Source organism: Nuphar pumila, chromosome 12 (assembly GCF_984573655.1).
Source record: "Nuphar pumila chromosome 12, dmNupPumi1.hap1.1, whole genome shotgun sequence".
Classification (NCBI taxonomy): domain Eukaryota; kingdom Viridiplantae; phylum Streptophyta; class Magnoliopsida; order Nymphaeales; family Nymphaeaceae; genus Nuphar; species Nuphar pumila.
Window position 1 is genome coordinate 7,946,908 of NC_143260.1, and position 127,750 is coordinate 8,074,657.

Genomic DNA, 127,750 nt, shown 5'->3' on the forward strand with positions numbered 1-127,750 from the left:
GATCAGCTGGAGGACAGATCACAAAAGTGGTTATTTAGTTAAGATACACATTTGGCTTCCAACAAATTTATTCTAAATAAGTATCATAAGAGGGTATTTTGTTAGACAGTTAAAATGCTTTTGGTGCAACACGGAATTTACCATGCTTTGCAAGTTTTACCTGTTTGGTGAGTTTTTCAAGGTTCGAATTCATGAGTGGGCATTGTTTTGTGAAACAAATCAGGGTAAGATAAATTTAGGTTCTATCTGAATTCTAAAACTCATTTCTCTCTAGATGTGCAACCAAATGCCCTCTCTACGGATGTCACTAGTTCTACCTAGGCCTCTCCCAGTCTCCACTATCATGAAAAGTGTCTAGTAGATGTCCAGACCTAAAATTCTTCCAACTGCTGCAGAAGTCCAATCAATGTATTGAGCCTATGGAATACTCTATTTTAATCCTCTTATATACAAGTCGTATTAGAAACTTCATAAAAATGGTTGTATCCCAGTATCCACAGCCGTATTCATGTGACATAGCATCAAGTATATCCTTTTTTATCAGCAGTCTTAAATTCCTCTTCTAGAATCAGCAACCATTTCTTCATTGCGCTCTATACCATTGAAACTGGAGACATTAAGGCTCTGTTTGGGAGCCGGAGATGGAGATTCAGCGAATTCCACCTACCCTTGCTGCTGTCTGGAAGCCCAGATTTGAGAGATGAGAGTGGAGATAACCTCCCATTCCTCTCCATAAAAGAGTAGTAGTTGACAACTACACTCTCGTTAGCCATTTTCTTCTCTACTCCCATCATCCCATCCATCTGCTTTCTAACACGGGCTCATGAACAGAGCCTAATATGTTCTGAATCATATGATTTCAAGGCTGATGGTTCAAATGGAATGCATTTCCGAACATGGAAGCAAAGTTCCGGGAGACCTTATGTGATATCATCAAGTAAATTCTCTGATCATTTACATTTTTTCCAATTTTCTCGCAATTGATACAGGATGGCAGGATCAACTATGACGAGTTTGTGGCCATGATGAGGAAGGGCACCGAGGACATTGTTCCGAACAGACGGCGTGGTGTAACCGTGGGCGCGCCAAAGCATAAGTAGCAGTCCATGCGAGAGAGTTGTGTTCTGCTGTTGGAAGGGATGCCTTTTCCTGCAGCTGGTGTTTGTACACTTGATGTTCCTATCATTTACAGCACTACGCCTGATTTGTCATTTGTAATATTGGTTGAGATCCCTTGTTTGAAGATTCTTGCAACTATGTGCATGTAATGAGCCGAATGACCAATAAAATAAATGGGAAGGACTTCTCGTCTGGTTCTTCCATGTCCGCTGTCGGATTCAGGTTGGACATTTGCAGATCTAAATCTGAAATGCAAACAATATATCTGAATCCGGATCCCAATCAGATCTGATTAGCTAAGGTTGAATCTGAACCCAAAATACATGTGGTAATACTGGTTCCAGAAAAAAGCTATTTACATGTAAGGAAATGAAATTGGGTCAGATTTTGATTCAGATCCAACTTAAAATGCTGATCCGAATCTGAAAGTAATCTGATTGAATAGATCTGAATTTACACTCGAATTTTACTTAAAGGATCCATATCCTGCAATAATATGTTGGACTTTGATCAAATATCTGACCATATCCGATCCGTTTGCAGCCCTACGTCTAGCACTTCTGGTTCATATTCTTAACACAGTTTGATCATGATCAGTGCTCTGATTGCTGGTGATACACGTCAGTTTGACCATGGATCAAGTGTAAAACTCCAGGTTCAGAAATTAATCATACAAGCAAATTCACATTAAAACTTGTGTCAAAACTACGTTGGGTATGGCTGCGCTTCATCACTTTCATTGTTGGGTTTATTCGGTTATAATGTGTCTGTCATGGCCTTAGAAGCGAAGGCCCCCTGACCTAGCATGGCGATACGGAACAGTGCCATTCTGGGATAATATCTCGGCTATACACTGGTTCTGAACTCCCTAGCTAAAACTCGAAGCAAAACATGTTTAACAAATCTGACCCCATGGATGTGTTCAGCATAGTCAAAAGAGAAGAAATCAGCCCTTGAATCATATTTTTTCTGTCTGCTCATCGGTCAGTTGCATCGGATCTGTTGTTCAGCTCAGACCTATGAAACAAGTCTGCAGTAGTTCAGAACTAGAATCAGCACAAACTTTTTTATGGAAAAAAAATTGGTACATTGTAAGCTATTGATCTTTCAGCCCTTGCAAAATCTGATCTACACATCAGAAAAACATCATCCAACAAGTGTGTAGATTACATCTGGAGGGTCAGATGTGTGAAAAGATAAAAAAATATAAAAAAGTGCAGCTGATATTATCCTTACCATTCTAATGAAATCCTGCTATCTTCATTCAAACTAGGATTGCAAACTGATCGGATCTCAGATCCCATAATACATTGGAAAGTCTGATCGGTTTGGGTTCAGGATAGGCAAATTTTGCAAATTTGGCTTCTTGAATCCGACCCATTTTTCAAAACGGATATTTAGCAAAAGTTCAGGTACTTTTAGACACTATAACGTGTGTTGTATGGCAATAGTTACCAATCAAAATGGATACAGGAAGTGATACATGAAGCAGTACGCAAGGAAGCAAGTGTTAAAAAAGTAGCATGAAACGTGAAGCAAGATTTGTTTTGGAAGCGTGTGAGAAGTAAAAAAAAAAGGAACGTGAAGGAAACGAAGGGGTAAACAAACAGAAAACAAATGGGAAGCGAAAAAAACCCAACGGGGCTCTGTTTGTTTGGTAGGAACTGTTAGTGCAAGTTCAAAACCCAACTGTATGTTGTGTAACTGGTGGAGGTCTGCCTAACCCAGCTTGCCTTTAAAAAAAAAGGAAGCAAAATGGAAAGAAGGGGTAAGAAAAATAAATAAATAGTAACATGAAAAACATAAAAAACAAGGGAGAAGCCAAGGGAAACGAGTGGAAAACAAAAAGGGTGCGAGAGATTTGGAAAGTGTGCTTCCCCCAAATGGAAAGTGAGTTTCTCCATAAGCATGGCACTTCCCACTTCGAAAGCACAATCCCAAGTGCACTTCCCCTTTTAGGAAGTGCTTCCCATAACTATGGCATGACATCTGACTTTTTTTCCTGTTTAATGCCACTTTCTCAGCTGGTGTTCATTTTGGTGATCACATGGCCACCCTTCGATCACTGTACATATCTGTGTATATTTTGCATAGACTGCTTTTGGGACTGTGTTGTGCGGCTTTTAACCTTTCATTGCCGGTAGATGAATAATTTTCACCATGGGATTGAACATGTGGCATCTTTCAACAATTTGGCAGCTGGATATGATGATTGATGGAGTGTATGTTTCAACGGTAGTTGTGCTCCTCAGACTAAGTTGTGTGCTAGATCTGACACGATCATGAGTCGAAGTTTTCTTTTGGCATTTTAAGTTCATTAGATTATCAGGGTGAAGTAATTATCAATATGTGCAAGTGACCTGTTATGTTAGGAATGTTAAATATGTCCGTTTGTCACAAACAGAACGCATTTGGGCTGGCTCTTGCCAGATCCAAGTCTGAAACGCAAACAGTTGAATCTGAAATACATGTGGTAATACTGGGAAAATAGAATTAAAACAAGCTATTTACATATAAGAATGCAACAGGATTGGATTTTGATCCAAATTTAAATCCAATCCGACTTAAGGTACTGATCTGAATTTGAAAGTAATCCAATTTAACAGATCGAATCACATCTAAATTTAAATCCGAATTCAAATGCAATGGGATTGGATTTAGTAACAATTATAACCAGTTTCCAGTTCGACTTCAAATACGGTTCAGTAGGGCCTATGTGGCTATGTCGTACCCTATCATGTTTTTTTTGGCTACCCCGCCCCGCCTACCCACAGGGAGTCCAGGGCTTGGTTTTATTCATCAGGCTATCGATCACGAGCAAGCAAAAAAGGCCCAGCTTAGACCTTGCGCCAAAGAACACCCTTCATGAATTTCGAACTTGTGACATCCTGTCAACTTGGTGACGTTCACAAGTCACCCCTACCATGTAGACCTAGAGCTGGACCTGCCCACGTTGATCCATTCATTCTTACTGGGTTGGGACATCAGCAGCTCCCTCCTGGTCCTAGCAGAGGCCTGGTTATTATTATTACCAAGATCTTTGTGTATATATTCATGGGAAAATAAAAGATGGGAAATCACCTAATTGATGGATTTGTAATACATATGAAAAGCCGAAAGAAATTGACAATGATAATGTAAGATTCAGGAAAACAACCAGCAAACAGTCACAAAATGGAAGTAACTCGAACAGAATGATCAGCCGAACCAGTCAAGAAAATTGGCAATGTGGGGTGCCAATCTACAGTGGTTATTGGAGCGCTATGTGGAAGAGTCTTTAGCCCACCCAAGTTACCCTGAACCTGAAAATGCATAAAGACAAACAATGATGCTCGTGAAAGGGAAAACAAGAAATGTGTATTCTCGAGGAACGGGCTTACATGATATATAGGTGATCTAGTTAAATCTGAGGTGACTAACAATCTCTTGCCATTTGAATCCAAAGCCATCTCATGTCGAGGTATTCCTGTGCTCTCAGAATGACAGAACCTATGAAAGGAAGAGAAGGTTTTAGACGTTCTTTTTCTATCAATATTGGCAAAACTTCTTTAGAAATTATCAAATCATTAGAGCGCACAGAACCAGCAGCAAGTTAAATGAGTTGGAGTAGAACAGCTCATGTAGAGGTATGCTAGTGTCTAGTGAAGGAAACAACTTTTTTTCATTTTGTTTTACCAAGATTGGTGATCAGTATCAGTATAATTATAAAACTCATGAAACCCAAGCACAACCAACAGCAAGTTATAAACAGTAGTTCAGGTGTAACGGCTTCAAAATTCTCGAGACCTAAGTGCATGTAGACAAGTCACATCCTCACCTGGACTCTTCAAAGGGTGTCTAAGATGAGTTTATACTGATTCATCTCCGGTTCACGCCAGGTCAATCCATCCCTATGGACTAGGTAACATCTGCTAAGACCAAAGTCCGGGCATATTACAATTATAACGTCACACCACAAGCATCACCATCATCATCATCTTCAACAAGAACACATCTCATCATTATCATTCATAACCACCTTTTCTAGCATCAAAACATGCCACCACCACTACAAACAACACTATCAAGTGAAGTTTTGTCACACAAAAATTCTGGCCTTTTTCTCTCCTAAAATTAATAAATTTCTTCCAGCCTTCCAGTGGCCACAAAGCTTTTTTTTTCTCTCAATTTGGAGTACATAAAAAGGGAAAGAGAAGGACATACCCATAGTGGCTCAATGACAATTGTTAGGAGTAAGTGCAAGCAAAGGCGTAGCTAGGGGGGGGCAGGACTGGGCTGTAGCCCAGTCCTGCCTCCCGAAACAGTTAAATTTTTTTTTTAAAGCCCAGTCTTAGCCCAGCCCTGATTCCATATGAAATAGATTTTTATCCATTTTTGTAGCCCAGCCCAGTCCTAGCACAGCCCTGACTGCAGCAAATAGTTTGATTTGTCCATATGAAATAGATTTTTATTAATAATTGTAGCCATTTTTTATTTTATCTCAAAAAAAAAATTTGGGGGGCGCTGCCCCCGAACCCCCGACTATCGCACAAATAATTTTTTTTTTGCTACACCCCTGTTTGCCCCCCCCCCCCCTCACATGAATCCTAGCTACACCCCTGAGTGCAAGGTAGTGGCATGGCCTTGGTAATGGAGGTCAAATACAAAATGAAAGCATGGATCAGGACTATGGTTACGCTAGTTACACCTTTTAAGAAGCATATCAGATCCAAATTGGAGGAGACACTATTCTTTGAGCTGGACTCATTGGTGCCTAGACCTTTCCATCACCTTCCTGGTCCTATTCAGGTTAGCTGCAAATCCAGAAGTCATGGTCTGCCAATGCTCCATCTGGAGGAGACGATGACTGCATGGCCTACATGAAGTTTGACAATCCGTTCCATCCTGCTGATGTAGAGGACAAGGTAATTTGGCCTTGTTCCAGTCTTTGAGAACAGGGCCCTACTTCATCCAGGTATGGCACTATTTCCTCAATACAATTTATTGGGGGCTCTTAACCGAGAGCAAGAACCTTTGTATGGCTATTGTCGGGAGACAATTAACACCCAGCTCACTCTAAACTCTAAAGTCCAACCAGGTCCAGATTGTTAGTAGTAGATCCATGCGTACGAGGCTGAGGAGTCATTTGCACACCTCTTCTGGTATTGTATAAGCTTCCAGTGGCTATTCAGACTCTCATTGCCAGAGCATCAAATGCAAGCAACAAAAGTCACTTGCTGGGGCCTATGTCATTGAGTTATTCAATGAAGTTAAAGACGGAGTGGAAGTGGAGGATCATGAGTGCCTGGTGGCTCACCTAGCTCAAAAGAAACAGTAGACTGTTCAACTACAAATCCTCTCATCTTCTTGTCTTATATAGGCAACTACAAACTGAGATCCTTTTTGTGCCTCTTTTATACGGCTGAATTCATTTTTTTTTTTTTGGATCAGCTCCTCTATAATTCACTCTGAAACCTAGTGCATGTTGATGGCTTGTCGGTTCACTTACTATATAGTAAACTAAACTTCCCTTGCAAACGAAAATTCTTCTAGCAATAGAAAAGTATTTCAGTGCATCTTTCACGATGCAACAATTCACTGTTTCCAAGTATGCTATTAGGCAAGGACAGCGATCACCAATATTGTAAAACCCAAGTTTTTCAGGAAAAAAACTTTCAGACCCGGGTCGGATCCGACCCGGACCCGTAACCCGTTAGGGTTATAAACCGTTATCGCGAGGGTTTTAAACCCTCGCTTTTTTTCTTTTCTCCCTCCCCACAGGCGCTCTGTTTCCCTCCTCTCCTTTCTCACTGGAAAAGGAAACCCTGAGCCCTTTAAGAGGCCATGCGGAGGGGAGAGAGGGCACATGCGCCTCTTTCTTCCTCTCCATCCCGACCACCCTTTTTTCTCCCTCGTCTCCCTCGATTCGTCGGAGCTAGCCCTAGTCACCCTACCGTCCGGCGTTCCCCGAACACCACCAGCTCCCTGCGGGCGGCTGCGACCCCAACGCCATCCCCTGCCTCTCCTCCTTATCACCGTTGTTGTCGCCGCTGTCGTGGCCTCACAGGTAAAAGCTCCCCTCGATTTTTTTTTCTTTCTTTCATATCCCTCTCTTCTGTTACCGGCCAAAGGGTCGGCAGGCGGCCGGTGGCCCTATCGTGCCTTCCCCCTCTCTCTGGTTGCCAGAGAGTCGGCAGGGGGGCAACGGCCCCTACCGGACCCGCCCTTCCTCTCTATGGTTGCCGGAGGACTGGCAGCCTCTGTTGTGCCCTCCCCCCCTCTCGTTTGTTGGTCAGAGAGCCGGCAGGAGGCCGACAACCCCCTGTCGCGCTCTCTCCCTCTCGATCGCCTCTCGATCCCGGCAGGCAAGGGCTCACCCCCTGCAGCCTCTGGGAGTTCGGCTGACAGGGGCATGGCCCCTGTCGCCTCTCGATCCCAACAAGCAGGGGCTCGCCCCTGCTGCCTTTGGGAATCCGGCAAACAGGGCCTGTCGCCTCTCGTATCAGGTAGACAGGGGTGAGGCCCTTGTCGCCTCCCGTTTCCAGCAGGCAGAGGGGCTCGCCCCTACTACCTCTGAGTTTTCGACGAACTAGAGCACGCCCCTATCACCTCCCTATTCAGACCGACAGGCAGAGGCAATGCCCCTGCCTGATTCCCCATGTCAGTGGGACCAAACGGGTCTCCTTGGGTCTTGTTTGGTAAGTGTTATTAGTTCACGTAACCTTGTGTTGGGACGTTGTATGTCCAAAGCCCTATGGTGTCGAATTATGGGTTGGGGGCGACCCTCAACTCGGTCAACGCTTGCGGTACGTTAATAATCACGTTTGTTTGTTTGCAGTTTGTACGACTGACCCCGCTCTGGCTCCGTGGCTCGAGCCTCACATCATCTACACTCGTAGACACCCGCAGCGACGCAACCTCCTGAGGTAGGGTAAAGTCGCGCAAAAAGGGCAATAGATGAACCGAATTAAGTTGAAATAATTAAAATGACCATACTAGATATGCTTAGATTTATTTTTAGTTTTTCTATACTTATTTTGCATTACGTATTTAATGTCTGCATGTTTATGGGTCGAGGTATGATTTCGTTCCTCGTGCATTATTTGCATATTTAATTACAAAGATATGAGGCCAAGGTGTGGTTTCGTACCTCGTGCATTATTTGTGTATTTACTTGCCTGCATGTTCATTTGGCCGAGGTACGATTTTGTACCTCATGCATTACTTTTGCCCTTATTTACTTGCATGTACATTTGGCTGAGGTATGGTTTCGTACCTCGTGCATTACCTACACATTTATTTAGTTGAGGTACAGTTTCACACCTCATGCATTACTTATGCACTTTACGCTCGATATGCAGCTTCGTAAATCGAGTGTTGCTTTGTACTTGCCGTCATGCTATAATGTGCATAAGCTCGCATTTGTGATAAATATGTACTTACATGAATGCAGCCTTGTTCATATCATGTTTTCACTCATTTTCAAAACAATAAAAGTTGTGTTAGTGCGCTATAGTTCTTTAAAAGAGGGATTCCTTACGCGAATCCAGTTTTCTTCAAAATGCACAATATGTTCATATTGAGGTAAAATGGGATGCGAGATCCATAGTGATCTCATATGTGTGAATGACACAATGTTGTACTATGGTTTTAAAAGATAAAACGTGTTGAAAGAGCACTTTGGTATTCCTTGAATCTTTGTGAGATTTTGTGTTGGGGTTCTTTTGAGAAACTTATACCCCTTCGTCGTAGCGTACTTGTAGACATGCACAGCATGGTAGTACTATGATGATCCGATGAGAGACCTGAGGGGATCTCGTACCATGCAATATTGTATCGTCACTACAAAATAGAGAATATGATATCTCAGTATTTTCTGATTTGTATTGAATCTTAGCGTAACTTTTGCGTTGGGATTTCTGTTGAGAAATTGTTTCCCTTTTTATCGTAGTCGTACCTTTTGACAAGTATGGTCGTACCTTTTGGACAGGTACGTCACGTTGATGTTACGATGATCGGAGGAGAGGTCTGTGGTAACCTCGAAACGTGCTTTGACACATTATTGCAATCATATAATGTTGTTATTCGCCTAACAGGCAAGAGGCTCGTAGGGTTCTAAAGAACCAGAGCATGACAAGTTTTAACTTGAATGGGTACACCATGTATTATTGGCAAAGCAATGTGGGGATTTTCCTTGAGAAATTCATACCCCTCTTATCGTAGTTGTATTTTACGTTGCGTACTACGATGAGTAGGATGAGAGATCTATGTCTACCTCGAACGTGCAATGGCACGTGTTTGAGACCACAAAATGGTAACGTTTTCACCCTCACAATAAATTGACCCCTCTCATCGTGGTTATACTTTTGAGCAGGTACGTTGCGTACTGCAATGAGTAGGATAAGAGGTGTGTAGTTGCCTTGAACGTGCACTGACACGTATGAATCACCTAATGGTGACGGTTTCGCCTTCACAAGCAAGATGCTCGAGTGGGTCTAGCAGACCAGAGCCTATAGAATGAGGCGGTGGTTAAGAAATACATGTCGTGCCCATTCAACTTGCTGACTCCCGCCAAAAGAGATGACGGGATGGTACAAAACTCTGATGGACAGACCATTAATGGCTATTTCATGCAAAAGACTTGACTTCCCCAGTCATCAGAGTTAGAGGAAATAGGCTACAAAATATAGCTTTCAGGCCACTTCTGTAGAATTTTGGATGCATCCACAGGCCACCTATGCCTTTGGGGATTTACTCTCTTGGTCACTAGTCATCCCCTTAGGAGCGGACTCAGACAGTCATCCAGGTTATCTAAAACACAATAAACCCCAGATTGGTCTCGGTTGTTTCTACGTTTCGTGCCTTACGCGTACCCGCCTGACCAGCTAATATCGAAACATAAGTTAATCTATTCATATTATTTGAGATGTGCATGTGGTGACATGACTTGCTTGTTTACTCAATAGTTCAGTATACTACTTGTTGAATTATGCACGCTTGTTGTAGCGTTACACTAGTTCTTTGCTAGTAATAACTAGTTGCTTGTACTAGTTGAATGCTTATGATAATAGCATTTTGCTAGTTGCAATATGATGCATGTGACTTGCTTTACTACTTGGTTAAACTATTTATGCTTGTTGTAATGTAACACTTGTTTGCTTGAGTTTCTTATGACTAATGTGACTGCTTACAGCTCGTAATCTACGAATTGTTCACATCCTATGGCTAATGCAATTGCTAGATTGTACACTTGCTTATAATTTATAATTTGCATACTGCCTATACCTTGTGATTGATAGAATTGATTGCAATGTAATGGCTTACAGCTCGTAATCTATGAATTGTTTACAAATAAGACTAATGTAGTTGTTTGTCTTATGAGTTGCTTACAGTTTTTGTGATTAATATAATTGTTGTCTTGTGATTGCCTACCGTGTATAGCTTATAAACGGCTTGTGGTGCAATTGCTTATAGTTTGTGGTTTACGAACTGCATGCGCTTTGTAATTAATAGAACTGCTTGTTATGTCATTGCTTGCACCTTATGATTAATGTATTTTGTTTGTCGTGAAATTGTGTATGTCTTATATGGAATGAACTTTTACCCTGTGATAGTTGATAGCTCACTTGATTTTATAGTAAATTGCTCACATTGAAAACCTTTATTTGTTTGCATACTCAATTGTTCATGATAAAAATACTTATTTATTTGCATAGTCTGTTGCATATGCTTGATATAACTCATCTCTTATTCTAAATTGCTTATTTCAGTTCTATATTGTTTTAGTTGTGCACATACCAGTTTTTCGTGAAACTTACTCATTTTATAGGCAGGTGATGTTTCTGACTGCGATGGCACGATGGCGTGATGAGATCAAGAATGTTTCGCTCTTGAGGACATTTTTGGTAAATTTAGTATAAAGTTTCTTTGAAAATCTCTCTTTTGATTAAACTCTAAATTATTAAAACTGTGTTACCAAAACTTTGTTTCTTCTTTTTATTTCAATAAATATATTGAGTTGCAAATCTATTTGTGAGAAAAAGTTTGCGTTGTAATGCGCCCAAGATCCAGGTACTTGCTAATTCAAACATAATTTTCCGTTAAACCTCTATTTCAAACTCTGATAAATGATCGATTCCAAAGCTTTCAACATTTTCATAAAAAGTTTCAAAGTCCTGAATTTTTTGGGCGTTACAAATATAACATTGTTATCCACATCCCTCGGAGGATTCTGGCCAAAGATGAGATATCAAAAAATACCTGATGACTAAGTCAAAAGCACACCTTGTGAAGAGAGGCTCAACTCTGCACCTCATCTACAAATTATACATCTAATACCCACTACATGATTATGTGACAGCCAATCTTAAATTATGATTAATCTCTGGCAACCAGCCAAAAAAACATTAAACTTGAGGTTAGGGTCATAGACATCATGCAATCGTAGAGAAAAAGGCTTAAACATGACAAGTACCCAAAAAAAGAAGGCACCATACTCAATTTGCTAATGGGAAACAAAACAGGAAGTTCACAGAACTCCTCAATCATCATGACTAAAGTTTCCTCTTTCCCTATAGTAGGGCCAGACAGACTATTATTCAATGTTTTTTATTTGTTCCTGGAAAAGCTCCGGAGTTACTCCATACTTCTTTTTTTTTTTGAAAAGTTTAACAGGCAAAAGACATCCATTTTGGCTGTCAAGACCAAATCCATGACGAAAGCTCCATGGATGAAATGCCAAACCTCCTCTTACAGATAAAAACAGATGATGCTGATTACAGAAGCACATTGACTCTCTCAGCAGTTCCACTAGAAAGGGGTGCAAACACAATTTGGAGTTGCATTAACATATAATTCTCCATCCTGACATAGTAAAAGAGCAACTAAGAATGAGCAACTTGAATAAAATTTTGCTCCAAGAATAGAGGTGATTGAACAAGGTCACTGGGGATCTAGGGTAGGCCAGTGCTTGCGAGGCAAACAATGATATAGCTCGAGTATCTACTCTAAAGAATTTGTCACACCAGCAATCACTACATCATCATAACCGTCGTACAGCAATTATGTGTTAAATTATATATATATATATATATATATATATATATATATATATATATATATATATAACTAGTTGTAAATCTGGATTATAACCAGGGATATTTTGGTCTTTTTATTCATGCCAATGTCCACTAGGGACAGTTTTGGGATTTTGTATTTACTTTTTCTGTTTTTGTATTTCTTGTTTTGTCTAAGGGCTTTATGGTCAATATGACCATAGAGCTGTTGGGACTCCCCAACAGCTCTATATTGGGAGCTCCCCAATGTGCCTCGTGTATATATAGGGCTGCTTGCCCCACTTTATTTGCAATGTTTTTCTAAGCACATTCAATACAATTTATATTTATTTTAAGTGATATTGTGTGTTCTTTGTGTGTGTGTTATTGCCCATAAGTGGCTTATTGTATTTGGTCCATAAGTCACCCTTGTGTTTGTGCACCTTTATAGCCCGTATTTGTGCACGTGTTGCTTCATTTCATGGTATCAGAGCCTTCGGTGCTCTTGGGTTGTACATGAAGATCAAGAGGAGGATCGTGGGATTGGTGGAGCATTGGTTTGTTGGCTCGTTGGCTCAAAAAGCATGCCATCAAACTTTTTCAACATTTTTTTTCCCTATCTTCGCTTGTTCTTTCCTCTCTTTCTTATCTCTTTTCTTTCCTCCACTATGGCCGATAAAGAAATTGTAACGGTTTTTCATCAAATTTGATAGGAAAAACTACATGTGTGACGCAGGGGTGAAAAGAATCCCCATGGATAAAGATATGTGGCATTTTGTTTATCGATCTGCATTGAAACCACACCAATTCTCACAAAATTGGTTATTGGAACCGATGGTGAATCTAAAGAAAAAAGTCTTAAAGGGGATTAAAAGATAAAAGACTATACTTGAATAAAAAAAGCTTATAAAGAGTGAGAAGTAGGTCATGCTAAAGTTCTTTCCCTCTTTATGGGTAGCATGCATGAGGAGCCTTGCTCCGACATCATTGAATTTGAAAGAGCCGATGAGGCTTAGAAATATGTTAGACAAACATATACCAAAAAAGATGTGGCACACAAGTGGGATCTTAAAGACAAAATACATAATTGCAAATAAGGTGATAAAACCGTGAGGGAATACTACAATACCCTCAAAAGGCTTGGGGATCAATTTGCTTCTTCTTTCCTCTCTTTCTTATCTCTTTTCTTTCCTCCACTATGGCCGATAAAGAAATTGTAACGGTTTTCCATCAAATTTGATGAAAAAAACTACATTTGTGTTGTAGGGGTAAAAAAAATCTCCATGGGTAAAGATATGTGGCATTTTGTAGATGGATCTGCATTGGAACCACAACCAATTCTCACAAAATTGGTTATTGGAACCGATGGTGAATCTAAAGAAAAAAGTCTTAAAGGGGATTAAAAGATAAAAGATTATGCTTGAATACAAAAAGGCCTATAAAGAGTGAGAAGTAGGTCATGCCAAGGTTCTTTTCCTCTTTATGGGTAGTATGCATGAGGAGCCTTGCTCCGACATCAATGAATTTGAAAGAGGCTTGGGAATATGTTAGACAAACAAATACCAAAAAAGATGTGGCACACAAGTGGGATCTCAAAGACAAAATACATAATTGCAAACAAGGTGATAAAACCGTGAGGGAATACTATAGTACCCTCGAAAGGCTTTGGGATCAATTGGCTAAACTTGAGCCTATATGAGAGACTCCTAATGATGCTCAAGAATAGAAGAAATACAAGCATGAGGAATAATTGTTCCAATTTTTTAGAGGTCTTAGATCTGAATTTGAAAGAGTTCAGGTCAATATAATTCATAGGGAAAAACCTCATCCCTTACATGAAGTCTTAGCTCAAGTACGTAGGGAAGAGACAAGATTGAAATCTATGTCTGATTCTAAGGAGATTAAGGATAATGTTTTGGCCATTTCAAGACTGGGTGTCAATACAAATGTTTACAAACCACCACATTTTTCAAAACCTTTTTATGGTAGACCTAGATATGATGACAACAAGAGAAGAACTATAATAACATGACATAATTGTGGAGAACCAGGGCATATCAAGCCCGATTATTTCAAGTTCAAAGGAAAGGAAGACAAAAATGTGGCATCTATGGGAACGTCTCACGAAGAAAAAAGTGGAACCAATGAAGATTCAAAATTCATTGGAACCATGTTCTCTCAAATCATGGAGGCCCTTTATCCACTAATCAAGAACTCTTCTTCCTCTTTTTTGGGAGTCACGGTCTCTACATCTTCACTTCTCGGTAAGGTTTCTTGGCTTTTAGATTCTTGAGCCTCATTTCATATGACTCCACATATCTCTTTGCTTTCCGAATGTTGCACTAATTCAACGCAAAATAATGTTTTTATCGCTGATGGGTCCTCTATTGATGCAAAAATCATTGAAAAATTCAAAAGTACTTCAAAAACTTTTATTTCAAAAGTTAGACTTGTCTCAAAATTAAATTTAAACCTTCTTTATTTCTCAAATTACCGCTCATGGGTATAGTGTCTCCTCATCTAAGCAGTGTTCGGTGCAAGTTCTCCAGTCCAAGAAGCAGATTGGGGAAGGACATAGAGAAGGGGATCATGGATCGTCTTCTTCTTCCAAAAAATAATTTTCGTTATAATGCTCAAAATGTAGACTTAGTTTTATGGCATCAAAGACTGGGACATCCTCGTTTATCAAAGTTATCTCATTTTGAACAAATGTTGTAATTTTATTGTGAAGATTGTGGTTTGGGCAAAATGAGAGCTCTTTCATTTCCCAAAAGGGCTTTTTTATTTTAAACCGTTTGAATTAGTGCACTCGGATGTATGGGGACCTTCTCCTATCTTATCTAAAGGTGGTCACTCTTATTATGTGATATTTGTTGATGATTATACTCGATTTTCTTGGATATACTTTCTTAGGCACAAGTATGAAGTTTTTGAAAACTTTAGAAAATATTATAACATTATCAAAAATCAATTTAAAGTTGAAATTTTTATCTTCGGCTCCGACGCTGAGAGAGAGTTTATGTTAAATAATTTCAAAACTTATTTTGAAAATAATGAAATTGTACACCAAAGATCATGTGCTTATACACCTCAACAAAATGAATTAAAAAACATAGGCACATAATTGAGACCACTAAAACTCTTTTAATCTCAAAAAATGGTCCACAACATTTTTGGGTTGAAGCTTTTTTGACTAATGTGTATCTTATTAACATACTTTCATCATCTAAGCTTCAAAATATTTTTTCTTATGAAAAACTTTTTAAAATCTCTTCTGATTATCTCAGATTAAGACCTTTTGGATGTAAGTATTTTGTTCTCACTACTAAAAATGATACTCTCCTAAAGTTATTTCATGTGCATTCTTTGGATATGGGGAAACTAAAAAAGGATTCAGATGTTTTGATTTAGAAAGGACAAACTATATATATCAAGGAATGTTTATTTTCTGAAAAATAAAAGTTTCTTTCAAAATGTGCCTCAAAAGAATTATGAGTATTCATCCTTACTTGAGTTGTTACCTCAAAGTAGCAATGCTTCTTTATTTGAGAATGTTAGTAATGAAGAGCCTCAATTGAATCTTTAGGATTTTGAGAATATTGAAACAGAAAGACCTAGTATAATTCAATATAGAAGACCTGCAAATGATAGACAACTAAGTGTACTCCACCTTAGAAACCCAAAAAAGTTGGAAGGAGTTAGAAGAATAGATTGAACCTCTAGACCCCTTGATAGATTTGTTTCATATGAATCTTTTTCTCCGTAGTATAAAGTTTGTTTAACTAAAATTTTGTCCTATTTTGAACCTATCACATATAAATAAGCAAAAGAATATCCCGAATGGATAAAATCTATGAACGAAGAATCAAGGGCACTCGAAAAATTTAAGAGTTGAAAATATCTAATTTGCCATAAAAAAATATAGGTTGCAGATGAGTTTATAAAGTTAAAACTAAGAGTGATAGGATCCTAGAAAGCTACAATGTCAGGCTAGTTGCTAAAGGTTATGCACAAGAATACGAGATAGACTATGATGAAACATTTGTGAATGACTTCAGTTAGGACTCTCATAGCTATTGTTGATGTTCAATTACCAAATAGATATAAAAACTACTTTTTAAAATAGGGATTTAAAGAAATAAGTATATAATGGATACACCTCCTGGATATGAAGCTCCTCCTGGTAAGGTGCTTCAATTGAGAAAAACTCTTTATGGTTTAAAATAGGCACCCAAAGCGTGGTATGATTGTTTTAGCTTTGTTATGCTCAAACTTGGTTTTTAATCTTTTTATATTGATACTGCTATGTTTATTAAGAAATCTGATGCAGGAATTGTAATTTTTCTTCTTTATATTGATGACATGATTATCACAGGTGAAGACAAACACGGAGTAAAGTATATTAAATGTATTCTTAAAAAATATTTTGAAATGACTAATCTTGGATTTCTTAGATTTTTTCTAGGAATTGAGGTTGCTTATTCTCCTAGGAGATATTTACTTTCTAAAACCAAGTTTGCTAATGATATTTTTGATAGGTCAGGAATTACTGACGAAAAAAGGATGGATATACCCCTGAAGTTATTAATGCAAAAATGAAAATTTGATGATGGGGCATCTCTTGATGATCCTACTTTGTATCGTCAAATGATTGCTACGTTAACTTATTTAACTATTATTAGGCCTGATATTGTGCATGCGGTTCATACTGCTAGCCAATTCCAACATTCTCCCACCACAGTTCACATGAGTGTTGTGATGAGAATTATTAGATATTTACAAACCTCTACCTCTAGAGGTCTTTTGTTATCCTCCTCTTGAGTTGATTACTTATTCTAACTCAGATTGAAGAGGAGATTCAAATGATCGACGCTCAACTACTGGTTTTTGTGTTTTTTAAGTGATTCTCTGGTGTCGTGGAAGTGCAAAAAATAACAAAAAGTATTGTTATTATTCATTGAAGTTGAATATCGTACAATGGCCACTACAACATCAGAGATTGTTTGGTTGCGAGGATTACTTGAAGATATGTGTATTCATCTCCAGGCACCCTCCAATCTGTGTTGTGACAATAAGAATGCAATACTAATAGCGGGAAACCATACATTTTATGAGAGGATTGTTACTATGTAAGTGAAGAATTCCTAAAGAAAATCATCACCTTACTATATGTCACTTCCAAGTATCAACTGGCAGATTTCTTCACCAAAGCGCTTCTGTCACTGCATTTTTATTTTCTTCTTGACAAACTTTCGTTGATTACACCGTAAGGTTGAGGGGGGTATTAAATTATATTGTATATATATAGTTGTAAATATGGATTATAACCAGGGGTATTTTGGTCTTTTTATTCATGTAATAGTCACCGACCACTAGGGTGTAAAAGTATCTCCACCAAGATACTAAGATCAAGACCTTAATATTCTTGATAATAAACCCACCACGAATGCACAATAAGAACACTTAAGAACACTTGTGCACAAAGGCACAACTCACAAATAACTCACAAATGCACAAAGGCATAAAAACAATGGAATCGATTTATTGAGAACTTGGGTTTTGACTCAAAGCCATGAAGAATACAAAGGGGTGAACCCCCTATTTATAAGAAGAACACATGAGGGGCCTTGGAGGGGCTCCACTCATAGACGTTGGAGCCCCTCCAACGGTCACAAATGTGACCGTTGGAGAGGGCCCAACGTCTATGTTAGTGGGCCCCCCAAGGTACTTTACATAAAGTAAAACAAAAAATAAAAGAAAAAGAAAAACAAAAATAAATTACAATCACATTCATAAATTGAATGTGCGTAAAATGAAGGAAAAGACTATTCTACCCCTACGGCTAAACAAAAACAGAAATATATATTTTATATATATAATAAGTAGATACATATACATATATATTAATATATGTATATGTATTACTTTATATATATAAAATATATATATATATTACATTGAATGATTTAGATATATAATTTAACACCCCCCCTCAAACCTAGGGCAGAATGACCGAGAGTTTGCTAAGAAGAAAGTTGAAACGCGGAGCACACAAGGCTTTAGTGAAGAAGTCCGCCAATTGATATTCGGACGTGACATATGGAAGGTCAATGATTCCTTTAAGGTATGCTTCCCGAACGTAGTGACAATCCATCTCTATGTGCTTGGTCCGCTCATGAAAAGTGTGATTCTTAGCAATATAAATCGCACTTTTGTTGTCACAGCAAAGCTTAGTAGGCCCTTCAATAGTGATCCCCATGTCTTCCAACAACTGATGAATCCAAACAATTTCCATGGTAGTAGTTGCCATGGCACGATATTCCGCTTCAGTTGATGATAGAGACACCTTTTGCTGCTTCTTACATCTCCATGAGATTAATGAGTCACCTAAGAATACACAAAAACCAGTGGTGGAGTGACGGTTATTTGGGTCACCTCCCCAATCAGAGTCAGTATAAGCAATTAATCTTAACTCAGAAGAAGAAGACAGAAAAACTCCCTTATTAATAGTGTGCTTTAGATATCTTACGACACGTAAGATAGCACCCATGTGAACAGAAGTTGGTGCATGCTGAAACTGACTTGCTGTATGCACCGCATGAGAGATATCTGGTCGGGTGATACTTAAATACATCAACGATCCTACAAGTTGCCTGTAGGGAGTAGGATCAGAGAGAGGAACACCATCATCAATCTTCATTTTAGCTCCTACTATAGCAGGAGTTTCACTAGTTTTATCATCTGTAATACCTGACCTGTCAATAATCTCAGATGCAAGCTTAGTTTGAGACAAAAAATATCCTCTATGAGAATAAGCTACCTCAATACCCAAAAAGTTAAGAAGCCTAAGTCAGACATTTCAAACTTATCCTTTAAAATGGATTTTATGCTTTTAATCCCTTTAGAATCGCTCCCAGTGATAAGCATGTCGTCCACATAAAGAAGTAGAATAACAATCCCTGCATTAGATTTTCTAACAAATAAAGCAGTATCAGTAAAGCAGGATGAGAAATTATTTTCTAACATAACGGAGTTAAACCTATCGTACCAAGCCTTGGGAGCTTGTTTCAAACCATAGAGTGTTTTCCGAAGACGAAACACTTTTCCTTTAGGATACTCCATTCCAGGAGGAGCATCCATATATACTTCTTCGTTTAGATCTCCGTTTAAAAAAGCATTCTTAACATCCATCTGATAGATGTTCCATTTATTGATTGAAGCAACGGTTATAAGGCATCGGACGGTGACCATCCGAGCAACGGGGGCAAAAGTCTCCTCATAATCAATCCCATATTTTTGACCATATCCTTTTGCAACTAAGCGGGCCTTATATCTCTCAAGAGACCCATCACTCTTAGTTTTGACTTTAAAGACCCATCTACACCCAATTGCTTTCTTGTATTTAGGAAGGTCTTGAAACTCCCAGGTTTTTGCTTTCTTTAGAGCTTCAAGTTCATTATTCATAGCGACTATCCATTCCGGGCATTTTTGTGCTTCCTCGAAATCCCTAGGTTCTATGTATGAGTGAATGGCGCTTAGACAGGCTCTATATTTTGGTGAAAAGGACTCATATGAGATGAACCTAGAAGGTCTTCTTGGTCTTTCGGTTCTACGAAGGTTTCCTTCACTTGAAGGGGTAGACTCACTATCATATCTTTCGAGAGCACTTCTAAAAGTATTCCTATCTCTATGAGAGTAGGTTATAGGATCTCTATGTTCTTCATTGATATGTTGATCAGAATGAGTTTCATTATTATTCAAGTCATTTTGATTTGTTTCATCATCACTAGTATCATCATCTTCAGTTAATAAATCAAACAGAAAGGAATAGTCTATATTCTCGTCATTGGTTTCAAGTTTTTCGAAACCACTAACATTTTCCAAAAAACTTACATTTCTGGAAACATAAAGTTTATCACTTTTAACATCATAACAGCGAAAACCTTTATGAGTTTCAGAATAACCAAGAAAGGCACAAGAAATGGCCTTAGGAGAGAGTTTGTCATTTTTATCAGTAAGGACAAAACATTTACATCCAAAAACCCTTAACCTGCTATAATCAAGTTCTTTTTCGTATAATTTTTCAAATGGGAAAATTTTGTTCAAGTTTTTAGATGGGAGTCTGTTTATAAGATAGACAGAAGTAAGGGCTGCCTCTGCCCAAAGTTTCTTTGGAATATTTTGCGAAATGAGCAAAGTTCGTGTTGTTTCAATAATATGTCTATGTTTTCGTTCCGCCAACCCAATTTGTTGGGGAGTTTTAAGACAAGACTTTTGATGGAGAATTCCATAGTTTTCAAGATAATTTTTGAATTCATTGGAAAGATATTCGCCACCCGAATCGGTTCTAAGAATTTTTAACTTTCCATTGAATTGATTTAAAACCATCATATGAAATGTTTTAAAAGTTGAGAAAACTTCATGTTTATGTTTAAGAAAATATATCCAACTAAACCTAGTGAAATCGTCCACATAGATAACATAGTATGAGAAACCTCCCTTAGAGATCACCGGAGCCGGACCCCATACATCGGAGTGAACAATTTCAAAAGGTCTTGTTGTAAACATAGATCTTTGAGGAAAAGGGAGACTTTTCATTTTTCCAAGAATACATTCATTACAAACAAAATTTTCATTACAAAGATGCTTAATAAAGGGCAAATAAGAGATTTTAACAATGTTGGGATGACCCAATCTCTTATGTCATACATGAATATCTTTGTTTTGAACAATATTACAAAATTGATCCTTGGGAATTTTAAGAAAATCGATATAGTAGAGGTCGCCTCTCCTAGAGCCTTCCCCAATCAACCTCCCGGACTGGCGATCCTGTATCCAACATTTGTTAGAAGAAAACCTTATATCGCAACCATGGTCCGAGAGTTGAGAGACGGAAAGTAAATTTAAGTTTAATTTGGGTATGAGACGAATTTTTTGGATAAAGAAGTCTTGTTTTTCAAAGTTGCCCATTCCTTTAATTTCAAGAGGTGTTCCATCCGCCGTTGAGACAAAAGATGGAAGAAAATTTTTAGAATAATCAGTGAGAAAACAAGGACTTGGAGTCATATGAAATGAGGCACCGGAATCAAGGAGCCAAGATGACTTACCGAGAGAGGATGAGGATGACATAGCGGCTCCAGAAATGCCTCCTTTGAGAATAGGTTGAAGAGCATCCACAATTTGTTGAAGCGAAAGAGACTCATTTGATGACGAAGGTCGTTCTTCTGATTGGGATGCTAAAGCCGCGGCAAGAAATTTCTTCCATTTAGGACAAAGGGGTTTGATATGCCCCGGTTCTTTACAAAAGTGACAAGTTAATTTGCTATAGTCTCTCTTCCCATATCGATCATTTCCTCCTTGCCCTTGATTCTTGAAATGTGGAGGTTTATAGGTTTTCAAGTTATTTTCGGGTCTTGACACGGCATTAACCCCTTCATAATCACTTTGAGAAGGGGTAGCAAGAATACTCAGATTATTTTTACTAATCCCCATACGTGTTTCCTCACCACTTAACTTGGTGATGACATCTTCAATAGATGGGGATGTGAAAGCGGATAAGAGAGAGGACCGAATTTGCTCAAATTCGGGTCTAAGACCATTTAAGAAATTAAAAAATCGATCTTCCTCTAGTTGCTTGTGTCTTAATTCAATAGCTTCTCCGCTCCATTTTGGTTCGAGCATAGCAAGCTCGTCCCAAATAGATGATAATTCGGCAAAATATTCCCGAATAGACAAATCATTTTGTTGAAGAGTCAAAGCTTTCTTTTGGAGATAATATTTGTGTGATAGGTCCCTTGAAGTATACATTTTTTCAAGGTACAACCACGCATCGGAAGCCCTTTTAAACTTAATGATGTTGGCATTGATCTTGGTTTTCACGGATGAAAAAATCCAAGATAAAATTTTGAAGTTCTTCATTTCCCACTCATCATGCTTTTTTGAATATTCTTCAAGGGCCTTTTGTCTATCTTCACCCTCAAGGATCTTAATATCCCCTTTCTCTATGATAGAAAGTTTGGGTTCGGGTTCCGATATGGAACCTTGAACGTATCCCCAAAGGCCTTTCCCTTTGATATGTGCTTCTATATTGCCGACCCAAACATGATAGTTCGAACCACTAAGTTTAAACCCAAGAGAGAAGTGAGAATCTTTTTCACCCATTAGAGAGGTAAGATGATAGAAAATAATGTGTACCTTAAGAGTTTTTCCAACTTTTCTTGACAAAAGTTGCTTCTAAAATATCGCCCGAAGAAGATGATATACTTCAAAACTTCACAAGCTTGAGGGCACGATTACCGAGGTACTTCACAAGTGGCGGGATGCTCTATCCTCCTTCTTCAACGAGGCTCTGATACCATGTAAAAGTATCTCCACCAAGATACTAGGATCAAGACCTTAATATTCTTGATAATAAACCCACCACGAATGCACAATAAGAACACTTAAGAACACTTGTGCACAAAGGCACAACTCACAAATAACTCACAAATGCACAAAGGCATAAAAACAATGGAATCGATTTATTGAGAACTTGGGTTTTGACTCAAAGCCATGAAGAATACAAAGGGGTGAACCCCCTATTTATAAGAAGAACACATGAGGGGCCTTGGAGGGGCTCCACTCATAGACGTTGGAGCCCCTCCAACGGTCACAAATGTGACCGTTGGAGAGGGCCCAACGTCTATGTTAGTGGGCCCCCCAAGGTACTTTACATAAAGTAAAACAAAAAACAAAAAATAAAAGAAAAAGAAAAACAAAAATAAATTACAATCACATTCATAAATTGAATGTGCGTAAAATGAAGGAAAAGACTATTCTACCCCTACGGCTAAACAAAAACAGAAATATATATTTTATATATATAATAAGTAGATACATATACATATATATTAATATATGTATATGTATTACTTTATATATATAAAATATATATATTACATTGAATGATTTAGATATATAATTTAACATAGGGACAGTTTTGGAATTTTGTATTTACTTTTTTTTGTCTAAGGGCTTTATGGTCAATATGACCATAGAGCTATTGGGACTGTTGGGGAGTCCCAACAGCTCTATATTGAGAGCTCCCCAATGTGCCTCATGTGTATATATAGGGCTGCTTGCCCCACTTTGTTTGCAATGTTTTTCTAAGCATATTCAATACAATTTATATTTTTTAAGTGATCTTGTGGTCTTTGTGTCTGAGGTATTCTTGCCCGTAAGTGGCTTATTGTATTTGGTCCATAAGTGACCCTTGTGTTTGTGCACCTTTGTAGCCCCTTTGTGGCATTGTATTTGTGCAAGTGTTGCTTCATTTCATTATGCACCATTATCAACATGGTCGTGCAGCACAAAAACCAATATCACTATGTGCATTTATAACCATTATCATAGTTATATTTGCATTACCATGTTTCACCATATCAACGTAACCACTTTCATAACAGTCACCATCATCATTATACAATCATCTATAATACTATCATAACTCCATACAAGCCATTGCATCATTACCATGAGCGGGCAGCAGCAGCTCTAAGGAGTGGCTGTATGATAATCTTTAGTGCTGATGGTTCTTGCATGTGGCTTCATGATTTTGGGAACTAAAGTAATATTGATTACAAAAAGTTTCTACATAGATCCATTTCTCAAAAGTTCTATAAAAATCAGCCTATGTTCCATTCTTTTCATTTCTAGATTTTTTTTTCATATAAAATGGTATTTATCATCACTTCCATCAAAACGAGTAAATATTGGTAGCCTACTAAATAGTAGTGGACAGCTTCCATACCTGCTACAGTCCCTGGACCAAAGAATTCGACCTTGATTTTGCAAGCTCCACTCAAATATCTGCAATAAGTGCAATTTATCAGCAAAGCTCTTCATAAAATATGTGATCTGATATTAGAATCATATCCACAATGGTGGGCCAAGAAAACATAGAATAGGTACAAGGAAACCCTACAAGAAAAAATAAGGTCAAACCAGGATTAAAAGATTTCAACATGAACTGACATTTAATTATCATGGCACTACATTATAAAAATGGTAGGCATTGCTAATACTCTTAGATGATTAAATGCAAGACAGACAAAAAGATACCAGTCAAATTCATCTCATCATCGATTAGAGTTAAAAATGTAATAATTCATTAAAAGCTGTGAAAAAATTACTTGCCTTGCCATCACAACCTAGACTGAAGATGCTTGTTTCATCAGGGCCAAATTGCACAGAACTAACAGCTGAATCATGGGCAGGCCAACCCGTAATTTGTAATCCAGCAGACATGTCTTGCTTTGATTAAGAAAAATGGTGTGTTGCCATATCGAGCAAAATGCAGATGTCAAAGTTAAAAATCTGGCTTTCTTAAAAAGTACGAAGTGAGATTGTTCTACTGTCCTTCAACGTGCAGTACCAAACAAACATATAAACTTTGGCAGGCAACATGCCAGTAGAAAGTCAAATAGCAGTTAGATTTACATTTTAGCATATGCTCAGAGTATTCTATTCGTTGGAGTGGCAGATACTTCAACCTGCCATAATTTATAATTCAAAATTTCAATTTGTTCATTATTTTTCTTCATAACTCAACAATCTTCTAGCCATGAAAGGTAAATGTATATCAGGTTCATTAGAATAAACACATTATAATATTATCCAAAGAAAAATATAAGCTTAAGATGTAATGTCAAGAACAAAGGATAAATAAATTAAGAAAGATCAACGACAAAATTTGTTAAACTTAATCAAAGGAAAGCAATTCTGTGATGGTAGATGGTAGATGGTAGATGGTAGATGGATGTGGGTATGACAAGAATGTGCATTATTTCCTACCTGGATTTCCGTTCTACCATATTGTAGACCAAGAGAGGCCCATGAGCTCATTGATCTCACAAGGACAAACAAGCTTAGTGACAGAATGCCACGAATCATGTGAGGAATGAAAGAACAAGTAGGTACAAATATGAGGCCTATACACATTAACATAAATTAGGATACCAAACATATGGATCATTCCATCAACTGCCGATGCTGCTAAAATCTTCCCATTGTGATTAAAGCAGACAGAAGTAATTGCTGGTGGATCTTCACCCAGAGGAAGGGCTGTCTTCAAAAGAACACAAGATTAACTTAAACAATAACATTCACTTGTTCAACTAAAGGATTAACTCAAAGATATAGGACTGCTAACATTTCTTGGGAGCAGACACATACCATAGCTTTCCACGTCTTCAAATTCCACACAGTTAAGGATGCATATCCCCATTTGTCAACATTATTTGAGTCATGCCTGTCAGCACAATGTCAAACACAGATACATGACCACCTCTTTTACATAGATGTACACAATACAACACATGTATCTCGTGACAGAGGGTACTGATCACTTCAAAGTTGAGTTAACAAGTGTTTGATCTTTTAAACTAGTTGAACAATTTTTAGCAGTCAAATCAACCTGGCAACAATTTGGATCCATTCTGGAAGTACCTAATGTGTACTTTTAGAATTTACACGAGTAATTATGCCAGTCCAGTGGATAAAACGTGTCGCAAAATGAGATCAGATAGAACAATTTAACAATCCAAAATGGGACAAAATCAGTCAATATATAATTCACACAAATAGATCACCCAAATATTCACAAGTTGAACTGGACACCATCAAACCAGTTTACATTATTAAGGTCAAGTTGGACAGCTCAATGCCAAGTGTGAAACCTGGCATACCAGCAAAAATGAAACAAGTTTATCATTGTAGAGCTGAAATAGTAGGAGAAAAGCACAAAAAATAACTTTTCTCTGTCTGTCTAAATGCAAAAAATATGCACAACTTCAAAAGACTATTTTGTTAAGAATATAAGTATATATATTATATATTTATATATACTTATTTATATGTGTATGTACATATAATATATACATATTAATATGTATATATATATGTTTGTAATAGGCAATACCCATTAGGGGTATTTTAGTCTTTCCCACTGTGTAATAGGATGTGGCCTTTAGGAGCACAACAGTCTTTTTGTATTTTTGTAATTTTATTTTTCTGTTTTTGTTTTTTATATTTTTTATTGAGGGAATTATTGTCAAATTCCCAGAGTCGTTGGGAGCTCCCCGAACGATAGCTTCAATTTTACAAGTCTTTTGGTATGTAATCAATGTTGGGAGGATGTTTGCATTTCTTGTGAAACTTAATGTAGTGCCTTATATTATTTTGTTTCATGACAGACTCTGATCAATTCGAAAGCAAGCTATGAAACACAGGAATTGTGTGTAAATTCTATTTAAGTCTTACCATAAAGTTAGTTGTCATGCCTATTTGCATGACCCAATGTCCACATTGTCGAATTTGTTAAGAGTTTAACAAAACATGAGGTGAATATGATTACACACTGGATGGTCTTATTAAGAAAGAGTTTTTGGATGAAGCAAGAGAGCAAGAGAGATGGCTGTAGAGAGTTAGGTGTGAATGAGAGGGGGAGGGATGAGCGTGTAGTGCTGTTTAGGTTGGTAACTTAGGAAAAAAAAATAGCATCCTTTCCCTAAGTTTTAGTAGGTTTAATGCGAGAGAGAGAGAGAGCTAATGGTTGAGCGTCAATTCCCCCTTGGGAATAGGTAAGAGAGGCAGTCTTAAGGGCTGGACAATGGGAATTGGAAAGAAAAAAAGAGGGAAAAGAAGAAGGAAAGAATAAAGAAAAGGGAAAAGGAAAGAAAGAAGAGAAGGGGGAAAGAAAAGAGAAATGGGGAGCTCCCAACGGCTCTAAGAGCCTCTCCTTGTGTATAAATAGAGGCTTTCCCTCTTGTATTGTTGCTTGTCTCAAGCACTTACATGAAATCCATTTTATATTTTTTATGCTCTCTGATCATGCATATATTTTGCATCTTATTCATTCATTTTTATACATGATCCATTGAAAAATTGCATTAAAAACCCATTCTTGTCAATATTTGCGAAAAAACTGCTTTGAAATTCAAAATAAAGGTAAAATCGCATATTGCAAGCTCTTTTCTGCATTTTTCAGTGTTTTGTTTAGTTTAGGACCTTTTAATTATTAGTCTAATGTTTAACCAGTGTTTTATTCTGTTTAGAAGTGTCTTTTATGGATACACACTTTTTCAGAAGGAGGCTTTTCAAAATTTTCAAAACTTAATTGGACTTCTTTAGAAAAACGTGTAACCTATTTTTTATAATATAAATAGTAGTTTTCCAGCCATAGGGGGTGTTTCTTCTCTTGGATTTCACGCAGCTCTATCTCCCTCTCTCTCTCCTCTTCTTCCCATGTTTCATTCTTAGCCGGTTCCTCCCTCGGTTCTTCTTTCCCTCCTTGTTTCATCTTGCTTCTAATCCTTATTTTTGCTAGCTTCTTCTTGTCCCCATCATCGGAGCTACGTGCAGCCCGAAGAAAGACCACGTTCTACTTCTCAACCCCTCCATCGGAGGTAAATCGTGAGGTTTGCTTCTTCTCCCCTGTCTCTCCATAGTTTATTATTATTTAGATTAGTTCTTTCAGTTATTTCGTAGAATACATGCATCATATTGCATTATGGCCTATAGCATAGTTTAATCTTCATTCATGTGTTGCATTTAGTTTCGATTACTTATTTTTATTCATTGCAAAATAATAAAAAAATAAAATAGCTTAATTTAGTTTAGCCAATTTTCTTGATTTTAGTGTCGATTAATATTATTTTATTCAAATTGGTAGATGCAGCATTGCGTATTTTTTATATTTTAGTGATTGTTAATTCAGTTGATGTTAGATTTAGGTTAAGTTAGTTCATATCATATTCTTTTGATTTCGGTATTTTTTTTTATTTAAATTTTTTTTAGCCGGCTAGTGTTTTATAATCTTTTTAAATCATTTTTAATTTTCGGTAGTTAATGTCATTATTTCTTGATTAATTTATTGTTAAAGGGTTAGTTTAGGTTTATATTAAATCAAGTTTTTGCTATTTTTATTAGATCAAGTTAGCATAGTTCTGAATTTTAATTAGTTGTATTTAGCCAAATTTTCCTTTCAGTGATAGTCGGTCTTTCTATTAGAATCATTCACATTAAATTATTATTTTTTATTCATTCACATTTTGTTGTAGCTTAGAGTAATTGTTGCTTAATTTAGTTAGTTTAGATCGAATTCAATTCATGTCATTTACTTTAGACTTGTTTTTCATGCATATTTAGTCAAAATAATAGTCGATTTTTGCTAAGTTAGATAGATTGCTTAGGTTAATTTTTATTTTAGTTTTATTAATTAATTCTGAAAATCCGTACAGTATAGGGTTCTTGTTAGATTAGTTTAGTTTGTATTAGTTTGTCTTTTAGTTTTAGTCAAGTCTTGATTTTGGCTAATATAGTTTTCTTGTGTTCTTAGTTAATTTGTTATTAGTTTGTTATAAGTTAGTTCCTTTATTGTTAGTTAGTTAATTAGTTTGTTATTTTGTCTTTTATTGAATTAGTTTGTTACATGTTAGTTTCAAGTTAGTCACATGTCAAGTAAATTGTTATAGGCTAGTTAGATTCTTGTTTTTTTGTGATTTTTTATTAAACTAACATTAAATTTTTTTCTAGTTTTTCTTTGTTTTGTTTTTTTTGGTGTTTTTGTTTTGCATAGACCCTCAAAAGTGCTCCCGAAGAGCCCTCTGAGGTCCCCAAAAGGTCCCCTCAAAAGAGCTCTCAGGAGAACCCTTCAGAAGGCCCTTAACTAATAAAGTCTAAGAACAATAAGCAAAAGAGAGAAGCAGTGAAGATCAAAGGGACTACAAGCTCAAGAAACTGAAGACCCTTTTTCTCTTTTCTTTTAGCTTAGGTTTATTTAATTCATTAATTCGGGTTTGTAAAAAGGTCATTTATTATTGTTTTTTAGCCCTCTGCAAGAGGATAACACATTGTAATAGTTAGTTATTTTTATTTATTTTTATTTTAAAAGCAATAAAGCTTGCAATTTGTGTGGAATACAAAGTTCTCTCGTTCCCTGAGTTCGACCCAGATCTCACCCTAGTGTGAGCCGGGTTTTATTATTTGGTGTCTGGCTTTCACAAAACCGTTTTTATCAAAAATATTTTTTTTAAATATCATTTCATAAAACTTACACCTCTCTCTCTCCAGCCCATTAGTGGTTTGTGTTTGTATTCTTGTATTGACCCATAAGTGGTCCTTGGTTTAGTGCACACTTGAGTGTTTTGTAAGCCCATAAGATGCATCTACTTGTGTTTTTGTATTTCATTACATGGTATCTGAGCCTTAGTGTTTTCTTACTGTAATTTGTATTTGAAGATTGTGTGCTGGACAACAAAGATCGGATAAGTGTCGGTTCGTTGCTTCGGAAAGTGTGCCATCAACCTTCTTCAACTCTTTTTCCCTCTCCCTCATTTCTCTCTTTTTCTTTATATTTCTAGAAAGTTGTAACTATTGTTCCCAATAAATTTGATGAGACCAACTATAACATATGAGTCACCGCGGTAAAAAGAATATTAGTGGGAAAAAAGTTATGGCACGAAAATAAGGAACGATTCTTGAATCTAATTCAGATCTGATTGTTGACAGTTATAAATTAGTCTTATTCAACAGAAAATTTGTAAATTTTAATTCAGATCTGATTGACTTCAGATATGATCAACAACGAATACTGATCTTGAATCTTGGTTTAGATCTGGTTGTTGTCAGATATGATCAACAACGAATACCGATCTTGAATCTTGGTTCAGATCTGGTCGCTGTCAGATCTGATCAACAACCAATGTCGAACTTTGAAGAAAGAGGAGGAAGAAGAAACTACGAAAAGAAGAAAGGAAGAAATAAGATCTGAGAAGGAATAAGAAGGAAGAGGAACCGACAGGAAGAAATAAAATAAGAAGAGAGAAATCATATTTGAGAGTGATCGATTTAGTCACCTTTGACAAAGCAATAGTGATCCCGATCAAGAACGCTCTGATACCATATTAGAAATCATATCTAGGTGGAGCCTCAAACACGTTAACCAAGAAAAGAAGAGAGAAAGAATTAGGGCTGCAGCTTTCCCACATTGAATCTCTTTTCATAAAGTGGGTTCCATTGGTTACAAATACTTATAATACAGTCAATTTTACATTAGGACAATAATACCCTTAAACAAATAAAACATACAAGAGCGTGGAAAAGGGTAATACGGTCCAGCACATATAGAAAGGAAAATACAAATATCAGACCAGATCTGGTCCAGAATCATCACGTTCCAACAGTTTGTCTCAAGCACTTACATGAAATCCATCTTATATTTTTTATGCGCTCTCTCTTGCGCATTATTGGCTTTGTGCTTGTATTCTTGTATTGACCCATAAGTGGTCCTTGGTTGTGTGCACGCTTGAGTGTTTTGTAAGCCCACAAAATGCATCTACTTGTGTTTTTGTATTTCATTACATATTTCACTAGAATGCTCTGAAAAAACTATGAAGTATGTTTAACAAATAAATATTTTTAGAGCAATGTGGTTAAATAACAAATAATACCTTCTATTCATGAACATAGATTATATTATATATTGGTTCCTGATATCAAAAATTGGCATGACAAGGTTGTGCAGCATAAGCATTCATATGAGGTTGCCTGTTACACCTTATGTCACATAGGTACAGGTGCGAGACTGCGGGTACAGGTTCAGGCATGGGTACGTTGGGTAAGACCCATAAATTTCTTAAAGTATGGGTATGGGGGTACAACTATTATATATAAGTATGTATTGTTTTTTAAGAAATAGATTGTTTATATGCATATACTAATGTACTTATGCATGTGTTTATGTGTATAACAACCATGATGAATGGATGAAATGATCCGATACAATAGGTAATGATTGAGGTGTAGATCGGATAAATTCTGAAACTGGCCTGAACCGTATTCATGAAGTACCCAGTACCAATATCAGTGTCGATACGGCTCAACACATGTATGAAACCCTTCTGGAAGTATCCACACACCATTCTTATCGCAACATGCATAGCCTCATATTGACCATAGGACAAAGATTTAGGTGATTATTAGGGAGCTACAAAGCATATCTTCAAATATCTGCACTATACCTTCATGGATCTCACATGAAGCACATAAACAACAAGATATGAATAATGACTTCATGGAAAGAAAACTGTCTTTCAGGTAGTGAATTCCATCTTTTTAACAAGTTACACAACTTCAGAACTGTTTTAAGGCACAAGTATTAATGACTTTTTCATAGACTGAACAGTTAGTTAATACTGAAGATATGCGCATAACATAACATCATATTCCCACAAAGACCATAATTTAACAAGGGACAAACTATAAAAAGGCAAAAACGTTTGAAGAAAAATTACCCCCTGGATGCGGCTGCAGATACAAAGACTGGTTCTACTGGGCTACACTTCAAGTCCAAGACACTGTGAACGCACAGTCTTAATAGACTTAAAACGCCATAAAATAGCAAAACCAAATGATAAGATTTGAGTATGAAAACAAACAAACAAATAAAACCTTGGAAATGCTGCAGTTGTGTTAAAATCACATACAACTCGCTTTGCATCCACATTCCATGCCTTAATACCACCATCAGCAGTGCCTATGAGTAGCTATTGTCAAGAAGAATGAAGCAAATTGCAGAAGTGAATTATGCATGCTAATTACATGCAAGGAGCACTCACAATTCATAAAAAATGAGAACATCAAGTGTAGAAGCATTCTCTTAAATAAAAACAAGCATAAACATACCAATCGATCAGACTTGCACTCCCAGTCTAGTGACATTATCTCGGGTCCACAATATATGGTTGCATTTCTAGATGTTGTGGTTGATGAATCATATGTCCAGATTCTTTCTCCACAGATACAATGAGAATGTTACACTAGTATTTAAAAAAAAGGAAAGGAAAAAGAAAAGGAGGAAACTGAAATGTCAGTCAACTAAATAAAAAATAGCACTAAATCTCTGAATATACTACCTTACAGTTCCATCCCGAGAAGCACTTGCAATGTTTGTTCCAGCAGCAGAAAAGCGACACCTGCTAATGGGACTGGTATGTCCTAAAAACGATTCCTGCAAGCTACAGGTGCTGGTAAGGCAAGTGCTTCAAACAAATAAACCATTGGCAGAAAGATAGAGAATGGGACAAAACACTCGGAAGAATTAAAAACCAAATGACTATTAGGATTTCCTAGCACACACCTGAAATTCGACTTTCACTTCCGGAAAATCTTCGTCCCTCTGAACATCATTCCCACTAGGTTCTGTGGCAACAAAATCTAGGAACAGTGAAATCAGGTACTTGGTAGTATGATTTTTCTAGTCCATATTCAACATTTTTTAGCAGACTATTATTTACATTAAGTGATTTTTTCTTTTCTGAAGAACTCAGAAAGGAAATATACCAATAAGATACCCGTGCAAACATGCATGCACTATGTATATAGTGTTTACATCGCCTTAGCATATCCCCATTTTTTTTTTGCTTTTTTTGTTACATCTAACATGATAGATGTGATCTACATGCTCTTTTCAGTAGGAATCGGCCTTTAGATAGCCGGAATCCAACCTGCGTACAGATTTTTTCTGGTGATGCAAAAACTGATGCTATGAATGCACCTACTTTTTTATTAAAAAAACATGGTTTTTTTTTTTAAAAAACATGATCCAAGATTCAAATCCCACTAAATCAACTATGCTGAACACATCTATGAGGCTAGATTGAGTCGAAATGACTTGCATAATGAGATTCCAACTAGATTGTAAGTATAATCAACTTAGAAACCCCCTCCCCAACACACACACACACACACACACACACACACACACACACACACACACACACACACACACTTTTTTCCTTTGTGTGTTACATCTAACATGATAGATGTGATCTACATGTTCTTTTCAGTAGAAACCAGCTTTTGGATAGCTGGAATCTGACCTGTGTACAGATTTTTCTGTCGATGCAAAAATGATGGTTATGAAATATGAATGCACCAAATTTTTCCAACTCACAAAAACATGTTTTTTTGTTGAAAAAACACGATCCAAGATTTGATTCCCACTAAACCAACTATGCTGAACACATCTGTGAGGTTAGATCGAGTCAAAATGACTGGCATCATGAGATCCCAACTAGATTATAAGTACAATGACTGTACCAAACACACACAAATACCACAAGAGATTCTCTTTATGGCAAGATTTGTGAGTTAAGAAAATCAAATTGCTAATGTATGTGGAAAAGGACTCACTTGTGCTCAATTTTATCTTAAATACAAGTTGTCCTTGATAAGGGACCACGTACGACCTGAAGGAGGTTGTTCAAAATTGCACTTATTTAACTATTGTTGACACTTACAAGTGGCAATGTTGTAATTATTAGATTTTTCACACCACCCACCAGTGGCAATATTGTGATATTCCAGCACAAGTTAATGTCATCTATAAGTAGCATTGCTGTAAAATATTTCAAAACATTGTATATTTTGGATCAACCTAGATAGGACTCTCCCGTAAATAACATTAGAGGGCCACTCTGGGCATTGTACTGGGGTTAGTCTCTGTCTCTGGTTTTTTTCTCTCCTCTCAACTTCTTAGATAAAGATGGACTTGTCAGTTGAAGTGATCTTCTGTTTATATTTCAGTGGGAGTGGATAAGCACACTCATCCTGGTATCTGATTATTTGTCATTGTGAAATTGTATAGGAGGTGATACTAATCATATCACTTTTCATGTTTAACAAGAAACTCCTAAATTTTCCATGAAGAACTTCTTGCAAGCAACTACAGTCAACTTGTAGCACCACTATGGACATATTATTGATTTTAAATAAATGTCTCAGCCTGGAGAAATATATACTACAGTCTGCTAATAAGTGTTTGCACAAATTTATCCTATTACACTTTGAATGTGGAAATGAATACATATTCCACAATGCATAAAGAAGACAAGACAGAAGAAATAAGTCTAGAAGTACTTCCAGACTCCTTTAGTATGTCACGAACCAACAAGATATAGCGCTAAATCACATCACCAAGACAGAGAAATATGTTCTTCAGAAAATAATAAAAAACAATCGATCAATTTACATGGCTGCAATTAACCAGCAGAAAGAGCAAAAGAAAAAAGAACAACCTGAATCAACCCCTTCATAATGCAGCACAGAGGAATCTGTCACTTGAACATTTCCCAGGATGAAGCTTGAACAACATTCTCGTTCAGGCAGAGAAGGCGTATTTAAAGGGTTTGAATACTTTGGATGATCCAGAGATTGCAATTTGACTTTTGGTCCACCTAAATGGGAGGTAGTAGCACTATCAGCCATCTCTTTTGGATCCTTCAGAGGAACAATTGTCCTATCAACTGAATCATTTGGTAAAGGTCCTGCTGATGGAACTTCCTCAAGGCAATTTGTTTGCAATGCACTTGGTGGGGAACTGATTGTCAAAGCAGCGGTGACTTACAGTCAGAAAAGCAAGTAAAAGAATTCAGCATTGAAAGTTTGCAAAAACTTACATCGCTAATACACTAGGCACAGGTATAAACATGCAGCATAATAACAGAATAAACACATTACAGCAAACCGAAAGAGATGCACAAAAATGAAAGATAAATTCACACACTAAAAGTAAGCAACAGATAAGCCACTTAGTAATAATTGCCTACCTCCTCAATTGGCAAAGCTGGGCCTCTTTCACTTCTAGTAATGCCTGGAGCTGTGTCAACTGAATATTTAACTGTTTTATATCTTTCTTGAGATGCTTGATACTACCCTTTTCAGTGCTAAGCTTCAGCAAAGCAGGGATGCGTGGTTTGGTCAAGGACATACAGCCACAGTACTCATTCAAATCCTTAAAATCAAAAACATTTTAATGGAAATAGAATACAATGATGAAATGTATAATGACCCTAGACATATTGCAAAAGATAAAAGATCAGAAATATATTTGTCAAAGAACAAGTAGTTTTTCCAGAGTAAATCTTGGCACTTAAGACCATAAAAAGAAATTTGAAAAAAATAAAATAATATGTTTTTAGTATTATTTTTCTTAAAAATGTTTAAAAATTAAAAAAAAAAATGTCCAAAAAACAATAAAAGTACTTTAAAGATGAAATATAGCTGAAATAAGATCTCATTAAGAACATATTGTGATGTTTCCAATAATAGTGAATGCTTCACTTTTGTTTTCTTTGAAAAACTAAAACACAATATTTTCAAAATATCATGGACATTGGTGACATCTAGTTAGAATTTAGGGTTTTATATTTTACATATATATATATATATATATATATATATATATATATATGAGTCTTATACCCATGCCTGAAACTAGGTGTATGTACATCCTAAGAACCATATCCAATCAATTTTTTCAAATGGGAATGAATATGAATATGAACTAGAAGTACATATAACCTGGCCTATTGCCAGGTATAGTGCAAGAACAAGTGCAATAAATCACTAGACTATGGTATAACAGGATATGAGTACCGCTAAGCATCTCATTCAAGAAGTTTCTGAAGGAAAGATGCAAGACATCAAACCACTCCTTTGAGAAGTAAACCCGAAACAGGGGATCCAAACTTGCATTTTTCAGATAAGGAACAACTGCATGGCATATTCAATGGAAATAATTAAAACTAAGCAAAGTTAGACATCCAAAAGTGTTAAAGATAGAAACATATACTGACCAAACCATGGGGACCAATCTTCAGCTTTTTGAAGCAAATCATTTCCATACTGTCCAAAAAATTCTACTACCTTATCTTTCCTTCCAGATTGTAATGTGTGGACAATATAAAAACGTAAAACCGAGGTTTCCAATTTGGCCAATGTTGTGAGAAATATTGTGTCTGAGGGTGAAGGAAAGCACCGCCGGAGGAAACTCATAAGGGCAACTAATTTTTCAGCCTCAAACTTGGGAATATAAACTGAGAAAATTAAATCCAAGATCTTCTCTACTTGAAATCCTTTGCCAACATCAGTGGACAGCTCTGACTCAAATGCTTGCAGGGTGTTAGTAAAACCTCTAAATACAAGAAACTCCCTTACAAGCTCCTCAGCGTATTGGATGTTGTCCATTTGGCTCCTGTAAAATGTGCGAAAGGATGTCAGACTTACAAAAAATACAGAATTAGCATATCCATCTGCTATGTGTCTTACATGTGGATATTCAACTATGGTAATTCTGCTTCACACCCTAAAGTTATGTGCATATCCATGACTTCCATTCCCATGACACTGCTTAAAATCATGTGAATCCATAAGTGGCACCACTCAATTATTATGGATACTGCTTTTATATGGACTGCACAATCCCTCAAAGTTTGAATAAGAAAAATAGAAAATAAAATAAAACAAAACAAAGAAAAAGAATTTATGAGCTTCAAATGTGTTGGCGAATCTGATCTAAGTATCCTGCATCAAAATGAGATACACAAATCTCATCTCTGATTAGCCCCAAACTTGCCAGATCAACTCAGGGAACTAAAAGAAAGAGGATGCATGATTAGCCAGATAGAATCATGAGTTCATCTTGGCAATGCTCACGCATAATGTGCTTCCCGACTCATCATCATCTATGTTGGTCTAAGTCTCAAGACAATCTTAGGTTATAACTCACGACATTTCTTATAGTAGACATAAGCAAGATTGCAGCATGATGCATCGAATCAGTGGCTGTACATAACACGATCATTCTGTTCAACCAACGGCTGAAGACTGTAAACCAGAGTCACTAGGTGCCTGGCATATACCAGAAGGAAGTGACACTCCGAATGCGGATCATCCTTCGTGGCAGAAGAGATAAAAGAGAATTAAATAGTACAAATTAACACCATGTCCCTTCAGAAAGCATATTTGCATATGTCACCATGCTTTTGGAACATCAGAACCTCATCATCATGTTCGTTCTACCACACAAACGTGAACATCTCAGGCCGCACGAATCTGCATGCTTATTACGGCATTTCTTAAGTGCTCCACACATAAAATTCGCCGAATTTTATGCTCCCCCGCTGCTTAAACAGACAGCTATCGAATCCAAAACAGTGCTGGCTACATAACCGAAAAATAGTGCATCAATCCCTTCTTCTAAAATCTCCAACAAGCATAAGTGATCGAAATTTCAAAGTTCTGGGCATAACAAACTCACGTCAATTCGTAATCCTAAAACGAACAGTCTTCACGTCACCTACGCAAAAAGCAATTTAGTCCCTAATCCCCAAAACAGATAATCGAAACAAGGAAGAAGATGAACGGAGCAGAAACAATAACCACTCCCTAAAACAAGCAAGATTAGAGAAGAAAAACAACGCGATACTTTTATGCGGCTACACCAAAACGATATCTGTGGTAAGAATTCCTATGGATTTCCACTAGTTTCTTTCAATTACGGGGAGAACTATGGCCGAAGAAATCTCTAAGTCTGATGAAATTGGCTCCGATTTGCAACGGTTAGCAGCAATGCTCTCAGATCTACGAAAACTTGGACGTATCGATAGAGAATGAAAGATTAGCCGGAATTACCTCAGAAAGAAGGCGCAGAGAGATCCGTCATTTCGAGATGAAATTTTAGCAGAAATTTGGGGGGGGGGGGGGGGGGGGGAGGAATAAACCCTAAATTTGTGAGAACGAACTCTGATCTGTGTGTGTGAGAGAGAGTAAAAAGAATAAAGAAAAGTAGGAGCTGGAAGAAGAATATGGCTCAAATTTATCTTAGATAAATTTTACATAAAAACACATGAGCTTTTACATTTTCACGTATGACCGTTCATTTGTCCGGGCCGCTACCAGTCTGGTCGCCTCGGCGAAGAACGCTGGACAAGGACACTGTTCAGTCTTGTCTTGACCTTTTTTAGGACAGTCACATGGTGTTTTGCATTGAATCAGTTCAGGGATTGGTACCAAATGGACTCAAACCCTGATCCAGTCTGGGTTTGGTTCAAACTAGACCCAAACTTGATTCAGTATGGATCTAAACCAAACTGAACCCAAACTCATAACTGGTCTGTTTGGATCGGTTAGTGATAGGAAACTGAGAGGGTCATTGTTTTTTATATATTATAAATGTATATATATTTTATTATATATATATATATATATATATATATATATATTTGGTCTTCTAACCACACCGAGTCTGGATCACACACAGACCGAGTTGGTTTAGGTGCAGACCCACCAAAGTGAGTGGTCGACTCGGTCTGGTTCAAACCCGAACTATGTCAGTTTGTGGCGTCTCTCTCCCTCTCTCTTGGCTGAGTGCCACTAGCAACCTCATGGTTGTCGGTGGCTGAGGCAGGGGTGCCTCCCAACCACCTTGCTCCTCTTCTTCATGACGGCAGTGCTGGGTGGAGACAGAGAAACACCCTCTGTCTCCCACCCCTACTCTTCCTCATGGTGGGTGGCTGTGAATGAGGGCCACCCTCTATCCCCCTAACCCCCCCCCCCCCCCCCTCTTTCTCATGGTGGGCGTCCGAGATAGAGGGCCACCCTTTGTCCCCCCGCCCCCTCTCTCGCAACAGTAACGAGGAGGAGAGGTGGCTTACCTTTCGGCCATCCTTCCACGGCCCGACAATGTTCATCCTCCTCAAGTTGTCTCTCACTCTTGCCTCTTCCTCACCGCTCCTTCTCTTACAGAAAAATAAAGGGAGAGAAAGGAGCTCATGGCTCTTTTATAGAGACTCCTGAGGGTCTCTTCCTCTTCCCACATTTAACATGAGGTCTCTCCGCTACTCCATGCATGGGGAGAGAAAGAGACTCCCTTAAAAACCTATTAATATGGGTCTCCCCATTCTCCCACTTCCTTCATTCACGGGAGAGAGAGAATCCTCACTTGACCTAGCTGAGCCAGGTGGGTTGAGCCCACTTAGCTTGGTTAGGTGTGGGTTTTATAATTCTACCTCCTAAAAAGAAGATTTGCCTTGAATCTTATCTTGAACAAATATGAGAATTGTGCACGAATGTCTGACTCGTGCTTCTAGGTGGCCTTATTCTTATTGTGATGTTTTCATCTTACTAACACCAGTGATGCGAACCCAAGTGAAACTCAAGACTCTAAGTTCGGTGAGACTAGCCAAGCAGCACCATAAGCGGGCCAGCCGAGTCGGGTAAGCGTAGTGGACCAAAAACGACAAGGTCAGGGCAGTTGAGCAGCAGCGACAAGGTCAACGACAATTGAGCAGGCACCGACAGGGTTAGTGGCAGTGAGCAAGCAACAGTAGCAGTAGGACTGAGTGGTCTCGACAACAGGGATAAGAGTGTCAGGAACGAGTTTTGAATCATGGGTTGCCCATGGCAATTGGCGCCAAGTGGGAGTCAACTATATAAATGGGGGAGGCTTTGTAATTCTGAGCATATCTTGTAATATGAAATTTATGGAATGAAAATATAATTCACTTTTGGCTCCAATTAAGGAGATCAACCTCTTAATTGAGGATTTGGCTTCACAAGAAATCTTCGGATGCTTGTGAGGATTTCATCTACATCTTCTTCCTCTTCATCCTCTCTTCGTGTAATCTTAAAATAATGTTGAAAGTATGGACGTTATGCAACCGATCGCAAGTCAATTGGCATATAACGCATTTAAAAGCTCTTGCTAAGCTCTTGATCATCGTTCTGAAGCTCAGTCTGCACTTCACGCAGCATTCTCAATGCATATGATCTCCTGAATACTCCTGCACGCGTAATATTTGGAGTAGTGCATGCATATGCAAGATCCACCTTTGCGCCTGTGTGTGCCTCAACGCTTTTGTGCGCCTTCATGCGCAAGATCTGCCTATGTGCCTGTGTGCACCTCTGCGCCTACGTGTGCCAAAATCATTTTCATGATCATACGCTTGTGTGTATTAGTGCATCTAAGCACTAAGATGTTTAATCTCCAGCAAAACAGCCTCAACGATGAGATCCTTCAGGAACCGACACAACAATTAGTATCAGAGCTGTGTCGTTGAAAGTGACACCGCTCAAAGAGAGTGCTTTGGAGCAACTCCAGCATCGAATGGAACAACGGTTGGAAGAGAATGTTGCACGGACAATATCCATAGAAGGAAAGCTCAAGCAGTTTGACAGCAAGCTCTCCACTCTACAACAAGAACTCCCAGCTACTATGCATGTGACAACCGCACAAATTGCTGATGGCAAAGGTCTGACCATGGATCCTTCGGCGACTCAAACATTGGATATGCAAGGAATAATACCGAAGGTGTATGGTGTGCCATGCCCTGGCACTTGCACCACACCACAGGAAACATACAGAGCCCATGCAGGGTGGCGCAAAGCACCTGCGCATGCGCTGGCAGGGGCGAGTGATCATCCACACTACGTTGTGACACACAATGCCTTGGGCGTTAATGCATACATGCATTATACTAAAATGTGCCAAGCATGAGGCGATGCTTATGCGAGTGCACATGTGTATGATGCGTGGTGTGCACTGCTACGGCTGTCGCACGGTATTCACCATGCATCTGAGTCGGTGTATGACATGCACGACGTTGAGGTTGTGAGAGACACATTGCATGATGTGTCTGGCAAATTGTATATGGTGGAGCCTGCGCACCATATGCACGACACTTATCTGGCAAGAGAGCCAACGCATCTTGCGCGCGGAAGGGCGCTGCCTATGCCCAAGGAGCGCAGGCCGAATGGCTATGTGTATTAGGGCACAAACGAAGCATCCTTTCCTTGTGACGAGCACTTTGGAGATGAATTTGAACAAGACGATGACATGCAAGGGTGAGAACACACATCCGAGAGTGAACATAGTGGCAGGCCTATGGTCATTTTGAAAAACACCATGAGGTGAATTTTCCAAGATAGGTCAAGCTACCATTTCCAACTTTTTTCGGGAAAAAACCTAAGGAATGGTTGTATAAGGTGCAACAATTCTTTATAAGCCTCAATGTGAGATTCAAACACATGGTTCAATGTGCCATTATGAGCTTTAAAGGTGAAGCACTTCGTTGGTTCTGATGGGTTGACCAAAGACATGGCTATCCTACTTGGGATGTACTTGAGCATGAGCTTCTCAAAAGATTTGACCCAACACCTTACACTAATCACGAAGTAGAGATGAAGCAACTTTGCTAAATTGGATTTGTACAAGAGTACCAAATCCAATTTGAGGATTTATGCTCTCTTTGTTGTGAATGGAATGAAGATGCTATATTGAGTTCATTTATTGATGGATTGAAAGAGGACATTTGTCATCAGCTATTAGCTCAAAATCCACAAACACTTGAGGATTGTTATCTTCAAGCATGCATCATTAAAGAAAAATGCAAAAGAATGCATGAGATTCGCAAAAGGTCCATGAATGTCAATCAAAGATCTAAATTCATATTATGGCCTACACCAAATAAAAGGGTCAAATTTTGAGATTCCAATAATCCTAAGGTGGAGCACATCTCTAGGGAAGATGTGGAAGACTTGCGAAGGAAAGGTGTGTGTTTTGATTGCAAGAGCGATTGGAAGCTGGGATGTAAATGCAAATCCTTAAAGTGCTTGATAATAACCAATAATGAAGATGAAAATGACTCTGAAGAAGAAGAGACTATGGAAGAAGTGGTCCATGAAGAACTTGAAGACATTCAAGAACCGATTGGCCAATGCTATGCTTTGCGAAGCAAATCAGCCCCAAACTCCATGCGAGTCTCCGACACTTTATCTGGCAAGAAAGTGAAATTTTGATAAACACCCACAGCTTTATGAGAGAGGAATAAGTGTCTAACTTCAAATTCTGGCCACATGAGCATCGAAAGTTTGATGTTATGATGGGAGATGAAAGTCATATCAAATGTGGCCAATTGTGCACTGTGGTAGATATTAATCTCCAAGGACCACACTTCATACTTGATTTGTTTATTTTGCCTATGCACGATGTCGATGTTGTGTTAGGGATGTGTTGGCTTCATTTTTTGGGGAGTGTCACATGAAACTTCACCAACATGAAGATGACATTTGCTAAAATAGGTTGACCAATGATTTTCAAGGCTAACTCTATACAAGATAGTGAAGTAGTTGATGAACATGAGGTAATTAAAATTTTATGGGCTACTCACATGGCTTTCTTATGTTGGATACAACCAATAACACCAAAAGAGGAGTCCAAGTTAGAAGACAAGGTTCCACCAGATATGAGTGAGTTGCTTAAATCATATGGGGAGGTTTTTGGAGAACCTAAAGGGCAATAAATGTGAACACTAAGTGGCAATAAAGTGAATACTTGTATTTAATCGCCGTTCCCAGGTAACGGCAAAAAAAAATTGATGTAATTTTTTTAATAAAGCATTTTACAAATATATTTTCAATAAAAACATTTGTGAAAACCGTGCATCAAATCATAAAAAATGGTTCACACTAGTGGTGAAGTTCGGGTCAAACTCAGGGAACGGAAAAAATACTTTGTATTCCACAAATAACTAAGCTACTTTTTATTGCCTTGAAAACTAAAAGAATTAATTAAATACATAAACTAAGAGTGTTTCCCCTACAAAGGGCTTAAAGAAATAAAAATAAAGTGCCTTATTACAAACCCGAATTGAATTAAATTAAATAAACTAAAATCCTAAGCTAAAAAGAAGAGAAAAGTCTTTAGTGCTTCGAGTCTTTAGTCCCCTTGATGTTTTTCTTATTTGCATATCACTTTGTGATCCTCCTGAGGGGCTCTTTGAAGGGCTTTTTTTGAGAACTCACCGCACGTCTAAACGCTTTCCTACAAAAATCACAAATACAAAAGGCAGCAGAAACAAAACAACTAAACAAAATCTAAAAACTAATTCACTAAAAATTCAACAAAACAACATAAACACGAACTAATCTAACATATTGACTAAAAGACAAAATAGTAAAACTAACTAACAACTTATGAACAACTTTAAAAACAAACTACTACTTGCATCAACTATAGAACTAACTATTTCCTAACAATCTATTAACATGAGAAAGTAAAGAGAATGTGAGCAACACTATATTAAGAAAATCTAATTAAGCATGAACTATGCTAACACAAATTATTAATTCCAATTCAAGAAACACGTGAACTAAGCTATCTAAATTATGGAAGACCTGCACTAAATAAATCTTGGAGCTTGTGTTGCTTCAACTGCCATGTCGGTAAGCAGACGTCTGAGTCAAACTACTTCTATGGTCGAGGTTGCCATGACTCGTTGTTTAGCTTCGATGTACAAAAGAGAGACATTTTGTTGCTTTTTGCACCTCCATAAAATGAAAGATTCACCTAAGAAAACAAAAAAACCAGTGGTTGAGTGTTTATTATTTGAATTACCTCCTCAGTCAGCACCGATATATGTAATTAAATCTAATAAAGATGAAGCGGATAAAAAAGGCCTCATGAAAGAGAGAACTTAATGTATTTAATAATAAACAAATCTGCTCTCATGTGAACAGAGGTGGGAGCATGCTGAAATTGGCTATCTGTGTGTGCAATGTCTGGTCTAGTAATAGAAAGATAGAAAAGTGCTTCGATAAACTATCTATAAAGAGTGAGATCATCAAAAGGTTCTCCATCATCAATTTTCATTTTAATGTTGACAACTTCTGGAGTGTTCACTTTCTTCACATATGTAATTTCAGACTTGAAAACAATATCAAAGGTAAATTTAGATTGAGATATCAAATACCCATGAGGGGAACAAACAACTTTAATTCCTAAAAGAATATCTTAATAAACCTAAGTCAGTCATTTCAAAATGAGTTTTAAGAAGAGTTTTGATGTTTGTAACTCCTTGTTTGTCGCCTTCAGTGATGATCAATTCATTCACATAGAGAAGAAGGACAATAATTCTTGCATCATAATTCTTAATAAACAAAGCAATGTCAATCAAACAAGATTGAAAGCCAATATCAAGCATAACATGACTAAATCTGTCATATTAGGCTTTCGGTGCCTATTTAAGGCCATAAAAAGCTTTTTCTAAACGAAGAGCTTTACCCTTAGGGATACTAATACTAGGTGAAGCTTTCATGTATACTTTTTTAATTAGATTTTTATTGAGAAAAGTATTTTTGACATCCATCTAAAATATGAGCCATTTTCTAATGGAGGCTAAAACTATTAAAGTTTTGATAATAGTTATACGAGCAATGAGGGCAAGAGTTTCTTCATAATCGATGTCGTATTCTTGGGCATAATCTTTAGCCACTAAACAAGATTTACACCTTTCAAGAGTTTCGTCACTATTGGTTTTGACTTTGTAAACTCATCGACAACCTAAAGGTTTTTTACCTGGAGGAATATCTTGAATAGTCCAAGTGTTAGCCTTTTCTAATGCGTCCAATTTTGTTTTCATGACTTCTACCCATTCTATATGGTTTTTGACTTGAGAATAGGATGACAATTCTATATATGATTGTATTAATGAAATAATTGTCCTGTATGTGGATGAAAATGATTTGTATGACACAAATTTTTTAGAAGGTCTAGAATTTTTGATGACCTTCTGATTGGTACTTCAGAATATTTTTCTAATGCACATGGAAGATTTGTCTCTCTACATCTTGAATATTGTAGACTAACGTTCCTATGGGTTTGCTCTTAATTATCGACATTACATTCAACATCAATAAGACTTTGATCATTGTCAAACTCACATTCAATATCACATTCATTGGATTTTGAAGTCAAATCTATTAAAAAGGAATATTTAGTGACTTTCTTAGATTTTTTAAATTCAAAAAAACTTTCATTCTCTTGGAAAGATATATTTCTTGATACATATAATTTTCCATTTTAGAAATCAAAACACCTATAGCCTTTTTTATTATCAGCATATCCTAAGAAGGCACACAGAATCGCATGGGGAGAAAGTTTGTCATTCTTGTTGGTGAAAACAAAATGTTTGCATCCAAAGACTCTTAATCTAGAATAATTAGGAGATAAGTTGACAACTTTTTTTAATTAGAGTTATATTTTTTAAAGAGCAAGATGGAATTCGATTAATTAGATAGGTAGCAGTTAGGGCACCTTCTGACCAAAAACCTTTTGGAACTTGATTTGCAATTAGTAAAGTCCTAGTGGTTTTCATAACGTGTCGATGTTTACATTCGGCCAGACAATTTTGTTATGGTGTGTGTGGACATAATCTTTGATGTGTGATGTCATGTAAATTGAGATAGTCTTTGAATTCATTGGACATAAATTCACCCCCTGAATCAGTGCAGAAAATGAAAATATCATTTTAAATTTTATTTTTAGCTATTTTATGAAATGTTTGAAAGTGTGAAAAGACCTCAGATTTATGCTTAAGAAAGTAAATCCAAGTATGCCTAGAAAAGTCATCAACAAAAATTACATAATATGCATATCCATCTTTTGAAATGACCGGTGCAGGACCTCAAACATCCAAATGTATTAACTCAAGTGGTTTGAAAACAAAAGTTCCATCATGAAACAATAATCTTTTCATTTTACTAAGGATGCAGTCTTTTCAAGTAAAACTTTCAGAATTACAAAATTTTCCTAAACTTGAAAATTGTTGGATTTTAGATATATGAGGCTGGCCAAGTCTTTTGTGCCACAAATCCAATTCTATTTTTTGAACATCATAACAAAAAGCATTCTTGGGCAATTCTAAAAAGTCCATATAATAAAGTACTTCTCTATGACCATCCTCAATCAGCTTCCCTAACTGGCGATCTTATACCTAACAACCATGAGAAGAGAAGAAGATATTATACTCATAATCACATATTTGAGAAACAAATAAAAGATTTAGATTTAGTTTATGAATATATCTAACTTCTGGGATAAAGAATTTTTTGGACTTATGAAGTTTTTTGAAATTTCCTACTCCTTTTATTTCAAGAGATGTACCATCAGCTGTAAAAACTTTTGACACATTTGAGTTATTTTTAAGACATTCGGATAAGTTATTGATATTCAGAGTCATATGAAAGGAAACACCAGAGTCAAGAAGCCAAGGAAAGTTATCTAAATTGGAAAATGATGCAATAGCTGCTCCAGTTGAGGAGGATGCCCCCTTGAGAAGAGGTTGAAGAATCTTCATTAATGGAGTCATAGATATATGTGCATCTTGATCTTTTGATTCTGATTCAACAAATGCAACTCTCTTTTCTTCTCTTCTTTTTAACTTTGGACATTGAGGCATATAGTGTCCCGACTCATGATAATGGTGGCAAATGACTTTTCTTTTGTCAAAGTCACCATTTTATCTATCAAAGTGGGGTGGCCTATAAGTACACATATAGTTTTCTGGTCTAGACACAGCTAGAACGAAATCATCTTCAGATTTTGGAGAATTTTGTTTAAGTCTATTTTCCTCCATAGTCAATTCCTCTATAGTATCAACGATAGAAGGAACCTTTCTACAATATAAAAGAGCTGATTTGGTTGACTCAAATTTCAACCTTAAACCATTTACAAATTGATAAAAATGTTTCATATTGAGTTGCTTTTGACAAATCTCGATATCTTCGGCACAATGTCATTTGGGCTCAATAAGAGTCAATTCTTCCCAAAGTTCGGATAACTCATTGTAGTATTCTCTAATAGTTTTATCTTTTCGAGCCATCATTCAAACTTTGTCTTGAAAATTGCACATATGTGCAATATTTTTAAGGGAATACATATTTCTAAGGTATTCCTAAGCTTTATCGGCATATTCAATTTTGGCAAGGCTAGAGCATTTCTTAATGCCCATGCTATTAATTAGCGATGGCATACTTTTTGCGTGCCCTATCCTCCACTCTTTCCATTTTTTCTCATAAGTGGCCAAGGCCTTACTCTTCTCTCCTTTCGTAAGAGGAACTTCTTTGTCATCATTAAATTTTGTGAGAACTAGTTTAGGTTCCGAATCAGAACCATCGACTATACCACACAACCCTTTTCTCCTAATATGGTGCTTTATGATGGAAGCCCACGTTACAAAATTAGTGTCATTTAATTTCATGGGCATGATGGTGATCTTATCATTGTCATCCATCTTGTAAGGGTGAGAAGAAAATAAAATATAGGTAGGAGAAGAAAAGGAAAGAAAAAGAGAGATAAGAGAGGAGAAGAATAAGTACAAACACAAATTTTCGTAGCCCATCTTCCTCTAAGCACTTTCCTTCTTCAGCGAGTATCACTTGAACCATGAACAAGAGCATGAATTACTCTTTACAAAGGAGGCACAAAAAATGAGGTGAAAAATCTCTAAGATCTAAAATCTTTAAGGCTTTGATACCATGTAATGAAATGGTTGCCTTCCACAAAAGCACAAAAAACTCACAAAGGGTGTCTATTGAAGATACTACAAGCATAACCCATAAAAGGGTATAAATGAAAGAACACACTAAAAATATTAATATTTTATTTCTCACAAGAAATGCTTAAGAAATATTAAATAACAAAAGAGAGGGGATCACCCCTATTTGTACATGATATCGTTGGATCTAGTCTAACGACTCTAATTATAGCCGTTGGACTAGGTCCAACGACTATAATCTAGTCAATTCCTACTTGGGACTTGACTAGTTTATAACATCTAGTTCAAACTGAACTAGATAATAAAACAGAAAATAAAAGAAAAAGAAATTTAATAAAAATAATATATATAATAATAATATTATATATATGTTACATTTTACATTTTAACATATAGGAGATGATGTTCGAGAATAAGTCTTTTGGAGATGGCTGCAGTTAGTGATTCACCAAACGAAATGAGAGAAATCAGGTGGCTACAGAAAGGCGGGATTGAAAGACAACATACCCCTTTGTGAGAAAACATTGATAGGGTATTCATGATGTCATATTCAACAAGACAAAATGTGAAATTGTGTGTTACAAGACATGATGTTCTATTGACAGAACGTGAAATTGTGTGTGACAAGACACAATGTTCTGTTAGTAATAATCAATAAAACAATAACAACATAACACATATGGGTTTTGAGCATACTTTAATTTGGTAGTGCGAATTGAGTGGGACTTTCGAGTTTAATAAGTACTTTTATAATAAGTTGCATGATAAAAGGGTATGCAGAAAAGTATAAATACCACAACTACAGAGTGGTGGGGGTAAGAAGACAAAACTAACCCTGAAATAGATATGCATGTCAATGTATACATGGTGTTGTGTTCAACACGATCAATTGAAAGTGTGAATCACAAGGTATGATATTCAATGACTAGTATTCTGGTGATAACTACAATACGAGGTTGACCATTTAAAATTAAAAAAACAGGAGAGCTACACAATGGCGGGGTAAAAACACAAACCCACCTTTACATGAGAAAACAACAATAAAACATTCATAATTCTATCTTCAACAGGATGGATATTGTTAGAGATTGATCGAATGAAATCACAAAAATTGGAAACCTACACGTTAGCAGTGTAAAAAAACAAACCTATCCCTGTATGACATGACAATAACATGGCAACAAGTATTTTTGTGATGCCATGTTCAACAAGATATAACATAAAATTATGAATGATAGGAGATGATGTTCGAGAACAAGTATTTTGGTGATGATTGCAGTTAGTGATTGACTGAGCAAAATAAGAGAAATAAGGTGGCTACACAAAGGCGAGGTAGAAAGACAAACATACCCCTATTTGAGAAAACAATGATAGGGTATTCATGATGTCATCTTCAACAAGATGGAATATCAAATTGTGTATGACAAGATGATGTTCTGTTGATGGAATATGAAATTGTGTCTGACAAGACACAATGTTCTGTTAGTTATACTCAATGAAGCTCTAACAACATAACCCATGTGGGTTTTGAACATATTTTAATTTGGTAGTGCAAATTGAGTGTGACTTTCAACTCTAACAGGTACTTTTATAATAAGTTGCATGAGAAAAGGGTTTGCAGAAAGATATAAATACCACGACTATATAGTGATGGGGTAGACAAACAAAACTACCCATAAAATAAATATGTATGTCGATGTATACATGGTGTTGTGTTCAACACAATTAATTGAAAGTGTAAATCACATGGTATGATGTTCAACGACTAGTATTCTGGTGATAACTATGAAATAAGACAAATAGGTGAGCTATACCAAAGTAGGGTAAAAAGACAAACCTACCCTTATGTATGAAAACAACAAGATATTCATAATGCTATCTTCAACAAGATGGAATATAAAACTGAGTGACAAGATACGATGTTCAGTTTGTTATTATCCTTAAAACTTTAGCTATATGATATATGTGAGATTTCACCACTCTAACAAGGACTACACGATGGTTGCGGTAAAAAGACAAAACTACCCATAAATTTGATTTTTATGTTGATTCATACATGGTGTTGTTAAGAAGAACAAATTTGAAAATGTGGATGATACTATACAATGTTAAACAACAATTACGTTGGTGATGGATATTTTTAGAGATTGACCAGATAAAATGAGAGAATTTGGAAACCAACATATTGGCAGGGTAAAATGACAAACCTATCCCTGTTTGACAAGACAATAACAAGACAACAAATATTTTGGTGACACCAATTTAAAAAAGACAAACCTATCCCTGTATGATAGGAGATGATGTTCGAGAACAAGTCTTTTGGTGATGGCTGCAGTTAGTGATTCACAAGATGAAATGAGAGAAATAAGGTGGCCAGAGAAAGGTGGGGTTGAAAGACAAAATACCCCTTTATGAGAAAACAATGATAGGGTATTCATGATGTCATATTCAACAAGACGAAATGTGAAATTGTGTGTGACAAGACACGATTACAGAATGGTTGGGTAGGAAGATAAAACTACCATTGAAATTGATATGTATATCGATGTATACATGACATCATGTTCAACATGATCGTGTGGAAGTGTGAAATCCTAAGAGTACTAAAAAACAACATAGCAAGAGCTTAGGAGATGATGAAAATTCAGTTTAACAAAAGAAGAAAGGACAACAAATTCAAGGTTAATTAATGATTGGGTATGGCTTAAGAAAATGTGAGCTCATAAGCAGAAGAACATGCATTCAAAGTCTAACTCCAAATTAGTACCATAATACTATGGATCATTCCAAGTTGAAGCCAGAATAGGTAAGGCAGCTTATAGGTTGAAATTACCAAGGGGTTCCAAAATACATTATGTTTTTCATGTTTCACAACTTAAACTGAACAGGGGAGAGCTACCTCAAGAGATTTTACCACTAGAAGAAGAAATGCAACATATTAGTCATTCAGAGCATGGTTAGAAAGAAAGGAAATCAACAAGAAGATTGACGGTCGAGTAAGACAAAGAAGGAGAGGTCATGGTTTCATGGATGGAGGAAAAAGAATTCTTTAAAAGATTTTCAGATTTTACCTTTGAGGACAAAGGGTAAGGGAAGTAGTGGTGGGCTGATGTGAACCTAAGACAAGCACAACACTAAGGGGCACAACAACTGACAAGGCGCTGCCACAGCGATTTAAGCCACCGAGTAGTTGATATGGCGCACATGGGTAGAACCGTTAGGCAACAAGCCACCTCAGCAAAACCGAATCTAAGGGAAGCAATCAGCATGACACACATGGGGGAGGCCACTTCAGTGCAACAACATCAGGCTGGTAGGGACACTTGGGAAACCGGGCTGATTTGTGAACAAACTTGGACGGAAACTAGTTTGGCGGGTTTGTGTTCTTGCAACATATAAATACTTAAGGCCTTGATTTATAATCATCTTTGGAAAATTGAATAAAGTGTTGAGCTTAGTTGATAATCGACATTTCTTCTCATTGTGAGAATTCAGAGTGTTTGGTGAACCAAACCTCTTGGTCCAAGGAGACCAACCGTGTGTTGGCCAACTTAGAATAGGATGACAACTAGGCAGCGTCCTCAGCCAACCCATCGCACAACCAGTGAACGTGGGAGCAACGTGGATGAGCTCAATCATGAGGAAGAGTCTCTTAAAGCACGGCTTCCATTGTGGTTCTACCACTATCATCATTGTTGCAAAAGAGTGTCAAGAACATAGTGCTCATCCGACGACCTAGATTGGTGCATGCATCGAAACCACTGCAGTCGGCGTGCAACTGTGGAGTCTCCCCGTGCTTGCCGACTTTGAAGGGAGGCTTTCGTCTTACAAACGTGCAAGACACACTAATGTTGCAGACAGTGCTGCAACCATTTCAAGATTGACCATAGGACCAAGACCGAGTTCTTGCTATAACAGCTGAAGAACCTCCCTTAGCAGAGATTTTGGCATACCGAATCCGGTGTGCTTGACATCCATATGCACCAGACTTAATTATGCGTGCACAACTTATTGAATTTGCCTGCGCAGCTTACACATTGTCGCACTGTCATGTGCGCTACCACATGTGCTTGATGCGCAATGCTTAGCTAGCATCCTACTGCAGTTATAACAGTGTTGTGCACAGCCGCGTGCGTTTGATGCGCAACGCTCATCCAGCATTGTAATTTTGTTCTTTCTAGCTTATGGTTGGTTTACACACTAACACACAAGTGGCGCCCCTCACTAGCTCTCGGGCGCAAGAGGAGCTTAGGAACTTGGAGTTTATTTTTGATCAACCGTCCGCACTTCCAGAGGTTGAGGATCTTCATAAAGGTCCTAAGCTTTCAAAAATAGATCCTAAAAATATGGTCCCACCAAAGGGCAAGTATTGCTTATCTTAAGATTTTTTTTCCTTCTCTTAATTGTTATATAAATAACATTGACATTGTTAGCTTTGAGGTTGATGGTGATAGGCATCTTAACCTATTTCTTTTTTAGTGCGATGAGTTGATCAATGCAATGAATGAAATCCTAGCTATTGTGGATGGGTCCCACATTTTTTTCATTCCCTTTGATGCTCGTGATGAACATCACATGAGGTTAAAGAACACACACACATATATATATATATATATATATATATATATATATATATATATATATATATATATATATATATATTCATTTTCATCCCAAAGCATTTCCGTCTGTACAGGGATGAGAGTGGACTGGACTGGACTGGGGTGGGGGTGGGGGGACAAGGTCTCCCCCATTTCATGTCTTCCATCCTCGGTCTAAACAGGGTGGGGTGGGGGTGGGGCCCATTTCCTTTCCTTTCGCTCCTGCCACCTTCCGCCTTCTGCCATTATTACCTTTTGCCGTTAGAAAAATGAGATGAAGGCGATGAGAGAAAGGAGCTCGAGCGGCTTGTTAAGAGAATGAGAGGAATTTGAAAAAAGGTTTTATGTTAGGGTTAAAAAAAAAGTATATATATATATATATATAATTTTATAATATGTATAAAAATATAATAATAATTGTTTAACGGAGATCTGTAATTGAGGACGGGGCGAGGCGAGGCGGGGCGGGCCCCATTTTCTCCCGGTCCACTGCCATCCCTACCTCCCGATCCTATGACCCTCTCTCGTTTCTTTCGTTAGGGTTCTTTCGCCCCCTCAGAACCCTGCAAATTAGGGTTTTTTCCTGCGATGGCGTTTCACCATCCTCCCTTAGAAACTGTCTCCAATTTCCCCTCCCTCAATGCCGGTGGAGTCTTCATCTTCGAATCCTCAAATTCGATCCCCAAACGTAGCAGCAGTAGGGCGGCGCCCTCTTCCAAGAGGGACCGCTCCCATGGCAGAAATCTCGACTATTTCCGCGGGATTAGGGTTTACATCGGGCCCATGAATTCGGCCTATTCCTGCCCGGAGATCGATCGGAGGAATCCCGCAAAGAAAGGAGGAGGGAAGGGCTGGGATGGTTGGATGCATTCCTGTTTCGAGGCTTCACCGAGGGCGAAGGATGGGGAGGACGATCAGCAGGGTTTTGTGCAGAACGGATGGATATATTCCCATTTCTCGGCGCCGGTTCAGTCCAGCACGGCGACGAAGGATAGGGAGGGAGATAATCAGGATTACTGCGTGAACGTGGGGTACGCGATTCGGACGTTGAGAGAGGAGCTTCGTGACGTTTTCTACAAGGAACCCAGTTTTGATATCTATAGGTGAGAGGTTTTTTTTTGCCTGAATTTTGACCCTTTTTTGTTTGAATTATGGTCGCTTTGATCATTTTTGTTACTGAGCTCAATCTTCTATGTTTTCTCTTCCTTATCCGGTTTTAGTTTTTATGGAATTTCCTTTCGAGATAGATTTGGTGTTTTCAGGGTTTCGTTCCATGAATTGGGTTTCAATTTTGTGGGTTTTGAGGCTTCAGGGGATTGAATTCCATCACTCTATTATTGGGGAAAATCCTACTTTGTTTCGGAGGTCATGGTTGAACATTAGATGCCGTCGCGAGTTTTTGGTCTCATTCTGTTAACTTCTGTATATTAGAGGTGTGAATTGAAGATGGTTGTGTCTTTGCAATGGTGTTCATAGAATATGCAATTTAGGTTCAGAATTGTCCTATTCATGAATCATGGGGAATCCAAAACTTTCGAATTAGCGTAATGCTGCAAACTATTGATTGATTAATTTGATTGCATGGCTGCTGACTGCTATCTTTATTGTTTATATCAGGAAAGTTGAGTGTATGCCACTCAGGGAGATATAAAAGATTACGCCTTTTTGGTATAGAATGTTCTGTTAGTCTTCCGCCGGGTCATGGTATTACTCTTTGTTGGCAGAGAATGACTGTTAGCCTCTTCATGAAAAGCATATTTGAGTGTGTGGTCTCTTTTTCCATCGTGTAGATTGTGTAGCAACTGTTCTGACAAGTATCTCTATGTGGGTTATGTTAATTCCTAATGGAAGATAGTGCATCTATTTAGGTCTTTGAGGGTTTCGCTTCATTATGTGTGCAATGAATCCTCGGTTGGGATTTGGGTGATCTAGTTACAAAATAGAAACTGACCTGGTTGTTTTGTACAAAGTTTCTACTCATCTAATTTGTGCTGTTCCATCTAGTATGTTATATATCTTGACCTTCTTTTCTCTTTCTTTTTCCAAACGATTCTCTCTTATTATTTCGGGATTGTGATTAGTTAGGAGAACTCTACAGCTAGCCAAGAAATTTGTGTAGTAGTAGATGATAGATCCTTAGACAGGCTCATGATTAGCAATGTCCATTGCTATGAAAATGGTTTGCTGTATTCCTTTGAGTTCCCTTTCATGAGGGTGGAATTGCTAGATAGTGTATCTTTGTGACATAGATGTGAGAAAGCCAGTAGCATCATTGGAAAAAGTCATGTTTATTGATGATATCTTTAAATTATCCAAGATGCGAGAAAGCCTTAATATCGCTAGGGCATTGGATTCTGAGGTCACAAGTGGGAGTTTAAGATGAGTGAACCAGCTTATCCAAAACTAAGACTTTTCAATAAACTCCTTTCAATTCTTTAATTACTATCTCATCTTTGGTAGAAGTTCAGAGTGGCTTCAATCTGCATGCTTTGAGCTCACAGTAATTTGAAAGAACTTCATAGCCGGTAAAGAAATTTGTGGTGTACTTTTAGAATCCTTGTTTAGCCATGTAATCAATATAAGTGTGGAAATATCTATTCCTGGTGTTCCTGGTCATGTGGGGTGAGAAAGAGCAGGCAGTGAATGAAAATGTCACTGTTGATCCATTTGCAATACGTGAATGGGATTTTTGAGAAATCCCTTGACTTCTTTTGGTAAAAAGGGACAAATTTTCAAATCAACCAGTTAATTATCTATTATTTAATTTACTGCTCCTTTATATTGCAAAGTTAGTCCAGAGTCAAATGTTTCTAATCCAATTGTGCATAAGTGAAGGTTCCTTATTAGCTATGTAATATAATTGCCATTTCTTAATACAGAGAATATCAAAATGAAGGATAGAGGGAGTAATCAAGAAGTTTCAACTGTGTATTAACAGTCAACCCCTGATAGATGCTTCCATCAGAACAGTTACTTATTTGCGAATAGGTGTATGATTAATATTAGTATTGATTAGTTCATGACTCAGGATCTTTGTCTCATTTTTTTTACAGTACTTTTTGACATTGGAATGTTCATATCTTAGAATCTTTGTTTTATCTCTAATACAGCTTTTTCCATTGATGCTAAAAAAAAAGGAAAATAAAATAAAAGGAAAAATACATTGTTTGAGCATATTTTTCAAAAAGGAATGAAAGTTTTTTGCTTCAACAAGTCATTTTCATACCATGATCTCATCAGTAGAAGATGTGAACTGGGAATTTGCTTTTAGTTTTTCCCAGGAAGAACATATAGGAAATGTGGTAATATGATTCAAAGTTCAAACCCATGTGGTACTGTATTTAAACTGCTGAGCGAAGCAAATTTTGTTACAGTTTTTTCATGAAATAGATACCAATTTCATTTAAGGCTAAGACTAACAACAAAATGGCATTTATTTATTTAGTAGCTGGAAGTTCGTTATCTTGTTGACCAGTGGTTTCTTTTATCTATAACCCACTGTTTGTTGTTTCTTTTACCAAATTTTAAATGGGACTATATTTTTCTGATTTTTTTCTTGCATTTGTATATGTAGAGAGGACATCGTGTTCAAAGATCCTCTCAACCCATTTTAGGGCATAGACAACTACAAAACGATCTTCTGGGCTCTAGGCCTCTACTGCCGGATATTCTTCAAGGCATTGTGGGTGGACATATTGAGCATATATATGGCAGCCCGTTGAGAATGTGATAATGATCCGTTGGATCGCACATGGCACGCCGCGTGTCTTTTGGAATAGCCATGGTCGCTTTGATGGAACATCTGAATACAAGCTTGATAGCAATGGCATGATTTATGAGCACAGAATTGACAATGTTGCTTTCAACTCTCCCCTCCAAGTTCAGAGTCTTGATTGTAGAAGAACTTATACAGTCACTCGGTTGCCCTTCAACACCTCGGCCCACTTATTTCGAGTTTTTGCCAGAGGCCAATACGACGGATAAACAGGTACACAGTCAGCCTGAGTTTTGCTTAGAGTTGTGCTGTGAAGCTTCAAAAGAGCGTTTTTAGTACCAGGAGAACTTTGTAAATGTTGTCCTCTTTATAAGTCTATAAGAGCTTGCTTATAATTTCACTGTATAATATCTTGTATAGTTAAATGCTTTTTTTCTTTCCCTTCAGATTATATATGTATACGTATCTTTTTACACTTGGTCATTGAGAACATATTAAAAAAATCTATAAATATATACATTAATTTACCTAGCATAGAATCTTCGTCTAGGTTACATTTGTAAATTACATCTTCTAGGTGCCTTTATTAGATTGCATTTGTAAAGTATTGGTTTATCAGTTTGAGGGTGATAAATCCTTATAACAATCCATTTATCAGGCCAGGGATGATGACATAACTAAAAGCCATGGTAATGGGCTCCACTGATTGCTACAATTAATGGTGGAGACAGTGATAAATGATGATAAGGCTTGTCACCTGATCCACTCTCTAAGGACGCGTTTGGAAGCAAGAAAAATTCTCATAGGAAAAGAAATTTTTGCTTATGAAAAGTTTTGCTATGCTAACTTTTCTAAATGATTTTTTTTCACTTGTTTGTGTAGCATGAGAAAAATGGAATGAAAAATGTGGGGGGAGCCAGCACACCATGAGATCTCAGAGGCGAGTTTGGTATCCAAGGGGATCAAACTGGGTCTAGTGAGCCACTCAAGCGAAGGTTTAGCTAATGAAAAATGAAACCTCAATTTTGCCTTGATCGTAGTCGAAGCTGCCTGAATACCTCTTGTTGGAGGTTGTAGAAGCCGTTGGGGATCTTGGTTGTCCTGAAGGGGTCACCGTCCTGCACAATGATGAGGTGGTAGGGCTGGAAGAAGGGCCTCCACAACATCTCCAAGAAATTGAGGTTCCTGATCATCGTGATCATGATGTGGAGCTCGTCCTTCAGCATGGGAGTCACCAGAATACCCGCCATCCCTGTCTTCTTTCTTGTCTTTTCTTCTTCTTACCGGCCGTTTTTGTTGCTGGCACACCCGCCATAGCCAGCACGTTTTACAGCGATGGCTGGTGAGGCGTTCAGGCGGTCGATGGTGAGCCTCACCATCTCCAGAGAGAGAGAGAGAGAGAGAGAGAGAGAGAGAGAGAGAGAGAGAGAACATTCTTCCACCACCCTAGGTGGATGTTTCCTATAAAAAATGTAATTTTTAGAAAAACTTTTTCTTTGAATTTTTTTCTCGTTTGGAGGTCGAAAAAACTGTACTTTTTTCTTTCCTATATTTTTCTCACTTTCAAATGTGCCCTGCAATCTAGTTTAGGCTTCAGAGTCCAAGTCTCAGTTCCCCGCTTTATGCACCGAGGCATCAGCTGTCTTTGTTCCGGGCCACTTGGACCAGGTCACCTTAGACTGATCCCGTACCACATACATAGAGTCAATTTGGACCCGGTATGACCCCAAGCCATTCCAAACCTCATCCTAGCTGTACATTCTGAACTCTTGATTTTTATTTCATAGATTTAGATGCAAACCATTTGCTCTATATAACTTGGAAATTGTTGTACTTTTTTTTTTCGGGTGGAAAGAGTTTTCCCCTCCCTATACAGAGGCGTCTTCCTTACTAAACAACAAGATCGTAATTCCATACAGCCTCTCCATATTCAACATTAGATGACCAAAGAGTTCCTTGCTCCTCGCTCCCAATCTTTGTTAAGTGTAAACTGTTTTAGTGGCATTCAAATCCTTCTTTAGTATATCACTTGCAATCAGTTGATAGTTTCCACAGTGGTCATGGAAATGCTTATGAACCTGTAAAATCTCTAACCACGATGCTTGCTCGATGTCCGATCAGGTGATACGCTAAATCACCGATCCTCTGTGTTACAGCTTCACCGCCCAATCTAACAACAGCAGGAAGTGCTAGCCAATGATGATATCAGATGAGCCTCGATGTGTTGCCGCCGTTCATAAAGGCGGCGATTATGGGAATGGATGGTGATCACTACTCGAAAGCACCAATAATCAGTGATTCAACATATCACCTTATCTGTTCTCCCCCTCCGGATATCAAATTGTTCGATCCGCATCAGCCTTCCTATGCGTCCCGCACTCACCTTGGAGTGATTGGGGAACTGGTTAGTGTGGCAGCTGATGCTGGTTGTGGTCTGTAGATGGTGGATGAGAACTCACCGTCATCATACATGAGGTCCAGAGGGCACTTAGGAGCTGGAGGGGTGTTGATCGTCACCATCCCTTCCAGCATCCTCACCACTTCTCCCATGGGGGGCCTCTTGCTGATGTCTTCTTGTAAGCACCAAAAGGCAGCTTGAAGGCACCTCACCAACTCCTCCACGTCCACATTCCCTTCCAATCTGTCGTCTGCAGCAGCTTCTGGTCTTCCATTCATCATTTCCTGGGTAAAATCAAAGAGATGCTTTGTTTATGGTTTGCAGAACTAGTTGAGTTGGTTCAAGTCCCTGCTCATTTCTGGAGGGTTAGTAAAGTTGGCTAGGCTTTTCTCAAAAGGAAAGGGTGGTGAATACAGAGATCTTATGATCTTTTTTTGAGAGAGCGGAGATCTTAAGATCTGCAATGGGATATTTGAAGCCATGTTGCAAATATTGCTAATATTTTGAAAAATATTGCGATTATGTTATGATCTTTCAAACGCCAAAAAAACAAAAAACTGCGTGTTTGAAAATAGTGCTTATTTTGAAAATAGTGCTTATTTTGAAAATATTGAATCTTACCATATTGATGCAATAAAACAGTTTCTTGTGGTGCCTTTATATTATTTATATTCCATTTATAAATTCATATATGTTCTATATATTGTTTGTCTTTTTACATATTCCGTCATTTTCTCAACATTTTCTATCTCAAGTGGGGAGCAGTTACGGTCATATTGTATATATATAACAAACCGTCAGTGATATTCAATTCTTACCACACATCGATCTCACTTGGAATGATTGGGAGTGGGATTGATGCGATGTATCTTGGCAATCGAAAGTAACTAGTAATTTGGTGATATACAATATGACCATAACTGCTACACTCAACGTGTGGGAAGGGAAGTTCCTTTTGAAGGGCACACCTACGACTGGTAAAGCGAACAGAACAAGCCGAGCTTGGTCTGTTCGGGCTTGGCTAGTTAAGGGTATACCTCAGCTAGAGCTCAAGCCAAGCCCACGCTCGTAATGAAACGAGATTTGCAAGCTGAACATGAGCTAGCTCATTTTTTAAAGCTTGTTAATATATAAAATAAATATAATATATGTATAATACATATATAAAAATGGTAATGATAAAGTGCTCCCTGAGTACCTACTCCCACCTAATAGAAGCTTTAGATTTTCAAATTTCTTAAACTTTTTTTTTGTTGATAAGACCCTATAGATATTATCTATAATTGTTTTTTGAATAATGTGATTATAGTATGTTTTTTAAGACATTAAAAAATCAACGGTTCACAATGAATCAAATTTTTATGACTTAAAAATCTTATTTTTATGTCCATAGAACATGATTCAGAGCATGATTCCTATCAAATAATCTGCGTTGAGTACATCCATAAGGTTTAATTGAGAAGATACAACCTACAACCATGATTTTTAGTACGTGGGTACTCCAGGAGCACCATAGCATTACTCATATAAAAATTATATAATATGCACATTATGTATATAATATAATATATATATACATAAAATATAAAATATAATAAAAATATATATAATATGTAAAACAAGCCTATAAGAGCCGAGCTTGTCATGTTTGTGCTTGGCTCATTTACCTAAGCACAGTAACTCGGCTCGCTTACCTAAATGAGCTGGCTCATAACTTGGCTTGCCGGGCTCAATTTCTGAGCCGAGCTGAGCCCAACGGTGAGTTGCTCATCTCGTTTCCCACATGGGAAACTGCTTCTCGGAAATGTGGGGCCCCACCAATCTCATGGGATCCACATTCTTTTAAAAGGGTCACCAAAGAGGAAAATTGCTTCCCCACGGGGGAAGGTATGAACACATTTTAACAGGAAAGATCTTTATTATGTGGGCGCGATTGCATATGTTTCATAGAGATGTTTGTTTCACCTCCTTTCTTCCAGAAAGAGACCCTCTTTCATATGAAAACAGGGTCTCTTTCATCACAAAGGACATGAAACAAGCGCCCCCCTTCAGAAAAACCAGATTTTCCGGAGAAAGAGATTTGACATTGATTTGAAAGTTGTAGAATACCTCATATGCCCACTTAGGATAGAAGAAATCCTCTTGATCGAAACAAATGCTCCGACTTCTACGACCAGCAATGAGCTCTATAAGCAGCATTCCATAGCTGTAGACGTCCACTTTCACAGTAATGGGTCGGTTCTTGATCCACTCTGGAGCCAAGTATCCCCTGGTTCCTCTCACAGTGGGTGCTGCCTGTGACTCTTCTCCTGCTACCAGTTTTGCCAGCCCAAAATCGGACACCTTGGCGTTGAACCACTCGTCCAGCAGCACGTTCCCTGGCTTGATATCACAGTGAATGATGCGGTCCCTGCACTGCTCATGGCAATATGCTATCCCTCTTGCCGTCGACACGGCAATGCCGAACCTCGTCTTCCAATTTAGAAGCCTTTTTTTGTTCGTGACCGTCGGGAACAGCCATTTGTCAAGCGATCCATTCTCCATGAACTCATACACAAGAAGTCTGTTCAGAGATAGGCACATAAAGCCTCAAGTGATCAAGGTCTTCCCCATGGATATATGTATATTCGAAAGAACCATATAAGCATAAATTTACACCACAAATATTGCTGATATTTCATATTTACTGTAATAATTTCACAAACGGCGAAAATCACTGTATTGAATTTATCATCCTTTTCTCAATATATCGTAATTTAACATGACTTCAACAAGCTAATGCTTAATTAATATAGTATTTACATTTATATTAACATTTTAGAATGCACCATGCACTTTGAGTATTCCAGCTATTTGTTGAATTCATACTGATTGTGATCCGGATCTCTCACATATTCTGATCAGTTAGCCGCACTATAGCTTTCACTTGATTGGTTCTTAACAAATCAATAACCATTTTTCACGCCAGTTCAGGAATTTCAACTACTTGTTTGATCTATACAAATTATGATACATTTATATTCCAGCCAACCATATATCATACAACTTTTGGGCATTACATGAAGGGTATAACCAAGTTCATGAAATCCAATATCTCCATTAGTTTGGCATACACAACCAAGTTCTTGAATTTCGAGCATTTACATTTTTTGGGATCATAGTGGTGCTGGTTATGCCTGCGCAGATCATTGTCCTGGCAGCGTAAAACTTCATGAGCTTACCCTTTGCTTTGGGATGTTGCAAGTTCGATTCCCAATGGTATAATTGTATAACTGGTAGGGGTCTGCCTAACCCCAGCTTTCTCAGTAGAAAAAAACATTAATGGGATCTCATTGATGATAAAAGATCATGTGCAATTATGATTGCACAAATATTTGTACATTAAGCACCTGATCAGTTCACCCACCATCTCGAGGCCAGGCCTGTCAGTTGTGGAGCTCAAGGCCTGATGGAGGGGGGTCGGGTGCTTAATGCACAAATTTTGTGCCATGTGATTGCACCGGATCCAGACTCCTCATTGATGTAAGTTGTTTTGATCAAATGCGACTATTTAGTGAATATCAACATTTGAATCTCATCCATTCAGGGTTTAGTCCGATCGCGCAACATGGTTGGACCCTGTTACAGTACAGCCTATCCAGTGGGTTGCCTCCTCTTCCTCCTTTGTGCTTGTGTGTTGTTGGTTTCTTCCACTTTTGAAGAATAAATTCCTTGGCTTCTCTTTAAAAAAAACATTTGACTTACCACGATCCATCTCGTGCATAAGATTTTTTGGTGATTTAAAATCAACGGCTATAAAAATACCAATATTTATGAACTTCAAAAAGTCATACTTTTTTTTAGAAAAACCAAAAAAGCAATCTGTGGGTTTTTAACTTTCAGGTAATTTCTCCTTTAAAATGCATTATTTATGTTTTTGATGAAAAAATCACAAGAAATTGCGGGTTTTAACTTTCAGGTAATTTCTCGTGATATTTTCATAAATCTCGCGAGATTTGTCACCATGGTCGAGATCAAACTTTCAAGGCTCTACAAATAATGGAATTACATATAATCTGACCAGAGAGGGTCCGAAAAGAAGGCAAACCTGTTTTGGCCTTCTGAGCAGAAACCATTGAGGCGTACCAAGTTAGTGTGGTTCATGGCTCCAATGGTGAGCACCTCTGCTTCGAACTCCCGCTGCCTATGAGGGAACAGCCCCTCAAGCCTCTTTACTGCCACCTGAGTCCCGTCTGGTAGGGTTCCCCTATAGACGCGACCAAACCCACCTGAAACCACAAGCAAAGAAAGCGATCCGACGAAAAAACCTAGTTAGTTAGTTTGGCTGCATAGCAACTTCGCCTAATCCATTTGAAAGACTTGACTGGGTCAGGTTTACGATTAAGCCAGCACCTTTTTCTCAATGGCCATACTCTGAGTTCGTCAATGGGTTTGGTTGGTGTGAGTACCAAATGGTACTAAGATCAAGGTGAAGTGGCCTACATTCTCAACCTGGACTTGACCTGATTTCAATTACATGTTTGGTCCCAACAGTACCCTGACCCAAACCTGATCCAAACACAACTTGATGGACCTGGGTCGTCCCTCAATCATTTGAAGTCTATCCTGGCTCGGGTTTGAGAGCACAACCAGGGGCACAGATTTACACTGTGAGGTTGAAATTAATTATTTTGGGCCAGATTAACTGGGTCGCTCTGTCGTTAACTCATCGGTATAAAAACGACCCATGGTCTCTCTTGCTCACCAGAGAGCACACCCAGCTTAGGCCTTATAACAAGGATTTGAGATCAGGTGCAATGTGACTGCACAGATGGTGGGTGATCAGGTGCAGCAGTGCATTTAAAGTGTGCAATCACATGGCACCTGATGCTCACGCACATCTGCAGGTTTCGAACTCATGATGCCTCTTCATGGTGGGTGATCTGGTTTAGCATCACACATAAAAAGTGCAATCACATGGCACCTGATCCTCCCTCATGCACATCTGCAGGTTTTGAACTCATGATGCCTCTTCATCATGGGTGATCTGGTGCAGCAGCATACATAAAGCTTTCAATCACATTGCACCTGATCCTCCCTAATGCGCATCCATAGATTTTTTTTTCTTTTAACTCAAGAAGTCTCTCCATGGTGGGTGATCTGGTGCATCAGCACACTTAAAGTGTGCAATCACATTGCATCTGATCCTCCCTCATGCACATCCAGGTTTTGAACTCATGACGTCTCTTCAGCTTGACACCAACAGCCACATTTAAGTAGTAACCGGATCCTTGTTTCAAGAAACGAGGTCAGATCAGGTGATATGTCAAAACACAAATTTTTTGTCTTTTGAAATCACAACCGGCCTTGATCATTGTGTAAGCATGACATCAGCACTTTCCCATGAGTCCAGCTGCTTGTACGTACAACGAACGGCAATGATGAAGGGCATGAACGGTAGTGATTTCAAAACACAAAATGACATTTTTTGTTTTGACATATCACCTTATCTGACCTCGACTTGACCCTGACCCAACTGTTTCAATCCTAACCATCCAACCAACAGCTAAGATTCCACATTCTCACCTATACGGAGACTGATTTCTAGCTGTTCAGGTGCATCAATTGGACGGCTTGGATCGACAAAGGATCCTTGTGTCAAGTGTCAAAGACTCAAAAGGATAGGATTTTTAAAAAATTTTGGACCTAATCTCAAAAGGTCGAGTCAGTTCCAACCCAGAGTTAATTGGGTCTATGTTTAGAAGTGGTCAGCCTGAGCCTACATGGTCCGACCGAGCTAACTCACTTAAGACACCCCTACAACACGAGGACCTAGTGCCCCACTTCAATGGAGAGTAATGACGATCGACGACAAAAATTGCTCACCGGTTCCCAGCAACTGTGAAAAATCCGAAGTAGCATTCTGCAACTGATGGAAGGAGAAGCGCATCGGCACTCCCGGCACGAGGAAGCACCCGTCTTCCTCGCCACCACACTTCCCTTTTCTCCTTCTTTTCAATCTTTCTTTAACCAAAGGGTTGAATGGGACAGACACGGTTATCATCAAGCACATCACCACAGAGATGATCCACACCCAGTGGTTCGCGTCTCTGCTGACACTCGTCCTGCTGCCCCTTTCTTTTCCATAACTATTATCCTTGGCGATCGCCCTTGTGGAGTTCCACCTCACCTTCACATACACAGAGGACATTACGTCCGGAAACCCGCCGAGCTCAAACTTCCTCAGCGTCCAGCAGTGGGCCTCCTCCTTTGATAGTCCATACACAGACGCCACGCAGTTGCAGTCCGCCATGCACAGCTCGATGCACTCGGATTCCCTCGTCATGTTGCTGTAATTCGCAATTGCCGAGCTGCCGACGAAGTAATTTGTCCGTGGAAACTTCGCTATCGAATAGTCCCCCCGTGATCGGCACCCACCGGGTTGCACCACCGGCTCCTCCTCACACCCGCCATTGCTCGTTGCTATATACCCCGGAGGACAGGTGCACTTGGTTATGTTCCAGCCTCCATTGATCTCGCAGAAGCCGGCACCGCATACTGCCGGGACCGCGCACGGATTCGACTCTGCCGCCCACTCGGATACCCACCGGTTTACGGCAACACTGTAGCGGAATGAGCGGAGGCTTCCGGTGGCGCCGAGCTTGATCAGCCTGATGGTGGTTGCACTTGCACCATTATCATCGTTGCGGTAGATGTATTCTGGTGGATTTATACGTGTTGATTGCACCATGATGAAGCTCCCGGAGTGTGTCAATTGCGCCCAAACTGCACCATCGCCGGTGATGGAAACAGCCGGCCCCGACCAGTAGGTGTAGTTTGAGGTGTTGGTGTGGCTCGGGGGGACGTAATTGAGCGCCAGCCTCACGCTCGTTTGGTCCCTGACCATGCTGAGGGTGTAGTGTGCACCGAACTGACTCGTGGGCGAGGTGAGGTGGGCTCGCTCGGTTAAGGGTTGGCCCGGCAGGAGGGTGTCGGAGGGGTGGCGGAAGCTCTCCCAGACGATGCCGGACTTTGAGTTCCAGAGGGCGAGGTTACCAAAATCTGTCAAGATGGCAGTCTTCACTCCTGAATTGCGAGTTTTTGTCTGCCACACCGTCTTGTTGTCGCCGTCTATCAGCCGGAGATTGCCGGTAGACTCGAGCTGAAGGGTTGCATTCGGTCCGACGGTAGAGTCCCTACTGTGGCAAATCAAGGATTAAAACGCTCCATAAAAATTATCGTCCTGAATAGGTCTAATATCAAGCGTATGCCACAAAATCGCCGATATTTTGTAAACATAGTGATATTTTCAAATATAATATCATAATGATTTTTTTTCAAAATATATTGTGTGATATTTTTCTTTATTATTTAGAAACATTACAAACTATCGCAAGATTTTCAGGACTAGGAGATTTGTAACATTACATGCAACTTACAAATCACATTCAGTGAATTTAGCATTAAACGGCAGCTTCCAAGATCCTGATTTGAATTGATATAGGCCGATAACTTGCTTGGTCATGACATGGAAATTGAGATCAGGTGCAATGTGATTGCACAGTTTGTGTGGTGCTACACTTGATTACCCACCATCTGATGTTGGGTCCCACAGATGACAGGCTGTATGCAAAAACGGTGGGTGATTGATTAGGTGCAGCATACAGCATGCAGCACAAAAAAAAACATGCAATCATAATCTTTCCTCAGCCGGATAACGTTAAACCAATTCTGTATGGCAAAATATAGGCTTAAAAGTTGCTTATTAGTTTTGTTGTTTCATTGCCGTCTAGATGCTGCTTCTGCTCTTCAAAATGTTAAATTTATCAAAATTTGTAATAATTTTTTAAAAAGATAAATATATTTAGACTTTTAGAAATATAAAGAATTAATCAATGTAATTTTATTTTTCAAGATTTTGCCAGCAAAAGTGTATATGCATCAATAAATCATGCTATATTTGTTTTTACAATAAGATGGCAATCTTTTCAAAATATCATGAATTTATTGGCACTTTAACATTTGCCAAAAATATGATATCTTTCAAATGATTGTGATATTTGTCATTATCTAGCTCCCTTTTCCCTTTGAAAGTAATGGGTCCGTGTTAAACCCATTTGGTGCTAAACTGCGAGTTAAATGGGCTTTTCAGCTTCTCCGATGCTTTTTATGCGGTGTCGGCCCTATAAATGTGTTGGGCATGGCTGATTTACTAAAAATCCACACCTGGATCATGTGTTTTCGATGAAAAAAAAAATGATGTTTGGAGCCTCTTTACAAAGATTTTAGACGGTTGATTTTTTGAACTTTATTTATAAAAACCCACTCATGTGTTGGAATCAAACGCTTCAAGAGGTGATCCCTATAAAATCAAGTACATAGATGACATTTGTAAGGTCAGAATTAAAAAATAAAATGAAAAAAGTCCAAGTCCTGCTAAACCAATTTGGTGCTAAACCGTGTGCTAAGTGGGGTTTTTGGGCTTCTCCCATCCATACCTGTGTTGGGCATGGACGATTTAATAAGAATCCATACCTGGATCACGTGATTTTGATGAAAAAAATGATGTTTGGAGCCTAAAAAAATTTACAAAGATTTTGAACTGTTGATTTTTTGAACTTTATAAAATCCCACCAATGTGTTGGAATCAAACGCTTCAAGAGCTGATCCCTCTAAAATCAAGTACATAGATCACATCTGTACCGTCAGAATTTAAAAGTAAAATGAAAAAAATTCCCAAAAACCTATTTAGCACGCGATTTAGCACCAAATTGGTTTAGCACGGACCCATCTCTCTCTCTCTCTATATATATATAGTATGATACTAGGCTCAACTTGTTCTCGATGTATATGACATTCAACTTTGAGGGCTCATTATCAGCATCATCTAACATTTAATCCTCTGTTTCTTTTTCTTTTTTCCATAACAGATCTAAGAGAATCAAGGCCCCCTCCTCTGTACAACAGTTATGGATCACCTGCATACCAGTGGGTTTCCAATTTGCAACATTCTATCACATGGTGATGCACACAAACTGCCCCTACCACACTACCGGAGCACCGTTGGTTAATCCACCAACTTCTGGCAATGGATTGAATTGATACAAGATGGCACATCACGTGCTCACGTACTAGTTCTTGGAAATCCCCAGGGTTTGGGTCAGTGCCCACCCTGAACCGAAGGCTTTGCCCTTCCCTTCCAACCCACCCACTTCTCTCTCTCTCTCTTTGTATATATATATATATCAGACTGCAACTAAATTAGTACCTGAAGCGGAGCCAGAAATCCAAGTTAGGATGGGCACATATATGCCTAAATCTGATGAAGGAATTCACCTGTTTGCCGTCCACACGACCATCGGATCAGCTGGAATTCGGGTGCACCAGATTGCTAGCCAGTACTCGTGGGTCGAAGCAGCAGGGAGGAATCCAAAAGCAAAGGCACCATTGCTAGAACTCCAGGGCTGGTCTCTTCGGGGTGCCATTTCTGAGCCGATGGGGATTGCACCCTTCATTTTGAAGCCTTTGCACCTACAGAGTTGAAGAAGAACAATGGCTGTCACAATCCACAACATGGTAGCCATGAGGGCTGCAGTACTAAGCTTTTCCCTATTGATTTGCTCTTCTAAGGCCTACGGCTTAGTTTGTGAAGTGCTGTTCTGGTAGCAAATGGTACATGCTGGCCCCTATTTAGCATGAAACGTTTCCGTAAAAAGTGATACTGAATAATAAATGACGATATCCATATATATTTTTAGGGTGATTTTTTTGAAAAATGTTATCACCATATTCCGATACACACTGGATCATTAACAGTTGGCATGACTTAAGGATAGAGTTGTACAATCTATAGAACAGATCCAGTTCAAGTAAGGTCACCCAAATGGCTGGCAGCGGGCTTGGAGAGAAGGTGCTGGCCCTTCACCTCCGGTTCGACTCCCACTGTGTGTGCGGGTGCCTTTAACTGGTGAGCTTCGTAAGAGCATGGGTGTCGGAGATCCCATCCGGGGTTTACCTCTCCGGAAGAAGCGACTGTAGCTCAAGTTGCTTGGTGATAGGGGTGGCAATATTCGGGTCGGGTTGGTGATAGGGGTGTTACTTTCACGAGTACCCCCCAAACTGTACAATTCGCAGCACAAAATCAAGGAGATGTTGATGCTTTGGTTTTACGCATCAGTTTCAGAATGGGTTTTAGAATTTAATTGAAACGGCATTACAAGAAAAACATCTTTTACTGTCTAATATTTGCTACTCTCATAGTTAAAAGCGACTTTTGGATTATGTTTTTTTGACATATATGTCAGAATTTAGGAGGGTTAAAAATCAACGGCTTACAATACACCAAATTTTTAAACCTCAAACATACATATTTTTATATGATCCAAGGGTTGATCCCTACTATTTTGTTTATGCTGAATACATTTGGTGGAAACAACCTCCCACTATCAGTTTCAAGTAAGGGGTTCCATATCCCCGAGTGTAACAAATGCTCTCTCTCTCTCTCTCTCTCTAGTGATCTTCCGCTCCCTCCTGCTCAAAGGCGTAGCTGGGGGGGGGGCAGGGCCCAGTCCTGCCTCCCGAAACAGTTAATTTTTTTTTTAAAAGCCCAGTCCTAGCCCAGCCCTGATTCCATATGAAATAGATTTTTATCCATTTTTGTAGCCCAGCCCTGTCTTAGCCCAGCCCTGACTGCAGAAAATAGTTTGATTCGTCCATATGAAATAGATTTTTATTAATAATTGTAGCCATTTTTTATTTTATCTCAAAATTTTTTTTAGCCCAGTCCTGCCCCCGAACCCCCGACTATCACACACATTTTTTTTTGCTGCGCCCTTGTTTGCCCCACCCCCCTCACATGAATCCTAGTTGTGCCACTGCTCCTGCTGACGCTACCTCTCTTTTGCCGCAATCTAGGCAAGTGGCTCCGGCGTGAGCCCGTTTTATTTGTTTGATGTTCTTTTTCTCTTCTGCTTTCTTTATTTGTTTTGACTTTGCTCTTGTTCAGTTCAGTTCATGGGTTCAACATTTTGTTGATCTTCATGAGTGGTAATGTTGAATTTCTTTCGTCTCTCTCTCTCTCTCTCTCTCTCTCTCTATATATATATATATATATATATATATATATATATATATATATATATATATATATATATATATATATATATATATATATATATATATATATATATATAATCGGGCTGTATGGGGGCTGATAAGCTGGATTGGGTCTGGATCTGACTCTTAATATTGAATAGAAACTGTGTTGATTCAATTGAAATCGGCTGATTCAAATTTGATAATACTGGTTTTATATTAGGGGTGTCAACGGGTAGCATTTGGTTCGGATCCAGGTGAAACCAGACTTGGACCAGATATTCGGGTATGGTGTCAGGTCCGAACCCGAGTCTAATCAGGTCTACTATAGTAGAAACCATACTGGGGCCTGATAAAAACTACATGAACCAGACCAAGACCATACCCTGCAAAATAATATTTTTTATCATTTTTACATTGAAAATTTGAGGGTCTTAATTGGAACTCGGTTTGGGCCCGAGTCTGGTATAAAATTTTACAAACTATACCTGAGTCCATGTATTAATGGATCCTTCAGGTCTGAACCTGAGTCTTAATTGGGTCTTTTTATTTGTCACCATACCTGGACTCTATAGGTCTTCTTATTTGTCACCATGCCCCGACCCTATAGGGTTTTGTCTAGGTCGGGTCCGGATAAACCCGATCCTTTGACACCCGTATTTACCATGTCACCATTCCACATGGTGTCCCTGCTGAAAGCCATAGCAGTTATTTTCAATCCATGGTTTCAAGTTATCAATGGTCCAACAACCATCCCAAAATAGGGGAAACACCAAGTATGGGGGGTCCATCTCCTTCAATTTTGGCGGATCCATAGTGGCCATGGTGCACTGCATGCCAAGCTGGCCCTTGTGAACAACTGTGTGGATTCTCTGGACAATTCCTATGGTGCTCTATAAATCAGCTTTGCTGGACCAAAATAGCACATTTTTTGGGTTCCCATCAATAGCCTTATTTGGTTGCCAAATTTACTGGGTCACCGTTCTTGTAGAACCATTTCTTTGGAAGACCCTTGCCAATAGAAGGCAAACACTTCATGCTTCTCTCTGATTAGTGTTGCTGGACTCAAGAAATTTGGCACTCTTTAAGTTAAAAACTTTTCTTTATTTTATTGAAGAGAACTGAACATATTAGGCCTTTCTGGTTCTGCCCCATAATTTGAAGTGTTTTATGATAAATTTGAACCGTTATAGATGTGTTTAACATGCTCGATTTAGTGGGAATCTACTCTTAGATTATATTTTTCTGACAAAATATATTTTTATGAGCTGAGAAAAATTGATACCTTCATAAACATTGATTTTGGATCATCAGAAAAATCTGTATTCATGTCAGATTCTGGTGATCCAAAAGCCGGTTCCCACTAAACAAAACTTATAGATCACATCTATGATGTGAGATGTGAGAAAAAATACCAAAAAACTATGATTTTGAAGGGGGTAGAACCATTGCCCATTATTGAATGATGGTTGGACAGAAACATGTTGATTTTTTTTTTGTTTATTATTGGGAGCAACCACACCTTGGATTGAAAACCTAATCGTGCTGCTTTTAGCCTACCGCACTTATGCTTGCAGCATAAAATTTTGTGGGAGCCCAAGTTTTTTTTTGATAGGCAAGCTGGGGTTAGTCAGACCCCACCAGTTACACAACATACCATTGGGTTTTGAACTTGCAATGTCCCAATAGATGGTGACGTGCACTAACGGCTCCTACCAAACAAGCTGAGCCCCAGACGCCCAAGGTGATATGCTATGTCACATGATTCTTCAAACCCATTTATTCCTTCAGCTAATGACTTTTGAATGATGCTACAAGAATCAAATAGCCACTCTATTTTGAGAAGCCATTGGTCCAAGCTTTTTAAGCTACCATAAGAACAAAATTGATGTTGAAGGTTTAATTATTCAATCATTTCCTGACAACATGCTCTAGGCTTGCTTAGCTTAACTAAGACCTAATTCTAAATTCATGCAATGTCAGTATCAGTGTGAATAGCCGATATTCATATCGCAAAAAATTGATACGGTACAAAGGTGATTCGGGTTATTTTTTAAAAAATCTAAAAACTAATTAATTTTTTTTAATGTTATTTCCAAACGTATCATTTTTTGGTTAAAAGTTGGCCAATTCAGTTTGATTCAGCTTGGAAGGATCAACTTAATCTGAGTCGTTTCCAAAGATTCAAGGCCTGATACGATATTGACAACATTGGTTTCAGGCAGATATACAAAGTAATTTCCTAATATTACAGGTTTCCATAGTACTAATATGAGCCGTCTGATGCTAATCTATGTCAAAATTAGTAAAAAGAAAGGATTACTAGCGACTTTGCCATAATTGCATTGAATCAGGCAGTAAACCCCTTCCAATCCCAAGTCCCAATGTTCATCTAGAAAAGGAGGTAATCTTGTAGATATGAGAGGAATCAGGGGTCCCAATTTAGGCTCCCAAAATAGTTCATATAGAATATTATTATTACCTCTCTCTCTCTCTCTTACGTCTTATAAAAATAGCCTTGCTGTTGATCTCTCTTCTGTGATCTCCACAACAGCCGGGCTCTCTTTCCTTCTCCATGCTACAGAAAGGGACAGTTTTCCTCTCCCAACCCACCACCCCAAAAGAGGAAAACTGTCCCTGAATCGCCCTCAGGGTTGGGTAACCATCTCAGAGGTTCCCCTCTCCCATGGCGACCTCCCCTCCCATGGGCAAGAGGTACATTACCAACCAGGAGCTTCAGACCCACAACTCTGAGAAGGACCTGTGGATCTCAATCCAGGGGAAGGTCTATGATGTCACAGGGTGGCTCAAGGACCACCCTGGTGGCGATATGCCATTGCTGAACCTAGCAGGGCAGGATGTCACAGATGCCTTTGTTGCCTACCACCCTGGCTCTGCATGGTGGCTCCTTGACAGGTTCTTCATTGGGTACCTCGAGGACTACAAGATCTCTGAGGTCTCACAGGACTTCAGGAGGCTTTCCAATGAGTTGGTCAGATCTGGATCCTTTGAGAGGAATGGCCTCTTTGTGTACCTCTCTGCCTTGGTCATGTTCTCCATGCTGTTCCTGTGTTTCTATGGTGTGTTGGGGTTCCAGAACTTTTGGGTGCACATGGCTTCTGGGTGTCTGATGGGTTTTGTGTGGATTCAGAGTGGGTGGATTGGGCATGACTCTGGGCACCACAGGCTCATCAAGAACAGGGCCTTGAACAGGCTTGTTCAGGTCCTGTCTGGGAATTGCATGACTGGGATAAGCATCGAGTGGTGGAAGAGGAACCACAATGCACACCACATTGCCTGCAACAGCTTGGATTTTGACCCTGACCTGCAACACATGCCCCTGTTTGCTGTCTCCTCAAGGTTATTCCAATCCCTCACTTCCTATTTCTATGAAAGGAAGATGACCTTTGATGGCCTTGCAAGGTTCCTTGTGAGCTACCAGCATTGGACATTTTACCCAGTGATGTGTTTTGCTAGGGTCAATCTCTTTGCACAGTCTGTATTGTTGTTGCTTTCCAAGAAGAGGGTGCCTAACAGGGGGCAGGAACTTTTGGGCATCATGGTGTTCTGGATCTGGTATTCATTTTTGGTTTCATGCTTGCCCAATTGGAAGGAGAGGGTTATTTTCGTTTTTTGTAGCTTTGTTGTGACTGGGATCCAGCATGTGCAGTTCAGTTTGAACCATTTCTCGTCAATGGTGTATGTGGGTAAGCCTAGTGGGAATGATTGGTTCGAGGCCCAGACAAAGGGAACTCTTGATATAAAGTGCTCCCCTTGGATGGATTGGTTCCATGGAGGTTTGCAGTTTCAGGTGGAACACCATTTATTTCCTCGGCTCCCTCGTTGCCACTTGAGGAAAATTGCTCCTCTTGTAAGGTCTCTGTGCAAGAAGCATGGGCTTCCTTATTCAAGTGTATCATTTTTTGAGGCAAATTTGTTGACACTTAGGACTCTCAGGTCAGCAGCACTGGAGGCGAGAGACGTCAAAAATCTGGCTCCAAGGAATTTGATCTGGGAAGCCGTTAATACCCATGGTTAACAATTGTAGATTCTTTCATGTTATGAAACGTTCTTTCTTTTGGGATCCCTGTTAAGTGTGTTTTTTGGCATGAAATGTCTAATGGAGAGCCATCGTATGTAAACGGGATTGGTTGATGTTTACCATAAGAATTTGTGGATGGATTTGAGGATGTGTTACAGCATTTGCAAGAGGATACTCCTTGCAGCTGTCCTTGTTTTTCTGAACTTTCTGTTTACGAGTATTTTGTAATGAAATTTTTATCATTTTAGATTCAGGCCTGTATTTCTTTTATTGTGCAAACTTGGTTTCTTTTGTTTTATGGCGTGGAGCTCTCGTATGTTTGCCATTACTAGTGATTTTTCTTCTGCACAAATTTAAGGTCATCTGAAGAGAATTTACTTTTGATGAACATTTAAGTGGTGGAATTTTTACCTTTCTTTATTTAAGTTGGTTTTGCAGTTTTCTGCTATCCGTTTGTGTGCTTATAACTTGGTTTTAATTATGTATCTCCTAGTGGTACGGTTTTTTATCTATCATGTGTCGGGTTGTGATTCGGCCGGCCTGCCCACAAACAAACAACAACAGCAAAAAACAGTGCGAAAAAAAAAAAATGCAAGGGCAGGAGTACCTGATGCCGCCATCGCTGAATTGGAATCGATGACGGGCGGTGGCTGGACCAGGGGAAGCTGCAGGTGGTGGCTGGAGCAGGAAAAAACTTCTCCTCAACCAGACTGCTGCCCTCCACAAGCGCAGGCTGCAGTCGATGAGCAGGATCTATTTCCTCATCGGATGGAAAACCCCTGAATGGAGAGATAAGATATACAACCTGATTCTCTCTCTCATTTTTTCGTTTTTTCACACTGTGTTTTTACCATATCTAAGGGTCGCTCATGATACTTCTTTTATAAGCACAGAGTGAAAACGATTTGCGTAACCGTTCTCCTTGATTTTGTGCGAGTTTATCATAAGGAGCATCTTTCGTAGGGGGTATCCACATTATGGGTAACCACCACCACTAGCTTGTGGTTTATCCCAACATTCTCTCACTTGTTTCGACGATAAACCCTTAACCAAAAAATTTTATGGGAATGACTTGATGAATAGATTGACCTTTATGATCTATTCTGTAGATCTTTAGTTGAATCTCTAATCTTTATGAGATTATCAACAAAAATAATAATAACGAGAATCAATGAACTGAATGTCATCACTTTATTCATATGCATATGTTATAAAGAGTTTAACAAGCTCATCCTTAATACATGTTCGAAATATAATCTCTGTGCTAGCCCTTTAGTAAGAGGATCAATAATCATCTCTTTGGTACCAATATTAACAATATGCACTAGATGATTCTCTGTCATTTCTTTAACAATAAAGTACTTTAATTTCATATGCTTACATGACGTAATACTTTTATTGTTATTCGAAAATAACATCACAACTTCATTATCACAGTAGACCTTCAATGGCTTCTCAATAAAATCAATCACCTTTGACTGTGATATGAAATTCTTCAACCATATGGCCTACGAGGTAGTCTCATACAATGCTATGAATTTTGTCTTCATGGTGTGAGCAGTAATGGTTGTCTGCTTCCCACTCCTTTAAGAGATCACGCCCCCAACAAGTAAAAAGATGTACTCAGTAGTAGACTTTCTACTATTAAGGCATCTTCCTAAGTCCACATTTGAGTAGCCAATGACCTCGAGGTGATCAACTTTATGATACGTCAACATATAGTCTTTTGTCCCTTGCAAATACCACAAGACTTTCTTGGCTGCCTTCCAATGAGGTATGCCTGGGTTAGACTGAAATCTACCAAGCACCCCTACTGCGAAAGAGATATCTGAACAAGAATAAGTCTGCACATATTGCAAGCTGCCAACAACTGACGCATGTAGATAAGCACTCATCTGTGCTTTGTCAATATCGTCCTGTGGACAATCCTTTAAGCTCAGCTTGTCACCCTTTGATATGGGTGTTGAACTAGAAAAACAATTCTCTATCCCATATCGCTTTAACACCTTATTTATATAGGATCTTTGGGAGAGACCTAGAAAACCTTTTTGTTCTGTCTCGACGGATCTCAATGCCAAGTACATAAGCAGCCGCACCCATATCCTTCATATCAAAATATGATGCAAGAAATTGTTTAGTCTCTGAAAGTAACTTTATATCGTTGGTTGTAAGCAAAATATCATCCACATACAACATCAATATAATGAACTTACTCCCACTTTCCTTAAGGTATATACATTGATCAATAATGTTTTCTGAAAACCCAAAAGTTACATTGACTTGGAAAATTTTAATATACCATTGTCGGGAGGCCTGTTTAAGTTCATATATAGATTTGTTGAGCTTGCAAACCAGACGATCATTTTCAGAGAAACCAAGAGGTTGATCCATGTATACCTCTTCATTCAGATCCCCATTGAGGAACGTTGTTTTCACATCCATCTGATGTAGCTCCAAGTCATAGTGAGCTATAAGGGCCAAAATTATTCTCATTGACTCTTTAGTTGAGATAAGAGAAAATGTCTCATTATAGTCAATGCCCTCCATCTGGGTGAAGCCTTTAGCAACCAATCTTACCTTATGTCTCTCTATGTTACCTTTGGAATCCTTCTTGGTCTTAAAGACCCATTCACACCCTAAGAGTTTTACTTCCTTAGGTAACTCGACAGGATCCCACACTTGATTCTTAGTCATAGAGTCTAACTCTTCTTTAATGGCTTTTATCTAGTGTGTAGATTTTTTGTTTTTCATAGCTTCCATAAAGATCAACGAGTCATCATTTATATCAATGAAATCACCAGGCTCCTAAAGGTACACTACATAATCAGGATGTACAACAGATCTCTTAATTCATGTGGATCTCTAAACAGGTCATTCTTCAGACTTAGATTGAACTTGATCATCCTATTCATGCTCTTCTACATTGTCCACAATAGGTTCACTTTGGATTTGTGCATCAACAACCGAGTGATCAACCACATCATCATTATGAATAATAATGTGGTATCTTTCGATGTTTTCTTTAACAGGTGATAAAACTAGATCTTGTACTTCCTCAAAACCAAGGTTTTGAATTGCACTTAATCCTACTGAACCATCTTTTAGGAATTTTGCCTTATCTGTTTTAACAATCTGTGGTGAGTGAGATGAACACTAAAACCTGTATCCTTTTGTTCTTTCTAGATAATCAATGAAATATCCAATGGTTGTTTTCGGATCAAAGGCTTTAATATGGGGGTTATACAACTTGGTCTCTGCAGAACATCCCCATATGTACATATAAGACAAAGATGGTTTCTTACCTATCCACAACTTGTAAAGAGTTTTAGGCACAGATTTTGTAGGTACCTTATTTAAAATATGCATAACTGTCCTTAAGGCTTCACCCTACAGTTTAATGGAAAGTGTTGAATAATTCAACATAGCTTTGATCATTTCTTTAAGCATTCAATTTCTCATTTCAGCTGTACCATTCTGATAGGCACTACCAGGCATGGTATATTAAGACACAATGCCTTCTTTCTTGAGAAATCGTGTTAATGGTCCTTCCCTTTGCCCCATCTTAGTAAACCTACCATAATATTCGCCACCTCTATCAGACTTGACTATTTTAATAACTTTATCAGTTTGTTTTTCTACTTCTTTCTTAAATTCTTTAAACATCTAAAAAACATGAGATTTTTTGTAAATCAAGTAAAGATACATATACCGAGAATAGTCATTAATAAAGGTGACAAATTATTTTTTGCCTGTGTAACAGGGGGTAAAAGGTCCACATACATTTGTATGAACTATCTTCAATATCTCACTACTATATTTGACACCCTCTTTATATGTGTTTGTATGCTTAGCCTTTATGCAATCAAGACACAAGTCATTGTCGGTAAAATCAAGAGATTTCAAAATCTCTTTATTTAGAAGTCTCTTTATTCTCTTTTCGGAGATATGACCCAACCTTCGATGCCAAAGCATATAGGATTTATCATTAATCGTGCTACATTTTTTTCCAACTAATGCATATTCAGAAGTCAAAGACTTCTGAGTTTGGATCTTCATGTTTAATTTGTACAAACCATCATAAACTAATGCAGAACTAATTTTAATAGAATTTCTGTAAATGAATAATTTAGAATTTTTAAACTTAAAACAATATCCAAATTTATCCAATCTTGAAATTGAATTCAAGTTTCTACTTTATGATGAAATATAAAAAACATCATGAAGATCCAAATTTATGCCTGTATCTAAAGTGATCCTGTAGGTCCCAATACCCTTCACATGCGAACACATCTTGTTCCCTGAATACATGCTCTTCTCATGCATTGTTGGTTCCCTTCTATTCAGGAACGACGGTAGACAGTTGAAAATATGAACAATAGCACCAGAGTCAATTCACCAGCTATTTTTAAGAATGTGTAATGAATTACATTCATGAGAAACAAATGATAAATTACATTTCTTTTTCAACCACTTGTACTTTATACAATTTGCCTTCCTCTGTCACTTCTTCTTGCAAAATAAGCACTTTATGGAAGCAGAGTCGGATTGCTTGCTTTGGGATGTCTTATCTCCTGCTGGCTTCTTTCTAGCATTTCTCTTGAATGCATTCTTCTTTGGTCCTATCTTGGGTACATGAGAAGCCATATGTGCACTCTGCACCTTCTCTTCTTTCAATCTCTCTTCTTCTTCAACACACTTGGACATAAGTTCATTAAACGTCCATTCGTTATTATGTGTGTTGTAAGAGATTTTGAAAGGTCTGTACTCCAAGGGTAAGGACGTTAAAACTAAATGCACTAGGAAAGAATTAGTAATGGTCAACTTCATGTCATTCAGCTGAGACGCTATGTTTCTCATCTCCAAAATGTGATGGAAAATGTTTTTCCCTCTAGTATATTTTATAGATATGAGCTTTGATATCAAGGTACGAGCTCTAGCTTTGTTTGAACTCACGAATTGTGCTTCAATAACACTCAGGAATTCTTTTACTTTGCTGCATTGCGGGATGACACTTAAAATATTTTTAGCCACCTTAGATTGCAAAAGCAATAGGCCAAGCCTATTCGAACGCTCCCACTTCTCAAAAGCACTCTTTTGTTCAACAATGCTTTGATCAGTCAGGGCAGTGGGTTCATCTATCTTTAGGGCCAGATTTAAATCCATATACCCTAATGTAAGGAGAACAATCTCTTTACAATTACTAAAGTTTGATCCATCTAGAAAGGGAATACAACTAGAGCCTTCTAAAATCAATGGACTAAAAATTGCACGACAAAAGACATGTATCAAAAGGCATTCATATGAAACAAAACTTAATGGAAAAAACAAATGAATAAAGGCCCCTAATATGCTTATTTCCAGGCGAGTGTAGGGGGTCATTGAAGTCTTAACTTTGATAAGAACTTCAACACGTGTAATCACTTTGCCTACCAACCATATTTGGTAAAACTAAGGCGCTTGTGAAGTTAAACCATCAATATAAGGTATCTTTGGATACACATGTGCGATGTATCTTGACACATTTACCTTATTTTACCCTACTTAAATTCCAAACACAATAAAACTTCTTTTGTGTCATTTATCATTTTACGAATCTAAGTGCAATGTTTATATTGGCTAAAACTATATGATATTACTAAAAATTTTTCAACAACATACGTGTATTCAGTCACTTTGATGACATGAATACACTAAATCATCTAACTATCCTTAATGCCAATATTGAACATTCATTTATACATGCACAATTACAAATAAATGATCATGTTAACAAAAATATGAACTTTAACATGCTGCAACTTGATGTTTATGCCCATGAAACGAGAATCCAAATAAAAAAACATAATGAACCGGTGAAAAGACCCATTGAACCCGTCCTAAAACTGCATGAACCGATGATAAAATCCTTGAACCAGTCCTAAAACCGGTCGAAAGACCCATTGAACCGGTCCTAAAACTGAATGAACCGGTCGAAAGACCCATGAACTGGTCATAAAACTGGATGAACCAGTTATAAGACCCATGAACCAGTCCTAAAACCGAATGAACAAGTTATTAAAACCCCTGAACCGGTTCTAAAACCTCACGAACCGGTTAAAAGACCCATGAACCGGTCCTAAAACTGAATGAACCAGTTATAAAATCCTTGAACCAGGTCTGTAACAGTCTGAACCGGTCTCAGAAACCCCGAATCGGATCCAGTTGACTGAGAACCGGTTCCTGAATGGCCTGAAACGGTTCAGAAACCTAGTGAACCGGTTCACTTTTACCGTTACAGATCAGTGAATCTGGCTCTGTCAGATTTGCCAGATCCAAAACCATATAACCCGGTTCCCGTGCAGACAGAAAATGGGTTGTCGTCGCTGCCCCCTTTCAAAGCCTCATCGCCCGAAGATGTCACCGTGCAAACAGAAAATGGGTTGTCCTTCACCCTGTTCTGGCTGACCACTGAAAGGAAGGCAGTGGCGCGACAGGGAAACTGAAATGGGAGGCAATCAGGAGCCGACGACCATGACCGGTCGGTCGATCTTCACAGCCAGTGAAGATCGACTGGTTGCCTCCTTCATGGTCGTCAGTCGATGGTGATTTCGGAAGGCTCCTCGCAGAAGAAAGGAAAACATCCGTCGGTGACCGGTAAGATTTTTTATTTGGGCATTTCGGGAAACGATCGACATAATGCCGGGCATTCTTGAAACCCGGCAGAGAAAGCATCTGGTACAACGATGCATCTCCCTCCGCAAACCCTATAGGGTTGTTTTCTGGAAGGGGGGAGACACCAACGCCGTGTAGCCGGACAGGGACCTGACTGCCGGAAAATCGCTGCATCAGAGGGGCATAAAGGCAGCACGCTGCAGGTAAGCATTGGCCCATAACCCATTGTTGGGTTGTGACTTGACCAGCCTGCGCACAAACAAACAACAACAACAAGTTGCTGATAAAATAATGCAAAAAAAAAAGAAGATGCAGGGGCAGGAGTACCTGATGCTGCCATCACTGAACTGGGATCGATGGCTGGCGGTGGATGGAGTAGGGGAAGCTGCAGGTGGTGGCTGAAGCAGAAGAAAGCTTCTCCTTAATCGGACTGCTGCCCTCTACGAGCGCAGACTGCTGGATGCAGTCGGTGAGCAAGATCTATTCCTTCACCGGATGAAAAAACCTTGAATGGAGAGGTAAGATATACAACCCGATTCCCTCTCTCATTTTTCTGTTTTTCATACTGTGTTTTCATCGTATCTAGGAGGTTGCTCATGATACCCTTTTTATAGGCACAAAGTGGGAACGATTTGCGTAACCGTTCCCCCCTCCCCCCCAGTGCGAGTTTATCCGAAGGAGCATCTTCCGTGGGGGGGTATCCATATCGTGGGTAACCACCACCACTAGCCGGTGGTTTATCCCAACATCATGGTCATGTCTTCATGCATGATTTGATGATTTTGCATGATCGGGGTGGCATATCCTTCTTATTTGGTTTTTGCGTGTGCGTTATTAGTTTGGAGGTGCTCATGGAAGCACAATCATTGATAGTTTGCATCATATACAAACAAGTACTTTTGATTTGTTTGAATCAACCCTAGCAATAGGGGAATGTAATGTATTATGGGTATTCTTGCTCAGAGAAAAACTTATCGCTATGTGCGAGTTAGGTTTTATGATGTGGCCACATCTTTTGCACCATGTAGATTTCTATGTTTCAAATCTTAGCTGAGAAGGAAAACCAAGACAATTCTATAAAAATTTAGCTATATTAGATTAGTTTTTTCATTTCTACAATTCTGCATTAGTTGCACCCAAGACCCAACTGCTCGATTCATTTATATATTTACAGAAAGGAAGTGCCATGGCCATTCTTTTTGTTCCATGTCTTTTTACTAGTAAATTTTCTGGAGAGCGACTTGCATGCCCAAATTACGATATTGAATTTTCTTTGTTACACATAGTTCTGCATTCGGTGTCAAATGTTTGGAAATAAGAAGCATTACCTGAAAAATTCTTTAAAAGATTCCAGACATTGTGTAGTAAATGCAATATCGTTCATATAGATGCTTGGTATGCGAAATATTGGTGAGGTCTGTAGGTAACCTTGCGACAGAAATTCATTGTTTGATGACTGACTGGAATAGATAAGGTGGAATTCCCATGACATCAAATGATTTTAGGCTTGTGTAGTGAGCTTTTCAGGGTGTGGTGCTTTTCTAGGAAGCTGTAACGTGCATAAGAACACAAAACTGAAGTGATATCTGTCACTGTGGCAATCTTCATTTGATAGATTGCTCAAGCTACCTTGTTTTAACAAATAAGCCACCACAAATGCTTGAATTTCTACATATCACTACAAGGAAAATATGGATTAGCGGCAGACGCTATCCACCGCTAATCCGTAGCTAATCCATCGCTAAATTGTTTAGCGACAGATAGTGTCCGTCGCATAATTCTGGTCGCTAATTAGCGACAGAATTTATCCGTCGCTACTTTCATCGCTAATGTGCGTCGGATTAGCGACATACATGATGTGTCACGAGTCCGTCACTAAATAAGAACTTATTTGGGTTTGCGGTAGATTATATTTCGTCGTTAATTTCATCGCTAAAATAGTGACAAAATTAGCGACAAAATATAATCCGCCGCAAACCATCCAAAATTCGTCGTTGAATATTACCGACGGATATTATCCGTCGCTAAGCTGTCGCAAAATTTAAAAAAAAAAATTAAAAAAAGAGCCCTGAGGCGTGCGCCTCATACGCCTTGAGGCGCATGCCTTGAGGCGAGGCGTACACGCCTTGAATTTTTTAATCAAATGAGGGTCAAAGTCTTCATTTGACCAAAAATTAAGATTTTTTTAGGCAATTTTAACTAAACTGCTAGTAAAAAATTGGGTATGATCGATAAAAAATCAGGTCTCAAACATAAGCCCAAGAAAAAAACTAAGCTGCTAGTAAAAAATTGGGACTCACGCCGGGGGAAACCCTTGGACCCCCTCCTGTAAGAAAAAAACCTCTGAATCAAGCTCCACAAGTCATCACGAGTCCCCTACTGTGGTCCTCTAGAGCCATCCACCAGACTCTTCCAAGGCCTTTCTTCTCCAAACACCAGCAATCCCTTTGAACCCAAAGAAATTCAAGAATATGCCATTCACCTGTTGCTCCACTTCAAAATAAGAATTGTCATGAAAAAAAGGCAAACAAAATGTCCAAGAAGCTCATTCTCAATTTCATGAAATTTCTTAAGGTACACTCAGCAGAATACCTCTCTGTTGGCAACAAAAATATACAAAATTTTGAAGTAAAAAAAAAAAAAAGAATGTAGCCTTGATTACCCTCTAGACAATAACAATCAATCTAAATCTAGACAATAACTCGAACTCATGTGGTAGTTGCATATGCATGACAACACCTCTGCACGTTCTCAGATGGAGCTTTCTTGATAGTTCAGGCAACAAGCACAATTTTGCACCAAGACATACTATCACTGCACTATATGAACCTGCAGACCCAAAGCTTAGAGAAGATCCCACATTTCAATTCGCGGATGTATAAAGCGAAAAAAAAAACTCTGAACATGCATGTGCATGTGTTTGTGAAAGCATACATAAGCATAAACATCCATACATGGTGAACAAATGTGAATGCTCATGAAAATAATGCCACTGCCCAAAATTAATTGGTCTTTATTGGCAAGTTAGTGAATCTAATTTTTGTGATCACTGAACTAAACAAAATTTTCATGAAAGTGTCATAATATTGATCAGTTTTTCTGAAATAGATTTATAATCAATTTCAGTTCATCATAGTCCATTGTTTTATTCTTTCATTTCAGTGAAACTTTAAAATCACAAGTTCTTGAGAAAACTTCCAAGGAATTCCCTTGCCAAGAATCTCCAAAGAACCAATTTTTTTGTTGCATTGAAAGGGAAAATTTAATGTATATTATTAATGTGTCTTCAATGACAAGAAACCATCAATCCCACACAAATTGAATAACTTAAACATAATTGACTAATAATGACTTGCTTACACTGTATATCAAACAAACAATACTATGCTTGACCGAGAGAAAGGCTTAATGTTTTGGCATACCATACTATCTTTTATCGGCAGTCATATACATTTTCAAACAAACAAAAATGGTAGCAAGATACACAAGCATTAACAAAATATTTACATGCACACAGACAGAAGGTTGGTAATCAGACAAAGGAATAACCTGAAAGTTCTTGTAGATTGTCAATGGCTTTTTTATGGAAAATTATCCCTTTTGAAGGATTTTCTGAAATCATGAAATTCCCTGATAGGTTTTGGCATGCCAAAAAGAGTGCCTACAAATAAGAACTATGAAATCATTCATTCAATATGATCAATCTAAACAGAAAAGGGACGATCCCAATGGATGAAATTTTTTGCATGGCAAACATGGTTCAAAGAAATGCTTTACCTGGAGATAGCACAGAGGATGGATATTTATAGCTTCTGACATATAGAAAGCAATATTTAAATGCAAAATCACATCAGACATGAGTTTCTTCACAGTATCTTTAGTTATAACTTCAAGTTTGCAACTCCCAAGATAGTTCTGGGCATTCTGACAACTTAAAACAAATTCTTTCAACATTAGAATTGCTTGATTCAGTAAAACAAATGTCTTAGTATGCAAATCACTTTACCTTATATATCGGCAATCTTAACTACTGAATCAATGATGAAGGAACCAACACAAAATGGAGAGAAACATGATAACCTTTTGACATTCATGTAGATCAAAAATGGAGGAAAAACTCAATTGTGTAACTTAGATTGAGGAGGAACATGCTACAATGGCTTATCTTATTGAACTGAAGAAACAAACCCAGATCCTATTAAATAGCCAGGATGATTCAAAACAAAAAACAAATGGGCATTCAGTCAAGAGGATCAGTATAAAACCTTCTCCATACAATAGGTCCATCGAAGTCAACTGTTAAATCATCATTTTTATTCCAATTTGAAGGCCTAGATTGCACTGCAGTTTCTGCAACCCTTAGAAGCTTCAGGGCTTCTTCCCAGCATTCAACTCCCTTCCAAAAAGGTTTCACTGCAATACAGAACCGCAAAGAAAAAGAAGAATGCAAATCAATACAGACCTCCAAACAATATACAATGAAAAGTGTGCGGCCATTGTAGCACCTCAACATTAGACTTGGAAATCAAACCTTTAGGAGAGTAGGGATGTAGAAGTCCTCCAGCAACCCCAGAAGCACCACCTCCAATACCAATCTCATCATAGATATCAATGTGCATAGTTGAATCCTTTGAGCTGAGCTGCATAACAGAGACATTTTAATGTTTGAGTGGCTTGAAGCACAACTAAATGCCCAAGACATACGAGCATCATAAAATATTAGGTTAGCATCTTATAAAACCCATGATCGCCTGAGACAACAGGATTGTACTGTACATTAGGAGAAGAGGTGAAGGAACCAATATAAAATAATGACACATTCATGCAAAAAAATGTGTAACTTTTCTGATGTAGAAAAACACGAGCTAGATAAAATTGATAAATAGTGTTTGCACGCACTACTCAGAATGGCTTAGCTAGGTAGGCTTTTACCTAACAACTGCCAATTTAATCTGATTCAGAGACATTCAGCAATTTGATGCTCCAGCTGAATATTCTAACGTGCTTCAACATTTTGAAACTAACCGATGTTTTCACCTAATAAGAAAGGTCCTAGCAACACAATTTTCTTAGAGTGAAGATGTTCATTTTCCCTTGAATTCTATCAAATCTTTTCATAGAGAGATAAAAGCTAAAGAATAAAATAAATCAAGCCTACAGAGACCACTGCACTTAATTTTGAAGATTAGGAATTGCAAGCAGAGGTTTACTCATCTTCGTTCTCAGCAGAGGAGGAGGTGAAGACGCCCTTGGCCACGGCTGCGAAGGAGCCAAGGGCAATGCAGTCGAGGTAGTAAGGGACAAAGCCCCCGCCAATCTAGACAGAGATCACGTCGACGCCGTCAACGATGGACCGATCGAAGGCCGAGAGGATATCAGAGTGGAAGCAGCCGGACTTCCAGCAGACCTTATAGATAGCGAGGTGGGCCTTAGGAGCGACGCCTTTCTCGATCTCGACCGCATAGCCGGACAAGTTTGCCTGAAAAATGTACCTGCCTACGGCCGTCGACGTTGTGTGAGATCTGTGGTCGTCGAAGTTGCGGGGCGAGTGGAACTCGGCGGTCTCATTGAGGGCTCCGACGGTGGCCTCGTACCCCTTGGAGAAGAATCAGGCACCGACGATCTTCCGATTGTAGTTTGCGGCCATGAACGCCTGGCCCTCCATGCAGGAACCCCGCCATCGCGCTGACATCAGAGCGAGGTTGAGGTCGGAGAAAGACCGACGCTCTGGTCGAAAAGATCGGATTCAGACCACAGGTGGTGTGGAGGCTGCGAGGAGAAAGAAGGGAAGAGGGAGAGACATGCCCTAAATGGGGCTTTTTATATCGCAAATTAGCGGCGTATTCGTGAAGGAAAATTTCCGTCGCTAACTCCATCGCTAAAAATTTTTTTGTCTCGTGCCTATTTTGCGACAGATTTCGAGACAAAAATTTTTCGTCGCTAATCCATTGCAAATTTACGATGGAAAAATTCTGACGCTAATTCCGTCGCTAATTTCAATTTTGACGACGGCTAGTTTTCTCTAGCTAATCCGTCACAAATTTGTGACAAAAAAAATCCATCGCAAATTTTCGTCGCTAAGTAACGTTTTTCTTGTAGTGTATGTTTTCTATTATTTCTTTGGTTTTTTACATAATTACTGGAATTTGTGCTATGCTTGCATATAATTTGTAATTCTTCATTTTTCTCAAGATCATGAGAAGTTTGGATTCGTACTTCTGGAACCCAACCACAAAACTATGATAACTTAATTTCTAGTTGATAAAAGTTCTCCAAAAAACTTCCCTTTAAATTAAGCAACTGCTACTGATAGCAATTAACATGATCTTACTAATCTTTTATAAATATTGTTTTATACATGAGTATATTCCTTAATTAATGCATTTTTTTCATGTAATACTTCTCATATCCTTCTTCCATTTGCTCATGCTATTTTTTCCTAAGAACTTCCTTGAGGCTTTGCACTTCTTAAGGTTTCCCTTGAGGACTTGTGTTCTATTTTTCTAATTTATGTATAGAGCTACTTTTATCTTAAGCATTGTGTCTCAGTTGGGGTCAACTCCCACTGTAGAGCTCATCTAGATCTCATAAAAAAACTAAACAAGAATGGTTTGGGTCAGTAACTTTGAAGTCTCAACCTTTTAAAAATTTGAAATGCACAAATGATTTTGGTATTCTATATCTTTCCCAATTATTTATTTTGTATTTTCTTTTGCTGGTTGGCTCCATTACATAACGAAACAATGATCCAATGACCCTATTTTTTGTGTTTTTGTAGTTAGGCTAGGATATCTTTAATTTGATTTTATTGCCCGGCTAGCTATGCACAAGTTAATTAAATAGATTTGGTGGATTTATTTTCATTCTTCTTCGACTCAAGGATTTCTCCTTTGTATGTCAATGGTTCTATAGATGATTAAGGATATGCAATATTTTTTCTGATGTGATTAAAACATTCAAAAGATTGAAAAACCAATGACATCCATGGCTCAACCAGTTCTTGGTTTTTTGATGGAAAATGTTTTCCGTTTTGTGCATGGTCAGTTGAAAAGGGTCGGCCGGGCCTTCGGTTCGGCTTGGTGAGCTCCCTTTTTGACAAACTGCTGACGAGCTATATATGTATAGCTCCACCAAACCAAATGTCCCCATAATTACTAGACCGACCTGCTGTATTAATTCCATAAGCACCTAGCAGAGATATGACAAATGGTGATTTCGTTAAAAAGGATGCGTGAGCAGAGGCACTCATGTCTCACTGCAGTTTTTTTTTTGAAAGTGGTTGCTATCGCGCCTCTCCCGCGCTTACCTTGCCCTTCAGGTAGAGAAGAGTATCGAGATTCAGCATGTCCACATCAAACGCTCAACTAATCAATGTGCTCATGTGAATGGCATACCCGTCAGATAAGTGGTGGTGCCAGCAACTTGGTCTAGGTTAACAAAAAAAGAGTGCGGATCAGATAAAGGGTATTTGCGATGGATTACCTTCAAGAGTCCTGATGATGCCATTCATCCATGCAATGAATGAAATGACATTTCATCATGGTTGGGTTTCAAGTCATTTTTTTTTCAAAGTTGATGCTCTAGATGAATGTCTGAAATCAAAGGTAATATCATGGTCATGAACTACATGGGAGGGACTCATGATGGATTACTATCAGGGGTACCCCTCACCTGATCCGTACTCGAGAAAAGTTAGGTTTATTGCTGTTCTCTTGAACAATATGCTTTAAGTAACTTATCAAGAGAGTTTAGACTTAGGATCAAGTGCAATCACATTACACAAAATGCATGTTTCTGACCACCACCCAACAGTTGCAAGAATAATCCAAACATGGTCAGTTAGCATGAGATATACCACTGCCAACGAGTGCTAATTTATTTTCTCTGCATATTTTGACTTTTAAGAATGTGCCTTAGAGGGTTGCCTCCTGAGAATCCAACAAGTAAGGTCCACTTAAAAGGAACCATCATTTTGTCATGACGCTCCACTGAGATCTCCACACACAGGGAGTCACCAAGCTGCACCACTTTTGCTTTCGGAGAAGAAACAGTAGGACCGTCCACAATGCTGGCCCAAGACCAAGTCACTGCAGGAGATGCCGGCCTTTCTGGACTGTGGGAAGAAGCATCATGCCGCTCTTCTCCTTCCGGCTGGGTTTCGCAGTCCATGGCCGCGGGAGTTCCACATGCAGTACACTCTATCTCTTACACATGCGCATTTGCACACACGACCATGTAGCCCCATGCAGTCACAGGTTAGCAGTTACCCTCATCTCAGCCAATTCAAGAACTGAGGCTAATTAGTGCAGACTCCACCTTGTTTTGGGTCAAACTGGATCCAGGATTATCTTTTTTTATTGAAAGGCAAGCTGGGTTTATAAGGCAGACCCCCACCAGTTATTATTCAACGTACCACTAGGTTTTGAACCTGCAACGTCCCACAACAAGGAGATATGGATCTTCTGAAACGGTTAGGCAATGCATGGAACAAGACATCCGAGTCACCTAACCCTAATTAAGATATTCCAGACTCACGTAAGTCAGGGTGGTTGTGGGCCCCACCTGGGGTTTCTCCTCACTTCGGGGAGGGTTCCTCGATCGTCATAAAAAAAAAAAAAGATATTTCAGACTGGGTTAGGTCCAGATACAACCCACCTGAAGCCCTGATAGATTCTGACCATAAACTAGAGAGTTCTAGAAAGGAGTGAACTCATGTTATGGTGATTAATTTCCTTTGTGGGAGTAGGGCATGCATGCTCTAAAATTAGTGATTCATCCCCTTGAGGCTCAAACTCCCTGGACATGCGTGACATTTACTAAAATGGTTGCTATTTCCTCTATAGGCCAGACCCATGGAGCAAGTGGTTGGGTTCAAGTGGATCCCGGAAAGAGCAGAACCGATCTGGTTCATGAATCAGCCCGTGGGTAATTCATCAGGCTGCAGTTAGGCGTTGACTTATCTATGGCACTTAGCTTGGGCTCCGTCCTCTTGTCTACAACTAAGATCTCCCGGGGTTTTCCTAGCTTCGGCGAGGGTCCTTCATCATAAAAAAAATAATTGTTGCCACCAATTGGGGGCTCAGCTTGTCCACCTTGTGTTGGGACGTTGCACGTTCAAAACCCAATGGTATAGTGTGTAACTGGTAGGGGTCTGCGTAACACCAGCTTGCCTTTCAAAAAAAGCAAAAATAATCGTTGTTGGTTATATTCAATTCCAACCACACATCTCATGTGGAAACCAGTGGGCCCCATGCACATCACGATCAAATGAGATGTGTGGTGGGAATTGAATATAACTTAGAATGAGTTATATACAATATAAACTGATGTTTTGTCTCTAAGTCCATCTTTTACATTGGGTTGTCCATGTGTTTCTTTTTTGACAAAGGTGAAACCCCATCACCTGACCACATAAGGGAATTCAACTTTGCTGCAAAGGACACCCCCACGGGTTTCGAATTAATGACGTTTCATCAACTTGGTAACATTCACAAGTTATCCCTACCGGAGGACAAGCAGAGCCCTTGTAGGTGAACTTACTAGAACCGGATCTGTTATATAGGTTCTACAACTGTATCCTTAAGTCATGCCAACTGTTAAGGTTCCAATATAACATAGAATATGATGTTAGATTTTTCAGAAGATCATCCAAAAACTGTATATGGATATCATCATTTATTATTCATTATCTCCTTTTTACAGCATGATTTCATTTTAAATAGGGGCCAGGATGCACCATTTGCCACCCGACCAACTACTTCCCAAACTAAGCCTTAGGCCTTAGAAGCACAAACCAATAGAGAAAACCTAAGATCTGCAGCTCTCATGGCTACCATGTGGTGGATTGTGACATCCATAGTTCTTCTTCAACTCTGTAGGTACAAAGGCCACGAAGTGGGGAGTTCAATCCCCATAGGCTCAGAAATGGCACCCGGAAGAGACCAGCCCTGGACTTCTAGCAATGGTGACTTTTCTTTTGGGTTCCTCCCCGCCGGTTCGACCGACACTTACAGTCTAGCAATCTGGTGCACCAAAATTCCGGCGGATCCAATGGTCGTGTGGACGGCAAACAGGTGAATACCTTCATCAGATTTAGGCATTTTTATGCATGTTATTCACATAGCCATGAGAATCAGTATCAGACTGCAACTCAATTCGTACCATCCATACAAGAAATGGATGCAGCCAGGTTGAACCAGAAGGTGAGTGACACGCCTTGCTGGTTCGGCCGAGGCCGGTTCCATCTTGTATCAATTCAATCCATGGCCAGAAGCCAGTGGATTAACCGACCGGGGCTCTGGTCACCGGGTAGGAGCAGTTTGTGCACGTCACCATGATGGAACGTCGCAAGTTCAAAACCCACTGGTATGTAGGTGATTGGATATATACCAGTTGTAAAAAGGAGGGAGCCTTGATTCCCTCAGCTCTTTTATGAAAAGAAAAAGGAAACAACAGTGGATTTAATGTAAGATGATCATTTGAGCTGATAACCAGCCCTCAAAGTTGAATGTCATACATACCGAACTGAGTTGGCTCGGGCTCGTCCACTTCATAAATGAGCCGTGTTTGAACCAGTGTATGAAGCTCGAACGAGCGCCGAGCTTGAACGACCTATCGAGCCCGATATGGCTCGATAAGCTTGATAAGGCTCGGTTCACTGCAAACCCCATATATATAATATCATTGCAAAAAAAATCAGAACTGTATTGTTACTGTAATGGGTAGGGCATTAGTCTTTTAAGAACATGTTGGGTTTAAATCTCACCTTTTGCGCTTTTTTAGCTGAAAATTTTTAGTATGTACTAAAAATTTTAAGTAACAATAATCAAAAGACATGTTTTAGATTAATGGTAGGTCCCTTAGTTAAGGTTAAGGAGGATGGGGGATCTAATTCCTCCTCTCTCTCTATATATTTTTAATAAATCTTGTTTAAGCTCGGCTCAGCTCGAGCTTGGAAACGAGCCAAGTTCGGACAATGCCTTACAAGCTTGGCTCCTAGCTCGAGCCGAGCGTGAACAAAGTGATTTTCAACAGAACCGAGTTCAAACAGCCCAGGCTTGGCTCATGTGCATCCCTACATACACCAACGGAGGGCTCTGCATGGTTGGTAGTAGCTGTCAGTGCACATCTCCTTGTGGTGGGACGTCGTAGGCTCAAAACCCCAGTGGTATGTTGAATAATAACTGGTAGGGGTCTGCCTAACCCCAGCTTGCCTTTAAAAAAAATAGAATGTCATATACATCCATACCAAGTTAAGCCTAGTACCATATTCACCTAATTTGCTATAGATATCATTTCCTTTAGAAGTAAAAAAAAAGAAAAAATTAAAAGGCTCTGGATAATGACAAATATCACAATAATTTGTAAAATGCTATCAACATATAATATTTTTGGCAAATACTAATAAAAATCATGATTTTTTGATACATATGCATTTTTGCTAGCAAAAATCTCAAATTTTTTTATAATGATTAATTCTTTATATTTCTAAAATTCTTAATATATATTTTGTTTATAAAAAATTATTTAAAAACTGATAAAATTAACATTTTGAAAATCATGGCAAACAAATTACAACACGAACAGCAGAAAAAGGGTAAGGAAACTGACGAAAATTAACAACAAAAACTAATAAGCAACGTTTAAGCCTATATTATCAGCACCATGTGACCGAGGGAGGATCAGGTGCAATGTAATTTACACACTTTTTGTTTACTGCCACACCTAATTAATCACCACCATCTTTGGGATACAGCCTGTCAGCTGTGGGACCCAACATTAGATGGTGGTGATCAGGTGCAGCAGCACACTTAAAGTGTGCAATCACATTGCACCTGATCTCAATTCTCCATGTCACCAAGCAACAACTTATAGGCCTATATCAATTCAATCAGGAACTTGGAAATTAACAGTGGTTTAACGTTAAATTCACGGACTGTGATTTGTACGTTGGATGCAATGTCACAAATCTCGTAGTCCTGAAAAATCTCGCAATGTTTTGTAATTACTGTTTTTCTAAATAATAGGAAAAAAATATCATCTAATATATTTCGAAAATATCCGATTTTTTCGGTGTTATATTACATCCGAAAATATCACAATGTTTTCAAAATATCGGCGATATTAGATTCATTCAGGACGATAATTTGAGCAGATTTTTTTAATCCTGGATTTGCCCTCCGGCTTATCCATTCATTTCAACCATGCCACTGTAGGGACTCTACCGTCGGACCAAATGCAACCCTTCAGTTGGAGCCCTCCGGCAATCTCCGGCTGATAGACGGCAGCAACCGGACGGTGTGGGAGAGCAAAACTCACAATTCTGGAGTGAAGTTGGCCACCTTGACGGATTTCGGCAGCCTCACCCTCTGCAGCTTGACGTCCGGTGTCGTCTGGGAAAGCTTCTACCACCCCTCCGACACCCTACTTGTGGGCCAAGCCCTCACCGATCGAGCCCAACTCACCTCTCCCATGAACCAGTTCGGTGCCCACTACACCCTCAGCATGGTCAGGAAACGATCGAGCGTGAGGCTGGTGCTCAAGTACGTCCCCCCGAGCCATACCAACGCCTCCAATTATACCTACTGGTCGGGGCCTGCCATTGCCGTCACCGGCGTTGGTGCAGTTTGGGCACAATTGACGCACTCCGGCAGCTTCATCATTGTGCAATCAACACGTCCAGATGAAAAGGCATACATCTACCGCAATGATGATAATGGTGAAAGTTTAACCACCATCAGGCTGATCAAGCTCGGGGCTGCCGGAAGCCTGCGCTCAATCCGTTACGATGTTGGCGCAAACCAGTGGGTATCCGAGTGGGCGGCAGAGTCGAATCTGTGCGCGGTCCCGGCAGTATGCGGTGCCGGCATCTGCGAGCTCAATGGTGGCTGGAACATAACCAAGTGCACCTGCCCGCCGGGGTATCTACCAACGAGCAATGGCGGGTGCGAGGACGAGCTGGTGCCACCCGGCAGGTGCCGATCACGGGGGGACTATTCGATGTTGACGTTCCCACGGACAAATTACTTCGTCGGAAGCTCGGCAATCGCGAATTACAACAACATGACGAGTGAATCCGAGTGCATCGAGCTGTGCACGGCGGACTGCGACTGCGTGGCGTCTGTGTATGGGCTATCAAACGAGGAGGCCCACTGCTGGACGCTGAGGAAGTTTGAGCTCGGCGGGTTTCCGGACGCGATGTCCACAGTATATGTGAAGGTGAGGTGGAACTCCACAAGGAAGATCGCCAAGGATAATAGTTATGGAAAAGAAAAGGGCAGCAGGATGAGTGTCCGCAGAGACGCGAACCAGTGGGTGTGGATCATCTCTCTGGTGATGTGCTTGGTGATAACCGTGTCTGTCCCATTCCACCCTTTGGTTAAAGAAAGATTGAGAAGAAGGAGAAAAGGGAAGTGTGGTGGTGAGGAAGAAGGGTGCTTCATCGTGCCCGGAGTGCCGATGCGCTTCTCCTTCCATCAGTTGCAGAATGCTACTTCGGATTTTTCACAGTTGCTGGGAACCGGTGAGCAATTTTTGTCGTCGATCGTTATTACTCTCCATTGAAGTAGGGCACTAGGTCCTCGTGTTGCAGGAGTGTTAGCTAGGTCGGACCATGTAGGCTCAGGCGGACCACTTCTAAACATAGACCCTGTTAACTCTGGTTTGGAACTGACTCGACCTTACGAGGTCCAGTCCAAAAAGTATTCCTATCCTTTTGAGTCTTTTTGACACTTAATACAAAGGATCCTTTGTCGATCCTACCCGTCCAATTGATGCACACGAATAGCTAGCATCAGTCCACATATAGGTGAGAATGTGGACTAATCTTAGCTGTTGATTCGATGGCTATGAGGATGGATCCCATCTTATGTCAATGATGGCATCCGTTTGGTCGGGGTCAACTCACAAGACTGATGCGCTCGTCTGGTGGGGGTAAAATCATGAACATCATGAAGCTGAAGGGACGTCATGAGTTCCAAACACACGGATGTGCATCTCTTGTCATAAGGCGGGTGAAGTCTCTGGTGGGCAAGAGGGACCGTGAGCTGTTTTTACACCAATGAGTTAAAACGACTTAGCGAGGTGGTCTTACCCCGTTAATTTCAACCTCTCACCGTGTAAATATACACCCCAGGTAGGATCAGATGCAATGTAATTTCACACTTTTTGTGTACTGCTGAACCTGATCACCCTTCGTTTCTTAGGATACAGCCAGTCAGCTCTGGCCCAAGCAATGATGGAGGGTGACCAGGTGCAGCAGCACACTAAAAGTGTGCAATCAGGTTGCACCTGATCCTCCCTTTCTCAAACCCCAACTAGGATAGAGTTCAATTGATTGAGGTACGGCCCAGGTCCATCAAGTCTGGGTCAGGGTAATTCTGTTGGAATCAGACACTTGCAATTGAAAACAGATCAAATCCAAGTTGAGAATGTAGACCCACTTCATGAGATATGATCTTGGTACCATTGTGGATCCAGACCAGCCAAACCCATCACGACTCAGAAGATGGCCCTTGGGGAGAAGGTGGTGCTTTTAAGTCTGGCCCACTCGAGTCTTTCAAGTTGATCGGGTGAAGAAGTGGCTAAGGAGCCAAACTGGCTAACTCGATTTTCTCATGGGATAGCTTTCTCTACTTGTGGGTTCAGGTGGGTTCGGGCATGTTTATAGGGGAACCCTATCAGATGGGACCCAGGTAGCGGTGAAGAGGCTTGAAAGGTTGTTGCCTCACAGGCAGAGGGAGTTCGAAGCAGAGGTGCTCACCATTGGAGCCATGAATCACACCAACTTGGTCCGCCTCTGTGGATTCTGCTCTCAAGGGGAAAACAGGTTTGCATTCTTTCTGAACCCTACTATTCAGTTATATGTATTCCTTTTTTTTTTTTCAGGGCATGGAGAACATGTTTACTTTTTTCTGGCAGTGTAAACCGGTGGTGCACCCCTTGCCCCCCAGGGAGTAGCCTTGTTTCGGCTCGCTTAAAGGACATAATGCCCTTGCCTCTTCTTATATTCAGGTGCTGATGCCCATGGGAATGGAACCCTAAGTAACCCTCTAGTGGCCTCCCACTACACCAAACCCCTTGGTGCTGGAAAAAATGTTTACCTTCTTGTTTCATGAAAGACGGGAAAACCACTCTCGGAATCATAGAGTAAGCCTGTCTTAACTACAGTCATTTTCCTGAGGGTGTAAATCCGTGGTACGCCCCTTGCCCAAAAGGGAGTCGCCCAGCTTGGGCTGAGCAACGGATGAAAAAGTTGAGATTCAGTTCCACTGATCCACCATGTCATCACCATTGTAATATCCCATCTGGGATTTCATTGACACAAGTTGTTTTGATCAAACCCGACCTATGGATGGATTTAACATGGTCAATCTGATAGGAATCAACCTTCAAATTACGACTTTTTACAAAAATGTATAATCTTTTAAGACAAGTATTGGCATTTTTTAGCCATTGATTTTTGAACCACCAGAAAATCCTACGCACATATCAGATTATGTTTATTCAAATGCCGATATTCACCAAATGGACCATGTAAATCACATCTCGATGGTCAGTTTTGATCAAAACAACTTGCATCAATGAGATTCCAATATGGGGTACCACAATAGATGAGTGAAACCAAGTTGGACAAATTGCAGAAACTAATTTGTTAGAACCAATCAGATAGATCTAGAATTTGAATGTCTTCGAGAGCCAAATCACAATTTGTATTTGATCAAACAAATAGGTGTACGTACTTAAATGTAAGAAATGGATAATAAGTTGTTAAGAATCGGATGGAAGTTATAGCACCATCGTTGGCTGGAATAGAAATGTCTGCGAGATCAAGATCATAATTTGTATCAATCAAACAAATAGTTAAAATACCTAAAGTGACTTGAGAAATGGTTATTAATTTGTTAAAAATCAATCGGATGGAAGCTATAGACCCATTGTAGGCTAATCGATCAAAATATCTGAGATATCCGGATCACAATCAGTATCAATTCAACAAATAGCTGGAGTACCCAAAGTGATGCATTCTAAAATTTTAATATTGTTTAATTAATATAGTATATTAACATTTATTTATTTAAAAAAATGTTAATATACTATATTAATTAAACAATATTAGCATGTCAAAGTTATGTTAAATTATGATATATTGAAAAAAGATGATAAATTGAACGGGCAATGATGTAGATGACACTGATTTTTAGCACAATACTATAACTAACCGCAAAATAAAAATTAAAACAAACATGGAGAATTTACTGTTTTCTTTACAGTTTTACTCTTTTGTTTGGTCGGAATTATGTTGCTTGATTTTTCAGGAGACAAACCTAACTTTTTCATGCAACAACTTAGATAAATGGTTTGACTAAGGGCATGTTTGGAAGTAAGAAAAATATAAGAAAGTAATACAAGGTGGAAAAACTGTATGGTTTTCCTCACCTTTCCAAAAAAAGAGAGACTTTTTCTCTGAAAGACTTTTTCTAAAAAGTACATTTTTTTATGGAAAACATTCTTCTGTGGGGAAGGGGAATGAATGTTTTCTGCCAAGAGAAAATGGTGATTAACACTCCTCACCACCCATCTCACCATATCTCAGCACCACCAGAACCCACCATCCAACTGACCACCACCACCCACCATCACCCATCTCCCAAAAAACTGTGCCGGAGATGCTTCACCACCGCCACCATCACTCACTTTCATATTTTTTTCTCATGCTACCCAAACAAGTGAAAAAATTTAATTTAAAAAAATTATCATATCAAAACTTTTCGTAGGCATTTTTTTTTCCTATGAGAGTTTTTCTTGCTTCAAAGTGTGCCCTAAGACACCTAATTTTTCAAGCGATAAAAGGGTAAAACCATAAAAAAAATCAATTGACCAGATTTATCATGTTTTGAGTTGTGAATTTTGTTATATTTTTTCAGCCTTTGTTAAAACAGAGAATAGCGCCAAGAAGTGAGTGCCACCTTTGCTTTATCACTAAATGGAATACATCATGATTTTCGCTGTTTATGAAATTATTACAGTAAATATGAAGAATCAACAGCATTTGTGCTGTAGATTTATGCATATGATTCTTTCAAATATACATATATCCATGGGGAATGACTTGATTACTTGAGGCTTTATGTGCCGATCTCTTAACAGACTTCTCGTCTATGAGTTCATGGAGAATGGATCGCTTGACAAATGGCTGTTCCCGACGGTCACGAACAAAGGAAGGCTTCTAAATTGGAAGACAAGGTTCGAGATTGCCGTGTCGACTGCGAGAGGGATAGCATACTGCCATGAGCAGTGCAGGGACCGCATCATTCACTGTGACATCAAGCCAGGGAACGTGCTGCTGGACGAGTGGTTCAACGCCAAGGTGTCTGATTTTGGGCTGGCAAAGCTTGTGGCAGGAGAAGAGTCACAGGCAGTACCCACTGTGAGAGGAACCAGGGGATACTTGGCTCCAGAGTGGATCAAGAACCGACCCATTACTGTGAAAGTGGACGTCTACAGCTATGGAATGCTGCTTATAGAGCTCATTGCTGGTCGCAGAAATCGGTGCATGTCTTCAGATTTAGAGGATTTCTTCTATCCTAAGTGGGCATACGAGGTACTCTCTCCAACTTTCAGATCGATTTCACAAATCTTGTTCTAAGGAAAATCTCAGTGTGGGAAAATCTCTTGATGTTTTGAAGTTGCTTGTTTTCTTAGAGCCTGTTTTTTTATATCAATCCCATGGGATGGGATTGGTGGGGCCCGCATTTTCATAAGAAAAGCAGACTTTCATATGAAAATCCTTCCCCGGAGAAGAGGTTTTCCGTGGGGCCCACTTCGGCTGCGCTCGTTCTTTTAAAGAGTGAGCCTTTCACACGAGAGGCACTTTCTCACCCATTGAGAAAAGCGGACCCTTAGGAAAAATCTCAAGAAAATAACCGAGTATATTAGTCTTTTTTCAAATTGGTCCCTGTCTTTTAGCTAATTTTATAAAATAGTTTCTGTCTTATTCGATTTTGCAAATCGGCCCTCACCTTTTTCACTGGTCCTTCTGTCAACAGCTGTTATTTTGACCATGGTAAACTGGTTACCAAAATGCCCTTCATCAAATACTTGTAAGTGTATTTAACTTTTTACAAATTAGTCCTTACCTTGTTCACGTTTTGCAAATTGGCCTTCCTCAAAGGGAAAGGGCAGAACCATCAATTTGTCTACCCTTTAACAGTTACTATTAAGATGTCAATGGGTCGGGTTTGGTTCGGACCAGGTGAAACCAGACTTCCACCCAATTTTTGGTTATGGTATTGGGTCCGGACCTGAGTCTAATTGGGTCCACTATAAGAGAAACCATACCAACACCCGATAAGAACTACATGAACCAGACCCGGACCATACTCTGTAAAATAATATTTTTTTATCATTTTACATTGAAAAATTGCAAGTCTGATATACAATTTCACAAACTATACCCGGATTCATGTACTAATCGGTCCTTCAGGTCCGAACCAGGGTCTTAATCGGGTCTTCTTATTTATCACCATACCCGGAACCTATAGGGTTTGATCTGGGTCAGGTCTGGGTAAACCCGACTGCTTGACACCCCCTAGTAATATAGGAAAGCTGCTCTTAACCTCAATGACTGATTTGCAAGGGTTAATGAAAAGGCAGGGTCTGGTTTGCAAAATGGCATAAGAGAGGGACTATTTTTCAAATATTCTATAAGGCAGGGATGGATTTGCAAAAAACACTATAAAAATACAAAACATATATAGAATACAAAATACTGTAAAAGCAGCACAGAAAACTGTTTTAATAAATATGTTCAAAATAAGCATCATTTTAAAAATATGCCTTTGAAAATATGGTAATGTAATCAAGGTATTTTCTAAATATCAGCAATATTTGCAGCATAGCTACAGATATCCCATTGCAGATCTTCAAATCTATATATTCAGGGCATGAAAAACCTCAAATGGGTTTAGTTATTGGGCATATTCATCTCTTAACCAGTACGACCAAAGAGTTATAACTCCACCCAACGTGTCAGCAGTAGATAATTTTTGTTGTGTTTGATGGCTGGAATATAGTTTTTTAGAAACCAGAGAGACCCATATGAAACATGTTAAAGATGGCCAATCTGACTAGAAGCAGTAGATAGAATGAAATAGGAAAATTTTCTGTAAAAACATCATCAACACACTTGACTAAGCCAACTCTACCACCCCTCCACACCTGAGCTGAGAGTTGAACCAACTCAACCATCTCAACCAGCTGTGTGCCAACTGGGCTGGTCCTTACGGGAGGGTTTGATTGCACGGAGAGCAAGGGGTAAGCCCACGGAGTTTTAGTTTCACGCTACCTGGATAGCGACTGTAAGTACCGCCAGTAGAGCCAGCGCGGCTAGGTCTCTAACCCTGGGGTGGTTTCTCCGTGTAAATATCAAAAAAAAAAAAAAAAGTAGAACACTTGAGACAAAAACTCAACCTGTTCAGGACACCTCTGCACTTGACCAACAGTGTCCAGACAGGACTGTTCTGCAGAGTTCTGCCCTCGTAATCAAACACCCCCATGGGTATCACTATACACCATAAACAAAGCATCTCTTTGATTTTGCACAGGAAATGAAGAGAGGAAGACCAGAAGCTGCTGCAGACGAGAGATTGGAAGGGAATGTGGATGTGGAGGAGTTGGTGAGGTGCCTTCAAGTTGCTTTCTGGTGCATACAAGAAGACATAAACATGAGGCCTCCCATGGGAGAAGTGGTGAGGATGCTGGAAGGCATGATGCCAATCAACACCCCTCCAGCTCCTAAGTCCTTTCTGGACCTGATGGATGATGTTGGTGAGTCCTCAGCCACTATCAACAGACCACACGCAGCATCAGCTGCCACCCTAACCTGTTCCCCAGTAGCTCCAAGGTGAGTGTGAGACGCATTGGAAAGCTGATGAGGATCCAAGAAACGATATCTGGATGGGGAGAACAGATATGATAATATGCAGAATCACCGATTGTCGGTGTTTTTGCCTTGTCACCATTGATTTCATTCATCCCGGTCCTTCATTTTACTTGAACAGCAGGTAACCCAGTGAGGCCCACCTGACATCATCGGCAAGCCTGCTTGCTTCCTGCTGTTGATCACTTTCAATAGACTGCGGCGATGCCGAAACACGGAGGTTCGGTGATTTGGCGTATCACCAGATCTGATGTCGAGGAAGCTTATCGGTTAGAGATTTTACACATGTTCATATGCATTTCCATGACCACTTTGGAAACCATCAACTGAATGCAAGTGAAGCAAAAAGAAGGTTTTGAATGCCAGTAAAGCCGCTATAACCCAGGATAGGAATTCACTCAACAAAGTTGGAAGCAAGAAGCAAGGAACTCTTTGGCCATCTAAGGTTAGATATGGAGAGGTTGTATTGAATTACTATATATGTTGTCTAAGGAAGATGCCTTTGTATAGAGGGGGAACTCTTTCCTCCCAAGAAAAACAGTATATAAACAAAATGCTTTGCATCTAAATCTATGAAATAAACATCAAGAGTTTAAAATGTTCAACTATGATGAGGTTTGGAATGGCTCGGTGTCATACCAGGTCCAATATGTGGTACGAGCCCAGTCTTAGGTGACCTGGTTCAAGTGGCGGGAAACAAAGACAGTACTTTACAAATGCTACCTATAAAGGCACTCAGTTTATGTGGATATCTGATCCCGTACAGCACTTTATAAATGTAACCAAAAGAAGATTCTATGCTTCGTAAATTAATGCATATACTTATATCTTTTGTTCACGTACTACCAGAATATGGGTCAATAACCGCGACTCAATTACAGCAATAAGGGTGACTTGATATATCATTGACGATTTTATATATTGCAGTTAAAAATATGTTGCTTGATTAATAAACGATGATTTTTAACGGCCATATGTGACCGTTAAATGTTGTCATAAAATATTTTATGGCTATTATTGTCCCCTTCTACGATCAAATCATCCACGTACACGAGGACAACAGTAAAAATACTTTTCATTACATAAGTAAACAGAGAATAACATGCTTTTGACTTCAAGAGAAGTAGTAGAAAAATGAGGGTCTGCACAAATTTATCAAACCAATTTCTTGGTGCATGTGCTTAAGCCCATATAACGACTTGTTCAAGTTACAAACTAGAGTACCTCATTTTGAGCAAATCCAGGAGTTAGGGTCATATAGACGTCCATCATGCACATCCATTTGATGAAGAAACCAATTTTGTGCGACAACCCATGACCAGAAGACATCCAAGTGTAACTCACTTGACATCTGAAGCAAAAGTTGCATGGTAATCAAGTCCTTCAGGTTGATAATAGCCTTTGGCAACCAAGCAGGCTTTATATATTTCAATCCAGCTTTAGACTTGTGCTTGATTTCGTATATCTACTTATGTTTTTCTGTCATGGCCTCTGGCTCACAAGTCTCTTTAACAACTTGACTAAATCTACTTCTAACTCTAGAAACAATGCCCAATCAAGTATCATATTGTTATTTTTTTTTATTTATAACCCGAAGAAACCGTACCCGATACGAAGATCTTGTCGCACTGGCTGAGCCTGCCATACCTATGGGCGTCGTGCCAGCAGCGTTAAACTTCGAAGCTAGGATTCCAGCCCTCGGGGCATAAGCTACGCGTTGGCTTGAGCAGAGGAACGGCGCCCATGAGAATCAAACCTTGACTACCCGTCTAGCAGCCAAGGCCCCCACCCCACCACGGCAACCCCCTGTGGGGCTCAAGTATCATATTATGAAAACGTAAAATTTATTTCCAGCTATTTTGGTGTTAACTGGGCTCAACTTAACCAAACCCAGTACTGATCTGATGTATATTGGCTATGTAATCCAGCTATTGATTCACCACCTTGTAGGGGTAAAAAATGATCGACTACGGGCTGAATCATGCCCAGATCTAAATCTAAGTCTAAAATACAAATAATAAATCTAAATTCAGATCCAGATCCAAAATATACCTTATCAGGGGTGAATTTAGGTCTGAATACATGTGATAACACTGACACCGCTAAAAAAGATTAAAAATAAGCTTTCTACATGTAAATGATGCAATCAAATTGGATTTGACCAATATTCCAAATTAGATCCTACCCGGAAGACAGGCCTGAATCCAAAAGTAATTAATTTGAGTAAACAAATCTGAATCTGATTCGAATGCAGATTTGGATCTTTTTAAGGAACCAAAGCTGGAAATTAATAAAATCCCGGATTCAGATTGGATGTCCAATTACAACACCTTCGCCTGAATTCTAGGGGTGGACATTGGGTAACCCAGCCTGTGATGGCCCGAGCATGCCCAAGCCCAGGTAATTAAGGTCGAGCCTGACCTGGCCTGATTACTTAAACGGGCCGAAGTCAGGCCCGAACCCATATAAAACTACATAGGGCCCAACGAGGCCCAGCCCATTTAGTGGTCAGGCAAAAAAGGGCCAGGCTTGAGCATGGACCAAACACGATTATAACTGGGCCAGGCTCATGTAGGGCCTGACCCTTATTGGAAATTATCCGGGTTGGTGTGGCCTGGCCCGATGTCCATCCCTAGCCTGAACCAGGTAATTTCCAACAATGTGAACTGAAACAGGCTATAGGCATGCTGTCATCTCATGTGAAACTTAAATTTCTTTGTCAACATCTGGACCCCATATTTATGAATGGACCATGTCCGACCCGTAACAAAGATTCTGGTGGTCGGAGTTCTTCACGGGGGGACCCACCACGGCGGTCCTCCACCGGAATCTGGCGAATTGCAAAGAGGGGACAAAAATGGGACGAGTTTTTGCATGAGATGGAGATGTCACCTTCATTAAACTCCCTCCACAACTCGATGGTATAAACAGTCGATATTAAAATCCACAAAAGCCTTCAAAGAATTGTTCTTTCCATCTTTATTAGGGCTGTCAACGAATTGGGGTTGACCCGGACCAGACCCGTACCAAACCCTATGGGGTCAGGGTTTGGTGATAAAAAAGGAGGTCCGATTAGAAACCAAGTTGGACCCAAAAGGGTCTGATTAGTATATGGAGCCAGGTATGGTTTGTGAAAGTTCATACCAGACCCGGGTCCGACCAGAGTTCCGATTAAGGCCCATGATTTTTCAATATAAAAAGATAAAAAATTTATTATTTTACTGGGTTTGGTTCATGTAATCCTTATAGGGTCCAAGCATGTTTTTTCTTATAGAGACCCGATAGGAACCATATCTGGACCCAATCACGCACCTCAACACCTGGGTCCGAACCAGATCCCACCCGTTGGCACCCCTAATCTTTATCATGCTAACAGTCTAGAGGTGTTAACAGGTCCGACTTTCATCGGACCTGGTGGGTCAGGATCTGGATCTGACCCTGCGGTAGTACTGGCATCATATTCAGACCCAGATCCAAACAGATCTGAAAAAGCCATATTCAGGTCTTATAAGAATTAGATAAACTAGAACCATTCCATACCCGTGGGTATTTTATCTTTTTTAATGAAACTTTTGTGGATTAAGATTGGGTTCATATGCTAATCAGATCTTGTGAGTCTGAACTGATAGTTAATCGGACCTCTTTCTTTGTTACCAAACCCTAACCGTACTAGATGCACTATGGCCTGGTATCAGGTCATACACTCGTATTAACTTGAACCTAGTTAGGGTTAGGAAACAAGTTGAGCAGCTCATGGTTTGGCTAATGCATGGATCGAAAAGCGCTCATTCAAACTGGTAAAATAGGCATAGACTTGTTGAGTAGTAATAACATATATTTGGATGTATTTTTCATCACACAATGTAGTATAAAATAAATAGTTGGTCTTTTTGGCTTGCAAGTAATAGGCTTAGAATTCAAATTCTATTGTGTTCTACTTTGCTACAATTTATTCTTTCTACAAAGGAGTCATTTGAGCTTAGCTCAATAGATCTAGAGTTCAAATCCCATTACTAGCTTAAAAACAATGTACTTTCTTTTTAATGAGCCAACTTGAGCTTGTCTTGTTTAGCTTGAGCTGGGCTTGACTAACCACAAAAACATGCTGAGCATGAACACCTCAAGTTCAGTTCCTTTGGCTTGTTTATCATCGGCCTTAACTGAGCCTATATCTTTTCCTTCAATTTATGGGCAGAGATGGCAGTGGACTGGGGCGGAGGCGGGGGACAAGGTCTGCACCCCCGTCCCATTTCAAAATTCTGCCTTTCATCCTTGCCTTCATCCTCGCAAGGGTTTTGATTTTAACCTCCATCCCCGCCCCAATCCCCATTTCATGTCCTCCATCCCCGGTCCAAATGGGGCGAGGTGGGTCAGGGCAACATTTTTCCCCGGTCTACTGTCATTCCTAAAGGTATTTTAGTTATTTTATTAAGGAAGATCGGGGACGGGGCAGTGCGGAGAGGAGGAAAGTGTAAGTCCATCCCCGCACTGGTTTTGATTTTAATCTTCATTCCTGCTTCCATTCCTGTTTCATATCCTCCATCCCCGGTCCAAATGGGGCAAGGCGGGGCCCCATTTTCTCGCAGTCCATTGCCATCCCTATTTATGGGCTGAGTTGTTGTAATTTTGAACATTCTTTGAATGGATTAGCAGTCAAGCCAAGTGGTTAGCGTTGAATTACTTCATCTAATTAATATCGATCAACATCTTGCTTTCAAATTTAAATGCTAAGTGACATTAAACCCGCCTAAGATTAAGCAAACTTTTTTAACTTAATTAATTTGTGAATGTTTTGACACACATCGCGCAATATGGACATATATATTAACTTTTGATGTATTTTATGTTTTTTTCAAGGCAATGATGTATTTTATGTTTCATAAACCAAATTAACCCTACATGGTTTTCACTATATAAAATATGGAGATCACATTTTTAGGGATTGATAAAACGTGGAAAACTAAGGGATTCAATTCTTTGCCATATATCATAAGGTATTAGGAAGAACTATATATATATATATATATATATATATATATATATATATATATATATATATATATATATATATATATATATATATATATATATATATACATAGAGAGCAATGGTAATATACCCGACCCCAACCCTCCCTGACCCATGCCTGATGAGCTTTTTTTAGAAAATCTGACCGTACAAATGTGTTCTGCATGATTGATTCACTAGAAATCGACTGTTGGATCATGCATTTTGGATGAAAAAATTGGTTTTTGGAGCTTGAAAGTTTTAAAAAATTATAGGCCGTTGATTTTGACACCTTATACAAATTTGTGCATACATCGGAATCAAATGATCCAAGACCCGATTTCTATGAAAACAAGCATGTAAAACACATCTGTAAGGTTAGAATTTCTAAAAAACACAAAAAAATAAAAAAAAGATCCATCTAAAATGGGTCGAGCATGGATGGCGTCGGGTAGCTTTCCATTTTCCTGTATATATATATAAGGTCAATATTTAATGTTATTTGAAGGGTCAAAATTATTGAGTACATTCTTTTCATATATTTTTTTTGTTTGTAGATCCAACCTTTTTTTATGTGATCTACGAGGTTTGTTTAGTAAAAAATGAGTTTTCAATCATGTGATTTTGACATTTAAACAGGTTTTTTTTAAGTGCTTTAAAATTCAACAGCAGATTGATTCTATAAAGACCTTCAATGGTAATAAATACAAAATACATATATGCATGTTTTGGGAAATGTGAAAAATTGATGGCTCACAATGCATTTAAAACTTAACAATACAAAGTACTGTGGGCCGATGATCTTTAGTGCTTTCAGAAACACATCTAAACATAGAAATTTCATATATAATCCAAAGCAGGATCGCTCACTAAATGAATGATAAAAATTTATTATGTAAAGTCTGATTGATGAAAAACCTTGTGCGCATGGGCATGCTCTTTTAGAGGAAGATAATGGCACGTTGTAAAGTGGGATGGGTGAATTCAACTCCCTTTTGAAGGGTGGTGACCACATTAAGGCTTTTGCATAGGATGTACATTAACAGAACCCTGCATTATTGTAGAGAGAGAGAAATGACTAGGGGTGTCAGGTTTGGTTCAAACTCAGGTGAAATCAGACCCAAACCTGATTTGACATGATGGCACCGGACTTGAATTTAATCAGATTCAACATGAGAGAAATCATACCCGGATCTTATAAAGATTACATGAACCAGACCTGGACCATAACAGGTAAAATAATATTTTTTATCATTTTACATTGAAAAATTATGGATCTTAATTGAAACTCCGATCAGGCCTGGGTCTGATATAAAATTTCACAAACCGGGATATGTAACACTGAAAGGCATAAATTGTTTGGTAGGCACAGAAAATTCAGCAAAGTGTTCAGTACCTATGTCGGTAATACCCAGATGAGTTCTTTGCTAATATCAGCTTAAGTTATAACATTTAATCACTTCACATGTTAACTTTATATCAAATCTGAAGCTAAGGTATAGGATGGCGGCGGGGTGCCACATGGTCTCTACCCCTGCCCTGTTTCAAACTTTTGCTCTTCATCCTTGCCTTCATTCTTGCATAGGTTTTGATTTTAACCTCCATCCCTGGTTCATTCTCTGTTTTATGTCCTTCATTATCAGTTCAAACAAAACGAGGATGGGGCTCCATTTTCTTGATTCTTTCGCTGGTGCCGCCTTCTGCCGTTAGAAGAAGAAGAAAGAAATGAGAGCTCACATGGCTTGTCAGAAAGAAACAAAGAAGAGAAGAGAGATTCGAGAAAAATGTTTTATATTAGGGTGTGGAATATATATAGGTATAATAGTATTTTTTTTTTAATGAAGATAAAGGATGGGGTAGGTCGGGGGCAAGAGTAAGTTCATCACATCACGGGTTTTGATTTTAACCTCCATCCCTAGTCCATTATGTTAGGTGTAAGAAGGGAGGGGAGAGAGAATTCAAAAGAAGAAACATGGGCTGTTTTAGAGAAAGTTTGGTTTTGATGACGTAGAATAGTCTCATATTGATTGTGTTTGAGTTTATTGTGGGCTTTATAACCCACATGTCAACTCTTACACTTGTTCCTTAGAACAAGAGGTTGGGATGACTATCACACACACACGTGGACCGTGCTGAGCCGCGCCGAGTTGGTTTGGGTTCGGGTAATTGGCCCTTAAGAGCCATATCCAATCAAGATCAAAGTATCTTTTTGCTCAAAGTTTCTGTGTATATTTGGATTAACAGGTTATGAGAAATGATAATGGGTCTCGACTCCTCGTAGTCCGTGCCCGTTATGGCTCTTCGAATTCCGTTAACGGATCTCGACTCTTCAATTTCCGTTAACGGGTCACGTCGCCTCGAATTCCATAATGAGCTCCTTCCACGTTTCATAATCGTTCGTGGGTTATAAAAGCGTGGTTAGGACTGGGGTTACTCAGATCTTAGACGCACTGATTTCTGAAGAAGAGCTCTGCGGTTTTCACTTTTCCTGTTGCTCTTTCTCTCTCCTGAGTTATCCCGAAAGGGGTTTTTCTGCAACTTTGATTCGTGAAGGTTGTTTTTGAAGGACGACCCGTCGGAGTGCACCGGTCTGATCGTCGAGGCTATTGTATCCTGGGGGAAGGACGCCGAACCCTGTTTGCACTGTATGTGGGGGCGAATCTTCTCTAAGAAGAGTACTTTCGTACGCCTAAGCCTTTTACATAATCTAAACATGTATTTGTTGTTTCTATTATGTTCCTTGCATCTGTTTGTTTATTTGCTTGTGTCTGGATTTTGGTGTTATGCAGAACCCGACATGCCTGCTCCCTGTGTCTGTTTCGATCGGTTAAAAATCATGATTTGTATTATGCTGCATATTATGATTTATATCATGTTTTATATCATGATGATGATTGTGAAACTGTGTGATCCGAAATATGATCCAATACATTCTCCGTTTCATGTCCTCTATCCCCGCCCCAAACGGGGCAAGGTAGGGTTGGGGCCCATTTCCCCTCAGTCCGCTGCCATCCCTACCAAGGCATTATATAATTTGGGCTATTAACTTATTAGCCATGATTTTTAGCCATAATTGAGTCCAACAAAATTGTAAATATAAGATGCCAAAAGCTTGTATCATGACAAGATCTGTTGGTTAGATGCAAACCTTATGAGAACTAATTGTGAAAGGCTATTTTCATGGATTTTTTGTTCTTTTCTCTTGAATCTAATCACATGGATGTGATCTACATGATTTGATTTATAAGAACTCGCGCTTGAATATCCGATTTTTTATGCATAAATATGATTGTTTTAAGGTTTTAAAATCAATAAATCATAATTTTTATAAAATATTCAAGCATTCAAAAATCACATGTTTTTTCATCGAAAATACATAATCCAAGGATTGATTCCTAGTAAATCCATCCTGTCAAGCACATCTGGTTGGATTTGTAAAAAAAGTGTTAAAAATGTTCATATTTCTAGTTCTCATATTTCAGTTTATATATATATATATATATATATATATATATATATATATATATATATATATATATATATATATATATATATATATATATGAGAGTAATGCTTAGGTGCTGTTCACACATACTATAAATCATGATTGTTGGTTGTATCTTCTCAACTATGGTTTTTCTTTTTTTTTTAACTCAGTTATATACACACGTCATAATAACATTATACCGTACATGCTCTTGTTTGTATATATAAACACATCATATGCAGGTTTCTAGAAAATAAGTTTTCTACAAATAGGCTTATTTGTAGGAGTAATAAGTTCCATTAAAACTCTCTTAATGATTTATACATTCCAAAATGAAAACAAATGCACACCAGCTCTCCATGACTTCCAAATATTCTGCAACAATTTGAAAGTATTCAATTTCTTTTAGCCCAACAAAATGAAAGCAAATGCAGACAAACTCTTAATGACTTCAAAATTTTTAACTGTTACCCAAGCAACATCCATAAACTCCAACTTTGTAACCAGAGTGGTAAACAAAGGATAGAAAATGACAGGATAATTGTCCTATTTACCCCATCTATGAAAAAACAACTCTCCTAAGACATAACTCTTCTAACAAAAAAGCTGATAGCACATGCTTATGGAGGGATTAAGAGAGTGAGCACTATATATCATCCCTCTAACAAAACACCAGGGCCTGCACATTCTCAAAATTGGTAGAAGCATCCCTAGAAGTTTTGTTCAATCAAGCATCTACAACACTACACAGACTGGATTTTTTTTAAAATAAGGAGTGAAAGCGGAAGGAATTTATTTGAGTTAAGCCCTAAAGATTTTTCTGATAATAAATGTATATGAGGTTGTGAAGATGTAAGTAAAGGACGTCATGAATGCTTCTTTAAATAAGAAATAGACTAATGCAATGTGAGACATTTGATCATAGTGCATGACCGTGTACAGTAGGACAAACTGAATTTTCTTGAAAAAATGAGAAAAGTAAAAAAATCTACTTGATTGTAACCACCAAATATGAGAAAAAAAAGATTAGAAGAGATGAAAAAAGAATAAAAATTATTCATGTCTCACCAAATATGTAACCAGTAGATTCAAGCTCCAATCTACTTGATTGCTTTACTCAAGGACCGGAATCTCTGATCTTTGATCTACCAAACTCAAGCATAAATTTCAAAAAGAAAAAAGCTAAAGATTAATCTGAAATAAATGAAGCATGTGAAACACTGAAAGATTCACCGTATTCACTAAAACACTAATAAAACTCTGAAAAATCATCCATAGAAAGAGAAAATAGACTGTTAGGAAGATCTATTGGTAGAATACCATTCAAATATAGGGATCTACATTGCCTGAGCATATCAAATGCCAAAGCACTATCCAATCCTTAATTCCTCCCTTTTTCTCTTTTCTCTCTTTTTCCTAGGGTCAAAATTCTTCTATCTGTGCAGATAGAGGGATAAGTAGCCTTCCTGATTGATTCTCTAGTTCAATAAATTTCTCCTCCATGTCTTGATCGTTTCTTGCAGAAAATTGGATTTCAGGAGCCGGTGGGGGAGAATAGGGAGAGAGAGAGAGGCTTCCGGCGAGCTTCGACAGGGCAAAGAACGATAAAAAAAGAGAGTAGTTCGTACTGGGGGAGACCAAAGGGGCCTCTTTGTTTTTAAACCCAAAACCAACAACGTCCAAATGTTGTAGATCCTTGATTGAACAAAACCCAAAACAAAACAAGGGGTTGGTCGGACGGTTCACGTAAGAGTGGTTCGACCAACCCAAAACAAGGGGTTGGTCGAACGCAATTCTTATATATATATATATATATATATATATATATATATATATATATATATATATATATATATATATATATATATATATATATCCGACCAAGAAAATAGAACCTGCCACAAAAGAAGGTTTAAGGGTATTTTTGCCACTTGAAAACGCCAAGGGTACAATTTGTGGCCTCTCAAAATATCAGGGGCATCTCTACCGTAGTAACACATCGCACATATATGGAGGGAGGAGGGTTGGAGCATGCTTGTTGAGAGAGAGAGAGAGAGAGAGAGAGAGAGATTGTCTTGGCCATGGATTCCTTACCGATGTACAACGAGAGCTTCTCGTACAGCTGGGTTCTGCACCTGAAGCCCTCCTCCTTCGACGCCGAAGATCCCCACGCCCACAAGCTCTCCCTCGACTCCCTCGACGACGGCCCCTTCATCGAGATCGACCTCAAGATGACCCCACTTATCCCCACCACCACCACCACCACCCACCACCACCGCCCCAGCAACGACTTCATCTTCCCCACCGCCCAGCCGCTGACCCTCGTCCCCGCTGACCGCCTCTTCCTCAACGGCCACCTCCTCCCCCTCCACCCCAACCACCGGCACTCCGAGCAGCTTGACTCTCCCGGTTCTCCGCCCGAGCCGACGACCGAATCGGAAGGCCCCGGCCGTCCACACCAATGCCGGACGTTCCTTCGCCGGTGCCGGAAATCTCTCCACCGCCTCCTCACCCAGATCTGCCGGAAGAGGTCGGGGCTAAAGAGTCAACGCTCGAGCTTGAGCTCGGACGTCGGTGCGGTCAATGGGTCGTCAGCGAAGAGCGAGTGCGACGAGGTTTCGTACGGCGCGCTGGGTGCGGGCCACAGGAGCTCAGTGGACGACGGGATGCTTCACCCTGGGAGATCCTTTGGAGTCGTAGGTGAGCTTTATTCTACTCTATTATTTTTTTTTCTTCGATTATTTTATTTTGGTTTGTGCGGTTTCTATTGTGGCCTTGATTTTTATGACCAACTTTTTTATTTTTTTGGATTTATTGGCGTTTCTTAAAAAATCCTGTTTGGTTTGTGGAACTGGAATCGAACTCCCATGTAGGCAAAAGTCTAGTTTTGTTTCCAATTCCACCAGAGCGTCATTGTGCATAACTTAATAATGCATGAATTTACAAAACTATAACAAAAAAGAAAAAGAAAAATAAAAAAAAATAAAAGGAGTGTTCTAGAACAACTTTTAAATAAATAAGTTAAAAAAATGACATGTACAATATATATATATATATATATCACAAACACAGGCAGAGAGAGAGAGAGAGAGAGAGAGAGAGAGATTTGTGTAATGTCTGTGTGGAAATTCGTTTTTTTCTCTCAATTTTGCAACTTGTTAAAACCGAAGTAGATCTACAAAGGGATGCATAAGGTTGTTTTTTGTCGTTTTGAAAGCTAAAACCAAGTTGAAATAATGAATGGGAGGTTAATTATACTGGGCTCTGCATTTTGAGTGGTGTAAGGGGTAAGTCTGGAGTTTTATGCTGTCATGACAGTGATTGTAAGTACAGCAAGCTGAGTCAACACGGTTAGGTCTTTCTTTCTGAGGACGGTTTCTCAATGTAAATATCAAAACAAAAAGCTGAAAGATAACCCTATCGGATTCGAACCCAAGACCCTTTTGTTAGTAAGACCTCACCATCCGGGTACTCTACTATGAGGAGTAGATCAAAATCCAAGTTGCTTCTCTTGGCAGAAAACCTATCAGATGAGCTCGTTGAGTTTTGATATAATATATGTCATTTTTTGGCAATTCTTTCATGGATTTTAGTTTTTCCAATTAGACACTCTACTCAGAAAGAAAACGTTTTTTTTTTAATTTATTCCTTTACCCAGTCACGAATTTGAAAAATAAGTCCTAACAGTTTGCTGCCATCTTTTAAAAGATTTTTTTTCCTCAAAAAAGTTTACATACCATTTTATCAATTGTTGTAGAACTAGCAGCATGAGATGGTGGAGCTTGACTCTTGGGTCCCACCCAGTGTCAACAGTTGGGACACATGCCCTACTTGTCCCAGGCCTAGTGTCCCCAAATTCAATGGTCTAGCCGACCAGGTATGGAAGGACATATCCATCCTATACATTATACAAGACATGTATTGACTTGTTTTCAGTTGGGCTCACAAAAGTGCCCTGGACACATTGGTGAGATGCCTAGGACATTGTCCAAAAAATCAAGGACAAGAGTGGCATCTTAGATCCTTCTTCCTGTTTAGCTTCAAAGTTTTTTTTTTTTTTTTAACAACCAGAGCCCTTTTCAATTTTTTGTCATTTTCTCTGAAAGCCATATTTCTTGAATAAATTGCCAAACATTTTTTTTTCTTTATGATTTCATGACCACACTTGCATTTTTAGAATCCAATGCTGCTGCTAACTTACGGGTGTTGGAGCACTTTTCCTTAATTAATATTCTGGAAATATGCACCCCATTGGTAGCTTCACCTTCACTTTCTACCTGTGTTTGATGTAGCAGTGCTCACAGTAATTCTAGGTATTTAAAAAAAAAAAAAACTGACACCTCACGTTAACTTTGTGGTGCAGATAACTTGAGCTCCTGCTTCTCTTGCCCTACTACTCCGAGTCACGAATAACATCTGTAAACTACCCCATATTGTGAACCGTCCATCTCAGCCATCATTCCTTGAGATGGAGGCACTGCCATGCTTCATTACAGTATATTGTCATGCTGGAACCAGCCTATTATCATTGACAAGATGAAGCAAGATGAAGGCAATGCAATGAATCATGTATATATATATATATAGGTGCTTAGTAGTATTATTTAACTGGGCGACTTGTTAGGTTTGTCCCCAACAATGCTTTGTACATGTAAATTCATTTTTTTCTCTTTTTCTTTAAGAGCATTTACGTGAGGCCCATTCCTTTATGTCTTGGATGTGACTGGTGGTTTTTAGACCACTGACTGGGGTTGCCAACAGGTCAGATCTTCAACGGACCCAGTGGGTCCAGAGTCCAGACCCTGTTCTGACTCTGAAGTACTGGTATAGGATCCGGACCTATAAGGATCATATAAACTAAACCCAGATATCAGCCAAGTAAAATACTAGTTTTTCATAACTTGTACATTAGAAAATTATAGATTTTAATCAATAATTGGGTCACCCAGGTGGGGTACGAAGTTTTATGTACTATACCCAGCTTGATATGCTAATCTGATCTCACAGGTCCAACCCGAGTATCTAACCAGGCTTCTTTCTTCATTACCAAAATCAGATCTTATCGGATCTGGTATGGGTCAGAATTAGGTCTTATCCGGCCCATTGACCTCGAAAACTGGCAACCGATAGATTTGGCAGGTTGTGATGGAAAGATAGAGTTGGTGAAGTTTCTAAAATGGCTTTTAGTTGGCTAAAGTTACACATCCGTATTCACTCTTATTGTGTATAAAATTTGAGCTCGTCTCTTCCCGTGGCCCAAAATATAGATCTTTTGGTGGTAGGATGTGTGGATACAGTGGTCATGGGAGAGCGCGGTGAAAGTAAAGTTTTTTTTTTTTTTTAAAGTGAGCTGGTTAGGCAGACTCCCACCAGTTATTATTCAACGGTACCACTGGAGTTTTGAACCTGCAACATCCCACCACAAGCAGACGTGCACTGACAGCTCCTACCAATGTGTGGTCAGTAATGGTGTGTGTGTGTGTGTGTTTGGATTGGCAAGAGGAGGTTGAGCAGACCCCGACCAGTTGTGGAATAAGAAGGTTTTGTTTGTCATCCCATGTGTGAAGGGTTTTTATCAACCCGAGGCCTACCGATGTGTGGTCAGTGATGGCGTGTTTTTATTTAGTTTGGCAAGTTGGGGCTAAGCAGACCCCGACAACTACATTGAAGCCAGGGTAGGTACGTGCCGATACCTGACAGGGGGCTTAAGGTCAGGGTGGGCAGCGCACCTTGACCCAACCGCCCATCTAATGAGAGATTGGGCCAGGGTGGGCACCACCTGACCTAACCCTCTCTCTCTCTCTCTCTCTCTCTCTCTCTCTCTCTCTCTCTCTCTATATATATATATATATATATATATATATATATATATATATATATATATATATATATATATATATATATATATATATATATATATCAGAAGATGCAAGCTCCAAAATGACTAAAAAACAGGAGAAAAAAAACCCTTCTTTAAAAGACTCAAGCTATATATATATATCAGAAGATGCAAGCTCAAAAATGACTAAAAAACAGGAGAAAAAAAAACCCTTCTTTAAAAGACTCAAGCCTTTTGAGCGACTTTTACCATTGCTATTGGCATATTTAATGTCGTTATAGGTCTATAATGGCAACAAAAAATGACTGTCAATTTTTTGCTTTAATTTTATAATAACGGTGACATTTATAGGTCATTGTTAATGTGTGACTCAACACCGATGTGGGTCTCCACCCCCTCCCCATTTCAAAATCTGAACCCCATTTCAAAATCTGAACCTTCATCCCCGCCTCCATCTCCGCACCGGGATGGATTTTAACCTCCACCCCCGCCTCCATCCCCGGTCTAAACGGGGGTGAGGCAGGGCGGGGGCACATTTCCCCTCGGTCTATAGTTATTCCTTAAAGGATTGAGAACGGGACAGGGGCAGGGGCAGGGTGGGGATTGAGACGAGGACGGGGCGGGGAGGGGGAAAGTGTAAGTCTATCCCCGCCTCCATCCCCGCACGGGGATTGATTTTAATCTTCATCCCCGCCTCCATCCCCGTTTCATGCCCTTCCTCCCCAGTCCAAACGGGGCAGAGCCTTGTTGTCCCCCGGTCCACTGCCATCCCTACTGCTCACATGTTCCAGGAGGGCCGTCCCATCGCCTCCTCCTACAATCCAGTGGTGCTCGCCTCCGCAAAGGAGGAGCGGGGGATGTCATTGGCGTAATCGACAGAGAAGGGCTTGTTAGTGGTGTTCTTCCAAAAGAGGGACTCGATGGAGAGGGGTGCATGCTTGAGGGTCTTGTCGTGGGCATGGGGGAGCCTCGACCTGTCAAACTGCTTGGCCTTGGCCATGAACTGGCGGACAATGTAGGTCTCGCTGCTTTGCCAGACGAACTTGCAGACGGCAGGGTGAGGCTGCTTCTTGGGTCACCACCTGATCTGCTACTGCCTAGTGGAGAATGTGGGCTTCGAGTTGGGGTTTAGCAACGCGATGCAAGAATGTTAGTTAAATATTATCGTAAAAGTTTTTTAAGAGCAATAATTAACAATCATATAATGTTGTTGTTATAGAGAAAGGTTATAATGGCGAGATATATATCTTATCTTTATATATCAATAGCAACAATATTATATGCCCTTTAAATAATGTTGTAAAAGTTTTTAAACATCAAAATTTAATCGCTATATAATCTTTCCGCCATTATAGGTATGTTTATAATGGTGACATAGGTAAAAGCCATATAATCTCTTTGTTATAAACATATTATAAACTTATAATGACGACATATGTATCGGCCTCGTCATTATAAACATACCTATAACATTGATATCTAAAGGCACGGCATGTCTTTAATAGCGACATTTGTACCGAGCCAAGGCATTCACGGGGTATCTAAAGTTATCTTTATTGCTAAGTCAATAACGACTTTTTTTGCAGCCGCTATCGACTTTGTTTCTTGTAGTATTTCATCCGCAACTAAAAGGATAATCTTACAAACATTTGCTCAACTTAAGAACTTGGGCTAGGAGGATTCTTTCTAGTTTTGATCGCCAGGTGCTCATTTACCAAAAGAGTATATCCCTCTCCCTTGGTGTCTTTTCACTTTTGTTGTGATGGAAAAGGAGCTCTCCTGGCCGAGCAAACTTATTCTTTTGTGGGTTCGATCGATACAGCGAGTGATTCGCTCCCTGAATCTGGGATAATAGTTAGGTCATGAATAAAAAATGAGAGGAAGATAGATAAGCATTTGGCAGGGGCCATCCCATAACGCTTTCTCATCTGAAAAACCACTTTTGGCTTCCCAGTAAGCAGGGACCGTTATCAGAAACAAGCCACTGATGTTGATGCCAGTAATCTCCATGCAAAACTTTTCTGCAGTTTGTCGACAGAGTTCGTTTCAAATGCAAATTGCAAGGTGGAAATAAACACCAGCTTGGAATGAAAATAGGCATTTTCTTAAGAGATGGCTGAAAAAATCTGGAGCCAAATATGCACTTGTCAGCAAGATCACAGCAATTATCGCAGAAATGAAGCACAGAATGAAAGAGGATGATAATTCAGAACACCATGAAAGAAAACAAAATTTTCTTAATTAGGGTTTTAGGGTTTTTTTGTGTTTTTTTTCTTTTCAATTATCATTAAGCGTGATTCTATTAATGGAATGCTTAATTCTAGTTATCACTGATCAAACCCCTTAAATCTTTGATTTCTGTTAGGACTTTTTTTTTGTATTTTTTAAATGACATGGATATTTAGTTAGGTATTTGTATGTGTTTTTTTTCTCAAGCAACATTAAATATGATTCCATGAATGCATGATTGATTTTGATTAGAATTTTAGGGGTTTTATTTTTTCATTTAACACATCTGTGAATGATGTTGGTTACTATTTGACGTTTTGATTTAGTTTCTTTTTATAATGACATAAAATTTTAGTTATAGTTTCAGGTTTTTTTTTTACTAATTACCATTATGCATGAATCTCATGAATAATTAATTATTGATTTTTGTAGAACACATTAGAGTTTTTTATTAATTAGCATAAATACATAATTTGTGATGTTTGTAATAATTAGGTTTTTGATTTGATTTTTTTAAATTGACATCAATGTTTAGTTGTAGTTTTAAGGTTTTTATGTGTTTTTCTTTTTCAATTAGCATTAAGGACATGAATCCAATCCTTGATTTTGGTTAGAATATTAGAGATTTTATATTTTTTAATAAATTAACATAGATGAGAGGTCCATGATTTTTATCAATTAGCAATAAATTAATTATGAATTATTTTTCAAAAATTAAAAAGTCGATGAGGTCAATTGTAAAAAGTATGCTTTAGAATAACTAGTTTTTTAAACATATTATTAGTAAAATTTATTAGTAATTATATTATCCTTTTTAATGTATATTTGTGCCCACCCTAGTTTATATTCCTAGCTCCAGCCCTGGAAGGAAACCAATATATGATGGTTTATCCTTCCAAACTCAAAAACACTCCAAGAAAGGGTGAGATAAAATCAGCTTATATCTCCTTAGTCCTTATATTCAAATACGTTTTATTTTCCTCTTTACCTTACCTATCCAAATAAAAAAGCCACATGCGGATGCCAAAAGATCATCACCCTCCATCTTGGGGAAAGGGCCTGTCAGGTGTGGGACCCAATACCTGATGGAGGGTGATGGGGGTGCTTAATGCACAAATTTTTCTGCAATCATATTGCACCCCATCCGGACTCCGTGCGGTTATGGGAGTGTTTCAGCTTTTGATCATGGGAAAAAAGAGGTTCCTTCTCCTTCAAAAGGATGTTTTCATGTACGCCACATTTTCTATGGGGTTCACTCTCCACTTCATGGCAAATTCAAACAAGAAAGCTACTACTTAGGAAAAGTGCTTCCCACCTCTCTCTCTCTCTCTCTCTCTCTCTCTCTCTCTCTCTCTCTCTCTCTCTCGGAAGCTGTCAAAACATGTTTCATCTAGGGCTGCAACAGTAAATCTGAGCAGGAGAACATTCCTGCTTGGTTAATTTAAGATTTCATCCTATGCAACTAGTTCCATTTGAAATCCAAAATGAAGAACATATATAACATATTTTGAAAGGCAAGCTGGGGTTAGGCCAGTTATTGTACCACTGGGTTTTGAACCTGCAACGTCCCACCACAAGGAGACTTGCACTGACAGCTTCTGCCAACCACGCGGAGCTGCAATGGACAAAGTTACTACACACGCTTTTCACACATACAGTATGTGTGTGCATGAGCTCACATGCATCATGATGATATCCATAATTGATCTTTTAAGTGGACCCCCAATATTTTTGTAGTGACTATCAAGTTTGCTGTCCAAAAGCATATCAGATGTATAGCATGTGATCATAATTCATAGTAGCCAACCCATATTGTAGAGATATAAATATATCAAATGTGCTAAAATCTGCTAAATTTAATATTACCAAAAAAAATCAGCTAACAAAACATAAACGGATTCTATGTGCCAAAATCAGCTAAAATCTAGTATTACCCAAAAAAAGATCAGCTAGAACTATGAGAGGCTCAGCTAGCTGATGTGGAGGGGGCAACTTGTGAATGTCACCAAGTTGATGGAATGTCACCAGTTCAAAACCCACCACTGTTTCTCATTTGCGGCAAGGAAAAGTTGGGTGTACTCCTTGGTGAGAAAGGGGGACTAAGGGTTTTATGCTAATAAACTTGGTAAGACTTTTTTTGGCAATTAATAAAAAAAATGCTAAATCTATGAATATAACTCCAAAATCATGTTTTCATTTTCTAGTGAATTCAGCAAATACGTATATATTGTTCTAGCCGTGCATGAAAGTGTCTGCTATTGTGAGCCTCCATATGGTAAGGCCTCTTTTAGATTCACTAATCAATTTTTCAAATTGCAAACCATGGATTTGTGGCTCACTCATATGGTAAAGGCGATGCATGTTTGTGTTATTCAAACATCTCATAGTTACTGATGGTAAACTAGCCAAACGAACCAAAGTGTTCAAGATTAACTCATTTCTTTTGTCGAGCCAAGTTGGAGCTCATGAAAAGCCCAAGATGAACATGAGGATGCTTATTTACAAAAAAAAAATGAAGTTAAAAACAATAATTAAAATCTATACCCTAAACCTATTAAGCCAAGCTCAAACCATAGTTTAAAAACTCGCCGGGTTGACCCAGTGACTTGGTTGACTCGGCACGAATCGCCCAGGGGTCAAAAACCAGGTTGAACTCGGCTTTAACAAAACTTGACTGAGTCTTGGGCTGACTCAACAGAGTCATGGGCGAGTCATGCATATATATATACACATATATAATACATTTTATATGTAATTACATATATTATATGAAATATAATATAAATATTATGTATATTATATATAAAAATATGATTATATATGTAAATATATTATAAAAAACATCATATAATGTATATTATATATAATATATTGGTAAAATACTATAAAATATAGATAATAATCCTAAAATATACATATATTTATATATTTTATTTAAAATATAAAAGCATGACCCAACTGAGTCATCAAGTTGACCCGATTGAGTCATGAGTCACTCAAAGACGAGCCGAGTGACGAGTCACCGGGTTTTAAAACCTTGGCTCAAACTAGCTCATTAATTTACAAAATAAACTTATATGCAATAGGATTTGAACTCTAAACTTATTGTTTGCAGGCCAAACACCTCATACATCTTCATTCGATAATATAAAATATATGTAATATATATTTATTATTAATAAACGAGTCTATACTAACTGAGCCAAGATGAACAATGGTTGTTCATGCTCGAGCTCATCGAGCCTATTTCACGAGTTTGAACAAGTACTTTATGAGTCAAACACGAGCCAAGCTACAAGCAACTCATCTCATTTCCCAACCCTAATCATGGTTGATTTCTTGCGTGAGCATCCATATGGGGTCTGGTTCTACTCATCCTCTGTCATCCTCCATCTTCATACACATTTTAAATCTTATGATGCAATTTGTTTTGATCAAATATGACCTGATTGATCGATTTAATAAGAATCAACCCTTGGATAGTATTGTTTCAATGAAAATATAAAATTTTAAATCACAAGATTTTGTATTCTGTCATCTGTTGACTTTTGAATCACCAAAAATTCCTTCACACATGTAGGATTTCAGTGATTTAAATGTCTACTTCACTAAATGAATGATGTAGATCACACCTATGGAGTCCGATCTGATCAAAACAACTTGCATCAATGAAATCTCAAATCCCAAAGAGAGGTATGAAGATAAGGATGACATAGACGATGAGCGGAACTGATTTGCTACTGTTAGGGGTTTTGCCAACAAAAGAAGGGGCAACTCCAAAATAGGTACAAACTCACCTAAAGCAGTCTGACACCCTAACAGTTTTTTCAGTCCTTAAGAAAAGAAAAGTAAATTTAGGGTTCCAATCTAGGTGCATATCATTCCAAATCTCATTGTTAAAAAGAGTGCATAGAAAAACCAAGCCATATTTTTAGTGGCCCATAAAGTTTTAAAAAAAGGAAGCTGAGAAAGAAAAGGTATCATTGGGGACAAAGCATAATGCCAAGGATTTCTATTTCAAAAACCTTGAGGTCTTGTTTTTGTGTGGTGAGTGTCAATAACCAGCTAATGGTGTCTATTCAAAGGCAAGACAGGCCAGCACTTTGTCACATGTTGGTGAATGGTCAAGAGGGGACATCCCTTTCCTTGTCTCAACAACAAGACATTTGCTTCCCTTTCTAGTTCCCTCTTTATCTCGGCAGCTCTTTGTTGTCCTTGTTAGGATTTCGCAGACAAAAACCAGCAAGGATGGATGGGCACTTGCAAGTTCCCACAGACACTTATCTCCAGACCAATTTACTGAAATGCCCTTTGACACTTTCCTTTTTTTTATTTTTATTTTTATTTTTTTTTGGCCGGCAGGGGGAGGGGGTGGCGCAGATCAGGTCATGCTGAACATGAGCATTTTTGCTCATGTGGACATCGTGGTCGTCTGTTTGCATTTTGGATGAATGCCACGTGGTTTTGTTGACTTTTGAGCTTTTTAAAATGCAAATCGGCGACAATGTCAGCATGAGAAAAAGCACTCATGTTCAGCATGACCTGATCCGCTTCCGGGGGGGAGAGAGAGGGGTGTGGGCTAGGTTAGGGAGAATCCCAACCCCTACTCCAAACTCATTATTGAATGCACATTGGTAGATCTCAGGTTGGTAAAAGTAAAATCCTTGCCACAACCACCCACACTTATGTGGCTCATCCTTGAAAGCTACAGACATACCTATGCACCAGGAGGGTTTGATCCGGGGTCTTCAACTTAATGCCTTCACAACCACCCTGCTGGCAAAGCGGTAGTAACTTATCCACTATTTATAAAAAGCTTTAAAAAATAAATCAAAAACCTATTTGCTAACAAAATTCATTCATATATACATGATAATTACGAAAAAAATAAAACCCTTAAAATTATAACTAAAAATCATATGTGTGGAATCATATTTAATGTTGATTGAAAAAAAACCCATAAAAATACCTAATTAAACATTCATCTCATTGGAAAAACCATGATAAAAAAACCCAAATGCTAAGTAAACAAAAAAACACAAGAAATTTTAAACCCTAGAAAGAAACACAAGAAGAATAATATGACTAATTAAATGATATAAAGGACATGCTGACTGGCAGCAGACACCCGGATGCAGGTGGCATGCCTACTGCCATAATCCCTGAGCAATAGAGAGAGAGAGAGAGAGAGAGAGAGAGAGAGAGAGAGAGAGAGAGAGAGACGAACTATAACCATCAACATTACGAAACAGGTTCAACCAACATTGAACCTACCAGAACACCCACCAGGCCCAAGACATGCCAAGGAGCCCCCAAAAAGAAGGAAAAAGAAGAAAAAGAGAAATGAAAAATGAAAAAAGATAACAGATAAACATGAAACAACTACAGTTAGACGGCGAACATCACCCTGGATCATGAGTGGTCCTTGTAGGTAGATTGTGTTGTAGATCAGGGATGTTGATGCGAAGAATGGCGTACACGTCCGCCAAAATAAGGTTCACCATTTTATTGAACACTGTCGGAATATGCCAAAAAATAGCGTTGTTGAGAGTCATCCATACGGCCCACCATGACGAGAGAAGCCATGTTCGCCAAATAATCCGCCAATAGTTACAATGACGAACTTGCTTAGGACCCCATAACAAGTCGCTGGCGAATGATTCCTGGCTCACGCTGACCCTCGGCTTATTCCAAGTCACCTTGAAGATGTTTTGAAAGACAAAGCACTCCCAAAAAAGGTGAAACGCAGATTCTTCCGCCGTCTCGCACAACACACATTTACTCAGCATATGGAATCCGATGGATTTGAGAAATTTGTCAGTCTGCACCCGATCGTGTAAGATTAGCCAAGCCAGGAAACAAGATCTCGGAGTCGGACCCTTGCCCCAGAGCAGGCTCATCGGAAACCGGTTCACCCCCGACGGAAGGAGAGCGAGGTGGCCTTCTTTTGAGCGAAAAGATCCGTTCAGAGCAAAGAGAGAGAGAGAGAGAGAGAGAGAGAGAGAGAGAGTTGGGGTTGGGGTTGGGGTTGGGGTTGGGCAGGGGCACATTGTTTTTACATGTGGATCCAACCTGGGTGGTGCTTACCCAGACCCGGCCTCTCATGCACATGGCAGGTCAGGGTGGGCACGTGCCCACCCTGGCTACAACGTAGCTTCGCCCCTGAATTTTAAAGTCTGATTCTAGGTCAACTAACTATGCTGAGATTCAACACACACAAGATTGGTAAGTGGGTCACACCTTAAATAGTGTTTTCCCAAAGTAAGACCACATTTTTTGAGTTGTAAAAGTTCAAAGATCGTGGGCCGCTGATTTTTGAATCTCTTGAAAATCCTTCTTACATATCAAAATCGCATGATCTAAAAACAACTTTTTATAAATAAATCATCTATATCACATCAACCATCCGATCTATCTATATCACATCAACCATCCGATCATTAGCTAGATCGGATGGTCTAGGGTGAGCGTGTGCATAGGCACACACCTGCCTGCCAATATGATGTGTACTGTTGTCAATTTTGCATGCAATATCGTAGAAAAGCCAATTTAATCACATTTTCCTTAAATTTTTTTTATGAATCTGACACCATAAATGTGTTCTACATGGTTTATTTAGTAGAATGTAGGTTCTGGATCATGTCAATGTGTAAGTACAATTTTCAAATGATTAGAAAATCACCGCCAACATTTCATGTTAAAAAATTATAGTTATATATAAAAAAGCATGAAGAATGTGACACTAAGCATACCCGAGCCTACAAACGTGAAGCGAGCCCACAACTCCACATGTATAGCCTATCTTACTGCTATATATGAGTAATGGGTCGGTGCTAGACCCATTTGGTGCTAAACCGTGTGCTAAACTGGTTTTTTGGGTATTTTTTATTTTATTTTTAAATTTTGACCGTACAGATGTGATCTATGTACTTGATCTTATAGGGATCAGCTCTTGAAGCCTTTGATTCCAACACATGGGTGGGTTTTTATAAAGTTTAAAAAAATCAACGGTACAAAATCTTTGTAAAATTTTGAAGCTCCAAACATCATTTTTTAAATTGAAAACACATGATCCAAGTGTGGATTCTTAGTAAATAGACCATGCCCAACATATTTATAGAAACGAAACCGCATAAAAAGCACTGAAGAAGCGAAAAAAACATTTAGCACTCAGTTTAACACCAAATGAGTTTAGCACGAACCCATTACTATATATATATATATATATATATATATATATATATATATATATATATATATATATATATATAGAGAGAGAGAGAGAGAGAGAGAGAGAGAGAGAGAGAGAGAGAGAGAGAGAGAGAGATCCGTAGATGAAACTGACAAAAAGTAGGAAACAAAAAAAATCAAAACAAGTCATGCTTTTATATATATATATATAAACAGAGACAGTCTATAGATGGAACCGACAAAAATTAGGAAACGGTAAAGAAATAATAAAAGCAAAAAAAGAGTGTCATAAGTGGGATTTTATCATCATTTTTTCATGGAAAACACATGCTCCAGGTGTGGATTCTTAGTAAATCAACCATGCCCATCACATTTATAGGAACGAAACCGCATAAAAAGCACTGGAGAGGCCCGAAAAACCCATTTAACACGGGGTTAATAACAAATGGGTTTAGCATGAACCCACATATATATATATATATATATAGAGAGAGAGAGAGAGAGAGAGAGTCCCTAGATGGAACTGACAAAAACTAGGAAACGATAAAGAAATAATAAAAAGCTAAAAATAAATGTCAGAAGTGGGATTTGAACCCACGCCCTCTCACGAGGACCAGAACTTGAGTCTGGCGCCTTAGACCACTCGGCCATCCTGACTCTTTGTGATAGATTGCCTTAGTTTTTGTATAAATTGTATGTTTTAATTCCTACCCCGAGGACATCAAAATTCAAAGCATGCAATCTCTTGATTAGGAGGGAGCATCAGGTCAACCCAACCTGACCCAGGTTTGAGAAGGAGGAGTCCTTACCTTTGTGATAAGTCCTATCACCACCCACATCTGATGACAACGATCATCTGTTTTATTTTTTCCAACCAATGTGGCTCATTTCCAGTAGCATGAGACAAAGTCATGGTTCTTCCTAGCCGCTCAATTTTTTTTTTTGAAAGGCAAGTTGGGGATAGGCAAACCTTTACCAGTTATACAATTATACCATTGGGATTTGAACTTGCAATGTCCCAACACAAGGTGACGTGTCTATACAATGATACCATAAAAATTTATAGTTTTATATATTTTTTATGTATTACTCGTAGAAACTGAGTACGGGATCGGCGACCTGGTCACACTAGCGCAGCCCACCACCCACAATTTATCAAATCCGCTTAATGAGTTTTCCTTGCCACCAATTTGTGCCAGGTATATACTGGGTTTTATTTACCAGTAGAGTATGTAGTCTTAAGGTATCAAAAATGAAACTGGGTGCATATCATGGAAAACAAACGTAAGAAAGTAATTAATAGAGTTCTAAATAACATGATTCATATGCATATGAAATTTACTTATCAGGTATCAAAATGAATCTTCTAAATGTTTTCTGATAAATATAACTTTCTTGTAATCAAAAGGTGATGAAATGGCAGACAGGAAGAATGTGGTTTGATTAGTTAGGCTTGACCTAAACCAAGGTACTTATGCATTTATATTCTACCTAACCCACCTAAAATGTAACGATGTCATCAACTTTTGTGCATGAAAATAATAAGCAAATCATGCTAAACATGATCAAGAGGTCACTTTTAGCTTTTGGAGAGTTACCATCATAAGTTATGGTACTTCGGTACCACAATAGACAAACCTTATATGAGAAAATATATTGAACCATGATGACAAGTAGGTACACTTGTTTGCACTGATCCTGACACCAAATGTTTTGTCTAAACTGGCAGATGTGTTCAACATGATTTCTTTACCATGCTAATATGTTTAATCATTCTCAGTAGATATAAGATTCAATCTTGAAGCTGCAGTGATGCTCAAACTTGTAAGAAAACTCACTCTATCTGTGGTGATGCTCATTTTAAACTGCAATGATGAGGACTCCAGTGTTTGTTGTGACAGGTTATATATGATGTTATATTCTTCTATTAGACATTAGAATCCACAGTAAAAGAATAAGAATACTCTAGCAGCATAATGTTAAGACCACAAAGAAGCTCATATCCTAAGGCTCCGTGTATCAGTTCGCAATGTTCATAATGATGTCATGCTTGTTACCACCGAGGTGGTATCCCATGTGGTAAGCGGGGTCCTGTGCCAAGTTGAGGGCCCAAGTTCCAATCCCTCTGCCACATGGGGCTTAAGAGATATCTGGTAGGGATCTGCCAAATCCCAGCTTGCCTTTCAAAAAAAAAACGATGTTATGTTTGTTTTAGGTACTTTGAAAAGGTAAATGATGACCAGCCCTTGTTCACCCAATAAATGTTTTCTGCTCATTAAAAGGATTGATATAGGAAGATATATGATGACAAAAAAGATTCCAGACAGATCACACAACTAAGTGCCTTTTATTTACTCAGTGGATTTTGTGTGAAGTGCTTGAAGGCCGAAAAGATTATGCGAAAATGCTTTCCGAGCTGAGAGATGCAACTGCATTTTTGTGCAGAAACCTCCTTTTCATACCACATGGTGCCGATGGTGTTTCATTTGACCAGGGAAAATTCATTTTCATACAAAAATGGGCTATTTTCTTGTGGAACAGCTGGGCCTAAGCGCTTCGCCTATAGGTTTCCAGCACTAACAACATTTTTTTTATAGGATTCCAGCACTAATCAACTTTAAAATGCAGAAAACAGAAACAACAGTGAGTGCACTTGGAAATGAAGTTACATTTGACGGGGTATCCTCATGCTTGCAAAAGGTTTCTTGCATAATATGAACACTATCAGGTTGTTAGGTTGAAACTCAGGGAAAATAGCAATGCTGATTGAGCAGAGCTGTTGCTGCAAAGTGTGTGAGGGGTTGCAAACCCCAGCTCATACCCAGTCTTCGATTTGTTACTTTGAATATGAATTTACTTTTCATCTGAAAATGAATGAATAATCTTGCCTGTTTCTCAAAAAGAAACAGTGAGTGCACTTTTTTTGTTGTTATTCCTGGATGCTAATATACATTTAACCATATTTTGAAACCTGTTTCATATTGTGACCTCGGGTGTAAATGAATAGTTCTGGTAGGATCAGCCAATTCGATCAAACGTGGACTTGAAAGCAAATTTAGCAAAGCCCTTTTCTTCCTGAGATTAAGGCCCTCTCTCCTTTATCTTGCAGGAATAACGATCTATAACTTGTGCATCACCAATGTTCCAACCACAAAGGCTTGCAAGCCCTCCCCCGTATAGCAGAAGTAATCTTTTACATGTACATTGAGGCTTGCGTTTCCACAGGACCAGCTTCGTACTATTATCCATATAATCAAGCACATGATCGTACAGAAATCAATCTGAGGTCTAAGCAGATTACACCGATGGACTAACCAATTTGTAGGACAATGTCCCATAGTCTCAAATATTGCCCTATTTTTTCAAACTCACAATTTTTTATCACGAAATTTCTAAAAAACTGATACAGCTCTGAAGAAAAATACGCACTTAATTTGAAAATATCACTTTATTATACTGATATTATTGCATCAATAATGCAATATTAATATTTTTAACATTCTTTTTATGTTTTTATATATCTTCATATATTTTTTATACAGATTTTTCAAGAAAATGATTCTGAATTTTTTTAAAACTTATCGCAAGACCTTTTTACTGGAGGAAAAATCCCGATGACAAGATTTGTGGCTTTAGTACCACTAACCATAGCTCTTGAACACTGCATGATTTGATCACTTTGATTAAGAACGACACGAGGCAGAATTATTTACATAAGAAAATGATTCAAAGTTTTAAACTCTTATCTCCTCCACCAGGTCCAGAGCATCCTGATTTTCTTTTCATGCATGTAACAGCGGGGCACTGGTTCTTAGGCTCCATTCTGACTCATCACCATTACAAAATCTACATTGCATCTTGGGATGATTAAAATAAGTGCACCTATGAATGACCAAAAGGCAGTGAACCCGCAACATGACCAAAAGTCAGTGAACCCGCGGATCAAAAAGAGATACCAACGCAAAAGTCGACGTCTGCAACCACAGAGAAAGTGAAACTAGTAAGACGCTTTAGCGCTGGCTCAACGTAGTCCCGAATACTCATTTCAAACAGAAAGAGCACATGGAATCAGCGTAAAGATGAAAGGCGTTTTGGGGAAGAGAAAAACCAGCCATCCACACAAATAACACAAGTAGCGCTCGCTGGTGAACGAACAGAGGGTGTTCAAGCGCAGCGAATTTCTGTGGTGAGTAGAGCCAAGCTCGAGTTCATG

General features: G+C 38.9%; 5 protein-coding genes, 1 long non-coding RNA gene, 1 other non-coding gene and 2 pseudogenes across 8 annotated transcripts in view; 5 read left to right on the forward strand and 4 right to left on the reverse strand.

The window, feature by feature from the left end:
- LOC149819861 (calcium-dependent protein kinase 1-like) overlaps nucleotides 1-1,371 on the forward strand; it is a 7,317-nt gene extending 5,946 nt beyond the window's left edge. Inside the window, exon 8 of the mRNA XM_089983105.1 lies at nucleotides 990-1,371. Coding sequence (XP_089839231.1) covers nucleotides 990-1,100 — 111 coding nt within the window. The 3' untranslated portion in view covers nucleotides 1,101-1,371. The remainder of the gene's footprint in view (nucleotides 1-989) is intronic.
- Nucleotides 1,372-4,143: 2,772 nt separating this feature from the next.
- On the reverse strand, nucleotides 4,144-37,722 carry LOC149819862 (uncharacterized). Its single transcript, XM_089983106.1, has 18 exons — nucleotides 37,665-37,722; nucleotides 37,291-37,329; nucleotides 36,760-37,193; nucleotides 35,828-36,225; nucleotides 35,622-35,744; nucleotides 34,799-34,940; nucleotides 34,268-34,569; nucleotides 32,329-32,405; nucleotides 32,105-32,199; nucleotides 31,875-31,977; nucleotides 31,641-31,735; nucleotides 31,484-31,546; nucleotides 25,365-25,440; nucleotides 25,149-25,257; nucleotides 24,327-24,439; nucleotides 23,941-23,999; nucleotides 4,500-4,608; nucleotides 4,144-4,421 (listed from the first exon to the last, which is right to left on the reverse strand). Exons 3-18 carry the CDS (start codon nucleotides 36,762-36,764, stop codon nucleotides 4,287-4,289), a joined length of 2,004 nt encoding a protein of 667 aa, XP_089839232.1. The 5' UTR covers nucleotides 36,765-37,193; nucleotides 37,291-37,329; nucleotides 37,665-37,722; the 3' UTR covers nucleotides 4,144-4,286.
- A 14,800-nt stretch (nucleotides 37,723-52,522) lies between these two features.
- Nucleotides 52,523-56,219, forward strand: LOC149819863 (uncharacterized; annotated as a pseudogene). Its single transcript, XR_016426538.1, has 2 exons — nucleotides 52,523-53,069; nucleotides 55,541-56,219. The product of XR_016426538.1 is annotated as an uncharacterized LOC149819863 (transcript).
- Nucleotides 56,220-57,751: 1,532 nt separating this feature from the next.
- Nucleotides 57,752-67,642, reverse strand: LOC149819864 (G-type lectin S-receptor-like serine/threonine-protein kinase At5g24080). The gene is made up of 6 exons (XM_089983515.1): nucleotides 67,395-67,642; nucleotides 63,945-65,254; nucleotides 62,167-62,347; nucleotides 60,189-60,642; nucleotides 58,065-58,363; nucleotides 57,752-57,851 (listed from the first exon to the last, which is right to left on the reverse strand). Exons 1-6 carry the CDS (start codon nucleotides 67,640-67,642, stop codon nucleotides 57,752-57,754), a joined length of 2,592 nt encoding a protein of 863 aa, XP_089839641.1.
- A 4,196-nt stretch (nucleotides 67,643-71,838) lies between these two features.
- Nucleotides 71,839-73,191, forward strand: LOC149819865 (delta(8)-fatty-acid desaturase pseudogene; annotated as a pseudogene).
- Nucleotides 73,192-89,769: 16,578 nt separating this feature from the next.
- LOC149819866 (Protein kinase superfamily protein) lies at nucleotides 89,770-99,752 on the forward strand. The gene is made up of 5 exons (XM_089983516.1): nucleotides 89,770-89,918; nucleotides 92,061-93,367; nucleotides 94,492-94,672; nucleotides 96,994-97,447; nucleotides 99,450-99,752. The coding sequence occupies exons 1-5, from the start codon at nucleotides 89,770-89,772 to the stop codon at nucleotides 99,750-99,752; spliced, it is 2,394 nt and encodes a 797-aa protein (XP_089839642.1).
- An 8,737-nt stretch (nucleotides 99,753-108,489) lies between these two features.
- On the reverse strand, nucleotides 108,490-110,493 carry LOC149819867 (uncharacterized). Its single transcript, XR_016426589.1, has 3 exons — nucleotides 110,373-110,493; nucleotides 109,347-109,431; nucleotides 108,490-108,653 (listed from the first exon to the last, which is right to left on the reverse strand). It is a non-coding gene; the product is annotated as an uncharacterized LOC149819867 (long non-coding RNA).
- Nucleotides 110,331-112,952, forward strand: LOC149819868 (uncharacterized). Its single transcript, XM_089983014.1, has 2 exons — nucleotides 110,331-110,978; nucleotides 112,642-112,952. The coding sequence occupies exons 1-2, from the start codon at nucleotides 110,360-110,362 to the stop codon at nucleotides 112,689-112,691; spliced, it is 669 nt and encodes a 222-aa protein (XP_089839140.1). The 5' UTR covers nucleotides 110,331-110,359; the 3' UTR covers nucleotides 112,692-112,952.
- An 11,158-nt stretch (nucleotides 112,953-124,110) lies between these two features.
- On the reverse strand, nucleotides 124,111-124,194 carry TRNAL-CAA (transfer RNA leucine (anticodon CAA)). Its single transcript has one exon. It is a non-coding gene; the product is annotated as a tRNA-Leu (tRNA).
- Nucleotides 124,195-127,750: the final 3,556 nt, after the last annotated feature.

What these genes read in the sequence shown, in the direction of transcription:
- LOC149819862 (XM_089983106.1), bottom strand. An exon ending in CAGCTTTGCCAATTGAGGAG is followed by an intron (nt 34,570 to 34,798) that starts GTAGGCAATTAT and finishes TTTGACAATCAG; the next exon opens with TTCCCCACCAAGTGCATTGC. An exon ending in AGTGCAAGTCTGATCGATTG is followed by an intron (nt 31,736 to 31,874) that starts GTATGTTTATGC and finishes TCTTGACAATAG; the next exon opens with CTACTCATAGGCACTGCTGA.
- LOC149819864 (XM_089983515.1), bottom strand. Translation starts at nt 67,642, where the DNA reads ATGGCTACCATGTTGTGGATTGTGACAGCCATTGTTCTTCTTCAACTC. An exon ending in TTCACAGTTGCTGGGAACCG is followed by an intron (nt 62,348 to 63,944) that starts GTGAGCAATTTT and finishes TTGTGGTTTCAG; the next exon opens with GTGGGTTTGGTCGCGTCTAT. An exon ending in ATCCTAAGTGGGCATATGAG is followed by an intron (nt 58,364 to 60,188) that starts GTATTCTACAAC and finishes GATTTTACCCAG; the next exon opens with GAAATGATGAATGGAAGACC.
- LOC149819866 (XM_089983516.1), top strand. Translation starts at nt 89,770, where the DNA reads ATGGCACCCGGAAGAGACCAGCCCTGGACTTCTAGCAATGGTGACTTT. An exon ending in TGCTCTCAAGGGGAAAACAG is followed by an intron (nt 94,673 to 96,993) that starts GTTTGCATTCTT and finishes ATCTCTTAACAG; the next exon opens with ACTTCTCGTCTATGAGTTCA. An exon ending in ATCCTAAGTGGGCATACGAG is followed by an intron (nt 97,448 to 99,449) that starts GTACTCTCTCCA and finishes GATTTTGCACAG; the next exon opens with GAAATGAAGAGAGGAAGACC.
- LOC149819868 (XM_089983014.1), top strand. Translation starts at nt 110,360, where the DNA reads ATGGATTCCTTACCGATGTACAACGAGAGCTTCTCGTACAGCTGGGTT. An exon ending in GAGATCCTTTGGAGTCGTAG is followed by an intron (nt 110,979 to 112,641) that starts GTGAGCTTTATT and finishes TTTGTGGTGCAG; the next exon opens with ATAACTTGAGCTCCTGCTTC.